We start from the raw sequence: 144,179 nt of genomic DNA on the forward strand, positions 1-144,179 counted from the left end.
TGCTGGTACAATATCACATTAGCTAAATTTTAATGAAAAAATTATTATCCTAGCTGTAACTTAATTTTGTAAAATGCTTTCCACTTATAATAAAAATATATGCTGTGGCAAATCCTAAGGTAGCTGTGTACTCTATTCAAGTACATGCTAACAGTGTGGCCTTAATTTTCATCCTCAGTTCATACTGACCTTATATACTGAACAATTCAATTACTCCTGACAGCCCCAACTCAGGTTAGAACTGTCTGTCCCCAAAAAATTCTCTGCTCCTTAGCAATACATTAATTCCATAGTCCCCCTCATGTCTTATCTGACTTCAGTCACAGCTGGTACCAGATGCTTCGGCAAAGATGGAAATCATCTTTAAAGGAACATGTAATGGTGTGGCTGCAGGGGAAATTTCTGTGCAGCCTTAGAAAGTGACCAGTTCTTGTTCTGAGGTACAAAAGGTTACTTTTGTTATGAACTTTTATCCTGGCTAATGTAAAAGCACATACAATTCATATAAATATTTCATTTCTTTTTAAATCCTACAAATTTCTACAGCCAACTAATTCCAAGAGTTACTTATATATTATTTTAAAAAGAATCTTTATTTTAGCTTAAAGTATGAGCAGTAAAACCAATAACTACAGTTCCACTGGATCCTGGAATTAGACTAGAGAAGACTCACTGATATGAATTAAAAAAATTTCAGAAGTAGAGATATCTTTCAGAAGAAGGGATGAGCTTGTGTGAGGTGCTGCCCAAATACACATGCTCTTATGCCAAATGAAAACATTGCCAAAATGAATCACCTGAGGATAAGCAGGATATAAGAGGTGAGAAGATATATACGCAGACACGTATTTGAAACAATTACAAACATTAATATGCAACGTTTTCTTACTATTTCTAAATGTCCCCATCTGCCTCCATTCTTTCCTGATTTTGGACCTAAATATTTCTCGATTTATTTTAGTTGTCATTTTAGCAATGAGTCTAAAGCTGGTGAGAGAGGAGAGAGGATATGCAGGTAAACACCACGCACAGGCTGCAATGTGCACACCATGTTTCAAGACTGAGGACAAAACCAGACGAAATTCTACCAGAGATGTTCAGAACCTTTGATAATTCTGGAAAACCACCCACATCCTGTCCATATTCTCCATTTCTCCTACTTGCCCCCACACAGAGTTTGCCTGTGGGATTTTTCCATTCATCGGCCACTGCTCAATGCAGCAGCTTAGCTATGGGCAGGAGAAACGATTTTCACTCATCAATCACCCAATTACAAACTTCTGCTTTTCAACTGTATGACACTTTCGAGCTTCATCCATACAGGTTATTCTGAGCTAGAAATGAACTTTAATTTCTGTTAAACAGCACCAATGCTGTTTATGAACCATATCTTAACTTTCCCTTTCAACCTCTAACACCTAATTTCCTCCAAAGTTTCTCAGGAGGAACTTTCAGAAGTCCCAAGAAATATTTCCTACTTACTATCTACTGTATTCTACCTACTTTCTACCAGTTCCTAGTAATACATAACATAGGAAACCTCTGGGAAATAACAAGTGAGCTAATGGTTGTCAGGGGCAAATGTGGGAATTTTCTCTGAAAACTTCCAAAAATGTCAGACCTACTGTACTATTACAAAATATTTCATATGGACATTTGGTAACCCAAGGTCTTAAATCCAAGGTACAGAAAAGGGTAAAATTGTTGTGGAAGGAGTATGAGGAAGAAGATGCAAAGCTGCTTGAGATAGCTGCAGCAGCAGCAATCAGGACCTTGGGACTCTGTTAGGGAAGTGAGACACAGAGGAGTAGGTGGGGAAAGCAAGAGGCCTGTAAGTATCTGAGGATCCATTCAAAGTGACTGAGTGGAGGGAGGGTGAGAATAAAAAATAAAAACTTTTTAATGCAGATGAGGAAGAAGGCATAATGGGAGTAGTAGTCTTCAATGAGAAAATATATTAAAAGAGGAAAAAAAAAATTTGAGGAAGAAGAAAATTAAAACACCTGAAGTGTAATACAGTGACTTCATGGGCACCTATGTTGGCTCTCAGCACTAAGTGGAGATTACATACCTTTTTCAAGTACCAGAGGGAAAAGTAGGAGACAGGTAACAAGAACAGAAGGAAATGGGTGGAGGTAAAATAAACACACGGAGTGCCAATGTTCTGTGGACAGTTTGACCTTGCAATAATAACAACAATAACAAAAAAAAGTGTGTGACTTGCTAAACTTCACAGTGGCTGTTGTTCCTCTGTATAAATAAAAGTGCTATTTGTGCATGTCACAAAGTATTCTGTGAAATGTGTGTTTTCAGAGTTCAGTTGACTCTGTCTGTGGATCTATACCTACATCTATCAATATGAAACCTGGTCTTCACCTATCCTCCATGGAGCTAGAAAACAACATAGCTTTAAAGATGCTATGACTGTTTTTGGGTGGGCTGCAGTCCTTTGTGAATATAAAGCTAATTAAAACAATATGCTTTTTTTTCTCTGTTGGTCACTGAAGGCAAACAGGAAAATGGCACACAGATTAGTAACAAAGGGTCAGGTCTTCAGTCCTTCAGGCCAAAGTCTCACTGAAATAAGGCTAATGAAATAACTCATCTAGCCTACTGTTCTTCTGTTTGTTCCTTTCAGAAATCAAGCCATGGTGCTTGTAAGTTCATGAAGTAATATCTGGAAAGTATTAATGACAGCACACAGAAGAATCCCAGGTAAATTTTATACTCCAAAGACAGACCACAGGGGACCTCACCTCTCTGAAGTCAGAAGGACTCTCAAAACAATGTATTTGTCAAAAGAAAACACTGTCTAAAATATCAGTTCAGTCACATAAAAATGCATAGTGGAAATACCAAAAAATCTTAGTGAAACAATATTCTTTAAAACTCTTCATGTGACAACATCTGAAATGTTCTTCTTTCAGAATACATCTGTTCAGCTAAATATACTACTGGGGTTTTTAGTAATTACTTCCAGAAACAGATTTTTAGACCATTTCAATAAACAACTTCAGCTTTGACCACTTGTTACAATACATATTTTTATGGTCTTAAGTATTCTAGAGGGACTACATAGATAATTTCTTATGCTTTCTTGTGTCTAGAAAAATCACCCTATTCTTTCTTAAACAGAGGACAGGGACACCTTTATGAGCCTCCCCACTGAGCCAATATACAGATCAGCAGCCTGCACTACAGATCTCTTTGGAAATTAATGTGTAGAACTTAAAGCATTGAGTTTAACCTAGTAAATCCTAAACAGAATGATACCTTCTCACCTGTGAAACAACTGCTCTTTCTGTCTCAACTGCTTGCTGACCATTTCTGTCGAGAACCCATCTGCACTGGCTTTTTTTTTTTTGTCTTGAATAGTCTGAAATATCTCAGGTTTATTGTCTTATAACACAGTCTTCTTCACTGGACTTGTCAGAAGCACTGAAGTATACAAAATCATGCTCTGGGATTTCAGGAGGATTACATACTCTATTTTTAATATTAAAAAAATTACAATTCAGTTGGTTATATAAACAAGGAAGAAAAGAGTACCAGTATGGTATTGCAAGTAATGTTCTCAGAAAAGCAGAAAGGAGAAATTTCTGCCACATAAGCCAGAAAAGAAAATAATTTTATAGTTAAAGTTTTCCAAATATATTATGAATAACAACAACATTTAGATGAAGTATGCATAAGTCACCAGGCTGAGTATATGGAAAATAAAAAGTGGAATTCCACCTGTCTCTGCATGACATTGACCAAACTGTTAACACTGAGAGGGTAAATGCAAAAAAGGTATTGGTTCAGATGCTGCCAGATAGTTTCATGCAGGCCTACTGAAGTTGCAAACCTAAGTAAGGTTTGTAAATTCACATAAAATGTCCACCTGAAATCAAAGTAAGCCTTCACAACAAATTAAATAGATTGTTGGACAATGTAGATTACTGTTTTACAGTAAAATTGACCATTTTCTCTTTGTGCCATATACTTCAGGAAGTTCAGTAGCATGGGCTAGTAACTAAGGTAGGTATTAATGAAAAAAATAATGAAAAATACTATTTTGGGGAGTAAAGATTTTTCTAGTTTGGAAACTGACATTGCCAATTCTTACCAGAACTGAGGCTAGAAACTAAAAACAATGTGCACAGTTTTAATATCTTATAAGGAAATGCATCACATTTTTCATCACATTTGCTTTTTCAGAATTAGAAAATAAAAGCACATTTTGTTAAAAAAATTGTGTACTGCATTAGGCAGCTGGAATTAAATGTAGAATTTTTCTGTATATAATAGGCAGCATAAGTGGATTGTTCATAGTCTGCACTTCTGAGGAAAAGGCCTTCTTGGCAACTGGTTTTTTGGGAATAGTCATTGATTTTGAATTATTCCATCATTTTTAATTGATGAAATATAATGGATTTTCACAATATACTGACCTTTTTATATGAAACAGATGCAGTTTTAGATTCAAATATTGTATAAAGAAATGAACACAAGTTATGGTAGCAAATGCAATTGTATCTGACAGACAAGCATATGATTCTTTTTGTTAGTTATACTGCAAAAAAATTCAAATTTGCGTGTCAGTGGGATTGAGCGAAACCAACAAGTCCAAAACAATTACTATACTCTTGCAGGATTTTATACTATTAAAATAGGGAAGTTGGAGGAAAGTAGAATTAATTTAACAATACCAAAATGCTTTTTACGGGGATTTTAATTGTGTCTAAGATTCCATAATAACGTAAGAAATCACAAGATTGAATAAATAATACTTTTCATTTTAAAAAAGCTTTGATACTAGTTGAAAAATACCATCAATCTTCCCTTTGCAGTCCTGGTTTGGACTCCCCCCCAAGAAATGGCACATTAAAGATGGTTGGAAACATTCAACCAAAAAAGGAACATGGTTTTTGTAAGAAAAGTTTTGGGGTTTTTGACCAGCTCTAGTTAACATTCATTGCAGATGCAATATTTTCAAAGCTGTTTCCTGAAAAGAGAGACTATTCACCAACAATGTGATAGACAATTGCATTTTGTTTCAATAAAGCAAATGTAAATACTGGAAAAAAGCCACAGTTATAACACTTCAAGAAATTTGGGATACATGTAATATAATAACACAGTTTCCACCACAAAAATTTGTAGAATGACTTAGTTCGGAAAAAGCCCCCTGAGGCCCAACCATCCCTCTGCTCAAAACAGGTTCAATTAGTTCAGTCTGCTTGGGAACACATTCAGCTACGTTTCAACTCTCTCCAAGGACAGAGATTCCACAAACATTGCTTCAAGATTTCACAGCCCTGTGGATAGGACAATGGATTGAGACTCTAAATCCATTTCCAGTTGCTTTAAATTCCTTGTTACAGGAGTTTAAGAGTTACATACTCTCATATGTGACCTTGGATGACTCCGTTTCTCCACTTGCAAGCCTAGAATTATTATTCAAAACTCCTGCCTAATTATATTATTGCATTATAAACACTGTCGAAATAACAATATATTCAAAGATACTATCACTGCAAGGTAAATATTTTTAAGTCCTTGGATTTCACCATGAGATGAATGAAGCGAAAGAAATAGGGCATTTCACATAAAGCAGTAGACTATGCTTTAAGCTCTTACAGCAGCCTCTAGACATTGAGGCCTAAACTATTTGTATCTTCAGTTCTTAGCTCTTTTATTGGTGATGTTATTCAAAGTGCATAGTTTTCACCCAACATTGGCATCCTTTTCGTTATGTTTTCAGGGTTTAAGTTAATGACCAGAGTAGTTTCATTTTGGTAACCTTATTATCAGTTTTTTATGAAAACTATCCATGTTTATTCTTCCACATTAAACTGCAGGTATTGTCTTTCTGCCCAGAATACCAAATCTTTGCATGATGTTCTCATCAGGAGTAGTGCATGTAATGACTGATTCCTACATGTATGATGAACAGCCTTTGCTTAGAAACTCAGAAGATAATTCATGCTATTCAGGACATAGCCATTTTTTTTTATGCTGCTTATGATAATTTACATTCTGTCTAATAAATAGTTTCATACACAATGTATCTGTATGGGATATCATCTCTATCATTCCTCCCATCAGCACCACTTAGAACTATGCAGGTGAAAAATCCAAAATAGAGAGATCCCAGTTTCAGTCACTTTTGCTTCTGATGGCATTTTTTTAAAGATATTTCCTTGAATTTCTTGATGTATCATCTGAATCCTTTTTTTTCCAGATACATTTGAATCACCATAAACTTGCAACATCATGATCTATAAACTAGACACTACAGTACCCAACAGGAGTAAATTGAGTTTATTTCACCCATCACCAGTGTATCCCATTTCAAATAGCACCCAACTGAGTTCTCAAGGGACATGTAGCTCTCCACCTACAGCGTTTGAGACTGTGACCTCTGAAATCATAGGGCTTTTAGGTTAAGAATGTCACAATCTTTGAAGTCCTGTAGATGCTGCATTTCTTTCTGAATGTCATTGCATATGGCTTTCTCACATCCCATATCCCCATTTGGGCTGTGACCACTCAAGGAATGATAGTCAGATGTCTGAAATGGGGAATTTTTCCAAAATGAAGCAAAAAACATGATACATTATTTAAAAACTCCCAAGAGTGGGACCACGAGATTGCTACATTGCCAGCTCTTCCTCAGCACTCTTGAACAAACCTACCGTGTTCAGTTTCTGACCTCGGACATTCAGATGCTAAACTATTCATAGCTTCACAAGGCTTAGCACAGGATCTGAAAAGGCTTCCGCAGCCCTTCATTCGTAAAGACAGTGAAACAGCACATTATTTACACTGGTTGCATTTGCAGGATTTATTAACGTTGTACCCCGCAAAGGCAGACTTGGATGCAGCGCAGAGATCCTTTTAGGATCCTGCGTGCACTGTCATCTGCTGCCGGCATCAGAAATTAAGGATGCCCCAGGGCTGGCCCTCAGAGACCCGAGGTCGGCACACATACCCCGTAACGCCGCCGGGCGGGGGCCCGGCCACCGGCGTGTGACAGGGCGAGGTGCCCAGGTGGGTTTTACCTGCCGGCAAAACGCCTCCACCACCCAGAGCCTCCGCGGGGAGCGGAGCCCTGCAGAGGAGCACAGGGGCCGGAGATGCAGGGAGCTCCTCCGGGGAGCGGAGCGGGGCCGGGCGGGACGGCGGCCGAGGTCGCACCTTGGCCCGGTGGGGCTTTCCTGGCCCGCACGGCGCGGTACTTTCCGCACACGGTTAACCTTTGCGTTACTCCCACTGCGCCCGGAGGGGTGGAAACTCCGGGCAGAAATCATTCGGGGAGGGCGGTAAAGCAGGGGAGGCGGTTTTAGGTAGTGAAGTTTTGCCGGCCGCACCAGGGGCCGGCGTGCTGGTGCCAGCGGGAGGGCCCGGGGGAAACGGCGGCGCTCCTGGGGCCGGTGGGCAGCGCCGCGGGTTACGGAGGTGCTGACGGCGAGGGTCGCACAAGCAAGCGGCGGTGGGGTCACATGGAGCGAAGGCCGGCCCAGCCGGCGGAGCGGAGCGGCTGCTACAGGGCCACGGCGGCGGGCGAAGTGCGGCGGGGGCCGGCGGCGCAGCGCTCTGCCCGCGGCCTTCGCCCGCCTCCCCGCCCGGGGGCAGCGGCCGTGCCGAGCTCGGGGAGCCGCGACCGAAGCCGCCGCCAAACAAAGGCGCGGGCGGGCGCAGTGACTTCACCGCCGGGCCCGCCCCCGCATTCCCGCCCGCGGAACCTGCCCCGCTGCCGTCTCCTGGCAACCTGCGGGGAGCTGCGGGCCCGACGCGCACCCTCCGCGCTGGGGCCGGACAGCGCCGCGCAGCGCCGCCGGCCGCGGTCTCCGGCCCTCCCCTCCCCGTCTTCAGCAGACTCCGTCCCCCCGGCGCGGAGAGGCGGCCCCGGCGGCGGCTGGAGACGGCGGCGGGCAGCGCCCACCTGGCCCCGGCGGGGGCGGGCAGGGGGCGGCCGTCTCCGCCCCCCCCGGCAGCCGCCCTCTCCGCCCGAGGGAGGTGCGGAGCCGCCGCCGCCGCTCCCCGCGCGGTGCCAGGAGCCTCCCCGCGCCCCCCAGGCAGCGCGGGCGGCGAGGCGCCCCTGGCCCGCCGGGCTGGAGGCGGATGGAGGGAGCCAAGCTCCGCGCTCGGCCGGGGCCCCTCTGCCGCCGGGGGAGGGCCGGTCCTGGCGGGGCGCGGGGGCGCGGCAGGCGCTGCCTCCGAGATGCGGCGGCCCCCGCCCGCCCCTGCGAGCGCCCTACCTGTGCCGGGCCCGCCGCCGCCCCTCCCCCGGCCCCGCCGCCGCCGCCCCCGCGGGGGCCGGGACTGAGCGCGCCGCGGCGCCGAGACACGGCCCCGAGAAGAGGGAGCGGGAGCAGTGCCGGCCGCGGCGCATAATGTGGGTGCCGCTGCTGGCGTGCCTCACCGCGGGGATCGTCTCCGTGCCCAGGTGCCAGCGCGGCCCCGGAGCCTTCCTTGGGGCGGCCCGGCTGCTGGCGGCCGTGCCGGGACTCTGCCAGCACTGTAAGTGTCCGAGCGCCTGGGGCTGCTCGCCGTGCCCCGGCTGGTTGGGGCTGTGGCTGGGTTCGGTTCTGGCGCGGGGTCGTGCGGGGGCGGGGGGCTTGCCCGGGCCCGGCGGCTGCCTTGGGGCGCAGCGCTGACAGCTGGGGTCGCCCGGCGCCACCGGCACTCGCCGGCCGGGCGGGCCGAGCTGGCGGGCGGACGGTACCTGCAGGGAGAGCCGGGCTGGAGCGGCTCCTGACCAAGCCTCACACGGCCGGGGCCAGCCCAGGATTGAACTGCCCACGCCGGGGGCGTCCCGCCTTTAGGGAGCCGTGGTAGCTCCCGGGAAGCCGGCGGGACTGTCGCACTCCGGGTGCTGCGGGTCCTGAAGTGCACCCTCCGCAACACTCCGTGAAGCGGCACCCGCACCCGCCCGGGGAACCGAGCTAGGCATGGACAGTTCTTGGGGATGGCAACACTTGGTTTTTACGTCGTTTCTATGGCATGCAATGGCAGGGTTAAATAGGGATAGAGCTACGAGAAGATTGTCTTCTGTTTACCTTGGGATAACGTGCATGTTGACAGTTTCCCGGGAGCTATGGTTCTCGGGTGAAAAAGGCTCTGGTAAATGTGGGTAACCCCTCGCGTTGTGGAATTGCTTCTCAAAGCCCCCAGCATAAGTTTTAATGTGTGCAGGCTGAGGGGGGTTTGTGCAAATGCACCTTAGATAGTGCAGCAGTTGACAGAGCAAGCAGGTTAGTCTAGTATTTCATAAAGGATATTATTTAGCTAGCAGTGATCATAAAAGTAGATCTGATTGTCAATCATCTTTCTGTATGTTTTTCTGCTTGTGGAATAATTGGCATTTCCCAGTTTAAGCCTGGAGCTGATTTAAAATGTTAACATGTAACCTCCGAAACTAAGATTTACAATGGGAACAATGTATTAGTCTTAAGTTCTTCATTGCATATGTGACAAATTCATGCCTAATTCAGTAGGATTTGCCCAGTGCTATTAAAAACAATGGAATAATTTGTTAACTTTCATAGGATAATTTACTTTACTTTTTTGGCTTCGTACTTTGAATTCAGAACCAAACTAAATGTCAATAGGAAAAATAAAATATATTATTAAATTTCTTATGAAACATGACATCTCGTGTGTAGTATCCCAGATTTTTTTTTTTATACAGTGCAATTGAGTTGAAAGGCTAATTGAAACTTTATGAAGAGGATGGTTCTGTGCCTGAATGCAGTGTTGTGCTTGCTCATGAGTGTAGTTCCTGGGTACACACTAGTGCAAATAATGCATCAGAACAGAATGCCACAGGGGGGAGGTTGTGCATGGGGCTTTTGTGCCAAAAGATGCTTGCTGTCTTTGTTGTGCTTCATAGTGAAAATATATATGGGCAATGCATCATGGGTTATGTGTTTATTGTGACAACAGCTCTCAGATTGGGCAGGCTGTAACTCACATAGACCTTGTTTTTTCCTTTTCATTTGAAACCTCTGCTAATTCATGAAAGCTGAAAGCACACTGAATTCTTTCCTTCATACATAATCACTTTACAGGCTACAGCCGCAGTTGAAGCAAGAAGAGTGTTTTGTTTTGTTTTTCTGTGAATGAACACGTGAAATTTTTTGTTATTATTAATGTTATTTGTAATTTTTTACATTTGGCTGTGGTAGCCAGTGCAGCACCACCTGGATTCTTTGAATGTCTGCAGGCTGCTTTGAGAGAGACTGGGCAGCAGCTCCATGTACAGATATTTGGCAGCATGGCTTTGTTCAAGCAGCCACTCCTCTCTGCTTCTGCATCGACAGTGCTGGGCATGGAGAAAAGCATCATGCTGTTCCTGTGCCATCAGCAAGTCCAGTTTATTTATGCGCAGAGTTGGCAGAACCTGCATATCTGTTGCACTGAATCTCCAGTTCTAAAAGAGACTGGAATTAATATGAAGTGTACATGGAACTCAAATTTATTTAATTCTTTTTGGAGCATTGGTGGCTCTTGAATTGAAAAATTGAGAGCTTTATACTACCTGAGGTATTTGTTCTGCAAACTGCAGTTTGAGATGAGTCATTGCTTGGGGATAAGTAAAGGTGGAATTTGGTGCAGGGTTTGAAGGTATAATGAGTGCAAAAGGAAATCTCACAATGCTGTAAATTTGCAATTCCCAAATTACAGGTCCTGTAAGCTCAGATAAAAAGAGTAGTGTTGCTGCCTTCTACAAAGAGCCCCTTGTTCAATAAGTCTCACCAAAAGGAAATTTGCAGTTCAGTAAGCCAATTATAACAAATACCTGACCTAAGAATCAAGCTAGTTCTGTAGGGATTTCTACAGATCTGTGCATTTATGTTGGACCATTAAACCTGACAAACTCCTAAAGGTGTAAACCAGTGAACTGAATAAAAGCTGGATTCTGCAGCAAAAGCATGTGTATGCATTGTGCTAACCAGTTGAGTAAGTGTTTACTTCAGTGAAGACAGTTCCCTTGCCTTGTTCAGAAACCAACTGCTGAAACTCTTATTTTCTACCTGCTGTATAAGCACAGGGGTTATGTGGGGTTCAAGTACTGAAGAATGACTGTTTGGTCAGGGTTAATAGATGACATTAGTTCAAATCTCCACAGTGTCCCAAAACCAGTTATAATTAATATTAAAATATGAAAATGAAGGTATTTGGTGCTTTCCAAAATACCCAGGGAGTTATTCCTCTATGAAGCTCAAATAAACAGAGTGTACTTGTGATGTGCAAAGAGGAATGGGATGGAATGAAAATCTTTATGTCTGAACTAAAAGTTGGGGAACAGTCACGCAGCAATTCTCTTAGATAATTGTGATTGACAGGTCTCTTTAATATACCAACTTGAAATGTTTGTATTTTCAGTCTTCTTGAGAGTGTGATTTGGAAAGACCACTGGGGAAAGTGGGGGATCTGTGATCATGAAGGGGTCAGTTGTTAATTGATTTATGCCAATTGCATGACTTCTGATTCATTAATTTTCTCCCATCAAGGTCTTTGGTGCTTCGCCAGTCTGGTCACATCAGATTTCCATGTGACCCCTCTAGTAAGAAAGTTTTATAAACCATTACTCGTGTTACTTCTCAAAGGAATAAGAAAAGCCATTCAAGCCACCCATGGAAGTTTTTGAAGAGAGGTGATCGAGAAATGTCTCATGACACACACACAAGCACACAATAAAGTCTGAAATAAAAGATATATCATGATAGCTTTAATTGGCGTTTGTCTGTTAATTCTCTTGTGTACCCATGTGGCCCATTTTCTATTGAGTCTCAGTGGAAGAAGGTGTGTTATATGGAATACCCAACACTGAGCCAGTTTGGCATTTCCTGAGGCTTAAAACAATGCAAGAAGAAGAGAAGACCCATTTTCCATTTCCTGGGTCTGCCTGGGTGATCTGCTCCTGAGGGCTAATGGACCATCTTTGGGAACACCAACCTTTTGGAAACCAGCATTTGGGGAAAAACAACCTGGCAGTTTGAGCAGGCTGTAAGTTGCAGTTCTGAGTAATAGTGAGGGAGAGGTTTGTTTATGTGCACATTGCTCAAGGAGCATATTTTGCCAATGACATGAATACATTTGCTTTGCAAATTGTACACTTCTCATAATCGGTTGCAATTTCGTGTCTCTGGAGGGCTTCTGTGGTAAGGTGTTTTTTTTTTATTTTATGGTTTTTACAAGTTGAATGAAACTCATTGCATGTGTAGTGTTTACAGTGTTTTCATGCTACAGGTGTTTGAGATGAGGCTGGGGAAAGAGAGGAGAGGGGCAGTTTATGAACTAGAAGAGCAATAACGATTCTCTTGGTGCTCTGGAAAGGTTGCCTCTGTTAGTTTGGATATGCTGTTCATGAGGAAAATTGTCAAGGCAGTCTGAAGAGTGCGTGCATCAGAAATACTCTCTACAGTTTGAAGAGGCAGTTGCTTCTTTTTGGGCCTTTAAACTTTCAAGGACTGGAACTGCAACAACTGAGAAAAGAAAAATTAGACCCCATTAGTCAAGAGGCTTAAATGAATAAATTTGATTTTCCATACAATCTAAGTTTAATTTACTTCACTTCCCCAGACCATCGGAAAGATGTCAGAATGTGAACTTCATGGAAGCTAAAGAAAATATTCATTAAATGACGCCCATTCCAGAAGAAGACATTAAAATGTCATATTATAACCACCCTTATACTTTATAGAGCACTTAAATACTGGTAATAGTTTTCAAATCCCTGTGAAGAATTTGTGATGACTTATCCATGTTGTGTCTTGAGTTTGGGACAATTAGAACTAATTACCATAGGAGAAGAAAAATGGAAGATATTTTATTTAGAAATTGTGTAAGTTGACATGGGCTGCTGATATTTATCAAGACTTTTTAATAACAGTTAACAGTTGGACCAGAGGATTTAAAGGATCTTTTCCAGCCTAAATGATGCTATGATTCAAGGAGGTACTCCTGTGCCTACATGTGCCTTTCTTATCCTCATCTCTGAAAAGTTCCCCCACTTATATGAAGGTGGAATCATTCAGGACAAAAACTCAAAGAGAAGCCTCAGACAGGTGCATATAAACTCAAGTTTTTCATGAGATATATATCAATGTAGAGGATTACTGGTGGACTTGGCAGTATTTGGTTGATCTTAGTGGTCCTTTCCAACCTAAATTAGTCTGATTCTATGCTATGATTCTGTGAATAGGTCTGATGTAAGGAACATTAACCTTAATTTATAAATCAAATCTGCATTACCTACATGATTATTTTTTTTCAACAATGTATATTTTAAAAACTGATTATAGAAAAAGTGTACTTTCTTAGTTCAGGATAGGTGTATCTAAGGCAGTGATTGGGATTTAATGAATTCTGTCAGGGTAAGAAGAACGAGTGGAATAGCTTGGTGTTCTGACCTTTAAAGTTTGTTTAGTGTTCTTAAAATATATAAATGGCACTAAAGTCATATGTTATATTTTCAAAACTTATATCTGTGAACTATTCAGAGCTTTTGCTGTAACTGGTTATCTAGACATCTTGGTATAAATTTGACTTCTCAAGATGAATTTACTGAAAACAGAAGAGTGGAGAAGGATATAGTTTCCGTTTTGTTAATAAACTTTCTTTGTTTTGGGTTTTTTTTCAAATAAAATTCTTAAGACCTCAGTGCTTATCATTCTACTTGCAACCTCCTTTTCAGCAAAATCTTGTTCTCAAAGTTCCTGTATCTCCTCTACTAATTGCTGACTTCTGTTTAACCAGTGGAAAGATGTAATAATTCTTTCTCATCTGCTTAAGCAAACATAATTTTTGATGAACAAAGTAGGATATGGTCTGTTATTCTTTTCTAAGTACTTGAACTTCATTAATTTTTTTCCTTTTGGCAGTTTACATAAATGGACTTGGGCTATTTAGTTTAACTTTTGGGAAGGAAGTGGGGCTCTAATGAATTAGTTCACTGTACACTGTAATGGAACCTTTCTCCAAAAAGAAAAGTAAGCTTCTTGCCAGCCATTCAGGATTCCCCCTTGTTCTGGTGGCAGAACAAGAATAACCCCTTGAGCAAAATGTAAGTGTTTCAGGATGATCAGAATTTACAGCATTAGAAAGCTGCCAAAAAAGCAACTTCTAGCTGAGGCTAAATTGGCCTAAATTGAAAACTTTGCAAAGCTCATAATTGATTTTTTCTTTATATGTTTCTCTGCTTCCCATGACTTCATTGTCATATGCCTGTGGTAACTTCTTGGTATTTACCCATGGTGACAATAATAATGAGTCTGAAGTATTTATGGTCATCAAAAGATGCTAAGACAAATATTTTAATTATGGTTATTGGAGAAAGAAATTTCTGTACCTTTAGGCAGGTCAAATGATGTTCCTGCATGTTTGATTTTCATTTTACTTCAGGCCTCTTCTCTGCCCACTGATTTGGGAGTTAGGTTGTTAGCAGCAGTAGTTCATTGGGTTCAAATATTGAAGACTGGTATTTTTGGTGTTTTGCTGTTGTAGCAGTGTTATGAATACAGCTGCATGGTGTATGGTGACATCACAAAAGTAGTCCAAGTCTGATTAAACCAGTAGCTGCCCTTTCTAAAATAAATTCTGTTCCTTCTCTATGTTCAAGGGAATTACGCTAAGTGAATTCTGTTTGTTCTATACTTGAGAGTACAATTTATTTCCACCTTATCTCTGCAGGGTGGAAAGGGTTAGTACTGTGCTGAGGACAACTTGCTTCTCTCAGATGGGAGCTTCGTCCCAAAATCAACCAAGTTCCCATCTTTTTGCTCAAACAAGACTACCAGGAAATAAGAAAACTTGTAACAACTTACACAATGGCACGAATGACACAAAGTAACTAAATAAAACTAATGACATCAGCAAGCAGCCTCTTCCAAGCTAAGCAAAGTTGTTGGAGTGCATGTTGCTGTTAGAAATGTTGTGGCATTACTTCAGAACATTAAATAAACCACTACCTGTTTAAAGCCTAGAATTTGCACGTTTGAAGTCTGTCCCTTAAGAGAGCATTTAAGCTGCACCTGCAGACCGTACACAAATGTGAATACTTCCTTGAAAGAGCAGAAGGAGAAGCTTGCATTCAAACAGTCTGTGAGCACCTGTAGTTGTTAGTATGTGAGTCCGTATATTTTATAGCCCACTGCCATATTTTGTGTAATCTTTGCCCCCAAATTATAAAATTTAACAGGCTAAACCTAAAATAGATGCTATGCAGTGTCTGTTCCTAGACAGGTGGGTTGGGTTTTGAGGTTTTTAATTATGAAAAAAATCCCAGAAAGTTTTTTACCAATTTGTCTCAGGGACAATAACCATCTTTGGAGATTGAAAATCCTATTGAAAAGCACATTACTGAAATAACAAATACCGTAGACTTAGTATTCTAGAAAACAGTAACATTTTTTAAATAGCCCTCTTGAATAAATGCTCCTCCCAATCTTGTGGACTACATACAAATCCTTAGGGAATGGTGGTTATCCTCTCTGACACCAGTCTTAGCTTTTATTTCATATTCTTGAGGTTTTCTCATTGCGAGTGTAAACTATGTATGTTCAATGATCTGTCTCCCTAATCCACACGTGCACAGCTTTTGGTTTGTTTCAGGAAAATCTTGTGTAAAAGCACAATTCAGTTTATCATTTTGTGTTCAGAGCTGAGGGACTTGTTCCCCTAGGTTGTCAGCTTTGGGAATTTCGAACTAGAATAGATTTGTTCCAAACCACCATGTTTGCAGATAAAAGAGAATGAAGTAAGCTATTTGCATTGCTATGGACTAAGAATCTATCAGGTTGTCTTTGGTGACACTGTGTGGGAAGAAATAGCCCTGAGCTATTAGGATCCTCTGCACTGCTGCTGGGTATGTGAATGGAGAGAGTGCCAGGATGAGGTCACGCTCCTATAGGGCAGAAAGCAGCAATTTGGTGATGATTAGACATGCAATAAAAGGGTACTTTAGAGAAACAATTAGGGGTTGAAGGCCTGGTTTAAGGAGGTACAGCTATAGAAGATGGTGGGAGATAAAGCTTGGGCTGGTCTTTTATTCAAGGTTGATCTTCTTAAGAAGGCAGAAAATAGTCATTTTTATCTACCTTTATAACCATCCTGACCTCCTGATTAGGTAAGACTTTATAGAATACACAGGAAAATACCAACCATTCTGGGCTGTTGATAGGCTACCTGCTAGCAGTGCTTACTAATACAAAAGAAATTAAATTAGCAGTGGTATAAGGCAGTAGCCATTCCAGGCTTTGCTGAAGCAGCATGACTGTATTCAAGCTGGTCTACTCTGAGGGAGCTTCTAGCAGCTGTGGATGACTGGAGTACAATTTTTCCTATGCCCATGTTCCATCCTAGGAAACTGAATGAACACAACTCCACACATCTTGAAGTTTCCTTGAAATCAAGGGACTAGAAAAAAACCAAACCTTTTAAGCTCTCTGGTTCCATATGCTTTGCATTTTTATTGGTGTAAAGCTGTACAAACAGGACCATCAAACCTGTGCCACAGAAGCATTAGCTTTTATGACTGTGGGAAATTAGTCTGTTCTAATGATATAATCCTAGTAAATTTTCCTGTATGTTTTATTTGCAAGAGACAGGATAGATTAGTTTCTGAAGCCAAGTAGGCTTTGACTCATTGTTTGCAGGCATGAATTGCATCAACAAAATGTAACCATCTCCCAGAAAAGCAGGAAGTTTCATGGAAAGGAGAGGCTACAAGTAAAGTTGGCCAAGAGACAAAAAAAATTTCAAGGTTGCATTGCTTGTTTTCATTCTGTATTGTCGCTTGGGAACAAAGTCAGACTGGAGTAGTCAATAGTTCTGTCTCTCATAGTCAAGGCCATGTCTGAGGCTGTGGTTTGAATGTTGTGTTTTTGAGTCCTAACTGCAGTACCAGTAGCTACTATGGGTAGTACCTTTTCAAAAAGGCTGTTATATGAATCTTTCGGGAAAAAAAAAAAAACCTTCAAAATTGCTATATGTAGGTGAAAAACTTGGGTTGCTATGCATCTGTCTGAGGCTTATGTTCCCCAAGTCTTCATCTTAATGTGCAACTTTCATGTACGTGCTGGAACTTTTCAGAGAGATGAGGATAAGAAAGACACCAGTAGGCTCAGAGAATTTCAGAAGTATCTCCTTGAATCATAGCATCATTTAGTCTGGAAAAGACCCTCAAGATTCTCAACCTAACCCAGCACAAGCCCACCACTAAATCATGTTCCTAAGCATCACATCCACATGTCCAGTGGATGATGGCTCTACCACTTCCCTGGGCAGCCTGTTCCAAGGCTTGACAGCCCTTTCAGTGAAGATATTTTTCCTGATATACAATCTAAACCTTCCCCAGCACAACTTGAGGCCATTTTGTGTTATTGTTTGTTAGCTGGGAGAAGAGGCCAACTCCCACCTTGCTGCAATATTCTTTTCAGGTAATTGTAGAAGATGATAAGCCCCCCTCCCCACCCCTGAGCCTCCATTTCTCTAGATTAAACCACTCTAGCTCCCTCAGCTGCTCCTATTAAGACTTGTGCCAGACCCTTCCTCAGCTCCCTTGCCTTTCTCTGGGCATGCTCCAGAACCTCAATGTCTTTTTCACCAGCAGCTTTCCAGCCCCTTTTCCCCCCAGCCTGTAGTGCCACATGAGGTTGCTCTGACTGAAATGCTGAACCTGGCACTTCCCCTTATTGATCTTTATATAACTGCCTCAAAGCTTAATGTGAATATCCTCTCTAATTACAAAAGTGTCCATTCACTTTTATGGGAACTCCCCATCAATGTGCCTTTACAGAGCAGACTTTCAAAGCATTTTCCATCCTCCAGCATCAGCTATGACTCTTGTTCTCTGCCAGGGCTTTCCCAATGCTGTGTTGACAGAGGTGTCCTCCCATTTTGTCTGCGCTGTTCAGCTGAAATCCAGTGTCAGCTCTCTCCAGTGATGTCACTCAGACCTTGCACAATGTGCAAAAAAGGAAGATCTTGGTGGTTTTTCTTGCGTGCTTTGCAAAGGCACAAACTCATGCAGGGCAGACTTCTGCATGACTTTGCATTTTAATGGCTTTGTAAATCACCTGTGTAGCTGTAACTAATGACCCTCATGTTTAAAAGGTACTTTCTTCATAAGGTAGTGCAAATTAATTTGGGAATCTCAAAACTCTCAGTGTGGGGGGGTATATTGGCAGAGTTAGGAATGGGAAGTCCCTATCAGTTATCAGGACTTGTTCACTAGTGGTTATTTTCATTGCATTTATTTTGATGTGCAAAGACTATTTCGATTCTCACCTCTGCCTCTTAATATTTCTGTAACCATATTATGGTTTATCTCTTCCAGTTCCATTTTTCCTATTAGGAACACTGTAAAAGTTGATTAGTTTGGTTTGGAGGGGTTTTTATCTTGTTTGTTTGTTTGTTTGGAAAGGTGTTTTACTCATGTGCCAGATTTACAGAAGTATTTTTTGAGAGCTCAGAATTTAATAGTGTTTTTAACGTTTATTTTATACATCTTTATTTTCATAGCAAAAACATGTCCTCTGCCATGCAGAGTTTTAGTTTACTGCTTCTTTTAGTTACTGGCAAAAAACATTTTAAAATCAGCGTGCAGCTTAGATTCTTTCTGTCTCAATAGTGAAACTAAAGTGCCCAAAAGTTAATGACGAAATGAAACAAATTAACAAATGCCATATGTAATAGAAAAAATGGGAGAGGAAAGAAAAGTTGTTTGGTATTCTTTTGAAGTAATCTTAGAATTTTATTATAAAGCATAAAAAGTGTACAGTATTCAAGCTGAGATCTCCTTTCCTGGGCAAGGTTGAGTACCTCTTAAAGCTGATTTTGAGGTATACCTTGTAATCTTATTGGAAAATCTGGTGATGTCATAGTGTGTTTTTAAGGTATGGCACAAAAGGCAGAGAGAATTATTTCTTATTTGGAAAAAAAAAGGGGGGGGGAAATCCCTAATTCCAGGACTAGGTTTTAGGATTGGCAGTTAAAGCACAGACACTCTTTTTTTTCTCCTGTAATCTGAGCATGTAACTGTCCAACATAATAATCATGGAAAAATAATCCCTCCTCTGTAGCATTTTTATGGTGCTTTTCATTGTACCTGCCTGCTCAGCCAGAGCGAGTGGGGAAGCCATGTGTTAGGTGGGACGGCCACTCTGCACAGGGTCATGCTGCTTGCTCTGAAGACAGAAAAGTGAAAGTAACTGCAGTATACTGCATAAAAGCTGCAGTTTTCCTCATAAATTAGGCTATGCATGAGTTAGTGAAGGCCTCATTCATTATCTGTGCAGGGGGATAGCCTGGCTGATGGCTGCCCTAGAACAAGATTAGATGCACAATTGAAGGAAAACCAGCTCTGTGGAAGCAGGATATTTTCCTATCTGCTTGCCTCAATGAGTGTTCACCAGTGTGAGGGCCATGATCAGGGAGCATAAGCTGCAAGCTATATTTTGGCTTTCTCTTTTAAGAAAGCAAGTGGTACACCCTCCAAAGCCAGCACAAGCGTGTACCAACTGTGAAGCTGATACAAATCCAAATTCTTGGCTCTACTTGAACAAAGTGCTGTCTGTTTGAAAACCTGTTTAACATCCCCTCTGAGACGCCAGAGTGCTTTATTGCTATTTCATCTCTGAGATAAATACCCTGATTGTGATAAGGCTACTTTCATAATAAGGAGGCAGGATATAATTATAACATATAGGATGTTTGTCTTGCCTTGATCCCTCTTGTTGCAGAGAGTCTAGGCTTGCCACACCTGTGATCACTGTAAATAGCTGCAGTTGTTGGAGCATGGTTGTAATTTTGTGGAGTAGGCTGGAAAAGTGTGGTTTAACCTGATGCACTTTTTATTATATGCATATGCCTTTGCAGTTCCCAGCACAGAATTTGGCCCTTGTCGAAAATACCTTTTGGCATACATCAGTTCAAACTAAGCCAGTAGAAACTAGCCCTTAGCTTTGGCTGAACAGTAACTCAGTCTTGTCTGGACTCTGTTTTTGGTGAAGTGGCAGGAAAAATCTCCGTTCTTTTTTAAGTCAACTCATAAAAAAATATTTCTTGCTTTACCATAGTTTTTTTAAGCAACCGAAAAGTTTATACTTCAACAGTTATGGTTTTAGTGTAGGTTTACAACTAAATACTAAATATTTGATGAATGAAAGCATGTCCATAAATGTTACTGTTATTATGGACTATGTACTTGGGAACCAGAGTAGTGATGTAGACAGAATAATAAATAAAGAAATTAATTCAACTTTTTCAAGTTTCTTGTTATTAAAAACATAAAATTTCAACCTTTTGTTCCAATGGTACCAGGCTTCTCTATTACCAATCTGCAACTTAATGTTATGAAAATTGAGCTCTTGAGACTGGAGAGTTACCAGCAAAGAGTTTTGCATCCAGGAGTACAGTATATCTCATTTGTTAATGTGATCACACTGAAACTAGATTTTAAGATATTGTTTCTGACTTAGCAGTCTGCAAAGTCAGAAAGACACAGACCCCCCCTATGTTTTACTGGACAGGCTATATTAATAAACTAAATCAAGTTTCAATAGATTCAATAAACTAATCATATAAAAAAAATTGGGACAGTTATTTTTCAGTCAGCTTTCCAATGCATCTGGAAAATGGCACATAGACACATATTGTTGGGTTTTTTAGGAAGTGCATATTAAAAAAGGTGTTAATATTGTGCTGTGTGGTCAGTGGCATTTAAATTAAAGTATGTGTTTTGCAGATAGGATTATATGTCTTAAGAAAGGAGTCTCAGATATTATTGCAGGAAATTAATTAGGCCATACTTATTATTTGGCTTACTTGGTTTACTGATTGCAATGACTAGGAATTAATCTTCCTCATTCCGTATCTGAATAGCTAGAAACACAGGTTTCTCATTTTTTCATGTCAGCTATTTATTCTTATCAGACCAGCTCTGTCTCCTGTAATGAATATTAACTTGAATGGGTAACCTCAAAATTCATGTAATTTTCTCTCTATTTTGCTCCATGGGGGTCTTAAAACCACTATTAGGCTGCAGATCAGCAACTTATATTTTTCCTTGTCCTTTGACACTTTACTGAATTTATCACTCTCTTTTTCTTGTAACGCCTTTCATCTCTGCTATCTTTGATATCCAGTTGAAGATGGGAGGGGTGTTTGTGTGCCAAGAACAATTACATTCCTTTTATTTTTAATCTTTCAACAACTTTTCATTCTGACTCTTTGCACTTTATGAATACTGTCTAGAAAAGGATCTGTGGCAAGGTCTACAACCCTGTGCATGTCAGTACCTACCCAAAATCTTCATACTTTTTCCCGTCTCCTGCAGTATGTGGTAACATTTTCTATGGCCTCTAGGACTGCTCTTTCGGAGTGCAGAACTAGAACTGCATAAAGTACAGTTGCTGTCTTCTTATAATTGCAAAAAAAGTTTTATTGTGTTAGTGCTGAATGAGCTTGCTCTCATTTCACATCCAAGTAAAACTTGCTATGCTTTTTTTATAACAAAAGGAAACAAAAAAAATCCCTTCAGATTTTGTCTTGTTCTTTTCTTTCTCCTTAGCAACTCCTTCTTTATTTATCCCTACCAACCTCTCCCACCCTTTAATCAGTTTTCCCTGCATTCCAGCACCTTCCTGGGCTGCTTTTCAACTTACTGTTTATATCATACCTGTAGCTCTCCTTTTCATTTATGCTTTTTTTCCTCACATTGCCTTCATGGCAAAAATTGTCAGCAGCAGTTGATATGAAATAGAAATGTTGGTTTGACCTTTGAAATTAATTAAATTGCCACTAATCTACACATTATCAGTATAATGCTGCAGCTTTGCTGCACTAGGCTTGTTAATACTGGTATATGTGTTGTTGATAATAATAACAATGTGCAAACTGTGATTAGTGCCTTGCATCAGCCATCGTTCTAAGTGACCTCTTGAATACTAGCTGTTTATATGATACAGGATCTCATCTTAGAATCCACAGATGAAATCAGCAAAATAAATTTTAAAAAAGGTATCTTAGTACATATTCTCCTAATGCAACTGTTCACTATGAGAAGTTTGTCACGTTACCTAAAAAGAAAGATGGTTTGCTTTATTATTTCAGGTTAGAAGGAAATCATCTCAGACAATCATGTCACCAAAACTTTGGATGAAAACCAAACTCTTCATAAAACTGTTTTGATATGATGATGCACACTATCACAATGGACCAACTAACATATGTAGCCTTTTTATGCAGAAATTAAATTTATTTTGCTCCCTGTATATTTTCTAATATGGCATGCTGAACGTGCCAGAAAGCAATGTTGTTTAACACAGTACTACCGAGCTGTGCATTTTGGGCCCTCCATATAACTCCTAGCAGGTGACCTCTGTCTTGTTTAGGGGTGCACTGGTCTGCAAGAGGCTTGTGCTCAACATGGTGAAAGGATACACTAATGCTGACATTCTAGCTGAGCTGACCCAGTCCCTTGAAAAGACTCTTCTTCTCCATACCAACTGCCAAAGTTTCATAGGAAAGAGTAGTAACTTAAGCAATGATCTATAAAACAAAGACGTGAAAAGGATATAAAGGACTTTGCTGGTAGACATGTAAGTAGGCACAATTTTTGCAATTGTTGGTACAGAATGATGTGTCTTCAATCTGTGACACATGTAGTGTTGGATTCATTTCTATTTGCTTCTGGAAAAGAAAATCTTCCTCTTCTGGGAAACTATTCATTGCAAAAATGAATATGCAGAAGGGGAATATTTATAGAAGGTGAGAAAATACTTTGGGTTTCATGAGGAGTGAATAATGAATGATTCAGTCAAGTGTAAATGACTTAAAGGGAAAATGTCTGTGAAATGATAAGCTACCTAGTAAATTCTTTTCTCTTAGGCAGTAAATCAGCAAGATACATGCCAAAGATAAACTTGCACTTCAAAATTATTCTAAATCAGGATCTTAAAAATTTGGCCTTGTTAATTGTGAATGGAGTTTATTCAATTTGTGCAAATATTTCTAGACTGTAGAGAAAAGAAAATTCCGTTCCATTGCCACAGTGCCTTTGTTATGTTTTACTTCTGTTTCAATATATTGTCATCACTCTTAATCTGGAGAAGTCATTTTTGAAATGTTGGTTTAAAATTAGATATTTCACAATTTCACATATCATCATAAATCATGAATGTTTGGGTTTGTATTTCATTGCAGCGGAAAGCAGATGTGCCACTTCAAATGCAGTAACATGCACAAAGTGTCTTGCTTTGGGTCCAGAGTGTGGATGGTGTGCTCAAGAGGTATGGCATTTTGCTTAATTACATTTGACTTTATACTTTAGCTGCTTCTGATCTTTATAAAGATAAAGACCTTTAAACTGAGAAAATTATAGTGAGAAATAGCAAGAAAATCTTTAAATGACCCCTAGAGACAGAACCTGAGAAATCATGTGAAATACATTTTGTTTCCAAAGGGGAAAATGCAATCTTTTATTTGGAAAATTGCAGTAATTTTAAATAAAGTGAGACCTTCCTAATGCATTCCATCTGCTTTGTAGACAGCTTTGGCAGACTTACAGTTGCTTTGAGATTTTAACAGTTTTTGGCTTCCAAAGCAAAATTACTTATCAGTACTTTGTATTAAGTCCTTATCATATATGAAAACAAGTCTATACATATATGTCTACTGCGTTTAGCTAAAGGTTCTACTAACAGTGGAGTTGACTTCAACTTCACCCTATATTATGACCATATCACAAATGGAAAAAGTGATGCTTTTCTCATTTTGACACTGCAAACTATCAGTTCTGAGACTTGGCACGGAAGATAGATCTTCGGTAGCAAGAATTATTCTGAAATTATTGTTACTGTTCAAGCCGTAAGAATATGAGAATTTTTGCTTTTGTTTGACAGAAAACACATAACCCTGTTGATAGCATGATTTTGAATAATCACTTCAGAGGAGCAAGCTTTTGAAGAATATCACTGGCAATCGCAAGCTCATATGCTCTTTAAGTTCACGTGGAAATTACCAGTGGTAGCTTTCCGGTTAGCAGCAGAGAAGGTAGATAAGTTCCTACCTATAATATAAGGGGTGTATCTGGCAGAGATAAGAAGAGTAATGCACTGGTAATATCTGTGTCTTGGAATTATTAACTTAGTCTGCCAAAGGTACAAGGCTGAGTAATGCAAGGATGGGTAGAGGCACGTAGGGCTTGCTTTCCCAGAGGAAGCTTCGGACGTGGTGTAGATGGCACAATGGATTACAGTGTTCATTATTCTGGCCCCATGTCCTGTCTTACAAAGGGCAAAGCTTTATCCTCCTCCATCTGCATTTATTACAGAACAGCATTTGCTAACTCTCCAGTGCTTTGGAAGCTGCAGTACATCCCCTTCTAAGTAGGCACACGGACTTGGCCAGTTTCACTTCTGCTCTGCTCGTCCTGCATCACTTCTCAAGTCAATCCTGAGAGCTGTTCATGGACACCAGGGCTTTCTCAAACCCTCTTAAATAGCTGGCTTACCTACACACCATCCATGGTTATGGAACAGCATAAGTAGTCTTATTGCAGATGGAAATATTGCAGTGCAGCTTAGCCTGCCTGCTTCATGAGAAAAATCTTTTTAATAAGATAATCAGGCCTGAGGAACTCTTGACATGCTTTGAATTTATACCTGCACACAGTGGACCTCAGAAAACACTACAAATATATTAGTCATTACTGATAACAAGAGTAGCTAAATTCTTATGCATTTAAAAATCTAGCTTTTTGAAAAGTATCCACTAAAGAATATGTAAATAGCAGTAACTTAAAAAGCAGTCTGTTGGTTTTAATAATAGGTTTGGTTATAGAAAAAATACATCTGGGATAGACTACAAAAAGAAGCTTTGAAGATAGGAAAACAAGATATAGGACTGTCATATTTCATTGTTCAGGGGCTTTCTCTAGTCTTTACAGGGTCTGGATGACTATTTATTGTCTAATACACAGTTCGCTGTAGTTTAGATTGCTTGTTTTTGCCATTTGCATCTGAAAGATCAGAGCTTGTCCTTTGTTTGGTGGGTCTCCTGCTTTGACTCAGATGGACCAATACTTTCAAAGACTACAAGAGATCTTGTCTTTCCCCCCCACACACACATGTTCAGAATCGTATTAATCATCAGATTAGTGGTCAGGAAGGAATTTTGGATTGGATCATTTTGGCACAATTTTGGACAACTTTTCTCTTTCAGTGCAGAAAAGAATGGGCTGCTTCTGACATCATCCTTTTACTAATCACTTTTCATTAAAAATCATAAAAAAGCTACCAGGGCTTTTTTATGTTGGTGACATCCTAAACTGTCCGCTCCTGTAATTATACATGGATTCTTCTTTCCGGGAATTGAAATGATGTAGTTCAGCAGGTCTATGGATTTTGTGTAGTGAGATAGATAAATTCAAGCTGGCTAAATCTAGAGCTGACCTCTGGTGCTCCTACTAAATATCAGCCTGAGTAACATTACCAATGGATTCTTCTGAAAACTAACCTCTTTTGATGTTGTGGAAATGATGCTTTCTTGCTAAAATGAGCTCATAGCATGGCACAGAACTTTTTTAAGTGACATAATAACAGTGTGTAATTTCCTTTTTCTTCAAAGTCAGATTGTTCTGATTGTGCATGATCCTATTTCTCATTTAAATTTTTTTTTGTGTAGAAAAGGGTCAATGTGAAATTAGATTTAACTTCTAATTTAAATATTGCATCATTGCCATTATTAAAAACATATGGCTTCATGAACTTGTCCTATAATTTATGCAATTATAATAGCATATTTTATTGTTTCAAAGACCGATATTTTTGTTTTCTTCATCCTTTGAAGTTTATACAGTTTTTTTTCAGCTCAGATTATTTTGTACTTTTTCTTTCTTATTAAACAGGATTTCATGGCTGGCACAACACAGAAAGGACGCTGTGACACTGTTTTCAACTTAATGAAAAGAGGCTGCCAATCAGATTTGGTTGAAAACCCCATGGTTCATGTCACAATACCTAGTGACCATGAAACAAATACACAAGTGACACCAGGAAAAGTTTCAGTCCAACTGCGTCCAGGTTGGGTCATCTCTAACACATGGATATTATAATAAATTTAAAATAAAAATAATAATTCTAAGTACAGATATTTTATGAAGAGGCATCTGGAATAATTATTTGGAAGAATGATGCTATAGCATTGTATTGTAGAACTGTGATGGTGTTGCTCCCATATTCAAGTATCATCTTCACCAAGAATTGTTTCTGTCAAACACAGCTCAGAATAATTCAAGTAATAAGTGGACAGGGAATTTTAGATGTTTTTTCCTGTTTTCTTATGTGGTTTCTTGATTCTTTAGCCACTTACAGTAACAGTTTTGCCTTATATGTGTATATATATTCCTTCTGAAAGAAAATAGAGTTATAATCCCTAAATTCATAATTTGATAAGCTTCTTAATTATTTCTCTACTTTCAAGTACATTGACTAGACAAGTAGAAAAATACCAAAACCATAATATAAGACTACATTCCTAAAGAATGTTCACTGCCTGAATTTTTTTATAACTAGTATATCTCCATTTACCCTTAGCACAAGTCTAGTTAAATCAGTGTTCATTCTCTGTCTCTAAAAAAGCTGTAACCAACAGCAGAAGTGAAGGTGATATAAAGGGATGCAAGGTTATCTTTCACTCAATAAAATTTAATTTATTTCTTTTTCAAAGAGAAAGAAATATGTGAGAGGGATCAATCTTTGTCTTAAAAACATTAAATGCTTAGGAGAAGTATTTTGCTGATCTTCACTGTAGAAATGGTAATTTTCTGTCAATTACAAGGGAAAAAGGAAGATCTGCGTGAGTGTAAAGCTCAAAGGATCTCTGTTTTTCACACTTTATAATAATAAAACAGTCAAGGTAACATCAGCACTTCTCCTTTCTTCACTCTCCTTTCAAAGTGACTGATTGCTGCTTCAAGAAATGGTTCGAGGAATTGAGCTACCTCTAAGCCCTGTCTGTGATCACATTGATTTCCAAAGGCATACTGGATTCATAGGAAAAAAAGTTAGCTTTCTCAAATTTGGTTTCCTTAACCATTTTTTCAGTAAATAATGAAATTAGGCTTGGAGTTCCTTATGATTTGTAGAAGTTTTTGCATCAGGGAGGCAAAAGAATGAAATTTCAAGGACTCCAGAAGAAAAACTTTTTATATATAGATATCTTGCCCATATTTTCCACCTCAGGGAAACACACAGATATCCCACTATAGTTTTTTCTCAAAACAGACATTTGCTACAGTATAATCATGCAGACAAAGATGCTTTTGTTTTAATACTGGGGGGGTTTGTCACTGTTTTCCTATACTCATCAGTTAGGATTTATGTGGGAAAAAAAATAAAAGCTGCACTCAGTATCTCACTCTATGCAAACTGGAGACCTGCAAGGGTCGTTTACAAAAAGTAATTCAATTTACATTGGCAAAGAGGAAACATAAATTACAGCACACTGAAATTGGTTTCCTCATGCAAGACCTAATACAGACAAATCCTGACATTTTCAGATGGATTCTGTTCAAAGACCATTGGAAGAAAGTACTTTGCATATTTAAATTTTATGAGTCAGATCTCTATACTGGATGTACCTTTTGATAGTTTTAATTGAAAACCTGCATTATTCTTCTGTAACATCTTCCTTCCTCCTGTCCTTTGCTGTATCTTCATTGCACAATACTGGATTAGATTCTCCACTCATCACATGAAGATCCTGAACTCATTTCTGCTCTAAACTCACACTTTGGATGACATAAAATGATGGCTAATTTGAAACTGTGAATTATTGTACCCACTCTGCCCATACAAATCAATTCAGTCATTTTCCTGACATTACAGAATACTAGACCAGCAAAAATGTGAGGACTGGTTTAAGCAGCTTCCAAAGCATTAATATATATAATCTTGAAATAAGAGTTCTATTTTGTATATACCAAAAGATGGATTTTTTTTATATTAAAACATTTTAATAAAATATATATATTTTTATCCCACAGAGTTTTCTCATCAAATCTTTGGGATTTGATGAGCAGTTTGGGATAAACTTGTATCATTATTTATGTGAAGTTTTGAGGCTGTGCTGTCCTTGTGGTGTGTATGTAGTTTTAGATTCTGTCATATGACACACTATTTGCAGGATACATTTACATACTTTGAAGTGACAACCTTGAAGTGACTGACCCCAATTTGTATGCAGATCTGTGTCCTTTGTGAGCCACAACTGCTTTTTGTTATAATGCCAAAGGGATTGCATAACCATGAATTTAAAACAAAATGGAGAGAAGTCAGATTTTTACAATAAATTGCACAGTGCTCCTGCAAGAAAAAAACCCAAGATGTTCTCCAAAACAGCCCTTTATGGCTTATTTTTGAATGCTTCTTCAAGGTTTAATTTACTCTTGGGAGATTTTCTTGTTTGTTTGTTTTTGTCTTTGCTGACACAAACAAATTTGTGCTGAGGTTGCTACAAAAATAAATGTATTTTTAAGCATGTCCATTCAAAAATAGTAAACAAACATATTTGTTTCTTTTGTTAATCAGGAAGTGAAGCAAGCTTTATGTTAAAAGTTCGTCCTTTAGAGAAATACCCTGTGGATCTTTACTATTTAGTTGACGTCTCAGCCTCTATGCACAACAATATAGAAAAGTTAAATTCCGTTGGATTTGCTTTATCTAAAAAGATGGAAAATATTTCTCTTGATTTTCGACTTGGATTTGGATCCTATGTGGATAAAACTGTGTCACCCTATATTAGCATTCATCCAGGTAGAATCCATAACCAGTGCAGGTATGTAGTCTTTTAACATTTACTGTAGCACAGAGACGTGTATTTAATGTCAGAATATGCATTATATGTATTTATTTTTAAAATTCTTCAGAATTTATCTTGGTTTCCTTGTATTCTTTGACAAAGTTTCTAAGAAAATGCTGAAAATACTTTTACAGTGATTCCTTCTGAAATACCTGCAAAATGATTTCAGAAAAACTGTTTCTGTATCAGAAAAATGTGCTGTATTTTCTTTAGCAAAACAAGCCAAAACCCATGCTGCTTTGGTGATGTTTTGTATTTAATTTTAAATTCAACTGTTGTGGTTTTCATTATTTTGGGTATAATACCTAGATTCATCACAAAGCTTTTACTTTCTGATCTAGGTACTTTCTAGTGTATGGTCATGCGTTCATTAACTCTTTTGTGATAATTCTACTTTTGTCAACATGATGTGGTTTCTTTCAGCACATTTAATGAACATAAGTGATTCTCTGATCTACAGTTATAATGTGGAGTAGCTCCTCTTTTAAATACAAAAGATGTTCTGGCCTGCATTTCTTTGTTCATGCCATGCCTTATATACCTTGGGTTCAACACTTACATAAAGTGAGGAATCGCTTCCAAAACCCCCGGAGAACAAGATTATGCACAACAAACTCAGAGCTGTATAAATGATAGTAGTTGGAAAAGTGAATATTAATTCTTCATACTTTCTTGCTTGCCTCTCCTGGGAAGACATGATCCAAAGTTCTGTCAAGTCCCTAAGTACCCTTTATGATTTCAGTGGGTTTTGAATTGGTTCCTAGCAGTGGAGTTCCTTCTAGAGATGTGACTACCTTTGGATAAAGCAGTCATCTAGACCATCTATATATAGTGAGTGGATATTGATTAGCATTTCTAGGTCACAATGTATTTTGCTTAAGAGGAGACATCTGCAAAGGTATTAATCCTTTCAATGCCAGTTTCTCTTCTTTGACTGTACCTTGATTTGGAGGAGAGCAGGTTACAGTCTGGATGCAGCAGAAATTAAGAGTTGAAAGCTGCTCAGCACCTCTGGAATGGATGAGCACTTCAACTTGTGCCATTAATCACATCTGGGAATGGGTCCCAGGTCAATGACCTGTACAAGTGCCGCTTCACTAGCTTACCTATGATAAAAATCAAACTTTCTCCCTTATGCATAATTTGAAAAAGTATCATTTGCTATGATGTTACTGAAAATGAATTTTCTCATCTATTTGATGAGGTAATTATTATTAATATCAGTATTAATTTTGTGTACAGTTAGGTAACACTAGTGGATATAGGAAGTTTATTACAGTTCAGTAGACTGTGTAGCAACCTATGAAAAGATCTTACTCTTACAGTATGATAGTCTTTTCTCAGGATAATGAAAAGCGAAGTTGTACCGCACTGTAGATATTCCAGAAGGTTTCATATACTCCCTGAGATCATCCCATCCCTCTTGTTGCATTTTTTGTTCTGTATGAAACACTACATATATACTGTTAACATACTAGCTAAGTTATTATATACACAATTCCATAAAATACAAGATAATATACATTCTTTGTAGTTAATTATAACTACTTCCCACTGAACTTAATTTCACGTGGACTTGCTCTTTTTTTCTGTAAATGTTTCTTATTCTGTGTTACCTACATCTTCATTAATATCAGGATTTTATGGGTTAATAGGGATTCAATATTTTCATTTCCTTCAAAGGAAAAATAAGTCTTTTTTTGTTGTTGTTTTTGTACAGTGATTACAATTTAGATTGTATGCCTCCTCATGGTTATATTCACGTGCTATCCCTGACTGACAATATAGCAGAATTCAGAAATGCAGTGAATAAACAAAAAATATCTGGGAATATTGATACACCTGAAGGAGGTTTCGATGCGATGCTCCAAGCAGCTGTGTGCCAGGTAAGGAAGCAGCTTATTTACAAAAGAGTAAAGAAATAGTAATTCAGACACTATATATATATATGAAAAGAGAGAGAGAGAGATAAACTGGTGGTCAGTGTTCCTGAATTCAAAATGCCAGTGCTATGCCTGATAATACTAAGATTTTTTTCTTCATTTTCCATTATTTCCCCCTTAAGTAAAAATTTCCAATTGAAACTGAAAAAGGAGAGCATGAGGGAACATGTTTCAGTATTGGTTAGGGATGTTCAATTTCTGGCTTTAACCAGCCTAACCAACATGGGATGGATGATGAAAGCAACTGCTTCTTGTTTTAACAGACACATGTATGAATTTCAGTCAATTACATAATTAGTTTCATAAATCATTAAAGCACTGCTTGTGTTCCTCAATGAAGACATACCATTTGACATTTCTGCTCCTTAAGAACTTGAAAATTGAAGATGTTTTACTTAACTGCTTGTGTAGATAAGGATAACAGAAGAACTTCTATGTTCTCAGCTTTTAAAATTTTCAAATTTTAAAACAGTACAAATCAATTAAAAATTAACTTTTGTACATTGATGAAATGTCATCACAGTCTGTCCCATGCAGAAAAGGATAGAAAAGATCTGCATGGATAAGTCTCAACCTTAAGCATATTAGATAACAAGAGTTTGTTTTGCTCTAGAGAGCTATTTTTTGTTATTGTTTTTCTTCTTATGCATATTAATGCAATACAAATTTTGAAATTTTGCTGATTCATGGGTTTGGTAATGCTCTATAAAATATTCAACTTATATTCAAATCACAGGCTTGGCTTGTTTCTCATCTGTTAGAATGATGTCTGGGCAATTGTTTTATCTTGTCCATCTTCACACTATTTTTCTGTACAGTACAATATCTCAAGAACAAAAAGTAATTCAAACTATGCTAAAAATTGATAGTTTGGTCCAATTTTATTTTCAAATTTTGATGAGCAGGTAAGTAAAAACCACACTTTATAAACACTGTGATTGAAGCTGTTACAAAGAATTATTCTGGAACTTTGGAAAAATTCCTAAAAATTCAGTGTTTCTCACTGGACACATTCCACGCTTATGACATGTGAGTTCTAGAATAATATATGCTTCCAAGAACAATAGAATGGAAACATTCATGAGAATGTGGAGGCTTTCCTGGTAAGTGAATTGTGAACTGAAATGGATGGGAAGAATGTGCAATTCATAATGACCATCATGAGCTATAAATTATATTAATGTGCACTCATTTTGCCTACAATAGACCATTATAACTTGCTCCATCTTGCTTTAACCAATACATCATAGTTGCAAGTGGCAGGTTAGGACATGGAGGTGCTTTAAAATTTAGATTGCTGTGCCATATGTAGGTAGGAATCATAGAGTCACAGAACATCTCAATTCAGAAGGGACCCATAAGGATCATTGAGTCCAACTCCCTGCTCCTCACAGCATTACCTAAAGCTAAACAAGTCTCAAGGTGACAAAGTCAAATGATGGAGTCTTAGGAGAAGAGGTTTTTACAGTGCTGGAGGAGAATTTGGAATGATTTAAGACAAATCCTGTTTACAAATACAACTTAAAATACTCCTTCTTTAGAGGGATGCTGTCTAGGAGTGTCCGAGAGAGACTGATGCCTAAAGTACAAGTTGGAAAGGCATGACACCCCTCTGTACTTGTTATTCTTGCTGGCTTGAGATATTTAACCTCCTTTCAGAGATAGGAGAGAGTGAACCTGAGAAAGGAGCTAAATTCCTCTCCATGAAGAAAGGAAGGCAGAGAGTAAATCACAAAACCTGGCTGAGTACATGGACTGTATGCAGGTTCATGTTGCACATGATAATCATAGAGATTGTGTGTCATAAGAAGGAGATAAAATGGAAGCAGTGAAAAAGTAGATGGAATAAGCAAGACAGGGAATAATGAAAAATCATATGATGTGTTTCCTGTGTGCCTCAGAAATTTGATTATAATCAGGGAGATAAATGTTTTGAAAATACAATTTGGCATCTCTAAATTGATTTAGGTATAAGTTTACCCTGCTGCATCCTTCACATCACCAAATTCCTGAAAGGCATTCAATTCACCCTTGAGGCTGCCACTTTGCTACCAATCCCCTAACATGGTGAATAAATGTAGCATTTTGCTGCTTAATAAGGAATTTCTCAATTTATAATTGCATTAAGTCCTTCAAACTTTAGTTTATTGATTTGTGATTGCATACTAATGCACTTTCCAGGAAATTATGTAGGAAAAGAAAATTATAGAGTGATGAGAATATAAATCAAAGTAAAAATAGAACAGTGCCAAGTATCAATATGGATGAATGCATGTTTACTGATTGTAATGCTTCCTAGGACCCCAGAGGATTTTACAAACTGTGGGCTTTGCATTTGTTACTTAACAGTGATGTACACAATGTGGCAGCTGTTATCAAGCCCTCGATATAAAGCATAACTGACCTGTATAGTGAGACATGGCTGTTTAAAAAGCAAAGAAAATGGTAAATGGAAAAAAGCAAAGAAACTGGTAGATTTCAGATGTAATACATTATGTGTATTTCCACACAAAATGCTTTAAATAGCCTGGTCTAAATGCAATGCTGCCAGGCAGTGTAACATCTGGAAGGTGGTCTTTCATGTTAATTTTTCATTTTGTTGTTGATTACTTTAGAAAATAGGTAGCTGCTGCTTTCTTACACCTAATTTTGTTTTCTTTGTAGAGCCATATTGGATGGCGTAAAGAAGCAAAGCGACTGCTACTTGTGATGACAGATCAAACTTCCCATCTGGCCCTTGACAGTAAATTAGCAGGAATTGTAATTCCCCATGATGGAAACTGTCATTTGAAAGATAATGTGTACATCAAAGCTACGAGTATGGTAAGGTATATGTCATGGATTTTGCCGTCAGAGAGGCAGTGCAAAACTGTTTTAATGAAGTTTTTAGTCTCCTCTCAAAACATTGTTTTTATTTCAGTTATTATAATAAAATTATTCCAGGTAGGGAAGTTGTGAAATGAAGAATTGGTCACCTGGCACATTGACATTTTTTTTTGTGTGAACTAACGTATTTTGGAGTTCTGAAAAAAACGGTACAGAGCAAAGAAGGATATGTTGTGGTTTTGGTGTGAGTTTTTATTAGCATCTCATAAAAATCACACACATATTGTATAAAATATAAGTAAGAAGTGTGTGGTGTGATATCTTGCACAAGTAGAAGCTGGTAAGATGTAGGAGTTGTACAATCGTGCTCACAAGACAAAGGTAGTGGCTATGGTTTATGGTCAGACGATACACAGGAGTGTTGGTTGAAAGGCTTGGTAAGAATAAACCAGGGGGCATACAACAGCAAAGAGCTATCTCAAATGGATGGACTAGCATTAAATGCATTCAGATTTCACAGTGGAAAGCCAATGTGTGGTAATACAAACGTCTGCAAAAAGTTGCAGCAAATCTGATGTAGCAAAATAAGATGCCTTCAACAGACTTTTTTAACTTTCAAAATATTTTCTTCAGTAATAGATAAAGTAGTCATAAGTGACTGAAGAAAGGATTTTTTCCTAAGAATTATAGGCTTCAACTGCTTTGGCTATTTTCTTAAATAAATATGAATTGTTTATTTAAGAAACATGAATCACTGCTTAATTGCAGTGTAATCCCCAGAAAGCAGAAGTATGAGCTATGGTACAGTTAGAACACATTGAAGTTTTGTTCTCAGTGCTGGCTGCCCTTAGTTAAAGTGTACAGCCTGTGTTCAGCCAGAGCCAGCAATGTGAAAGTGAAGTCAGTGAGGGCTTGTGTAAGTGGGGTTAGACCTGAATGTAATCCTGGCAACTGTTATTTACAAGGATGGTGGAGCAGCAGGAAGAGGCTGCTGGCTGTTGTGCTATCATGAAATACAGGAGGTTTCTGGGAAGCAGTGAGTGTTTGGGACCTTGCTGAACGGAGGAGGGAGATCAGTGTGTGCCAACAGGAAGGTTATTTAGATTTCCGTTTATCTGACGTTCATGCATTCATATACTCCCTCTGTCACCTCTTGGATATTTCCTCACAGATGTCAGATTTTTTTTTTTTTCCATTCTAATCAGCCTATTCAGTTTATTCTACTTAGAGCAAATAATCCTGAAACTTTTCTTTCCCAATGCAGAACATTCTCTGTTTTTCTTTCTTTTTAGTTTTCTTAGTTGCAGTGCTATAAATCAGAGAATATTTGCTCTGCTTATTCAATAGTTGCTAAAGGTACAAATCTTTTTGGTGTTCAGGATTCCTTTGATAATAAAGATATTTTCTGTTTCAGGAAAAAAACCCAACAAACTGTATTTATTTTCTGTCCAACTTTGGGAATTAATTTCTGTTGCAACTGAAAAACTCACCAATGGAAAATATGGGCAAAATGAATATATGTCTATGCAGCTATGATAGATTGATGCTCACTGAAAAAATGGTGTTTTTACTGATATTCTGCATTCTGGTTTGATAGCTCATAATAGAACTTTCCCATATGGAAAATGAAATCTCCATGATGACTGCTACTGATGTATTGTTTTTTTTAGCCACCCCAATGAAATGACCTTGAAAGATGCTTAGATCTGTGTGGAACATTTAGAGCTACATGTTTTCTGGCTGCTAACTCCTTTTTTTTAACATATGTGCTAATTTTTGCATGCCCACATGTTAACAGTAGGCATCAACTTAGTACTAGGAATTGCATTTTCTGGAGCAGATTTGATGACAACACAATAGTGTCTGTAAGGGAAGATGTGCTGGTTTCTTGCTTTTTTCCTCTCATCCATGGGAGATGCGATTATTTTATTTATATCCAACTTCAAATGAGTGAGTGAAATCAGAGGGCTGAAATAACTATTTGATACTTAAATGAAATATGATGAAAGTCTGTCAGTCTTTTAGAAAACATAATATGAAACATATTTTTGGATTTTTTGGTATCAATACAATTTTGTTTGGCTGTGCTAAATTAAAGACTTCTGCAATTACATTGTTTTCCTGCTTTGATTCTTAGCTTTGGGTAGTCATGAGAAGATTGTATTTTGGCATATTTTTATTTCTTACTTGAGCCAGTTTAGAGGACTTTGCTTTATTTATTTGAACAAGCTTAGACATCAGAAATGTTTCCACTTAGACAATTTTTCTGCATGTTTCTTTCTAACTTCTGCTAAGCAGTCACAGAAGGGTCAGCAAAAAAAATACATGATAGGAAAGAAATCTAGTCTCTTTTAATTGGACCTGTGCTTGGTTAACTCCCTTTCTGAAATACTTAACATTTGTATTAGTTATCTTCTCAGCTTAACCAAGTTAAAATAATAAAATGAATTATGCAATTGAAACAAGAGAGATGATCTAAAATTAAAGTACATTTACCTGAGCAGTAGTGGGAAGAGATTCTTTACATAAACAATAAAAAAAAATCATCAGGTACCTTATGTCATCTCTGGTACCTTATGTCATCTCTTTACATAAACAATAAAAAAAACTAAAAATGCTAGTGTGGGTCTGTTGATGCTTTGGGCTTTGTTTGGTTTTGGTTTTTGGGTTTTTTTTATTCTATTCAATTCTAATAAAAATAAACCAGAAGCTGGACACTCTAGAGACCTATTGATGACAAGTACATAGAAGTTCAGCCTTCCTTGTGAGCAGAGGTAGTCTGGGGATCCTGTCCCTGCAGCCCTTGCATGTCTGTGGGTGTCATAAGCTCCATCTGAGTAAGTTTTTATTTTATGAAGGCTTGGAAAGCTATTTCTGATACTCCTGATGCCAGAGTTCAGCCAGTAGCTGCAGAGTTGCTGAGGAGCCATTCTGCTGTAATTCAGACAGATCTAGTATCATGTGCTAAGCCAAAGGACTGACCTATTTTGTCAGCATCTCATGATCTCTTGGTACTGCCCCTGTCGTTCTCACATTTATGGTGCAGGAGGAGTTTGCAGATCTTCTGGCTTCACTCGTGTCCTAGGACCACTTGGTGTGTCTGTGGTCAGCCAGCCAATTGCACATGGCCTGCAGGGTTGTGCAGCACAGTGGAGGCCCCACCACTGTGCTCTGTGCCATGGAGAAGGAAGGAGGGCTTAGCACTGTGTGGTAGGCTACTCTCTCCAGCTGGAGCTGTAAGAAGGCCTGTTTGATACTGTGTCATCTACCTTTCATCAGTTATCTTAAGGAACATAATCTTTTACCGAAGCATTGAAACATTGAGAGAGGAATGGACCCTGGCCAATATCAAACTGCACCAAGAAACTCTTTTGTTCTCTCTGTATGTTATACAGGCTCTTTATAATCGTGCAATATGATGGAAAATGGATTTTGCTCTCTTGCATAAGATTCTCTTTGTCTCAATTGTCTTGCTATTCAGATTATTGCTAGTAGGGCTGTTGACTTGCAGGGTCTCTTAAGTAAAAAGGGACAATCTGAGGAGAAAGAAATTGTTCAGGGTAACAGACTGTGTTTGTGCCAGAGAGAGACAATAGGGGGGGAAGATGATGAAAAATACAAGGAAAAGAAAGAGCAAAATATGTAGGGGATAAAGGTTGAAGTAGCTGACGTAAGTGGAGGTGTCCAGATGAAATCTTTTCAAGTGGAATCACAGGCCAAGACCCCAGTCACTTCTTTCTTTTTAGTCATGAATTTTAACTGTTGAATTTACTGGAGAACTGTTGAATACTTCTTGAGAAGTATTCATTTAAGGCTGGTTAATAAGTGGTGATTTTCAGATACAGTTTGGTTTGGAGTACTGGAGCTGAAGGGATCTCCCATAACTCAGGTGTACAAAGCCCATTGGGACCACACAGACACCCTTGAACTTGCCCAGATCTTGGATGAAGAGGTAGCAACACAGTTCTTGTTCTTAAATCCATGTCAGATCTCTTAATGAGAAGTGTAGAAGAGCATTGGCACAGGACAGGCTGTCATAGGTACTCCAGCAAATAAAACAATGCATTACTGAGGAGAGCTGTGAAACTCATGCCATCCTCTTCAAGCACAGGTGTGGTTAAGAAAATGTAGCAGGTCATCATGGTGAGGACTAGAGTCATCAGCCCTTAGGTAGGTCTTGAACACACCAAGGAGAAAGCTGTCAGTTGTAATTACCCTCCTTGCTGTGCCCAAAAGCACACCTCATCTCAGTGTTTCATGTTTTACTTTCTCTCTGGCTTTTGCACAAGAACCCCCCTATTATTCCCTGTTCTTCTAGATGGGCCATATCCTATCCATATTTCTTTAAGCATAAGACTCAGACCAACAAAATAATACTGTAGAGTCATCCCACTGTGCAGCAGATCAACATAGATGGCTACAGATAACCCTAGGTAATGCCCTGATGATTTTTTTAAATTGTTTTTTAGGATGGCCCATCCTGGTTTTGATATCAGTCTACCATTCTCTGTACGTTTGGGAGTTACAGTTGGATTGGAATCAATCCAATTTGATTGATTTGAAAATCTGTAATGTGTCATATATGAAATATAAGATTTTTCCCTACTAATCTGCAATCTTCTCTTTCCTGTTGTATTTTGCAGGAGCATCCATCTCTTGGTCAGCTTTCTGAAAAATTGATTGACAATAACATCAATGTTATTTTTGCTGTTCAAGGAAGCCAGTTTCATTGGTATAAAGTAGGTTAGAAACCTGTTTTCTTTTTTTAATTCTGAAGGCACAATATTTATACTTAAAATTAAAACTGTGCATAAATTATTTCTTTTTCATAGGATCTGTTACCTCTCTTGCCTGGTACTGTTGCAAGACAAATAGAATCCCAAGCAGCAAACCTCAATGATTTGGTGGTAGAAGCCTATCAGGTATGAGGAGAGTGACATGTTCTATGTAATATTTGTATATTTTTCATCTTTTATAGCCTGAAGTTGGAATTTCCAGGATCTCGTCTTCCAACTGAAGTCTGCAAGGATACATTCCGTACTTTTCCTAATGTCCAGGTGGATAGGTGATACTATCTTTTGATAGCTCTCCAAGTCCCAGGCAGTCAGGGTCTCAAAGCCAAGAGCTTCTCATTTTTAATTTCTAAGGATGCTTCTAAATATTGTATTTGGTTTTCTGTATCTGTTGCTATGTCATTTCAAAAGATGTTTTTTTTATTTGAATTTTGGCACCTCAGATCTTTAGTTACAGACCAGACACCACTGTCTGGGCACCATATAAATTCAGAGCAAAAGCCTAATGCAATATCTGAAGAGTTCTGCAGCATAATTTTTAGAAAACAAACAAGAAATGGGAATTTACAAGGAGGTAGTTTTAGAACAGTGGATATCGTGAAAAGCAGTATCTATACTGTAAAAAGCGGAGTAATGACTTGGGGGTTTTAGGCATGGAAGTGAAGAGTTTTGATAGAATTTGGGAGAGAAAAATGGAAATGGCTTTGTGAACTCTTGCTTGGAATCATCAATTGAACGTAATAGTTTGAGAAAGAGAAAGTAACAGTGTGGGAAATACCATAAAGTCATTTTCCACACATGATTGACACAGAATGGCAGTTTGAAAGTGAAACAGACATGTTGTTAGTGAAGGAAAGACAGTGTAAACAGCTTTGGTAATGAAGCCAAGAAATAGACATTTGAGGTACCAGAGCATGGGGAGCCCACAGAGCAGCATCTGAATGAATGTGATGAGTTGCATGCTTGAATGCTGTTAAGATGTGCAGTTACGCACAAACATTCTGTTTCAGAAAGTTGAAATCTCAGCTTCAAAAGTATATGCAAGGTATCCACATGTATCACTTTTTTTTTAATTTGTTAGATTTGGGAGGCTGAAATTATCCATTTTACTTGCTTAACCACAGAATCAAGCAATTTGTTTTCAGCAAATTGGCTATAATGAAGAGCAAGCCTCCACGTCTGTTCCTAATTCATAGAGTGCTTTTGCATACACTTTTCTCACTGTCACGTCGGAGACATTGGGAGAAAGGCAAACACATTCAAAAGCAGAGTTTAGGGGTAGTCAAATTGCAGAGAAGTTCTCACTGGTATTTTATTTCCTCTTATAAAGTCAAGAGATCTCATTTTAAATATGGAGGTTTGCAGGAAGTTGCTGGCATAGAATTTTGAAAATTGCAGTCCTTTTGTATGACAATTTTACACTGTCCTTCCTAAATTGAAACACAGTTCTTACTCAGTGCAGGCAAACATTCAAGGGGAGGAAATGAAATTTTATGAAGCAATTACTTTGTTCAATACAAGATTCAGTGGGACTTTCCTGGTCCAGCCACCCCCAGTTTGCTTTAGGTTTATTTTCATTTTTTAGACACTGACTTTCTTCCCATTCTAACCTTCATTGGATTTCACAATTTGAGCTTTTTATCATAGTTTTAGGGGCTTTTTACTATATAAACACATGGTGAACAGGTCTTGAATGTGTTGCATTCTAGGAAAAAAAGGACTTAGGTAAGAAAATAAATTTAGTGTTGATATTCAGTGACAGTGGGCCTCTTTCACTCTTGTTCCAGGCAGGGAAACCTTAGCCTTAGCTATGGAAAACCCTGGCTGAAAATCCCTGGCTACAAAGCCAAGGATGAGTCACTAATTTTCAAAAAGTTACTACTAAGATAAACATGTGTTAAGATTCATATAATTGTGTTTCCATTTGTAGCAGTAAAAATATCCCACTAAACTTATTTTTAATAGTAATATGACAGGAATTTTAAAAATCCCTCTGTGCAATTTTCAGTTCATAAATTTATACAGAGCTTTAATAAATTTTTAAATGGTCAAGAAGTGTTTCTTCTTTGAAGGAAGCAGGATTTTAGGTCATGTAGTAAATACAAGTTACAAAGTAGTTGCTTTTTCATTATTTTTATCACAAAATCGGCCAATTGCTGGCTTTTATAGCCTTAGTTTACCCAGAAAAATCAGTAAGAATAATCCCAATAGCCTTTAGGTCACCCTAAGATTTGTTCAGAGAATTTTTTTTTAAGATAAATGCAAAATACCAGAAGTTTTTAAAGTGTCAAGTCAATTAGAAAACTTTTCTGCTGGATAACAGTGGTTCTATGTATGTTTACTGTTGTATTTTAGGTGTGTTGCTAAAAGCCAGGGTAGACTCAAACAATGAGCAGTTTTTGTTGCACATGGTTGTTGGAATAGATTTTCAAATTGTGAAAAATGCAGTCTCAAAACCATGTTAGCAAAGCTGAAAACATTTTTATCTGGAAAACCTAATCCTCTTTAGCGGAATTACCAGTTCACTGGTTGTGTATATTTGGAATGTAATTGGGTCTCTACATAGGAAACAAAGCTTTAATTCATTCCTTTATTCACACAGACAAGCTTTCTTCATTTTTAGTCAGACATAGGAGCCATACTTGGTGTTAGTCACTAATGTACATTGTATTTTGAGATGCAGTGCAATTAAAACTTGTTTTCTGGTTACAGAAACTAATCTCTGAAGTGAAAATTCAAGTGGATAACCAGATCCAAGGTCTTCATTTCAATATCACTGCGATCTGTCCTGATGGAAGTATAAAACCTGGCATGGAAGGATGTAAAAATGTGGGATATAATGAAGAAGTATGTTGATAGTTCTCATTCTTCAAGGAACTGGAATACTTATTTTTCTGTTTGGTTGGGTTTCAATGGTGTGAAATCTTCTAGGGATTTACTTAAACTGAAAATGGATTTATGTGATTAATGATCACAGGCTCTCTATTATTCTCTGGGTTTATTTTTCCTGAATCTTATTTTAATTCTCACTAATCCTGTGGAACTAAGGCTCAAAGCTTTTCCTGAAAGCTAACGTCCATTAAAACTTTCCTTCTTTGTCCTCCACTGGGCACAACCACCACATCCATTGTGATGAAATCTGTACGTAAAGAGGTTGAAAGATAATCACCCAGTGGAAAAAAATCACTGGAATTTGTGTTCCTTGGGACTAGATGTCACCTTTCTCTCTTCTTGCTTTAGTAGTCTTCCTGCACAATCAGGGTTGTGGATAATTAGTTTATTTTTTAAACCAAATTAATAAAATAATTTATTCCCATTTGAATTGGTGGCACCTACTGAATGAAACAGAGCATCATGCACCATGAAAATGCAGGGGAAGATGTCTGGCTGAGGTGAAGAACATGGTTTTCTTCCCAGAAAAACTTCTCTGTGCATTGATATATTTATTTAATTGCTGGACTACTGGAGTCTTTTTGCTTGCCAGGAAGAAGTCTGTGTTTCTAGAGAGCAGGGTCAAGTTCTTTCCTGCTTGACATGTACATATGTCTCAGCTAGTGTGAAAAATAGCTTGTGTGTAAAAATAGCAAAACAAATTAAATGTGTGAATTGTAATGTAAATTTGAATGTATTTTATGTTCTTCTGAATTTTCTCTGCATGCTGCTGATTGTAGCTTTTACAGTTTACAGGAGATCTGCTGTTTTTATTCTTAAGGCATCTTTTCCCCTCTGTTGGTCCCTGGGCACGTCATAAGAAACAGGACTGGAATTTGTTCTGTTTAATGAAAAGAAAAATATTTATATCTGTTTCTTTTTAATAAAAGCCAAGCCAGTTGATTGTAAAAGATTGCATGTGGTCCTAAACCTCTATGGCTGTTGAAAATGAGCCATCCTTAAGAGATTAATTTATTTTAACCGTAAATCCTTCTTTCAGTATTTGTTTACAGACAAAATGCTTTTCCTTAATTCTCACATTCCTTTCATTGTCTAATCCTTCTTCCTTCCTTTTCTTACCAAAACACAAAGTGGATTAAATTCTGGAAGAATCCTGTGGCCTCTTCAGGGTGCAAAACCAACTTTGGCTATTAGCAAGTGTCATGGTGTTGTAATTATTTAGTCACCACAGGCTCAATCTATCTGCTGCTGTGTTCAGAATCAAATTTCACGACTCATATGCACGACATGATTTTCCCTTCTCTCCCATTTCCCTGCAATTCTTCCAGTACTGTTTTGTACATGAAGATGATGTTTTCTGGCAGGGCTCTGTGTTGAATAAATCACATTCCTTAGCTGCAGCCTGTCCTCCCCACATGATATGCACCTGCTGTATGAATCAATTCCTCTGTAGCCACACTTTTGCCCTGCAACCCAAGGGAAGAAATCTCAATGCATGGAGAGTGTGGGCTGCTGAGGGGTTATGTGTGTAGTGGCACATTTGAGAAATGAGAAGAAGAAAAGCAAAGGGTGAGACAAAGCCTGTGTGCCCCCTCAATATGACATTAAGTGCATGTTTCTGCACAGCATTCTTCTCCTGTTGTCCGTGTGGGCAGCCGCAGCCCCACTTGCCACAAAGCCACCATTGTCCCCAAGGGCTGGGTTGTTCTCGTGTGGGGGCGCAGTGGGAGGGAGAGACAGTGATGAGAGATGAATGGCCTCAGTATTTGCGGGTAGTTTCAGCCTCATATGTAATCAGTTTCTCGGGGTTTCTCCTTTTTTATTTGGAAATCTTTATTTTTTTGGTAGTAAAGATTAAAGGTATTTGCTTCTCTTGTGTTCCTCTCTCACTTTTTCCTCCTGGTTACCTTTTCTTTATGAGGAGATGAGAAAGAGTTGCTTTGCATCAGGAAGCTGAAAAAATTCAAAACTTTCGAGAGAATACCCTGTCAGAAGTGTACTGCACAAAAAAACCCGAAAAATAATTGTAAAATACAAGATTGATATCTAGTGTGTCAGACATGTCAGAGCTGTCAAAAACTTTTAGGGGTGATTGATGGAAACTGTGGCACTCACCTAACTACAAAAATGATCCTTAGTCCTGTGCTAGAACTGCAAAAAGCCATGGGAGCTGCTGCTGTAGTGGGCACTGCTGGGATGAGAACTTGGAGGACGGTGGTGATGGCCATGACATGGCCTGGAGCTAGGCACTGGGTCCATGGAATTGAGAAAAGTAACTGCTAACGTGTGAACTGTTTCTGTGTTTCAGTAGGGGTAGTCAGGGCCATCCAAAAATCTATGTGGTTTATGTGTTCATGACCAATTCTGCAGCAGGACATTCATTATAGATTCTTTTTATGAAGAGTATCTCTGTTTCTGTTTGTGTATTGTCTTGTTCAATCTAGTCCCAATTCTTACCTAAATATTCCTGTTATATAACAGAATATACATGTTAAATAATAGCAGGAGCATGGTGATGATATCTCTATTTCCATTTAGTTTGTATTAAACTTGTCTTTTGCAACTACGCTTTCTTAACTTCAAAAGTGGACTTCCTCTATTATTAGGATTTTACCTATATTTGTGATGCCTATCATTACTAATATATAATGTTTGAAAAGTGACCACTTGTATTTTGCTATTATCAGCTAGTGCACATTCATACACGATATAAGATTCTGCTTTATTTATGTGTTAAAATTTTTAAACAAGTGCAAGCAAGAAAATAATAATATTGTTAAATCCATCTTTATTTCTTCTTAGGTACTTTTCAATGTATCAGTTACAATGAAAGGATGTCATACAAGTGGAGGAAGAAAATATGTCATACTTAAGCCTATTGGTTTCAATGAAACTGCCATTGTCAATGTGCAGCAAAGCTGTGCCTGCCAGTATGGGGACAGCACAGGGCACAAAGGAGTGTGGGCTGATGAAACTTCTGACAGCCAACAGTCCCCGTGCAGTGACAGTGACTGCAGCTCTAACAGAGACATGCTTCCCTCAGAGAAGTGCAGGCAACACCAGGACCAACCCATCTGCAGTGGTCAAGGAAATTGCATAGATGGGAAATGTTTCTGCTACAAAAACAAGCTAGGCAAGGTGTATGGCAAGTACTGTGAAATGGATGATTTTTCCTGCCCCTATCACCAAGGAAACTTATGTTCTGGTAAGTTGCAGTGTTTATGTCTATGTTTTCTTGGTTTGTTTTGTTTTCTGAGGCTACTTTACATGATGCAGCTGAAAACAATGATATAAGGCTGTCAAGAACTAGAATTGTTTGTGCAGAATTAGTGTGGGAAATGTCCTGAACATCCTGTTAGGAATTCACACTCCTGGACTTTTTTTACCACAGGCATACTGTCTTGTAAATTTCACCACCATTTTCTAGGGGATAGATTGATTTTTTTTTCCAAAGTTTAGCTATTTTAATATTTAAATCTCAAAATTCTTAATAAGTAATTATACTGACTTCTCAAACAAAAAATAACATTATTCCAGGAAGCTAGTTGATACATTTCAGTATAATGGAAATATGAGATACTAAGAGATTAGGAAGTGATCATAGCTTCCAGGTGAGATTCTGATTTTCTACTACCATAAATCAGTCCTGTGAGACATACAGTGGCACTTGATTTCAAATACTGGTATAAACATGAACACTGTAGGGAATGCCTGCTTCAGAAAGGAGACTCTTAGTGAAACAGAGTTGTTAGAAATTTTCATTCTTTTTGTAGTCCACTTTATTGTAGGGAAGAGGGAAAAAAAAAAGGAAATGGAAATTGAAATTGAAATGGAAATGGGAGTGGAAAATGAAAAGGAAGGAAAGAACCTAGCCTGTGCACATGAACTTTATACTATTTCTTCCACTGAATCTTGCTGTTTATTTGAATGGAATGTTTTCTTGCTAACAAGAAGTTTGTTTAGTTTGCCTGAAGACTATTTTCCTGGTCATTGTGTAATTCCTAATCTCCATTGTTTTGATCCAAAGCAAAAGAGCAGAATTTTAGTAAAAGGTTTTAGAGTAACATCATAGTAGCAACTTATGCTCAACTTAACAATGAACAGCAGCCATCAATATTGATCATGCCAGTAACTTCAGTCCAAGTTGTTAACTTAAAAACTAATTAGAAAGTCCAGGTCTAAATTTCCTCCGTTCAAGATAAAGCACAAGCAATACAAATGTATCCATCTAATTTTTTTTCTGTGTTTTCATGGAAACGTATGACTCCAGACTCTCTGTATTGTAGGTAATGGTGAATGTGAAGGTGGTAAATGCAAATGCTTTGCTGGCTGGGAAGGTGATCGTTGTGAGTGCTCATCACAATCAGCAAAGCACTGCCTGAATTCAAAGGGTCAAATTTGCAGTGGAAGAGGAAAATGTGTATGTGGAAAGTGTGAGTGCACAGACCCAAGAAGCTTTGGTCGTTTCTGTGAATATTGCCCTACTTGTAACAAAGCCTGTGAAGAAAACTGGTAGGTTTCTTGTGCTAGACTTGACTTTTTCACTCCCTAGTATTGAAACATGAAAATATATTTCTGCTTCTATTTCTTAGTTATTTAGATTGTAGGAAATTGGTACAATTCATACTTGATACTTCTCTGTGTAGTTGGATTCACACTGGCAATTTAGAGAATTGCATGTCAGCATCTATTTTAACCATTCTTCATATGAGATCTCCTGGAAATAAAGCCATAAGTTTGTATTTTAAAAATGGAAAGTAGTTCCTACTTTTGAATGCCACCCAGTCAAATAATAGTCTCCACATTTGTTTTTGCACACTCCTTGTGCTTCTCAGCTGAAAGAAAGCGGTGTGGAGCTAGAGCAGTACTTGTGGATTGTCACTGCCATTGATCAGCAGAGCAGAGCTGGTCTTACCCAGAGAACAACATTCTTCACTGCTCAATTTCAAAGCACTTAGTCTTTGCCATGCTGGTCTTGAAGCACGTCATTTTTCCTTACTCATGTAAAGGAAGGGACAGTGTGGAGGTCAAAACTGAGCAAGCCCAGGAGGGGACAAGCTAGACCAGGCTCTCAGTGGTGCCCTCTGTGGTCCTGGCACAGAGAGCAAACGAAGCCCTTTCCTTGGGCACATCTCTTCTGTGCCCTCTCGTCACACATGTGATATTGTGCATCTCACTGTGGTGCAGAGGGTGAAAGATCAGCCTTTCATTGGAAAGGTCATTGTGCTCAAAACAGAAACATTGTTTGTTTGTATTTATTTCAATTATATCTCATCTGGTGAAAATGCTGGAGAACCAAGCTTGGCCACATCTGGAAATGTTGCTGCTAAGATTTCACTAAATAAAATGCAGTTAACCTTTCTGGCTTGCACTTGTTCGAAGTCACTGTGAAATGTGTGCCTTTAATAAATTCAGAAGATGGCATATCTTCATTAAAAATTCAGTTAGGGCTTTTTTGAGGATCCCTTGTGACATCTGTCTCCTTCAGGGCTATACAGTGAAGACAGTAAGACTGAGAGCATTGCCTCCCACTTGTGCTCTCTCTCTAAACTGCCCAGCAGTGCAGACTTACTTGGCTTTGTCTTAACATAGCACCCAAAAATTATTGGCAAAACTGTGTTTCCTCTACTTACCTCTACCTTTCAATTCCAGCGTGCATCTGAATGAGATTGATAGGTAAGGAAAGACTAGAAAGTGGAGGCTGAAAGCTGAAGAAAGCTGGACCTTAGCTACACCCTTGCATCACAAAAGGCAGAGCAAGGATTGGGTGAAGGTGGCTCAAAGCCAAAGACATGTTTTAGTTTGCAGCTTCTGACTAGTTGGTTCTGAGAAGCATCAGGGGGATAAAATGTTGAGAGAGGCATCACATTTCAGAAAAAAATAAATAAATGTCGCAATGTTTTTGCTAACAACAGGAAAGCATTATGTGCAAGCAATACGTCAGCCTGTTGATACAATCTCTTAAAGGGGAAGGCAGAGAAAGACATAGGTTTTCAATTATAATTTACAGGAATTATTACTAAATTTAAAAATATTAAATATGAAATTATTAAAATTTAAATTATTATTTTACAGGAACTGTGTTCAGTGCTATCATTCTAATAATGCATCTCAAGTCATACTTGACCAGTGCACAACCTCATGCACTTACCTACTGCATTATATTGATAATACTTCAGGTAAGTGGCATTTTCTAGGTAATTTTAATAAGAGATTAAAATCTTCTGTGATTAGTAATTTAATTTGTCAGTGTTAGAATGTCTTGCAGAAGTATATCACATTATTGCAATAGCAAAGAAAGAAAACAGGAAAAAGAAAAATCATTCATAGCTTTAGGGAAAGTGAAAGATAAATAATAACAGGAAATAAGATTGTCAAGCATTGCTAAGTTCAGTTTTCCCAGATCCTTAAGAAGTCATGTCTAATAATGATGAATCTTGCCTGAGCAATGCTTAAAGAAATATTTATAAAAATTTGTTATGGCATCTGTATGTTTTATTACATTGACCATGCTTATAGTATTTGACATTACCAGAAACAGGAAAGAAAGAAGTAAAATGCTTACCTCAAGTTCAGTAATGTTTAAAAGTTCCTTTCAAGTATAAAACACTGCAGTTATGAGGTCTGTGGAAGAACAAAATCTTTTAAAATATAATCTCTCCAAGTTTAATCACTTCATGCAGCAATTAAAATGCAGGTAAATGGTTACCTTTTGTTATACCTTAATATATATATAAATCTTTTTATATTACAGTTCATCAATGTGAAAACTTATTGTGAATACTTTTTTCATAACTTTAGTATTAAGGAAAGCTTACTGTATTAGTCTATCAGTGAGGAGAGCACTGAACAGGGATTCAATAAAACACATTTTCTTTCAAATTTTACCAGTGATCTTCACTGTTGTCTTGTGAAGATTAAATTCTCTCAGCCCCAAAAATCTCTAATATTTCATCCTCTCTACTTCAGCTATAAACTCACTAGTCTACAGAGAATTTATGGTGGGCAATACAATGAAACCTAAATTCTTTTTCTACCATGGATCTTGATCTGAATTGCCTTTCTTGATATGCCCAACTTTAAAAGCTTGCATATGACAACTTTTCCTCTTAATTTCCCTTAATTTATTTTCCCTTAATTTCTATCAGGCTTGTATTACATTTGTGCAGCATTACTAAGCAGTGGTGGAGATGCCTGTGTTAGAGGGATGTGCCTGTTCCATACATTAGGCTTTACCCCTGTGTTTTCCTTTCATTGCAGATTGTTTCTCTGGACGGAACTACTTTAGAGTCTTTTCCATAATCTTTATAGTTACCTTTCTGATCGGGTTGCTTGTTGTCCTTATCATCAGGCAGATAATTCTGCAGGGGAGTAGCAATAAAGTTAAATCTTCATCTGATTACAGAGTATCTACGACAAAGAAGGTAATTGATTTCAGAGCCATCATCTTCAGTAATCTTTTTCTTGCTTATAAAAGTTAGCTAATTGCTGATAAAAATTGTATCTTCTCCTTCAAGGATAAGATGTTTTTGCCTACAGTTTGTACAAGAACAGTAACATACAGACGTGACAAACCAGAGGAAATAAATATCGACAGCAGCAAGTTGCGATTAAACGAAACTTTCAAGTGTGAATTCTGAAGACTGCAAATGTCTATTTCCATCATGCTCGACTTTTAAGAAATTACCTTTTGTACTCTGTGGGAGTCTTGACTGTTGCCATATGGTTTTGTGTTGTGCATTTTGTTGAATACTGTAACAAATTGACATGTAAACATATTCACATTATGTGATTATGTTTGGAACTATAGCTGCTGTATTTTTTTAAATTTTTTTTGAAAGAGAAATGTGCGTTACTACTGTTCAGAAACATTAGTGTTGATGTAGCACTTTAGCATATTCTAATTTATTTAGTTATGGCGTAGAATGTAGATACAAACTGGTCTGACAAAGCACTGATCTCACTCTACATGTAGCTGGTACTGATGTGCTCTGTGGGAATGGACAAAAGCTGTGACTGGAGTATTAACATTGCTGTATATTATAGCAATAGATGAAACTATAAAAATGCTCTTTAATAGAGTAAATGGTACTTTTATAGTTCTCTCAGTTGACAGATTCCACTAATTTGTCTGCTTATTCCTCTCATCTTTTTCCTCAAAAAAATGATGGGATTGAGTGTTTAGTTCCTGGTATAGGTGTATGTTGTGTGTGTATACATACATATATGCATGCATACACAGATAAATATATATTTATAGGGGTTTTTGAATGGATGATGTCATTTAAGGATAATTTATATCTGATAAAGAGTAATTTTAAGCTGTTTTACTTGTTTAAATATAATGCCCCAATTTTATACAAAACATAAGGTGTTTGGAAACCGAGTGGCTACAGAAAATGAGAGTTCCTTTACCCAACAGCATGGTCTACATGATGATCACTGCCAGCAGACTACGACTTTAGAGTCAACAACATCAAATCCATTGCAAATAGATAAATTACACCAGAGCTGTGTTTGGTTTGCCAGCTACATGTCAGTGTTTTGCCAAATAAGGACTTGGATCTTTTTATATGATGTCAGGCATAAGTCTGATTTTACATGTGCTCTTTTTCTCTATGTAAATTAGTTGATGAGATTAGGTTTTCTAAGATTTTTGTAACTACTTCACTTTTTTGTGACTGTGCATTGAGAAGTGTGTCCAGTGTCTGATGGAGAAAAGAACCTGCAAACTAGAAGAAAGTGAGGAAAATAAGAGTATTTTTCTCAAAACACAATAATTGACTTTATAAATATGGATTGGATTCTGCATTCCAGAAATGTGCAAAACTCTTCCAAACATGGCGGAACCAATATAATCTTATCTAAGAGCAGAATGGGAGCTAAAAAGTCAAGCAGAAGCATCTTTTTTTTATCCCTGAAACCAGCTAGAGTGGTAGAACACGTTATTGTTATATGCTTGCTGGAAGTGTCAGTCTGACTTACTAACTGTATGCTGCTGAAACCCTATGAAAATCTGATCAACCTCTAATGCACTAAAACCTTGCTGGTTTTAAAAAGAAAAATCATCTCAGAAGACAGTGTATAATTTCACTAACATTTATTACTAATACTAAATACTGTCACTATTTGTCATAGATAAGAGTTACAGAAACAAAGCAGGACTTCCTTATGTGCAGTCTTTAGAAATCACTTGTATTTCCTATTCTGTATTTCTTCTGTAAATTCCCACTGAAACTTGAGCACTGTGAGGATTGAAAGGAAGGCAGGGTGTAGAAAAATGATGAGTGTTTTATGAGTGTTAAGTTTCTTAGGTAACAGAACAAGCGGGATTGAGAAAAATAATACACAGACAATGGACCTTTCATTAGTCATAAAAGCTTAGGAATTTTTTTTTAATGTCTAAAATGGACTATTAAATGTTTTTAAAGCAGTCTCTGAAGTAGGTCCTGAGCTTTCTACCACACAGGTAAAATTATCTCATTTAACAAAAAGAGTATTTCTTTACACTGACCCTGACTTTAGTGTTAGCTTAATTGTAGAACCTTAGTCATAGATTAATTCTGTAGTCTAATACTACACCTTAAACTCTCATTTTCTTTTAAAGTGTATAGGACCGTTCTCCTCCTGTGTAAATTAAAAGATTTCAAACAACTGGTTTTGGTGGGATAAAGATAAAAGATTTATAAAGGTTGACCTGCTGTTATCCTTGTCACAATTCATGGCAATTTGTGAGTGGGAAACAATCTCTGGTTGCTATTTAACTTAAATTTTAAAAATGCTTAGTGAAGTATATGTAAGTATATAAAAAAGAGGTTAATTATGTTCTTTAAACAGTGTGATAAACCCTTTAAAAAAAAGATTCCTCAGAATCTATTTTCACCCCAAAATGGCCTTTAAAGCATGTACTAAAGCATTTATTGAACTGATAAATATATTTTTTTCATTAGAAATTGCTTTTCACTGTTAGAGGTAGTTCAGTTTTTTGGGTAAGGGATAATGGAACTGGGTTCTTGGTGGAAGAAAGACTTGAGCTGTAATACCCATCTTCCAGACACATCACATCGTGCTGCTACTGCTTTTCTTCTGTAGCACTTGGCATTGGACTGCTGCCTGTGAAGGGGCATGGCCAGTATTTCCTTATCAGACACCTGCCTGAATGTTTAAAATACTCTGGTCAAAAACAGCAGGCTCACAGGACAATTTGCACTGTAAGCTGCTTGCTGTCCTGAGATTAAAAAAAATGTATATATATTAACAAAAAAAAAAAAAAAAGAGAAAAAGCTTTCTTGCATCTCCCTCATGCTTTTGCTGTATTGTGGAAGAGGCTGGTGAAAGAGAATAAGCTGCTGCTAATGTGACAGGTCAAGGCTTTTAGAAGGCCCGTGGGGAGCTTATACAGAGCAGGATTCTTGGGAGGAGGCTTTGTTTCTAGGGATGGAATCTATCCATGAGAAACTCTGGCTTTGCTTGGTACTTGTTTCCCTCTGCCTTTGACCATGTTTTTCAGAAGAGCTGCTGCAGGAGATGAATAGCTCAACAAAAGCCTCACTATTTAGGGAGCTGTGTTCCCTCAGCACATGACCTTAAATGAGAAAGCAGCCTTTAATTCACAAGGAATTTCTTCAGTGATTGCAGGAGGACTGTGCTTCCTATAGTGCTTAATATGGGAGATATTAAAGACAAATTAGTTCATATTAGTTTTCAATGTATTGTGCATCAAAGATGTTCATAAAAATAGGGGAAAAATTAACTAACCTCAGAATAGAGTGTTCCAAAGTTCCCAAATAACACTTTTTATACTGGGCTTCTTCAAAAAATTTTAGAAAAAAGTCAAATAATCCTACTGCGTGCTTATATCCAAAAATATACCAGCAGATACTGCTGCTTCTCATCATTAGTTTGGGGAATTGTTTTTAGATTTGGTCCCACAAATGAAGAATGTACATGACTTTTCACAGCATATTTGTTATTGTTAAAATCCATATGTATACTTTTCAAATTCTAGTTCCCTTTTTTAACCTTTGACCTGTTATTTGCCTGACACTTCAGAAATTGCATGTTTATGTAATTAAAAAGTATGTATTTTACATCAGATTTTTTTGAGTACTATAAAATGAAAAATGCTATGAAATAGTTCTTTCCAAGAATCATTACTACACTAATAAGATTGCTGCAGAAGTGTGTGGGAAAATAGCTGTTTCATCCAGAAAACGTGCACAGGGTATGCAAGGAATTTTCATTGTGCCCAGCTGAAATCCCCTTACATTTGCAAGGTTAAAAATGAACCTTAAAAAGGAAGGATGTTCGTATGGGCATAGTTTACATTTTAGCTATTATTTACAACTGGATTTATTTTTTCCTCTCTATGATGTCATGAAAACCTGCTATGTAAAGCATTCTTCTGACTGCAATGGAAAAATATTTTTTTCCCAGTATGATCATATATAATATTTATTTCCTGCTTAGTGTGCGTGTTTTGCAAACCATGGGAGTGAATGTGTGAAACAGCTTCAAGCAACCCTCTGTCCTAAAGTAGGCATAGAGTCTGGTGATGCCCAGGGCAGAGACATGCAAGGGCATGGCTGCCTGTGTGGAGACTTCAAGAGGGACAGTTCTGGGGCAGAAGTGGTGCTCTGAGATCTCACTTTGCCTTTTGTCAGGGCAGGAAGCCTCTTTGGAGTGGGCTGGCTTGGCAGTGCTGGTGCCCTAGGTTTGCATCGCGGGCGCTGCACACAGTGTAGACTGGGACTGCATTGTATGCAGTCTGAACCCTAAGGTTCAGGCTTTTTGCATCTTTACTCATCAAAAATGCCTGCACACAGCCCAGCAAGGGACAGCCTGTACACGTGGATGCTGCAGACCTCCATTAAAGCTCCTGGGGAGCATTTGGGCACCTGCCCGCTGACTTCCCACCAGCCCCTGGATCTCCACCAGCCAGCCTCAAGGAATGTGAGCAGGGGCTGTAAAGGGCCCTTCTCACAGAGGCATTTGTGCTGAGTCAGTGCTGGGTGACTCCTACTCTGTCCCAACTGAGTGACGCCTGGTGACAATGTCCTGGCTACCATTTTGCAACAGAGGGGAAAGCAGAAATTAAGCAATCGATAAGAAAAACACTAATTTTTAGTTCTGATCTCAAGGCTGCTCTGATGCACAGGTATCTGTTGGCTCTTACACAGGACTGAAATTCTTGGAGAGGGGGGAAAAATGTTAAAGTTAACCAACAGGAATGAATCTTTATAGCATGCCAGATCAGTGGGGTTTCACCGAGAGCAGGGCAGCTCAGAATGGTTGGCATGTCTGGGGGGAGGGGCTGAGGGGGGAAGAAAAAACCTTAAATTTCTAGATTCTTAAGCTTTCTGCTGGTCTGAATTTCATATTCTCTTTGTTTCCTTTTCTGAACATGCTTTAAAAAAAGGTACCTATTAAAAAACCTTAAAGTGTGTGGCATTTGTTAAAATAATTACTTCTGTTGAAATTCTAACATTTCATCCTGATACCTATATTGTATTTGGGCCGTTTCAGTTATATTTTGAAGGGCGATGTTGATGCATTAGTGTTGGATGAATTCACTGTGCTGGCATCTTCACTCTGAGCTACTACTGCTTCAAAAATAATGCTACTTTAAAGTGTCTTACTTAGCAATTGTGTGACAGCGATTAATAATACTACGGTCTTAAACTTTCTATTTAACATATACTACCTTTTGTAAAAAATAAATATAGAGAAATAAATAATGTGTGTCTAGATTTTATGCATAGAGAATTTTAGTAAGGGAAGAGGTTTTAAATTTGATAACTTCTTACTGCTCCTTTTACATTTTGAATGATACTTTTAAATCACTACTTTTGTTCATCTGGAAATATATTGAATATTTTATTATTTAAAATAGTATACTTTTATAGCTGTTTTATTAATTTCAGTTGACTACTAACTTTTATTGTGATATTTATTAATGAGTTACACTGTAGCATATTGAGATGTTTATTTTTCTATCAGAGCTGTAACAACTATGACATAGCATTATTTTAATGCAACATCATTGTACTTGCTCTCTAAAAAATAAAATCAATATTTAATCCATATGGATTTTTTATATTTTTGATATTAAATATATCTTTGACAAGAAAGAGACGTTCACCTGCTTTTAAAAGTATAAAGCACATTTACTGAGGTGTATTGATATCTGCAATGGGAAGATATGACTGTGGTTATTTTAAAATTGAACAATACCATGTCCAAGGAGATAAAATACAAAGAGAACTTTTTTTTATCAGATGTAGGCAAATGAGTAGATGCACATTCAGGTTGAATTTTGAGAAGATGGGAAGGAGCAAAAAACTATTTATCAGTTGGAGGTGCAGCTGCCCACCACCAAGGGTTTACCTTGCCCAACCCATCTAAACCTGAAAGCACTAGGAGGTGCTAGTATTTTGTAGAAGACAAGAAGATACTTCCTGTGTAAATACAATCTCTAGATTGATACACGGTTGTGATAGCCTCTCTTTTCCCTTGCCCTGTTGGGTGGTAGAGCAGCTAGATTTCTGGAAATGGGTAAATCTCTGCAGATGCCTCATCTATGCCACTCACTGCGCACTTGGGTCGCTTCATGAGTACTGGTGAAAACATGTCACTGGTGGGGAAGGTTCTCTCATCCTCTCCTTGTGCAGAATCAGTCACAGCATTTGCCTTGCACAGCGGCACGAAATTTTTCTTGAAAAGGATTTAGATATGCCTTGGATAAGGACATTTAAAATTTGCCATGATGCCTCAGTAAGAGATATCTGTAGCACTAAAACGCTTGCCAGACATCACTAATAAAACTGCCCATCCATGCTGCTAACATGATCCAGTTTTTGCTTTAGGAGTGAGAGAGAATCAAGTGACAACTGATGTGTTCTCAATCATCATGTAGCTTAGTGTCCAATAAAAGAGAAACACTAAGAAAAAGTCAAAACTGTAAGGAAAAAAAAAGTAATTATCACAGGAAATATCTGTAAATATTTTTTGCTTCTTTTATCAAAGCAAGGAACATCATCTTAATATATGCATGATGAGACTATGTCTGAGAAATTTCCTTTCACAGATGCCACAATCAACTTTCACTGACACCCAGAGCAAGGAGGAGCGAGTCCCATAAACAGAAATACATATTTTCCTTGAAAGCTTTCTACTGGGAAAACATTCATGTTATCATTACTCAGAGAGAGCATAAACCTAGATCTGAATTTCAGATGAATTCAAGCATATAACTTGAGCCAGAGCTATAGGCCTCCATTTTGAGGTTTTGTTAACAATTAAGTCTCCCATAGCCAGTGATCCTGGCACCAAGCAGTGTTGGCATATCCTGTATGTTATTGAAATGATGGTAAGTGCTCTGTATAAAATCTTTCTTCCTCTCTTCTTTCCTATGTTGTGTAATCCAGTAACTAATTCATAGCTATATACCTTTAAATATCCAGGCCAGGACAGGGTTTGTGACACTGGCATTGTATTTAGCCAATTTTTACCCACATATACACAGTTGTCAGCAACAGTACAACAGGAGCTAAATGTGTCTCTAACCTAATGCAAGTGCTATTTTCTTGCAGATGCCATTGCCAAGGAAAAGGCTTGCTGCCCAGACTCTCCAAAGAGAAAAGAAACCTAAATTACAGCCTCTAAAGCTGGAGGAGGAAAGAGATCCTGATTTCAGCCACTTTTTTGACACCAGTCATGTATGTGTATTCTGTTACAGAATTTCTCTGCCTGCATGATTCCTTTCATGGTAGATGCAGAATTTGATAGAATATTCAGAGAAAATGGCATTAGAGTTGGTTTGAGTGAGTATCTGAATACACCTGATAATAACCAAAATATGATGATTAGAATTAAGAATAAAAACTTTATTAACAGACTGATTTTGACTAGTAAGGAGTTAATCTGACAAATGGGTGGTTTCTTTTGGTTTCAGGTTCTGCAACAAAGACAAGAACCTTGGAAATGCATTCCTGCTACCCTGGGTTTAAAAGCAAGCAGTTTAATGTATCGTATAAAGTAAATAAAAATATAGTTTTACAGAATCTCAAGTGGTCTGAAGCTGTGATTAGAGCACAGGTGCTGTCAGTTCTTCTGGCTGCTCATCTTCTTCTTGGGAGTCTTGGAATGGTCCAAGTTGGGTTGGACTGTACAGAATTCATATAAAGCAGGCTTCCTGTCTGATTTATTAGTACTCCAGAAGCCCCAGCATTATCATGTGGTTCCTCATTCCAGGGGCTGTGGTGGGTGACAGAAAGTAGAATTTTCCTTATATTTTGTAAACCATTCTATCTCCTCAGCACAGAGCCTAGCCTGGTCTCTGATTATTTTCTTGGCCTTGAACTTCATGATTCATGAAGTACAGTTACTGCTTAATAAAGATGATGTGTATGCAAGCAGATAAAGCTAAATTATTAACCACAAAAGCATAATAATGCCAAGTTATGTCACATATGCTTATTGAAATCAGTACTTGTGATGTATTTCTTTCAGCTCTGCTGCTTGCCAAGTCCCCCTTTTGGGACTCTAAGCCTCATCCTAAGCCTCTTCTTTATGCCTGAGCAATCTGGACAGCCCAGAACCTGTCTCTGAGTGGTGTTTCCCTGCTCTCAAAACTGCTCACAGGAGAAGCCTTCTCACAGACCCCCTTCTGATATTTTGGGCTTTGACCATAGCCTTGCCACAGGCATTCTGAAAGCATTGCTGAGGCTGTAAGATGTGTGGCCTGCTGAGGAGATGGAGGCATGACTGGATGGGTTTTTCATACAATTTTTGGACATACTTTTGCTTTACTCTGCTCTAGACAAAGCAGGAATTTCAAAGACTTACACAACTTAATCATGATGTTCTCTAGATTGTCCTTGTCTTCAGGAGTGTTTATGGTTGGCTTCTTTCCTTGAATCATTTTGCAGCAGCACTCAGGTTCCTGTGGGAGAAAAAACCACAATACTTCCTGTCTTTCTCAGCTGCTTTTCTCCTCTTCTTGTGTATCTCTCTAGATCTAAACGGAGCTCTACCTGTGTCTTCTTTGAAAATTGCAGACACAGGATCAGAGTGAGTCATCAGGAAACAGCTGATAAGGAAAGCTTTTTTTACATTTGGGCAGAAAAGAACAAGTTAAAGTCTGTGGTGCAAAGCTAAAGAGAGAGCATCTCTCAACTTGGTCAGGTGCAGTACCATTCCCCTGCTCCTTTCCAGAGTTAAGAAGCTGGGGCTATTTCTTGGTGTACTAGCCAGCCCATAGATACTCGCAGGAATTCTCCTGCTGTAAGCCTTGAATGACTGCAGGGTGTTTGCACCATACAAAGCCCAGAGACATAGAGAACCTCTAATATCCCCATTCTGATAACAGATTTTTTTCATTTCTTTCTGTATAACTCTGTGTGTGTGTGTGTGTGTGTCTGTGTGTGTGTGCGTGTGTGTGTGTATTTATGCATGTTTATGTGTGTGTCTGTCTGCATATTCCATCCAAATTAACTTTTCCTCAGCATCAAGTCCATCTCTGATTGCTAAGCAGCCTGTCAGTCTATATCCAGGCATAGTTTCACACACCTTTTTTGTATATGCTTCAAATGGGATTCCTCCCCTAATTTCATATGCATAGCAGGATCTTCCTTTTAAAATTCCTGTTTCTGTTAATGGCTAACTGCTATTGTGTGGAAACTGTGACTTGAAGTTCCCTGGTGTCTTTATTTATTTTTTTCTTTTATCCTTTTTGGATGCTGCCTAGCACATTAAACCTAAAACATAGAAGACAGACACAGCACCTTACCCAGGGATTTTTGGTTCACAAATAGGTCCTAATCACAATGTCAAAAATAATAAATTAATGATTCCTTTGCCAGTTTTTATCTCATGCCTTTGAAAGCAGAAGTTTTTTTCCTCACTCCTTTGATTTTTTTAAAAAGAATAATTTGGCCCAAAGAAAGAAAAGATAATGTGTCAGATCATTTTGCAAATCCAAAAAGTGTTATTCTCAGAAGGAAGATTTATTATTGTGTGACAGACTAAAAGTGTTTCATGCTGTCTAAAATGAAAACCAAGTAGATTAATTTTCAGACCCAAAACCAAACAAACTCTGTTTTCAACAGTTCTGTCCAAGGTTCATTTTTGTGAAGTCGCTGGGCCCTTGTGGTTCAGTTGAAGACTCTGTTAGAAGTGAACACGCTGAGCAGCTTTAAATATCAAATCCATAAGATCGCCTTTGATATCAGATATATAGCAGTGTAGGAATGTTAATGTAGTATGTTATATCCCTTCTTTTAAAAAAACACAACCTTTTACAGAACTTGTTTGGTGATCCAAAACATGAAAGGCTTTATTTATTGTCTTAGCTGATGTTCTCTCTTGGATCACCAAGAATTTCTGCTAGCAAATATTGTGGAGTATTCTTATGTTTTCTATTTTTCCCCTTTTTATCCACCAAAAAAAAAAAAAAAAAGTAGTTTGGACTTAATCTATCTGAAAATAATGTAATGCATAATTTACTGTTATTTCCTGTACTAACCAAGAACTTTGCTTGTCTAATTAGCTGACTTTTTATCAAGTGTGTTATTGTACTGTTTTTTTTTCTTTTTTTTTTTTTAATTTATGTGAGGAAGGAAAATTAACAAATGTCTGTCAGCATCACTTGAAATATCTCAAAGTAAAGTGTATTACCCAGTCTAAATGCTTTTATTTAAGTGATATGATACATTTGGTGCCTGTATTCCTATAGAATTCAAGTGTTTTTACCTTGCCAAATTTTATTCCCTTACTTGGTCAGTGCTTGGTTCCTCCTTCTTCCATAGGTGAATGCAAGTGCTTGCCAGCAAAGTCTGCAATTGTCCTTTGAACTAATGAAATAAGGGAATTGCTATCCTTCAGCAAGCTTTGGCAAAGAGGACAGTATTGTAAGTTTTATATGACTACAGCACCTGGGCTATTGAAGTTTTATTGGATATAAAATGTGTAGTCAATTTATACACAGCTGCCCTGAAGTCAGCAGTATAACATACCTGAAATTTTACTAATTCTAAGAGTTATCATGTGAGGGACTTTTCTGAAGAACTCTCTTTTTCTTGAGTATTTTTGATATCCCCCTTGGAATGATATTTTTAGATACTTTATTTCCCCTGGTGCCTCCCTAGAGGTCATCCAAATAGATTAATTTACAGTGTTCACAAGGAAGAAGAATGATGCTGTGCCCTCCTTACCTTAGTGATATGGAAGTGACAAGTGCTCCCACAGCACCAGAACCGTGTTCCAACAAGAGTCCTTACTTTTTATATCAGTACTCCATGAGAATAGCCAGGGTTTTTCTCAAACCTGGAGTCCCTCTAGCATGGTGTATCTGTCTCCAGCAGTGGAGCCAAGCTGCTGTGGGAAGCATAAGCACACTCTAATTGTGTATTACTTCCATGAGGTCCCCTAGCCTAAATTTTTCAGCATTTCCCACATCTAATTCCTTTGGTAAATCAGTAGCCCTCACTTTCAGGGATGTGCCATTGAGTTTACTTTAAAGAAAAAATTTAAAAGAAAAAAGAGTCAGCCACCAAGTCTGGAACCGCTGTATGAAGGAGAGCTTCCTCTGGTTTTGAACGCAGCATTTGGAATGCAGGAACTATGCTCCCAAGCAAATAGAGGGGACATTGAACCCCAGCCACTCTTCTCTGGAAGACTTGTCATGTGTCACCAGGTCACCTTTCCCAGACTGTGAAGTCCAAACATACAGAGTCATTTATACCAAAGCCTGTCCTTATCCTTGATCATCTTTGCAGCACTTTCCAGCTCCTCTCCTATCACTGACATTCTCATTTCCATTATGGATGATGGAGTAGAACTGTTTTCAAAATTCAGAATGTACACAATCCACCTGTTTACTAGGGACATACGGATGTTTCTTCCTTTTCATTTTATAATGCTTCCTAGCATTTTTATGACTTCAATTGATACAGAATTTTCATGTCTTTCCGCTTAACAGAGGTCTTATACTGAATTATAGCGTACTTTCCTGTTTACCTCTGAAACCATTGAATGAAAGAAAGATGATTCCTGACATCCCTTTGGCATAAAAGTGCTAGAAGTTCAGTTCTCTTTTGGCTCAAGAAGGATCTCTGTCTCTCTCCCCCTCTCTCTCTTTTTCTCTCTCATTCATAATTCTGTTTTTTCAGCACATAGCATCATTCCTGGTGAAGCAGAAATGTCCACCACATACACCCTCCAGTATTACAGCTCTGCCTTTCTACTTCTGTTTCCTGTTCTGCACAGGCTGTAGTAAAGGCTTCACAGAAGCCTGGTCTCCAGCTTTTTTTTCCAGCATGAAAATATTTTCCTCCAGAATTTCCTACCTTCTCTCTTCTATACGTGATTGATGGTTACCTAAATTCTACTCACTGCAACCCACTACCTCTAAGGTTAACCAGCCTTGCACTTTGTAGGCAAAATGTATGTTTGCCTATATGTCTGAACCATGTGCTGTATCAGAGCATTTTGGTCCTCTTCCCTTCCTGCTGGACATCCTAATTCCAGAAGGGCTTTTGCATTAAGAGAGAGCATGCACAATCCAGTTAAGAGAAACCTATTACTGGAGTCATACTTCCTTTCACTTGTCAATATGACATTCCTGATCTCACCTGCCAGCCTACTTCTGCCAACAGAAGTAAACAGCTTTTCTTAAGACAAAATATTCAGCAACTGCAATGCATCCTCAATGAATGTCTCCATTAGCCCACTTCTCTCTGGGCCAGCTATCTGACTCTGAAATCCATACACAGATATATACGCTGACTTTTCCACAGAGGCAATAATTACATGACTCTCCCTTTCTCCCTTTAGGAAAGGTGCTTCTAGTGTTCTTCCTTCTTTTTGCCTTTTTGGACAGCTACAGCATCTGTTCCTGAAGAAGTATCTGTTGCCAACTGCTCCTTTTTCATTAGCCTCCCATAGTGCCCTGGCAGCCAGGAGGGCCATACATGTCCTGGGATGCATCAGGCAGAGCATCACCAGCCTGGCAAGGGAGGGGATTGTCCCACTCTGCTCTGAGCTGGGGATACCTCACCTCGAGTCCTATGCGCAGTTTTGGGCACCACAATATAATAAGGGCATGAAGCTGTTAGAGTGCCCAAAGGAGGGCCACAAGGATGATGAAAGTTCTGGAGGAGATGCCATATGAGGAGCAGTTGAGGTCATTTGGTCTTTCAGCCTGGAGGACATTGAGAGGAAGCCTCTTTGCAGCTACAGCTTCAAGAAGGGAGGAGGGTCAGGCACTGATCTCTTCTCTGTGGTGATCAGTGACAGGACTCAAGGAAATGTCCTGAAGTTGTGGCAGGGGAGGTTTAGGTTGGATATCAGGAAAAGGTTCTTCACCCAGAGGGTGATTGGGCACTGGAACGGGCTCCCGAGGGAAGTGGCCACAACACCAAGGCTGCCTGAGTTCAAGAGTTTGGAAAATGCTCTCAGGCACATAGTGTGATTCTTAGTGTCCTGTGCAAGACACATAGAAGATGAAAATGTTATATTTGGGCCCTAAACAGTCCTGCTACAAATGATTTAGCATCTGAAAGTCAGATCATTTGGTAAGCAAGCCTCCCTGAATTATAGGCTAAATTTTTAATTAAATAAAACTATGAATTGTAAGCTGAATGTTTCATTAGATACAACTATGGCAATGGAAAGTATTGTTTCTTAGCCAACAGCGAAAATGAGAGAGAAACAAGAAGGTATCTGAAAAAAGTTAAAACAAGGATTATCATGTCCTCTACTATGGTGACTATCATCTTAAAAATAGTCTCGTGGGGGCTGGTAAATCAATATTTCACTCCTAGGTTTTGTTCAAAGACGAAAGTTTTGAACTTCAGGATTTTGGCAGAGATTCCTCCAATTTTTGGCACAGCACAGTCCCAAATGCACTCCTTCATTTGTCGAATCACAAGAAGTGGAAAATTAAAAACAAGAAAAGACTACTGGGATAAATCTGAAAGTAAGAATCATCATGACTGAAATCTGTTAAGGTATTTTCCACAGTATGAATTTCTACTGCTTTTCCACATGGGATGTGTATTTAGATAAGGGTAGACATCCTGAAAGGCTGAAAGAAGGGACTTCTTAATTAACCCATTGCAGACTAACCCATTGCATCAGTCTAGCCAAGGGTTTGCCTTTTGAGGGGACAGCTCTGCTGGAAAGGATCTGTGAAGCCTGGTGGTTGCAAGCTGAATGTGTGACAGCAGAGAGTCCTGGCACCAAAGCACAGCAACAGCACCATCTTGGCTTGTATTTATGAAAGAATAGCAAGGGAAATGATGGAAGAAATTGTCCCCATTTTACTCAGCACTCGGTAGTACCACACCTAGATATTGCATCCGCTTTTGGGTCTCAGTACAAGAAAGGAATTGAGGACCTCAATCAAGTTCAGCAAAGGGGTTCTGAGATGGTCAGGGTTGCAGCACTTGCCCAGTGAGAAGAGACCAAGGGATATGGGCTTGTTCACCCTCAGTAAGAGGTGGCTCCAGAGCACCAAGGAGCAGCCTGCCAGTGCCTATGGGCAACTGTTAGGTGATCAAGACAATGGAATCAGTCTCTTCACCAAGAATCTTAGTAAGATAATGGACGTAGGCTGGAACAGGAGTTTGAGACTGGGTTTTCAGAAGAATGCTCATTCTGAGAGTAATTAAGCATTCTAAGAGATTGCTCAGAGAAGCTGTGAGGTCTCTGTTCTTCAGTGTTTTTTAAATCCAGCCAGACAATGTCTTGAGCAAACTTTTCCAACGCAGCATTGCTCTCCTTTGAACAAGAGGTTGGACTAGAGACCTCTCAAGGTCCATTCCAATCTGGATAGGTCTGTGAGTCTGTGAGATATGTGGAGCCTGGTTAGCTCCTAAGCACACATCATTGTTCCCCTCTGTGTTACCTACATTTGCTTCAAGAGGCTTGTTGTATGCAGGTGGCCATTGGTACAGCTCATAACAGTTTGTTAAGGATCTGCTAGGAAGGAAAAGCTGCAATCATCACACTCCTGTATAGAGCAGAGAGATTATCTTAATTGAAGAAATAGCTATATAAATAAACTTAATTAAGTGACATTTATAGCATGCATTGACTTTGAATATGTATTCCTTATCTGGCCATGGAAGGTTTTTGCCATCTGAAGCAAAGAACCATATTCTGCTCCAAGGCATATACAAATCCCTTCAGCTTCAGTGGGAATAGCATGCACATAGCTGAGGGTATGGCTTGGCCCATGGTCAATAGCCTTCTAAAAGCATTTTTTTCCTACTTTTTTTTTCTTGCAATATTCATCTTTTCCTTTCCAAAGCTTCTGATGTCATTCCTGTTGCTGAAGTTATAGGGCTCAATTTAGTGGGAACATCTTTGAAGTTTAATTAGATTTCTTGAGAAAGACCGTGGGTAATCTGAAATACAAATTCACAAGACTGCTTCAGGCTAAAAGTGTCATATTAGACCAAATATTATGCAATTGTTCTGCAATTCATGCTCTCTTCCCACTCATGAGTTGGGTTTGAAAAACTTGTGGAATATATATGACATATCAGAGAAGTGCCAAATGTTCCTTGTGTAGTCCATTCTCGTATTTCCTATGGAAAATGCTCCTTCTCACAATCTTCCCTTTCCCACATTAAGCTGAAGTTTGTCCATTACACCAGGGTAACATCATCCATGTCCACAAAACTTCAAGGAAAGCCTCACATGTCCACAACATCTGTTCCAATGGCAGCATCCAAGGTCAGGTACAGACTGCATCCATAAATCTAGCAAGATGAAATATTATGTAATAGACACAGTTGCCATCTATGCCCTTTTTCTAGAAATGCATAAGTGATTATGCAGAATTATCCACATCTGACTATAAAAACTTGAAAGTTGAACCTTATAGCTGCTCTGAACTAGTCCTGGTCTTGTCCATCTGCTACAGTGTTTGCAGTGGGTGTGAAATCAGCTCTGATTTGCCTTTGAGGGTAGGGGCAGAGACCCAGGAGAGGAAGGCATGAGATTACACGTGTGCTTTACTCAGGTGGTGCCTCACAAGGCACACTGGCAATCTGTGGGGGAATGGGGAGAGATGCTGTATCCCAAAGTCTGGCATCTCAGCCCTTCCCTCATGCCCAACAGGCAACTGCATCTGCTTGGCAGCACAGAAGCTGGGCTACAGTAGAACAGTATCTTGTTCACAACTGCAACATTTTCAGCACAGAAGATCCTGAGACGTGTTTACAAGCCCTAAGTTAAAATTTACTCTCAGTAACTTACTGTCCAACCATTTGTCTTCAGTGAAATAGTGACAACAAAGCTGGTGTCACCCTGTCCAGACGTGACTGCCTCCAAGAGCTGACACGAAACAACACAGTCACCGAGCTCAACCTAAAAGTGTGGCTCCGTTTGGCCTCTTTGCAAGTACTCTAGGTAATGGGTCAATATATGATTTCTTGGGCACAGTCTGCAAGGGTAAGACTAAGAGGTGACCAATGGCACGCATCTTTGTCAGCAGGTCATGGTGATGATAGACCTCATGGTTGCAGTCCATGATACTTCCTTCTTTTAATGAATATGGAGAAGTTTAAGATCCCAGAAGATAAGATCCCACATGGACGTGGGATGATACTGCCTTAAGCCCACTTTGAACAGACTTAATACATGGAGTTATTTGGACATACTGGATCCTTAGGCAAAATCAGCATTTTTTTGGTATCACTAAAACAAGTGTTTTATGGATAAAAATCTTCCATTCTGTACATTCAGTGCTTATTTCTTATAAAAGAAATTAAAGTAATCATCAAGGGAACAGAGCACATAGAACTTTACTGATGTTGCAACCCGCAAACAGCAAGAGATCCCTTTGTGTGAAATAAAACTTATATTTGGTTACAACCATCATATTACAGCACATATCTTTGAGATCTGATTCATTATGGCACAACTCCAGTTTCATAAATGGTATTTAGAGTAACATTAGATGGACTCTGAGATGACTCTGTTTTTAATATTTGAGTAGTTTGTTGTTCTTTAACTGTCAGAGTTATGTGTTGGAAAAGTAATTTATGTGTTGAAAAAGCAACAGTTGAATGTAATTTTCAGAGCCATGAGTCCACTAAAAGGAGTGCCCACAGGTCTCATACTGCTGCCTAAGAAGTGTGACTATGGACCGAGAACTGAATATGTTATAAAACAGAAGATCTGGGCAATATATTTGGGATAATCAATATTTGTATAATGGTGTGTAAATATGTCATGTGAAGGCTTGAACACATGATAGCTTTGTGGGATATAAATATGGCATCCATAGAAGGTTCATGAGTACCGGTATGTTTGTGTCTCTAAATGTCAGATTTTGCTCTGAAGCTGTGTTCTCCAGGTCGCCCAAATGTAACATGGCCACCTGAAAGAAGCCCCTCAGGCCCACCCAGCCTGAAGCACCACAACTGGACCTCCCTGACCTGTCATGCTTTCCTCAACACTTTTTCTAGCAGCTGATTTTTAAGACAGGAGAAGGATGAGAGCAGTACAACAGAGCTGTGGGGCTGTAGCCAACAGGGGCCAGCTCAGGAGGAGCCCCATGGGGAAATCCCACCTCAGTTGATGATTTGGGCCCTGCAAACAGGGCCCTTATTCTCACAGGCCCTCTACCCAGTGCAGCTGCCTCTGTTAATGTAAGCCCCTTCTTTTCCTCATTTTAAACAGTCTGAAGAAAAAAAATTAGGATCCCTAAGTCATATGCCTTCTGTAGGAGAGCTGACTTGTATGCTACAGACTGGTGGTGTTCCAGGACTTCTCCTTACAGAAAAATGAGTTCTTCCTCTATGATCATGCTTAAGAGTGTTTGGTAATATTAAGTACATGCTTTTTTCAGTTTCATCCAGTGGTTTTAGGTCTCAGGAGTACTACTCCTTTCCCCTTCAAGGGGATCCCTCCTCCATAGATGAACTGGTCAGCTATTCATACAAATACTATTTATTCTTCTGGTTTTGAATTATGCCTATTAAAGAATTTGCTTTGCTGCGAGAGAGGCGTCCCTGGGATTTGGGACTGGCCATGTGCCATGGTTTCCACATGCAAACCCTTGGAGCTAGTCTCAGCCTTTCCATTGTGGCTTTGTGCTTTGACAGCCTTCAAGGGTAACATTACTTATTTATTTTCTCTTTTTTTGATGTGTGTCTGAAACTAGGTAACTGACTGTGCTTTTCAGACTTTAAAACAAGTTTAAAAAGCATGAGTTGTGCATATGATGAAAATTGGTTGCTCTCCATCTACCAGAAATCTTGCATCTGTCCCTGATAACCCCAGCACACTCCTTCATGTCCCCATTTATTTGGTTGGCAAAGGGTGGAAATAAAGCATATGCTCATTGGCAGGTTGGTGTGCCAACAGGCCAACAACAGCCAAGCTTGGAAAGGGTAGAGGAACACAGTTGTTCCCCTATCTTGTGTCCCCAGATATCATTTTATCCAGACACCAACATGGGAAAAATTTCTAGATTTAAGAATTATAGGCTGATTTCCTCTTTCAGAAGTTATGAATGGCAAGTGGCCAATTGAAAATTAAATGATGGTGCAAACCTCTCTTTTATTTTTTATTATTGTTTTTTAGGAAACCACAAGAGTTAAATCAGCAGTTCTTAAGTTTTTTTCCTGTGGTTGATTTGGGCAAACAATGGTGCCCACCCACTTTGCAGTTCTTTCTTGCTGTGTTTATATTTCCTCATGAGAAACCAGCCAAAATCGCTGCTGAAGATGGAGTTGGGAAGGAGAGGTCCCATAAGAGCAATAGGCTGCCAGTAAAGTCTATCAAAAGGATGCTGCTGCTGCTGCTGTTGCTGTGTATTATTACTGTACTTCTCAGGTTGAATATCAGTCTTAGACTATTGGTTTTTTCTTGAAATACTGTTTGTGTAAATAGGAACTTATCCCACAGGAGGTAAAATTCATATGTCATAGATTTCCTTGTTATGAATTATTGACATCTTCTCACTTTTCCTCCAGGGAGGAAAAAAGGTGTGGATCTAAAGAATGTCAGCAAGAAAAAGCATCAAGCAATTTCAGTACACTTGACACCATGAAACAGACTTTGAAATAGAATAACCTCTTTTTGAGGGTCCAAAAAGATCAATTAGGGACACTTCCAAAACTTCAGTATTTATGACTATTAATTATAGTTTATTTTTTAAACAGTAAATTTTTTGTTCAGAAGCCAAATTTTATTTGATAGACCTTTATACTTCACATTTTCAGCCAATTTACTTTTTTTTTCTTTTATCCACAAATTTGATGACACTGGAGCTGCATAAACAGCACACAAAGCAAAGCCCAGGATTGGGAAAATTGCTCATGTAGTTGTTTTGGTTGATCTATTAAAGTAGTGGTGGTAACAGAACATCTTAAATTGCACAGTAATAATTTGTAGTTCCTACTTAGGGTATGATGGTTTTCCAGTTTGGTTTATTACACTGTAAATAACTCCCTTGCATCTGGATTGATTTGTTTATTCAATTAAATCTGAAGGAAAAACAACCCAGTTTTGCAACAGTTAAATAAAGCAATTGTGCCATCCAGTGGCTAGCTAGGTTAACTCATGTCTTCTCCTTCCACATGATCATTTGGTGTTTCTTTTTTCTTACTCAAAATAAGATATAATTCTTGTAATATGCAACGTTCAATTGCTGTATCCCATTTATATATGTAATAAAATTTTAATTCTTTTCAAACTTCTTTTTTCTACACTCTTTAAACTGAAGGCCCAAAAGAGGAATAAGATGCACTGTATATTCTTCTGGATCAGTTAAAGTTACAGGTTATTACACACCCTATTATCAAACATCATGGACTATTGGCAAAAATGAGCAAATAAAAACATAGCATTTATCTCCTGTGACCACGGAGCAGAACCTTTAATTAGGTGTTTTGAACATAACATTTTGTAGTAACAGCTGTGACTGAGTTTATAAATTGGTTCATGAAACATCTCTGTGACTGTTTGAAATAAAAATTCAGAGAGGGCAGACAATATGACAAAATAATCCTATGGTACGATTAAATTCTTCAATGTCACACTCATCTCTTGAGGATAATTTCTAAGGCAGCTCTCTGGAGCCTCATGTGAGACCTGGGGCTTGTTGCTTGACTACTGAGTAGATTAGGAAATGCGGCCACGAGCCACAACTTGAAAATATGTCATCATTTCCAAACCAAAATCCACTGTGATCGCTTCAGAGGAAGAAGAATGTCCCTGATTACAACATTTTGTTGGTGCTCCACAAACCTGTTTTGGGGAAAGTTTCAAATTAATTTACGGCATCCGCATGAAGCCTGCAGTTTGGACAAACACAACACTGCGTGCACGGGTGTGGAGGACCAGGCATAGGCATGGAGGATGTAGGTGTGTTTTGTCTCAAATATTCTGGCTGTTGTGACAGGAAAGTCGTGATCAGAACAGAGGGTCCCACAGAGGTGGGGCAGCATATTGCTAAGCCAACTTCTTTTTCCATCTTGAGATTCACTCTTACCCTCCCCTAACTCCCTTCCTGGAGAACTCAGAAGGGCTGACTGCTCAGATACAAATGATATGGCTGAGTGTGTGTGATGGACTGGGAGGAAAAATCAGAAAAGCTATGAAAAGAAATGCATCAGTGCATCAGTCCCTCTCACTCTTTCTCTTTTTCCTCTCTTTTTCTTAGTCTCACTACCCCAGATCCAGACTATCTACATCGCAGGATCTAAGGACTGATGATCTTCTTGCTTCTCTTTCTCTTTTCCACCTTTATTTCTCTCCCCTCTTGCTTTGTCTTGACAAAGTTCAACTATCATATTCTAGCCTGTACATTGCACTCAAGAGCTTTTTTAATTGTGTTGTAAAAGTTAAGGGCTTGATAGAACAAACTTTTGAGACTAAAGGCTGGGCTGGTTGCCAGACCTAAGACAATTATACAATAAAGCCAAAGAGAGTTCCCTGACAAGTGGACTGGTCTCTTTGTTCAGCCTAATGGGAATTTATAACAAACATAGTTCTCCCTACCAATTTGGTTGTGATGGTGGGAAAGAAAAAAATAAGCAGCTCCTCCATGGAGGCAAAATGCAAGCGAAATACATTTCAAACATGTATGGTGCTACACATAGTGCTATGTGGTGGGAGAGAAACAGATTCTGGTGGACTATTCTGGTTCCTTTTCTTAGTCAAGTTGTTTGCCATCCCCTTAAAACATTAACCTTGTGCACAGGAGTTGCACATCCCGGAAACTGTCACCAGGAGAAAAAGTGCATCATTAAAATAGAGTGGGGGCCTCATGCTGTGGGTACGACTCATGAAGGGACATGTTCCAGTCCCAGCACACAGTGACAGCTTGTCGCAGACATCTTTTCATTAAAAATCCTTCCTTAGGATTTTTTCCTTCTGAGAAGCTGAGAGGCCTTAGAAACAAAATGTAAACAATGATTATCTGCTGCTGTGTAATGCAACAGGTGGAGGGAGCCATTATTGGCCTTGTGTGGGTGTTTAGAATTAACGGCTGATCACAGCAGAGCTGGCGCTCTCTCTGTCCGAGCCAGAGACCTTTGTTATTCATTCTTTTCTATTCTTAGCCAAGCCTTCTGATGAGAACTTTCTCTTCTATTCTTTTACTGTAGTTTTAATGTAATATATATATCATAAAATAATAAATCAAGCCTTCTGTAACATGGAGTCAGATCTATGTCTCTTCCCTCATCCTAAGACCCCTGTGAACACCATCACAGACAGCTTCCTTCTTGTGCAAGTGCCCTGTGTTCTCCTGACTGTGGCAACATACTCTTCTAGCAGATAGACTGGCCTTTTATTTTCACTTGGGTTTAATTGCAGCTTTTTAGCTCTTGGGCTCTTCAAGTATTCCAGCTGTGTAGTCCTTCCAGGAGCAGCACAAACACATGTTGTGATCCCATGCAAAGCTCTCTCTGTCAGGTACAGCTGCCAAACCATCCTCCATTCTGGCATGTCCTCCCCACTTTCCTTCTCCGCATTGCTAGCACAGGAGGGACTCATTAAATATCAAACTTTTCTGTCAAGTATTAAGCCATTCCAAACATATTTCTAGAACGCAAGCAACAATTCCTCTATGCCAGGACTTCCAAGGAAATCTGTCTGCAATGCTGCCCTGACTCTCAGGGATGTGAATTACCACCCACCAGCTCCATATGCACTTCACCATGATGAGATATAATAGTTAACACAGTGACATCCTTTTGCTACAGAGACACAGGAAGATTCTCCCACAAGGAAAACCTTAGATCTAAGCACAACTGTATCTTGTCTTGTAATTTAGAAAGCATTTACAAATTTAGGCTGTCTTTTGAGAGGGCCAGTCCAAGAGGAACTTAACTGGCAAGAATCCAGCATTTTTGACGCTTCTTAGAAATGAGACAGCAAAATCACTGGTCACTTTTGAAAATGTTGCTTTGTTCCTTATGCATACAAGTTCATACTTACAAAACAGTGTTTACTCATACTGTGCCACACCTGGAAATGAGATTCATACTATTTATTTTCTTTTAGATATCACTAGCTCTTAATAATGAGAGAGATAATAATATAATTCTTATTATAATATAATCAACTATATCAAATATATTGTAAGATGTAATAAATATATAGAGACCATAATACATGTAATATAAACTGTAATAAATATAATATATATATGACTTAAGCTATGTTATATAGTATACAGCCCATTGTATTATATCATAAAATTTCTAATATATACAGACGTATTCTCAGAAAACAGATGAATAACAGCTAAATGCAGATGTTCTGTGCTGGTTGTTTGTTGGTTTTGTCTTTTCTAAATTGTTACAAAAAGCTAATGTTTAAGTCATGAAACAAAGATTCAAAAACCACAAAGCCCAGCATCAAAATGTCAGGACGGGTGAAGAACCAAGACTTTCTCAAGCCAATTTTTTATCAGCTGCAAAAGTCTAAAGGGACTAAGTGACAATTTTGAATGTTTGTCTTGGAGAAAAAAAATCTTCAAGAACAAGACCCAGCCTTCCCATTCAGATAAAAACTCACTGCTCTGCAGCCCCTTGAAGAAGGAAAGTGTTGTCACTATTTCACTCCGACTGAGTGTGTGTCTGCTGGACAGACCCCTGCCACCCTTCCTCTATGAATCCCACTTACCAAATCCAGCTGCAGTTGGGACCAGGTGCAGATACAGAATTGTGGATGAGATCAGCATTGCTGTGATAACCATCATCGAAGGAGAAAAATAAAAGGGCTGTCTTGAAGAAACATTAATGAATTTCTAGTGAATAATTTTTACTGGACAGAGGACCTAAGGTAGTGTTTAAACAACAATCCTCATATTTAACACATTAAGAGAAAATATTAGTGTTTTAGCCTGGCCATGTAGTTAATAATAAGCCAAATGAAAGGAAGTTATGGTAGGGATATTTTTCTACTTTCACCCTCTTGCTGAAAGTGTTGGCACGGTTCTTTGAGTCAAATCTCAGTAGGGAGGAGATAAGGATGTGATTATTAGCCCTCTGACTCCTAACCCTGCCCTGTTTAAGTAAAGTTAGACCTAGGCTGGGCCTGCAAGCAAGGAAGCAATCACTGAGCTGAGCTTTCATTCCTCTGGAGTATGTGTAGCCTGAGATATCTCATTGCATTCAAATTCCTCTGTGCTTGATTTTCATGGTTATGTATTAAGTCACTCCACTCCTTTCCCATTTATTTTTGGCTCCTTAATCTTGGCTGCCTATGTCACTTGTCCTTGGGGAGCTCTTGACCCAACAGGCATGAACTCCTGTCACAATTAAAGCTAATCTCTGAGAGTTTTGATATGCCTGGGCCACCCTCCAGAGTCTGTTATGTTAATGCACAAAAGCAGGGATGAGGCAGGCAGGCTTATCTTTTTGAGGATGTTATATTTGTCCTATCTATGGCTAATCTATTACAAGATATAACAGCCTGACCTTTTCTGAGACTTTATTGATAGAGTGCAATGGTCATTTCCACTTATCATGAGGAGCAATTGCCATGTTGTTAAGTTCATAAGGAAACTTTATCAAAGGCACTCATCAGAGATGATTCTCTGTCTTCTTTCAGCTATGAAATCTTCTGCATCAGTAGTATTTGTGAGCTAGTCTGACATAAATAATTCTCAATAATTAATTTCTCTCACAGCAGTTACCACCCAGGGGAAGATGCCAAATCTCTTTTTGTTCTGTCTCATTAGTCACAAGTAATGAGCATGTGTGCAAATTGCAACTCCAATTCCTAAAACTTAAGGCAGGGAGGCAGCATCAGAAATGAGCTACCAGAATTCAGCAAGAAGTGTACTTTTGGCCACACTGATTCATGCTCATATCCAGATATACAGCTAGCTACTTGGTAATCTGTGCTCACTCATCTTTTCTCACCATCTACAGTAAGGTAAACAGACTTTTTCCCCATTTGTAGTACTGTCATCCCATGTATCATTTTCCTCCTGTGTTTTCCAGTTGATTTTTCTAAGATTCATTTTCACTTTTAGAGAAATTAATGTTTTACTTTAAAATTTTTCAGAAATATGTTGGCTTAAAGATCGGGACTCAAACAGCAGTTACTACCTGCTTTCAGTACTGATGCAGTGTCTTGGAGATGCAACAGCTCCCCAACTTCTTTCTAGTATTCCTGTTCTTCCAGAAATATTTCTGTTGCTGTGATTGCTGATTAATGTAATAATATAATATATTAAATTTAATATAATATATTAAATATAATATATTAAACATAATATAATACAATAAATATGATACATTAAATATAATGCATTCAATATAATACATTTAATATAATATAATATAATATAATATAATATAATATAATATAATATAATATAATTGATATACTCTGAAGAGACTACCTTCAGGATAGTCCTAGCTTGTAACAGGTTCTCTACCCTTAATCACGGGAAATTATGACCGTGCTTAAATATATATATATCTATGCATGGGAGATGTAGGATCTGGGCAAGATGTAAATGCTATAGAATAGGGGATGGTAATGGGAGTGAGCAGAACATGGTTTGGAGAGGCTTGTCAGGAAGACTAAATTTGGGAATACCATTCCTAAACCAGAACACTATTCCATACAGCTTTTATGGGAGTGGTTTATGGAAATACCTCTGTTCTGTTTGGGCATGACTCACCACAAGGTCCCCACAGTCAAATGAGTAATGTGGGGTCAGGGCTGCTATGGTCATCCAAGAAGAGGATCTGCCCCAGGTGTGGGGCAGATGTGTGCCAGCACAGGCAGCTGTACTTGTGAGAGAGAGCCAGTGGAGAGGAGAGACCCTGCACCCTAGGAACTGTGTCACACCACATACAGAATGCCAAGGCTGTGTCAAGGCAGGGGGCAGAGCAGTTTGAAAACTAGGCCTTTTTGTGTAGGTATGCTTACAGACACCAGAGCGCTTTACTTTGGATTGGCACCAAGCACAGAGTGTCATACAATTATGCAATGAGAAGATGAAGTTTTTCTGATGAGATCTATGGAATAGAAATGGAAATGGCACAAAGGATCAAAGTTAACACAAATTTTATCACATCTGTTTTAGCACACCTCGCTGCACTGTAGGAATTCCTGAGTGAATTCCTTAATTTTCACCAAGAATCAAATTAATTTTAAAAAATGTTTTGAATAAAGGTATGCATACATTTTTGGACAAATGTTTTGAAAAAGATGAAGTATTGAATGAAAGACAGATACTGCTATCACACAGCTATGCAGTCCCCTCTCTTGCAATTTGCTTACAAATCATTGGGAGCTCCTCTGCCCAGACAGATATTTCACCCTCATGCTGTAAATTCTAACTGGCCTCAGTAAATTTGCTAGACCTGACCATCATAACATCAGTGCAGAGCAAAGCTTGATGTTAGGGTAGCATTATGGGCTCAGTTTGTCTGTGGTCCCTTGGACCTGCTGCCATGTCACTAGCAAATAATGCACGAGCAGAAGAAACAGGTTGGACAAAACTTTGCTCCCTGTAAATTTTGACTGTGCAAGTTCTGAGGCAATTTTTAATTCAAAATTCCTTTTGTAAAATAAAATAGGCATAGAACCCTTCCTGGGGTTTTCTGAGGTAAAACCAAAGACTTGGGAACTTCTGGTGACTTAATTGGTTATTCATTTACTTTTATATTATCTTTTAATGTGTGGTGTTAAATTCTTTCTAAAAACTAGAGCAAAGGTTTTTGCTGAGTGTTTGTTGACAGGATTTGGGAGCCAGCAGCATCAGACTGAATGCTGCTCCTTCCAGTTTTCTTTTGCTGGGAACAGTAGAGTTGTGTTACTAAATTTTCTTTACTTCTATTAAAGAGGCACAAAGATGCTCTGACCAAAATGTAGACTTTTCTTGTTAGATTCAATTTGTGAAGTTGCATAAAATAAATCTGTTAACAAGGGTAGGAAAAGAAAGTGATTAATTTTAGGGAGAGAAAATAAGGAAATTAGGGCAAGACAGCAATGGCGTTGTGAGAGGCAAGGCCCAGGAACAAGCACTTGGCTGAGGGCAGATGTGGGGACGTGGCTTTGCTGGCAGTGAGCCGATATGTGCCTGCCTCAGGATGGATTAAGTGCTGAGGGCAAGCAGATGTGCAACATTCCCACATACCATTTATGCTTCTTGCAGATATTTCCACAGTTGAAGGTAGGTTGCTCTGTAGCAGGACTGGAAGACCTGCTCTGCAAGCTCTCTTTCCCTGCTCTCACTCAGTTTATGAGCACTAAAGGAAAATCCAGGCATTCATACCAGTCAGTACAGTCTGCTGTGCCTTAAAATGCACTTGAAGGTACCAAAGGCAGTGTTTAAAATGTGTCTGCTCCCAAGTACAAGGTGACTTTTTAAAATGTTCACCACCCAGATGTCATTAGTCAATGGGCACTTGGGAAAAAAACCCAAACCACAACAATCTATTTTCATTAATAGTTTTTCTTACACACCAGGTGCCTTATTCAACAATTAAGTGACTCCCAGCCTTGCTCTCCAGAATGAGGGAACAGATTTTTGATAAGCTGTTATAGACTGAATGCCAGTGATGGAACTCCTTTCCATTTGAACATCTCTAACCAGAAGCAGGTGTAAGATTTGCTTAAAGCCTACAAATTAGTTTGGTCAGCAGGAAGCTGCATTTTTCCATGCAAGAGAAGGATTGTTTTCAGTTTGGAAACCCTCTCCCAGTTGTGGGAGCTGCTCTAGCCACCTCTGCAAATAAGGGGAGTGTGTGAACTACACCTCACTGCTCCTGCCCAGCACCAGCATCTGCAGCTCTGCCCTGCCGTAGAGGAAGGCACAGTCTACAGACTATCCTCTGCTTCCAAGGTCTGCATTTGTATTTTAAGTTCAATCAGCAGAGTCCAGAGCAATAATCAGGCTCCAAGACCTCAGTGATCCACAGCAAGGGCCCAAACCTCAGAGAGACAGCACAAGGCTGGCTCCTCTGGCTGTTCAGCTGCACAATTGGCTTTCTAACCAGCTTCATCAAAGAGAACAAGTCCTGTCATGGTTTGGAGGAGCTGGAATGCTTTGGGAAAATTCCAGGCTTCAAATACAGGCCACAGATATTTATTCAAGACAGAAGTCATCAGGATGAGTGATAAATTTAATTTGGTTTTGTAATCCTGTTCATATTTTCAATTCGCAGTTTCTATTTATTACAATGGGCTGAATGGATATACAGCACTAGAAATTCTGATTGAGAAGGTGTTTGTTTTCTGTACTTTCCCAATATTTGGACAATTTTCCCCTCTTAGAGCTTCCACCTTTTTTCCATTTAACATATCCATTACTTAACAAAAGCTACACTTTTTCTGCATACACTCTGTACTATTTTTCAGTTAATTACTTTATCAGTTTTTACAGGCCAGAATTCAATCAATATGAAAATCTACTTACTTCTGGGCTTTACTTAATACTTCATCTGCCCATCTGGAGTCCTTTACTCAACATGGAAAGATAGGGCTTCTACTATGGCCAGGCTTCTTTCTCCCCTTGTACTTCTGGGGACCTCCTGCAGACCTGTGAGTTGGTATTAGACAAACTACTTTGAGCAAATGATAGCTTCTTTATTTACATACTTTCATACTGTAATGCCTAATTAAATGCAGGCTGTGGTTTTTTCCCCTCATTTAGTGCTGATCAGATCAGATAGCATGGAGTAATTATCTCAAGCTAAGCAAGGTATGACAGCCATCAGATATGGATTTTGGTGGTTTGTTTATTTTCTGTCATATTAATGGACCTTCAGAAGTGCAATAAAAAAAATCTATGAAGTGTGTATTTGGAACTATTCAAGTTACACAAAGATGAAGTGAATCATCCCAAGTATTCTTTGCCTGCAATGGGAAATGCAAAACCTGACAAAACCCCTCATTTGAAAAGGCAGCCCCAAGGGAGCTGCCACACCAACCACCAGCCATCGCCCCAACGCTCCGCAGCTCTTCTCTCTGCACACCAGCAGTGCTCCACTCCTCTTTCCTTCAGCTGTAAAGCCCTCCTCTTCCTGGTACAGGCTTTCTAGAGGGTTTCTGGTTTATGTAGTCTGCCTTTTTAAAAACTGCCCCCCAAAAAATCATCTACAGGAGTGTCAGTCCAAATATGACAAAGTACTTATGAAATTTTCATGTATGCTCATTACCTAATAGAATGTTTTCCACTGTATTAATAACCTCAGCCTAATTAATTTATCACATAGAGCAGGGGATCCCCTAATACCTCAGTTTCTGTCAGCTGGACCACACTGCAGGTGCAAGTTAGTTCAAGTAGTTTCAACAGTTTTTTCTCTGTTATTGTAGGAGACATTGGGATTTGGCTGAAATGTAGTATTCAATGGACTTTAGAATCTTGTATCATTTAAATTGGGAAAGAAGACCTTCTTCTTTTTCTTAGGAATATTCCATATTTTTCTGTTCCACTTCAATTATTTTGTCACAAGGAAAAATCTCTCTGAAATACTATTACCAAAATTTACACTGAGCTGTAGTGAAATTGGGACATCACTGAGCTGTAGTGAAAGCTTGTTAGTGGACATCATCAGGTTGAAAACAGAGTCTACACTTCTCCAAAACAGTCTTTCTTCAGAGAGTTAACTCTGCTAAGTGATTTCGAAATACTAAAAGCAAAGTTTTTCCAACAGTATTTTGGCTTTTCTACTTGCAGTTCCAGCTGTGTCCTTCACATTTGAGATAAGCAGATACAAAAAATAAACTTTTCTAAAAACAGAGCCAACTTGAGCAAACCTCCAAAAATACTGGATACTAAGTTTGGGGTAAGCCCAAACACATTCTTGTGTCATCCAGTTCCATTATCTAAAATTTGATTGGTGCATCAGAAGGAAATCATTATTTCACTAAAGGTAACAGCAGTAAATAGATTACTTTCAGGAAAAGCATTATCTGCTTTGACATTTCTGGGCCATTGGTTTTGATTTGTTTCGGGTTGGGCTTTTTCCCATTCCTTGGATACGAATATTTTTAATTAGTTTCCTGAAAGTGTGCAGTGTGTCTGCAAGTTCTCTGAATTGGCCATCTTCCCATCACGTGACTTACGCCATGGAGCCTATTTTCCACTTTTTTTTTCTTCTTTCAGGTATTAAACATATAATAAATACAAAGTTAGAGAGCCTTATGATTTTTGCAGTGCCAGTGAGGTCTCATGTGATTAACCTGCTGAGTAGAGCATGAAATACTAAGAAACAAATGTTCCACAAGACAGGAACTCCACACAGTAAATGAAGCAAATCATGGTTTAATGCTTTGTATGAATGTTTGGTTCTACTTTTTTTTCCCTGAGGGCAAATGAATATTTTATTATTTTTGGTTGATATATTGAAACAAATAAATACTCTAATGCTGATTACTAGTAACAGCTTATGGACAAAAATGAAGTAAACTGCATATGTGAGAAAGAAAAAAATCATACAGTCCTGCTCTTCTTGAAGTCAACAACATGAGTTTCAAGCTTACCTAAAAAGCTGGGCCATTCTGTTTCATTTACATATTAAGTTCACCTCATTTAATGCAGTAAACTGGATCAGGAGGGGATTGAAATTCTAAGTAGCACTTATGTTCAGACCTGCCATAGTGCATCCAATAACTACTGGTGCAAGTTACAGCTGAAGTCACTGTTATCTGTAAGAATTTTGCATTGGAGCATAAGATCCACCTGGAAAAGGATCTTGAAGCACAAGAAATTTTCTGATTCACCCAAACTTTGTGTGATGTAAAGTCAGCCTTTTGTTAAGTCAATTTGCAAACCTGCTCTGTTTAAGGCAGGATAACAGTTTTGGGGAACAACCTCCTCCACAAAGCAAAACAGATCCTGGAGAATATTTTCACTTCACATTAGACATTTTTCCTTTGGACAAAGATTCATGCTGCTCCTCTGTTCTTGGCCAGTGTTCTGCAAACTTGCTTCAGTTTTACTTGCATTTCTGCATGCAGTAAGCAAATATATTAAAGAATGACAGGTACACTGGAATTAATACATCTCCTTCTATATAAGATACCAATTGTTTAATCAATAAAAGCTATTAATTTTAGAAAGATCTCACTGCATTTTTTTCTGCCTTCCCTTTGCAAAGTATTAGTTGTATTCAAAGTTCATGTAACCCCACAGTAAAATCTGGTTCTATCAAACATTTGTCTGTGAGACCTTGAGCTGTCTTCCTCTTCTTTATGCCTTTCATCATTCCATGTCTTATAAAAAGCAAATATTAAAGGACTGCTTCTTGCATTCCTCTGAAGAAAGAGCTGGAATACATGTAATAGAATAATTGAAATAATATATTTATATATATATATATATATATATATATATATATATATATGAAATGGAACAAAGGATATATCAGTATTTTATAGATTTTTTTGAAAACATCTAAATTTTATCAGGTGAAAATAATACACTTACCCTAGTTGATATTAATTTTTTTTCCAGGAAGTTGCATACATTTCAGAAATCCTATGTCTCGAAGACCTGTCATTTTAAAGTTGTTTTGAAATTAAAGTAAACCTTACTGCCTTAGAGGTAAGATCTTGCCAGCCCAAACACTGTAAATATAAAGAAAATTAGTCATGGGGATAATTTAAGATAGACATTTTAAAAATGTAAATGTCTTTTGGAAAGTTCCAGATTAAGTGCCACTCTGACAGGAAAAATGTTTAAAGTGTTATAAAGCAGATATCAAATTTTACAAAAATCTTATTCAGAGAAGATAGGTTAGAAGGACAAATGGGAACTGGGTTTTTTTTTTTTTTTTTTTGTTTTAAGCATGGCAGACACAGATTTGTGAATCTCTTCTGGAGAAACATGAAAAAACTTTTGTTTTCCTAGGCATGGTTTTCCCAGATGCTAGAGGGAGTGATAGAAAATTCAACTTTATTTTGTGTTTGGGACGCTGATTTCTTGAAGATAGACATGGCAGAAAATCAGTAAGACTTGATCATAAAGAAGTAAACAATAATTCTGTGTGTGCCGGCAGTTTATATACAGACACAAATGGGACTGGGCTACTGGAATCAGAGTCGTGAGCTATTTATTTTCAGCATCAATCTCATGACATGGTTACTACAATGGAGAGAAGAGATGCGAACTGCTCGCTGGTCCAGCAGTAAGCCAAAGAAACTTAATGTTTCAACATACCATAAATGCATCTCAGCCAATTACAGAGAGCAAAAGCATACTGAACAGTAGTTCTATCTAATCACTTTAAGCACACGTAGCTTTGGTTAAAACAATAGTGGCCTATTCTCAAAAACAATAGCTCGTTTATAAGGGACAACGAATAAAGCTCTATTCATAAGTGTGAAAAATGCATGTATTTTATGATTGGCTTTTCGCAAATATTAAAATGAATATAATATGTGCTGTGTTAAAAAGTAATGCTGCATTAATTTTCTTAAGTACTGCGTTAAATATAGTTTTAGGTTATAAAAATGGTTAAAATAGAAACTATGCTAAGGAAGATGCTTTGTTTAAAAGAAAGGACTTGCAGCGAGATAACAGCCACAGGACACCTAGATCTTTCAGAGAAAAAGAATTTATTGCCTTCTTATCGGAAGAAACTAACTTCTTCCCACCTCAAAGGCGCTATTAGGATTAGAGGGGAGAAGTTGATGAAGACCAGGCAGAATCCTGTGTTTGAATGGAATTTATGCATCATGTATGAGGTGTATGAATATGCAATGGCCTATTGTTCTTAAGGGTTAATCCTTTGTTAACGGGTGTCCTTTTTTGGGCTTGTGATGTCCAGAGAAAGGTACCTGGATGTCTGTAACTCTTTGCTTTTATTGTCTCATATTGTCCTAATTCAATTTGTCCAAATTGTTATTACTCTAATTGTATTACTATTCTTTTTAACTATTTTATTACTATTAAACTTTTAAAAATTTTAAAAACAAGTGATTGGCGTTTTTCACAATAAGCATAACCTTCTAGATATATAATAAATAAACTTGTTGCAACTTAGAAAGCTAAACTACACAGCTCTATTGTTCTTTTTCCCATGTCTTCGCTACAGCTTATATGTCTTTTTCTGCTGCCTTAGCACTTCACAATTCCTGCTGTTTTTGCAGCTAAAAACACCTGTGGCAGGTGTTTTTATCAGAAATTATTTTACAATCTTCATTACACTTCTGCCCAAAAAAAGCCATTCACACACTATCACTAAAGCTGGAAACATTCCATATTATACAGATTAATTTTTTTTTAATGAAATTGGTAGCAACTTTCCAATATCATGCATGACCTTCCTGGAAAAAACATGATTCTGATAAGAAAAAACCCCATCCTTATTAATTGGTAGCTTTAGATGTTTTTGTTTTGTTTTTGACAAGTTAGACCAATTTGAAATGTTGATCTCCCCATCTCCCAAAGCAACCTGTTACCTGGCAAGACTATGTCTGTGACAGCTAAAACTTTGGTCTGTAATGGGCACAAATTTAGAAAAGTGCCTAAAAATCCTTGGAAAGAAAACAACTGAGACAATAGAAAAACATACCCCTGTAAATTTCTCATATCCCTCTGTCTCCTTTTGCACCCTTACATGCCCTGTTGTGATGTTACAGACTCCTGCTCACAAGCAGGTAACTGGACTTTCCCTGGGCTGACTTCCCACACAAAAAATCCAATACAATGTGGGGATTGTTCTTGGAGCTCTCTGCCTGCTGGCATACATTAACCTGGTACAATAAAAGATCTACTGAGCTGTACCCAGCAATAATTGGTTTCTAAATATTGACCTTTTGCACCAGGGCACCTCTTACCTTCTGCACAGCAAAGCAGCTGAGCAGATTGCCTTCTGCTTAATTAATTGTTTAACAGGAGGAAGAGGTGTGTACTCTTCATCAGGGTGATGTGCATGGCGAGAGGCAGCTTCTCCATACTGAAAGGTAAGCTAAAATGAACAACTCTCCCTTTCTGTCACCTTGCATGAACATCAGGGCCAGCTTCCTGGTTCATAACCTTTTATCTTTGAAAATATTAAACATAAACCACCCTCTGATAAGCAGTGATAGTGCATTTTGTAAAGGAGTTGTAAAATAGATAAGGCAATTAAGAAACTTGACTTAAATTTTCCCCTCTGGTTCAAGGGAATCTCCAGATCCCTGCGTACAAAATCAGTCTGTGGGGGAGAGAACAACAGTAACCAACTTAAAGTGTGAGGGATGCTACAGCTCTTGAATAATTACAAACCATAAGTGATATGAAGTATCAGGAGCTGGTGCTTTTATTTCAACGTTTTCTGACCCATCCAACAAATCAGTAGTGCTTCCTTTGTATTTATGGACTCTTTGGTAAGTGAAGGCATTTTATCTCTCTCTGATTGTGGTTATATTCAGTAATCTGCTTCCCATTGCATGAATCTCTGGTCTAATTGCTAGTCATTCATTTCCAAATGTTTTAAGCATAATTTAATTCTGATAACCCGCACATTAAATGAAGACCAAATTTAGTGGCAAAGTTCAAAGTAAAAATTGATTGAACTGATCGCCGATTATATCTCTTTTATAGCATTCACAAGGGCCTTGTGGTGGGAGGGGCATCACGTCTCAACATTTCACTTGCCTCATAGAAATAATGTTTCCATCATAACGTTTCAGATTTTAATGCCTGGTTTTGTAGCTGGAGCTCAGGGTGAACACTCAGCCTGTCTTGGCTAGGCTTGCTTTACTATGATCAACTTAACTGATCATTTACTCAAATAAGTTTCCCTTTTTTTTTTTTAATGAAAAATAAAGGAGATAAAAGGTCTTGCCGTTTCACTAGGAAGCTGAAATCAAGTCAATGCTGTAATACTGTTCCAAAACATCCTTAGTCTCAGATGACTAAGGACTAAGCCACTATCAAACTCAAGGTATTACTAATTTAGTGATCTTAAGTAATAACTGCTCCAAGAATAAAATTGTTCCTGCTGTGAGGTGGTAATGGATGAATCCTAAGCATGACCAGAGATGGGAGGGAAACATCTGGACTTTCCTTGGATGCCCTGGGATTCTTCATTTAGTTCTGCAAGTTCTTACAGAGCCAGGACTGGGATTCAGCTGCCTTTACTCACTGGCAGCACGCAGAGCAGTGGCAGGGCGCTGGTCCTTGGTGACCTTTGGGAGGCATGTGGCAGGGACGAGCACAACTGAGTGCCCAGGAGTGCCCGGGAGGGCTTGTGACGCCAGTGGTGGAGGAAAGGAGGAGTTTTTTAAGGTCAAGGAGAGAGGGGAGAAGAACAGGTATCCTGTTAGCCACAGTGCCTTTCTACAGGGTTGTTTTTTACTGTGTACTGTGCAACAGAGGGCAGGTCTTTTATAGTGGGAGGTAAACAGGAATGGCCTCAGCACAGCATTTCAAGTTTCTAATTACAATGCCCTTCACTTCTTTATCACGTGCTTCAGCAAGAGCCCTGCCTGTGAACGCTGGCTGAGCAGGCTTGTACACGTGCATGACCCTGCATACTGAAAATTCACCAACTCCTTCAGCTCTTTCTCACCATCTTCCCACTTGTGTGTCCCTACTGCTTGCGTGCTCACCCAGCTAAGACACAGCTGCAGCTGCTGAGGTATTTGTCCTCTCTTTTAAAAAGTCATGCAGGAGAGTAAATAAAAGGCAGAAGGTGGCCTTTTCATAAAACGCAGTAGTAGCTTTTCTGCAGTTTACAGCCCACACAAAGTTTTACAAAATATCTGAGCTTTAAACAGAAGGTATGTCCTGCTGTGGCCTTCCAGATTTGCCAAGATTTCCTGACCAGCCTGGTACCATTCTGTTCTTTCTTAAGAAATGTCACTAGTTTCTTTCATACACCATAACAATAAGCAAAGCCTGAACAGGTGTGACTCATATTAATATATTAATTCTTCTGCAAAATTGAAAGCTTGGCTTTAGCACATCTGCTAAGGCCACAGAAATTCTAGCTCCTCTTTTGTGGGCAAATGCCATTCCCAATTAAAAAACTTTTATTTCTGAGCTCTAGCCCACACAGTTCTTCCTCTCAGAAGAAAATAAAGTTTTATTGGATTTTGTTTTTCATCTGCTGACCAATGTTTAGTACTATGTACATAGCTGACTTTTCTGTCTGTAGAATTTGGTACTTTCACCCTTTAATCACTTCCGTGGATCAGGAAAGGTGTATTTCGTAAATTCCATTTCATAAATATATAAATAATTTAAAACTTCAGTGAAAGTTCACCTTTTTTTTTCATAAATAGGAGAAAATTATCTGCCCAAGTCACACAAATTAGAGGTCGAAGAGCTAAAAAAGAAAACAAAATCACCACTTTCTGGACTATCTCATGTCTAAAAATTATTTTCTTAAATATTTAGAACAAAGTTCTTATTCCTATAAGCCCAAAGGAGTTATATCATTACAGGAATAAGAGATATCACATAAGAAAAATTTTCTGTGGAGTTCCAGTTTAACTCCCCATATTAATATTCTTGAATCAAGGCTCAATCAAGCACTTCAATGTCTGATTTGCCTCTCCTGGGAACCTTCTGGCTTCATGGTGAAATAACTTAAATTCAGGTTATGCACATGAAAGCAGATGGTTGGTAATAAAATAATACTTCTTAATTTACATGTTCATGTATCCTCAGTACTCAAAGTTTAAAATACTATCTTTTGGAAGCTACTTTGAACTTTTGTTTTGCAATATTTTTAGGAAAAATTTTGTGATGGGGTAATTTGAAAAGCATAAAAATAATCTAGCCACTTGGAGAATATTAACTTTTTCTTTAAATATTGTCTTTTTTAGCTATATAAAAATTTAATTTGCCCACAAACTAATTTGAAATACATTTTGAAAATTTCCCTGAATTCTGCATTTAGTGCAAGGTGTTCTTCTGACTGAAATCCATAGGAAGAGATTCTGTCTTCAGAAAGTGACAACTATCAGGAAATAACCTGAATGGTATTCAACACCACAGAAATATTGAGTTTGTCATGACAGCATCATTTCAGAAACACTTAATGGATTCTCATTCTTACAATTCACCTGTATCGAATTTTAAAGTTACATCATGCTTTATACTGTTCCTGTGATACTTAGAAATAAAGCCAAGAAAAGCAAGATATACCACTCTCCCTGACTCTATTCAATGAGTAACTCTTCCTTGGCAGTTGCAGTGGAAATATTATGTTATATTGGTGTAGATAAATTTCATAATTTCTTGTATTCAATCTACTTTAATGGGTAGGATAAGTCTTGACTGTAATAGTGCAGTCTTTCAATAAGAATATGTTATTGAAGACACCAAATTTTATCCCAAAACAGTAACATTTCTGGCTTATTATAAAAGAGGTCATCAAAGCAGGCAATTTAATGTGTTTTTTTTTTAACTGTGGACTTAGCTAATCTCTTTTCATGTCTGTGACCATTCTCACAACAAACCACATGCTTTTTCTGCATGTAAATACTCAAATTACTAAATACAAGTCCATAATATTTACCAGCGCCACAAATATTTTTCAATTTTGTTGTTTACTTTAAACTCACATTATTTTCAAAACACATGTTGGCACATAAAATGAAAATCATCAGAAGGAAACCCCCACAAGCACAGCTTTTTATAATGGAAGGTTTAACCAAGTCAGATGTTCTTTTTTTCTGGAAGAGTGAACCTTATACACTGAGTATCAGACAGCAAGAGACACAGTTATCCTAAGCTCAACTTAATTTTTGCTCTCCAAGAGAATGACAACTAAGACTACTATGATTCCTCTAGAGTAACATTTCACGGGCATGGTAGAGCAGAATGGATTATGAGCTTGGTTTATTTAAACAAAAAAACATGCTTACTGAAAGTTTTGACCATCCTGAACCATCATCTTTTCAGGCTTTCCTCTGGGGAAAAATGTATTAACACTTGCAAAAACACAGTGATCTTCACTTCCATTCACCAAGGGACACCTTTCCCACCTTCAGACACATCACTTCAGATGTCTGCTTGTAGACATGTCCTACTCCCAGAGCCACACTTCTGACCCACATCCAGCAGAACAGAAATTTAAAAGCTGTGCATCCCACAGAATGCTGAGCTTCTGGTGGATAAGAGCTTCTTGCCCTCACTCATGATTGTTTTTAACACTTCAGTAATTTTCGGCTTTGTCTTGCTCCATGGTTGAATTTTATGTGCTTTTGGCAAGAGAGTGATTATTCCCTGTTGGATTCTGGTTAAGGCTATCATAGGTTATTCTGGGGTCTTTGGCTGGAAAAGACACAATAATAGTTTTCTTGATTAAAAAATACATAAATCTTAAAGATCTCGAGAGAAATAGCTGGGTTCTGAGCTTATTCATTTTTATCATGTGTATAGCTAGGGCAACATTGCAGAATGTTGTATTCCATTGCATTACAGTACAAATGCCTTGGAGGTGTAAAAGTGATAAATGTTCAGATTGCATCTTCTTATTGGTAATAGGATAGCATCCAATACAAATAGAAAAAAAAAATCCAATGCTTTTACAGTGTTATTAGCTGAAAGTTCCTCCTGATTGCTCTCTTGGACATATGGTAAGAATTTCCTTGCAATTCATTAAGAGCTTTTCTGAATGACTTTAAAAAGGGAAACACAGTGCATATTGACTTCAGGGATATTTGGTAATGCATAGTGCGTACTGCTGAGGTCTTCTAATTATTTCCATAAGTATTAGTTCATCAGAACAGTACAACTGGGTCATAGTGAACGACACAGATTGTTATAAGGAGGAACAAGAGGAATAAGTTTTTGTTTTTTTTTTTTTTTTGTTTACCTAAACAAATTTGTATCCCTAAATAAATCAAAACAATATTTGAGTAGCAACCATATTAAAACTGAATTATGCTGTTGCTAATTTGAAAAGGCTAATAATTTCCTGAACCTTTGGGAGCTATTCAGGCATGTTCTTGTGCATAACTTGGATGCATTGAATTCTACTTTAAAGGAAATATCTTTCATCAGTCCTTTTTGTAAGCCATGTTAATTTTAATTCAACCAGAAGTTCTTTAGAGTTATTGTAGTCTGTTTAGAAAGTGGTACAACAGAAGGAAAGTTTAGTGAGAGCGCAGGCATGACTGTGCAGTGATGCATACAAAAATGTACACTTACATAACTAGTTTAATATTGCAAACACATTTAGAGCTAAAAGTTCAGCCCTGCATGAAAACAGCACAGAGTCCTGATCTAGAGTTTACATCACAACAGGAACTAGGATCTGTATCTCACTAGCTCCCTTAGTTACCTGAGGACTCCTCAGTCCATGTGAAGGGCTTCCTTCACTCTTGGGAGTGTAAATTGTTAAAGATTACACTGGACAAAACATACTCCTAAACCCTGTTCACCTGTCAGCTGAAGGACTGGATCAGGAACATATGGGAAACAGATGTAGTTTTGGATCCCAGTTTGCAGAGTATGCAAATAACCAAGGTCAGTGAATACTGTCACTTCTCAAAGTGGAAGGAGGAAGAAGTAGGAAAGGGAGATTGTAGTGATACCTGAGAGACTACCTACTCAAAAGGAAAGGAAATTCAGAAGATGCCAGCATCATCCTTTCAAGCACTGGAGTTTGACTAAGGCAGCTTTGGGACATGGAGTTCTCACTCTGCTCTCACCACAGTTTATCTACCGATGTGACAGACAGGTGTGATACTTTGTTCCTCCCCTCAGCCCTGTCAGTCTCGTTACCTCTGAACCAGAAATCAGTGCCATCCTAGCCAGCACCAAAACTAGCCACTGCAGTCTGAAACGCAGGAACCATCAGCTGGCAGGAATCCTACTGCTTTTTTCTGAAATGCCAAAACATTTTTCCTCTGAAGAGAATGCAGCCAAGTACATGTGAATGGTCTGTCATGGAAAAAACCTAACTACCCCAAGGCAAAACAATTTTGTGACCACATAACACAACTGTATGAGCAGAAACTATGACTTCTCTAATCTGAAAGATTTAAACCAAGTCTATAATTAGGGTAAACAGCCAAATTAACTCTGGTGATCAATTGTAATTTGCATGCAGGTAGTACAAGGCAGATGTCATCAGAAATTTTCCCCATCCTCTGTTTTGAGACAATTTCTTACTACTTCTAGGATGCTTTTCCCATTCATGTCCTCTGGAACCATATACTTTGGAGGTCACTATGAGATGTAAAACTAGGGGATAGCTGAGATTTTCAACACCTGAGGCTTGCCAAAAGAAATGGAAACTTTTAAAAAAAGGAAAAATGCGCGTTTGAAATGAGGGAAGTGGTGATACCAGCTGCACAGGCAAGTGCTGTGTCTCTCAGAAGAGGGGGCAGCTGGGGTGGAGAGCTGGGTGGGGGAGCAAATAGGAAAAAACATGATTTAGGAAAAACTATACTCCTGAACTTCAGCACCATCTCAGTCCAGAGACAGGCATTCTCTCAGTTAAGACTTGTCCATATATATTATTTAAATATGAAGCCCACAGTTATTCATCTAAAGAGTTTTACTTTAGGTAGGGTTAAATGTTTTCTGTGTGTCTTCATCACTTTTTTTCTGCCTTTGCATTTTAATTTTCTTTTTCCTGGATTAAATGGAAGGTCACTCTCTACTAACATCTTTAATTTTTTTTAAAAATCTTCATTTTTATCATGGCCAATCCTGACAAGGGAAAGATTCAGTGACATGTTTGTGAGTCATGAAGAGCATGCTCAGAGAGAAGAGATGTTTACACTGATTCCTTTAGATGTAAATTACCACATTTTCTGACCCTTGGGAGCATATAAACATTTAATCAGAACATCTTCAAGTAGTAAACACGTGGTACATATATGAATAACACCCATTTGATTCAGTTATGTTATTTAGATTATATATATGTACAAAATGGTCTTTTATTGGAGGGTGAGATGGTAAAGTAAAAGAGAGATGTCCTTGCCCTCAAGATTTGGCATTATGTTGAGAAATACAAATATTTAAAAGAAAGCAATTGTCACAAGGTAATTCCCTTTGAGAGTCTGAGAGTAAAAAATGAACTTTGTGCTGATCACATCCTGCTCAGCACTATGCAGTACATTCAAAATGTTGTTCAGTTCAAAGACTGGAGCTTGGCTGATGCCATCCCTGCAGTAAAGACATCTGATATTTTCTCCATATTTTTGTATTTGATAGTGATAATTCACTATCACCTAACTTTTTGATGTAAGATGGTACAGAGTGCTTGAATAAGACCTTTCAGACCCAGAAAGTTTTCATTTCAGGTTCAGCTTTCTTCATCCTGTGTTTATATTCATGAAACACTACAAAATTGTACCAGTGAAAAAATGATATCAGTAATTATGTCTACACTGCTGAAAATACATCCATTTTGCTCAGAAATGTGGCCTCTGAATGGCCACAGTTCTATGGAATACCACTTAGCCCGAGTTTCCTTGGCATCTTGGCTGTGATGTTATATGGAAAGAAAAAACACAGAAAAACATTTTTGTTGGCCAAAGCTAAGGATCTACATGGCATTCCCTAGAAGGAATCATGTCTGTGCAGAAGTGAAGCCGCAAGGACAGTGTTCCAGTATGGCAAAACATGAAAAGAACAAGAAGTGTTCTATAGAAATAAACTCTTGGGATTAAACTCAGAAATAAATATTCCCAAAAGCAAACCCCGCTTTTCCTCTGAAATTGAAATAACTGGTGCCCTCCACAAAACTGAAGCCCTCCAAAGTTTTAATTTCAATGGACCACAGACTGGGCACAGACTGGGTTGTGAAGTCACTGCCATTTGTCCACTTTCCCATCTTTTGCCAGTGAAACCTTCACCAAAAATGTTGCCAGCTGTTCCACAGGCTCAGTTTGTTGCTAAACTCATGTCTTCAATTACAGTGCAAATTGTTTGTGATTAAACCGCTTTCATTTTGTTTTACCCTTCTTTATGTTTATCAGTACCACAGAGAAAATGGAGCTGATGAAGATCTCAGAAGACAATTTCATATTTTCCCAATCTTCAAGGCAAAATAATCTATACTAATTTTTTCCTCATAGACCAAATAGCTTTGCTTTAAAAGAAAAAGAAACACCAAAAATAAATAAATCAAAAATCTAGACACCAAGAGGTTCATCAGTTGTCTGGCCCAGCACATTTTAATTTTTTCTTTCTTATTGTACTTCAGTAACACAGTAGATACTGAAGACACTGGATTATACTGGTTTTGCAACAGCCTTTCAGATTTTTCTAGAATTGATAGCATATTTTCCACTATACTAAACCAAATCCCATCTGTCTTTCCTCAAGGGTCATATCTTTCATATGCCTTCAGTTTCACTTTCTTCCTTAATTCCTATCACCCACATCTGTCTTGAAACCACCAAAATTAGACACAGCATTCCAGCTCAGGACTTGACAGTGCTACACAGAGAAAAGGATACGCCATATGTTTCGCATGTGACTCTTCTGCGCTTTTGAGAATTTCAGTTTTTTTCATCCCAGTTTGACAGCATTGGCTTCTATGCAGTTTTCCTTCCAGTACATCTCCCAGATGCTGTTTTGTAGAAAAGCTTACTGCAAAGTCCTTCCCAGCTTCTGCTTATTGATAGATTATTCTTACACAAAAATCTCATGCTTCTGCATGAAATGTTCTCTTATTTGTGTTTCAAGTTCATAACAAGTTCCTATTAATTATCAATTCTTTTTATCCTTTTTTTGCATTTAGGCAGCCTTTCCATGAGTAACAATAATCCTATTGGGTAAAAATAATCTTTCATTCAAGCTTTCATTTATTCTGTTATTACTCTTTTTCAGAAAAAATGAACTAATACTACTAACTACTACTTCTAATGAACTACAGAATATCACCATCTCTTTTATGGAAATCTCCTTCCCTGATCTCACTCAATTTCTCAGGATTAAATGAAGAAATGCCCATCTCCAGTTACTTCTTTTGAAAGAAAATTCCGTTCCTGGCACTTTCCAAGAATTTAAGGGGCATTTTTTTACCTCTGGTCTCTGTTGCCCCTTTTATTACTCCTGAACTGATAGCTCATTGTCCTGTCTTTGTCCTCATACAGGATGGAAGGCCCTGGAATTAATCACCTGCCTACACAAGGCAGCTCCTCCTCCCTTTCCCTTTCTTTCCTCCCTGTCTTTCTGAAAGATGTGTTTAACAACATCCAGTTCCCTCAACTATCTCCATAGATCTTTACTGACTCAAGTCACCATTTCCATAATGTATGAAATTGTCTTGCTCAGAGCATACAAAGTTTGCCTACAAAGTTTTCAGCAGAATGACCGCCTTCTTTGCTTGATATGATCTTACCACTTATCTCACTCTATTACTTAGAAGGAAAAAAGAATTAAAAAATCTCTATTTTATGAAAAGCAATAAATCACACTGGCTTGACTTTCTTTTTAAGGCTAGAGGAATTATAGCAATCCTGCCAAATTCTGCACATTTATCACTTAAGTGTCACCTAAAATAGACCTACAAACTTCACAGGCGAGAATAAAATATGTTTCCTTGCTTTTATTCTTTGAGAAAATGTGTACTAGAGAGCTTGTAAGACTATTTCAGCATTAATGAATTCTTACAAGTTGTTCTGTTTAGAAACTTGTATAAATAAATAGCTATCTTTGATGTTAATGTTTAGTTAAAAGAATCAGACGTGTTCCTGCTCCCCAGTTTCTGGGAAACCACAAATAATAGTTTTGCTTGGTTACAGCATTAGGACTTTTGGATAACATAGCTCAGTTTTTCTCAGAAAAGTTCAAGTGTTGGGACATATTTCTTTATCTGATTTTTTGTTCTTCCAACGTTCACCTCTACCCAGACCTTCTCCCTTCGCTGCACAAATCTCCAATAGCTCTGCAGTTGCCAGTGCGACAGCAGAATAACTGCAACATTGTTTCAGTTTGGAGAATTACAACATTTCACAGGCTGCTCCCTTAATTAAAACACTCCATTTATGCCCACCAAAATCCAGTCTCCTAATTCCAAGCGCTGTGCCATGACTACAGCTACTCCCAGTGATTACTAATAGTTTTACTGTTGAGCTTCAGTACAATCCAAATGTCACTGTACTGCTGTGGATATGTGGGAGGGGATTATAACTAATTATCCCCAAATCCTACAATAACAATTTTCCATTTTTAGTCTGATTGCCAACAAATAAATTAAAAACCAGGACTTTCTTATCTTAAAGTGATTCTGTCAAGTCCTTTCTGGCTGGATCTCAGGTAGCACAAGCAAAAGTCACAAAGCAACAAAAACCAAAGTGCAACACGGTCTTTTATAGGTCCTGCCTGTGAATTACAAGCCAGCATGAAATATGACGGTGATCAGCTGCAATTAAGGTAGTGGCTTCTGAGTGCAGAGAGATGTCTTGCTGGTGTTCTTCTGGTCTGTTGGAGAAATCACAAGGTGGATTGGAGCTATGATACCTGTATAATACAGTACACCTTCTTTCTATTTGACTGTCATTTTGAGGAAATGTTTCAGTAAAGTTGGGTGTCCCCTGGTTTTGCATGCCATGTGTTGCATTCTTTTCAGGGTTAATGGGTTTCTTGGGGAAACAAGTCCTCATTTTCAGCTTGTGTAACAGGGTGTTTCTGGTAGGGTGTTTTGTTTGCTTGTTTTAAGGTGTGCTTATGGATAATAGTTATTTTAAGTAGATACATTTTCTAGTCTGTTATGGGTTGTGTTAATTGATTATATTTAATTGTGTTTAATGTTGCTTTTCCTGTCAGTGACAATGTTTGGACAGATGAAACAAACCCATGGAGACATAGGTGTATATTGGCTATTTGGGATAGAATGTTTTTCAGATGCATATATTACTTTCCAAAGATAGAAGATATTTTTGGATAAAGGAAGATTAGTATTTCTCCTCCAAATTGCATTATGATATTTTTATCATAATATGTTCATCTCAAAATTACAAAGGCAAAATTGTAAACTACATCTTTTTGTGTGGCTCCTCTCCCTTCTGTTGATGGGAGTCTTCTCTGTTTTACATGTGATTTTAGTCCAGAATGTTTGCTTCTGCAAGGATATCAGAATACGCTGATTTATTTTTAAGTTAAGCATAGAGTGGCTAGCCGTAACTAGATTACAAGCTCATGTTTCTCAGTAGGTTTGATGGGGAATATTTTTCCAGGAGACCATTTCTTATTCCTTCTTTTTTAAATTTTCTATTTAATCTCTTTGTTTATAGCTTGGGTGGGATTCTTCCCCCTTTGAAGATGCTCATTAACTTGCATAGAGCATATCATCCCTTCCAAGGGAAGAAATAGGGAGAGGAGGAAGAGAGAAGGAAACAAATTCCTGCTCAAGACCCTGTGATTCTTTTTTATGCATGATCAGTTCTTTGCTCTTCTCCCACACCCTTTTTGGACCAACTTTTCTATGCAGGGGAACCCAGGGTCTTTCTTGCCAGGCCTGTGGAGTACAGAGCAATGGATCTGAATTGTGATTGTAACAACTTCGTTGTTACTGCGTGTGAATAACTAATAATGAAGCTTTGAAAAGTGAAAGTGTCTGTGTTTTGGAGGTATTGAACACTCCCTAGCTGCCAGTGATGCTGAATGCCATCTCTGAGTATTGCATAGCTCTGAAATAAAGTCCTAGTGATTTTTTTGGGTTCATGCTACCTCCATTCATCTACTTGGCTATCTATGTGCTCTCAATCACACACCAGGAGTTTGCTTTCCAGGTGAGATGTCCCTCTGTCTAAAATTTCGTGTGCAAAGATAGTTTCTTCTGAAAATAGTAGTTTATGACTGGTTTAAATAAAAAACTGAGGTGTGGTAAGGAGAAGTTTAAATAAAAAACTGAGTTTAAATAAAAAACTGAGATGTAGTTCTCACTCTTGTTGAGGTGAGTAAGACGAAAACTGGTTACCTTTGGTGAAGGAAATACTCCACAAAATTGCGAAGCCTGAGGCTGGGACAGCAAAATAATTTCACCTTGGTGTTTCTGTCTCTTCCAAAAATCTGTAAACTCATTTTCTTTATGGCAGCAGAAGCCAAAGGCCTTCTTAATTTTTTGAAGCAGAGAACAGCTGTGTATGTGCATTATGTAGGCTTAACACTGAGCCATGGAATCACTGAACCGTTTAGGTTTGAAAAGACCTAAAGACCTCTAAGATCATTGAGTCAGACTATTAACCCAGCAATGTCAAGTCCACCACTAAACCATATTCCTAAGTGCCACAGCTGCACATGTCTTAAATGCCTTCAGGGATGGGGACAAAATAACTTCCCTAGGGCAGCCTATCCCAATGCTTGACAACATTGGTGAAGATCTTTATTCATAATATCCAAACTAAGCCTCCTCTGGCACAACTGAAGGCCACTTCCTCATCCTGTCACTTATCTGGGAAAAGAGGCAGATGCACACCTTGCCACAACCTCCTTTCAGGTAGTTGTAGAGAAAGACAAGGCTCCCCTGCACTTCCTTTTCTCCTAATATAAATTACATAGGCTAATATAAATTACATAGATATACAAGTAATGCAAGTGATATGAAATGAAAGTAATATAAATCCTGGGTAATGCTAATGAGATAAAAAAGCACAGAAACAGTCATAGGTCTGACATGCAAGAGTTTGACTCTACCTGAACATACAGGGTTCCAGTGGGCAGGAGACAACAATGCCCAATAACATTTTCTTCTGAGGTTCTTTCAGAGCATGATGACCAATGAGGGTAACACAAACATAATCTGAATACTTAGTGGGAGGTGGCCAAGAGAAACTTAAATTAGGCCAAGTCTTGCACTTGTTACTTGAGAAAAATTTCAACTGAATAACTAGTTTAAATATCTGGGAGTCTTCTCTGCGATACCAGCATTTGGTGGATGGAAGAACAACTAGGAGTTTATATATCACAAACCCTAGAGGCACTACTGAAAGCGAATTATATAGATCATAATATGTACCAGTGGGGAAGCTGAAAACTGTTATTTTTTAAGCTTGTGCAGAAAATCTGATTTGTTTACCTGATTTCTTCAGAAGGGAGAAAAAAAGACATCAACAAAGCCAACTACCACCCTCTCAACTAGCCCAAACCAAGTCTTATTTCTGAAAAAAAACCAAAAACACACAAACTGTGGGGAAGAGGTGAGAACCAAATGAGCAAAACACGTTGCTTAGTTTCTCTAAAAACAATTTTGAATTTAGCTGGTTTCAGTTGTCATGTCGTTTAGAAGTGGAACAGAAAAGCCTTTATTTAATAACAATCCTTAGTTGAAATTCACTAGCATATCTTAGGTCTTATTTGAAATTCTCCAAGTGCAGTGACGCAATTTCACAAATGTGACAGGACCTTGCAGAAAACTTTCCCAAATCTGAATGTTTCCCTGGACAAGCAGCTCTCCAAATAACCCTTCATCTCTCCTTAGCAGCTGAGTTTTCTAGATTTAAATTCATCTAGTTTTAGTAATGGTGAGATTCTGTGTCCAGTTCTGGGTTTCTCAGCATAAGAGAGACATGGAGCTTCTGGAGCAGGTCCAGTGTAAGGCTATGAGGATGATGAGGGTGCTGGGGCACCTCACTTGCAAGGAAAGGCTGAGAGAGCTGGTCCTGTTTAGCCTGAGAAATATCTCATCACTGCCTGTGAGTACCTGGTCCCAAGAGGACAGAGCATCTCTGCTCGGTGACGCCAGGCAATAGGGTAGAGGGCAACAAGCAGAAAGTGGAAGACATAAAAGTTCCACCTGAACATGTGGAAGAACTTCTGCATTGTGCAGGTGATCAAGCACTCCAACAGGTTCCCAGAGAGGCTGTGGAGTCCTCCTTCACTGGGAATATTCAAAATATATCTGTACCAATCAATCCTAGGTTATGCCCTCTAGATGACCACTAGAGCAGGAAGGTTGGGCCAGATGACATCCAGTGGTCCCCTTCTAACATTAGCTATTCTGTGAGAGTGACACAGAAGGATGGAAGCGGTGCTGCGGCAAGGGGCTGATGGGCTCTCCGTGCGCGCTTCGCAGGCTCGGACACCCTCGGGCGGCTCCTGAAAGGCGACAGAGGGCAGGAGCCGGCCGGCATCCCTCGGCAGGCCCCTTATCCTGGGCGGCTCTGCCCGGCCGCGGCGATGACCTTCATCCGCAACCCGAGCCGCGGGCGGGCGGGCGGTGCCGCTGCCGGTGCCTTTGCCGCTACAAAGCCCGGACGGGCGGGCGGTGCCGCTGCCGGTGCCTTTGCCGCTACAAAGCCCGGACGGGCGGCGCCGCTGCCGCTGCCGGTGCCGCTGCCGCTATAAAGGCGGGCCGGGCCGGGCGCTGCGGGCTCGCCCTGCGCGCACCGCGCCGTCGGGGCTGCAGCACCACCGCGGGCGGGCTGTGAAGGTGAGCTGAAATAACCAGAGGGGGAAAGCACAGTCAGAAAGCGGACAGGTGTTTGTTGTCGGATTTGGGGTTTTGGGTTTTTTTCTCTATTTTTCCACTTTATCTGAGATTGATTAAGCATTTTCTTATCAATGTTGTTTTAGGCTTCATCAGATTCATGTGCAGCTTCTTGCTAGGGGTTTCGTTGTTGTTGTTCTTTCTTTTTCTTTTTAACCGGTATATTTGATAGATTAGGAAGAGGAGCCTGGGGGAAACTAAGAGCATCGGTTCTTTACGGCCTCTAAATGCATCCTAGTATAACATGGCTTAAAAACTGCGTGTCTTATCGTTGTACTCATGACCATGTTATGGCTGTTCGTTTATTTCTAAATAAACATAAGGTAATGAGGGAAATCATCTATTCTGAAAGAGATTGCTTACAGTAACTTTTATGTTGGTAATTTCAGGATTTATCATAACAGACTACTAAAACAGGCTACTGACCTAAGTTGCTTAGTAATACTGTGCACTGTTCTTAATATCTCACTAAGAGTACTTATTTTTTCACACTGTTACCTTTTTTTTCTTTTTCTAGTCTTTCTATTTAAGTAGAATCATGTTTAGACCAAAATGTGATGAGTAATGGAAAAACCCACAGATTTGAAGTCTTTAAATATTTACTAAATCGAAGTGTTTTGTTGGGGGGGGGCTTATTTCAGGTTCTAATGTGACTCTCTCATAAGCACGCAACAAAAAGAACAATGCAGGACTACTCTTCAAATTCCAAAGAACAGAACCTCTCTGATCCTGGTAAGAAGGAACACCACGTGTGTTTGAAGAATATGTTCCACAGAGTTGAACTAAACAATGTTGTGAAGCTCTCCTGATTGCCATAGTGATTTTGTAGGCGATAACATGAGTTTCCTATGAATGAGTGAATTGAAGCCACACCTATAAAATATTTTTTGTGTGAATCATTCCTTCAAGTTCAACAAAATTGATTTGTATTTGTAAAATTGTTCAGGAGGGTCCTAGCCTGGGCATGAAAATTCACCTGAGGTAAGCTGGAAGAATGTTACTGCTTTCAAATTGTTGTCTCAAACACACATTGTAGGCCAACTAACCTTAAAACAGTAGGTAAAAAATTATTTTCATTGTGATTCAGCAGCAAAAGTTAAGATAAATATAAATTGGGCGTGGCTGGTATGGGGAGCACCCTGTCTCTTTTTGTTTTACAGGTGGCTCCCCACTGTGGTTACTCATCTGTTTCTTTAAATATATTTTTATGTCTTATTTGATGTATTTAGAACTATAAGCTTCCTGGGGAGGATTATGCTTTCATCTAACTTTCTGGAGCTCCCAGCCAGCACAAAGGAAATGGGACATGTAACAACTGCTGCAATTGAATAGTGAAGATGTTTATTAGAGTCAAGGACATGATTCTTTAGTTAACTCCCACCTATCCGGTGTTAACTACAGCAATTATAACCTTCACTATAAGCAATTTTGTGAGGACTTCTCCTAATTTGCATTGAGTTGTGCAGGCATTGGAAGGAAGAATTAACTTTCTTTTTCTTTTAGTCTTTGATAATCTTTCTGGATAAATACATTGTAATTATAAAATGTTGTTTCCATCCCAGAAATGGACATGGAAACTTTTTCTAGAAATAAAGATGAACTGAAGAGACAGAGCCTGGTGAATTTTTCTTGAAACTTCCTCCCAAGAACATGAGAAAAAACTAGTCTTTAAATGCAAAAGAATCAGCAGTGAAAGACACAAGAAAGTAGTACAATAGATGGATTAGTATGCTAAGAAAGTATTTTTATTTCACAGAATCTGGATACAAGGAGTGTGATGATCCTTCTTTGCACCATGAAGAACATGTAGAACAAATTGACCAGTCAAAGCCCAAGAAGGAAATGTAGGTATTTTTTTTAACTTTAACTTACCTGGGTGTATGGGGATATCAGAAGGGCAGGGGAAGGAGGAGAAGAGTTTAATACAGGTTTGCTAAAAAAAACCCCTCATCTTAATTAGTCTTTTGTACTTTACTCTAGGAAGGAAGATGAGAAGCCAGAGAAACGAATGGTTGGCATTCTTGAGCTGGTTAGTGCCCTGTCTAATGATCTGCTTGATACTTTCTTTTCTTTATTAGACGTAGTGAGTTTGTTATGAATGACAATTCATAGGCAAACAAACATTGGAGAGGAAGCTTGAGGACTACTGATTCTACACCTGCTCTCTGAGAACCAGTGATAATGGTTTTGTGGCAGTTTTCTGTAGCACAGCTACTCCCAAACAAAATAGCTCTTGCATGTGGACTTGATTATTCTGAAACAAGAAAAGTTTTATTCTTCTGCGGTTTATTCCATGTATGTTTATACTTTGAGTAAGTCAGACCAGTCAGGAATAAAATGCTCCGATTTCAGATTAACCACATCCTGGGATATCTATAGCAGTTTAAATTCACACCCTTCCCCAAACAAAACAAAGCTTCAGGGGTCGACAAGTCTTAAGGTACGATCTACCTCTGCTGAAAACATTTTCTACTGGTAGGTATAAGCCAGGTGCTGGTCAATAACTCACTTTTGTTTACATAGTAGAGGCATTATCTTAGTAAATATGTAACTCAACGGAACACAAAGCACAATATATTCTACAAAGGTCATCATCACTTGCAAGCATGTAGCTTTTTTCCCAGACTAAGAATCTGTGTCCTGCCAGCATTCTCTTAGCAGCCTGGGTACTAATTTAAAGATGCATTGCACTACTACAAAATCCTTATGTACTGAGTTTACCTTCAACTGGAGTGCTGCTACTTAGAATATGTGGATGAAGCATGTTCTGCAAGTCTGCTGTACTGTAGCAAATACATGAACTGTCAGGTGTAATGTCACTTTTCTCTCTTGTTTTTTTTCTTTCTAATGCTTACATAGTTTCGCTATGCTGACGGGGTGGATGTCCTGTTGATGATAATTGGTTTGGTTGCAGCAGCTGCAAATGGCACTGGAATGCCACTTATGATCATTATCTTTGGAGAGATGACAAACAGCTTTGTGCTAAGTGGCGTGCAATCCAATGGTAAAAAGTTTAAATTCAATTTCTCTACATATTGGCTGTGTTTTGCTACTGAAGCTAAGATTTTTTTTTTCCCCCCCAGACTATTCAATGGTACATATCTAAGGGAGCGTATTATGAGCAACACTCATCCTGCTGGAAATAACCCAGGCATTTCAATCCACCTTTAATGACTAGACCAGGGCAAAACCAAAGCATTCGATATGCACTTTATGAATGTACTTTGACTTTGTTAAGATAGTAGGGAGTACAATCAACCTCCGTTATCACTAATTGCTTAAAAATAAATGTATATTTTCCAAATAATTTTGTATTTAAGTTTGTATTGCAAGACTCCACTTGCAAAATACAAATCATTCCCAAACCTGATGACCCCATATTACTATGTATCAGTTCCTCTATATAGCACTTCCACAAATATTCCTACTTTTTATTTCCTCTTCACAGATACTTCAGTAAACAATTCCAGCTGCCCATCAGATCCAAGTGTGGATATAGAAGGTGAAATGACAAAGTAAGGGTCTGTAGTTATCCTGATAATAATGTATTAGTGGGTTTTCTTTTACTGTGTTATCTGTTTGAGCAGAAGCCATATTTGCCTTCCCAATAATGCACCACAAGCTTCAGTATTTACTGAAGCTGATTGCTTTGGTGTGATTAATGAAGACTAGTTGCTGTTCTGTGTGTCTAACTTCTCTCATGAGCTACAGTGGGATCACATGGGCTTTTGTTCCTTTATCCCAGGTATGCTTACTACTACGTGGCAATTGGCTTCGCTGTGTTGATCCTGAGCATGATCCAAGTGTGGACATTTTTGGTTACTGCTACAAGGCAAACTGCAAGGATCCGGCAGAAGTTCTTCTTTGCAGTGCTCCATCAAGAGATGGCTTGGTTTGATACTACCCAAATAGGAACATTGAACACCAGACTGACAGAGTGAGGGCTCTGTTTTGGTTTTCACACACATATACACACACCCAAGTATGGCACTTAAAAGTAAACTGACATTTATCTCGGCAGAATAGCCTATAGAGAGTTTAAAAAAACCAAAAACATAAAAAAAACACCTACCAAACCTAAAGTGTGATATATTACAACTCAAAGTGGGAAATTCATTATCCTTTTCAGCTTCATTTGTGCTGTTTGTAGTATGTGCATTGGAAGAGTTTGGTTTTTTTTCACGAAATGCCTGACACCGGCTTTCTGAAGTCCATGAAGTACATGTTCAGCCACTGCTAAACAAACAGTTCTGCTGTCTCCACCTATTTTATACACACCAAAAGCTGACACTTCATTGAATGGAAATGAGCCTGGACTTCAGTATTAGTACTTGTACAAGTGTGGCTTGTACTTGTATCTCATAGTATTCTATCTAGCCAGTTAAAGTCTTTGGAGTAGTTCCATAAACTTAAATAGATTTAGGGGTGAGGACTGTAATGCCCTTTAGCTATGGGATTATATGTGTGAACAGTACTTTTTTTTTAATACTTTTTTTCTGGATTTTATAGTAGCTTTGGACACATCTGTCCTGAAAAGTGTATGAGAAGCTTAAATGAAACCACTCTCAACTCTAACATCTGTGTGTTCTGGGAAGAGAAAATAAGGAAGGAAATTCGTAAGAAAAATTGAGGTTATTCCAAATAATGGTATGATGGAATGGAGGTGGCTCTTTATCTGAGTCAATAGCCAAAATTACAAACATAAAAAGCATCAGAGAGCTGAGCAGAAGAAATCTTTTAGAGATGGTCAAGTTGGATGAAGAGGCTGCTTGATTGTTTACTCACATTGCTCCATTTGGATGCCAGATGAGGAAACTAGGTCATTGGTGACCTAGTGACATGGCACAGAAACAGCAGAGAATGTTGAGAATACAGAAAGTTATTCTTTAAAAACAGGAGGCTTCTGCTGTGTTTTGGCTACAGAAGAGCCTAAATGGTACTGTTCAGTAGCTGTGGTCAGAAATTTTCTTTTGCCAGTTAAGAAATGGCAAAGCTCCTGACATGAGGCCACACAGCAAGAAAAGGGGGAGGGAGTCAAAATGAGAGTAATTCTATACTAACAAATCTCTTTTTATTATTGTTATTTAAAGTGACATCAACACCATCCGTGAAGGCATCGGAGACAAGATCAGTATATTTCTGCAGTTTTTTTCCACGTTTCTGTCAGGGCTTATTATAGGATTCATCTATGGGTGGAAGCTGACTCTGGTGGTTATGTCAGTCAGCCCACTTCTTGCTGCATCAGCAGCAGTTTGGTCAACTGTAAGTGTGTGGGGATTTTTGAACAAAGAAACCAGAAAAACCTTACAATTGCTATGCACAGAAAAGGGGCAGAGAATGGGAGAAACCTAATGTGGTTTCTAATTTGGGAGGTTGGTCCCACTCTTACTTTGATTTCTACTCCTCCTGCAGCCTTTCTCTGGGTTCCCAAGCACAATCTTGTAAGTTCTGTTCCTTCTGTCTGCACATCCTGTCCTTATGCCGTGTTGCATAAGCACAATCTCCATCAGAGCATCTTTCTGGCACAGCAATTTCCTCATGGCAAGCACTGGGGAAGCCCTCGCTTCTCCCTCCTAGCACAAATACCTTTCAACCTCTTTCCATCTGTACATGCATGTACCACATCTCTTGCAAATAATTTACCAAATTTCATGCTGTGTACAGAATAAATCTATACAGCTATGCAGGTACATACAGCTGCTGAAAACTGAAGTGATATAAATCAGTGAAATGGCTGGAGAGGTGTTCCTTTCAGACAGGAAAACTTTCCCCTTATGCACTATTTGCCACATTAATGTGTATGGCTTATACTCCTGAATGGCTATTTATATGATTTTATGGGGTTTTTCCTACCTGAAGCATTACAAATAAGCTAAGAAAAAGAATGCTAGAGGCTGTAATGTTATTTTCTTGCTTACTTCAATATCGGCTGGTGTTCTAGTGTCTGAACACCTCAGAAAGTCAGAGCAGCTACAGCACCTCCTGCTTCACTCTTCCCAGTGTAGTTTGTAGGCTTGGGAGGAGAGCAGATCGGTCAGGAAGCTCATGATGTTTGTGTAGCCTTTGATTGTAATGAGGAGACAATGATAAATTGAACTCTATTTGAGGGAAATTCAGGACACGGGGAGAAGCTGATTCCCACGTTGCTGAGTCTGGTCTTGTGCACCTTGTGGGATTGTTGTTATTCACCAAGACAGTGTGTGTATTCTTTCAGCAGGCTGCAATAACAGCTGTTTTCCACCTTCACAGCTCCTGGCATCCCTTACTGCTAAAGAGCTGTCTGCTTATGCCAAAGCAGGAGCTGTGGCAGAAGAAATTTTGACAGCAATCAGGACTGTTGTGGCTTTCAATGGACAGCAAAAGTCTTTAGAGAAGTAAGTTTTAAAATTAATAAATAACCATATTTAAAATATGGCAAGGACATTTAGTTGTGGATTTGTTTTGTCGGGATTTTTTTGGGGAGGAGGGGGAGAGGGATGAGATTCTCCTTTGTGTCATTTTGTCTTTCTATAAGTGGACAAATAATCTGAAAATGAAGGTGTGCAAATAGACCTAGTCAGTGAATACAGACTACTTGGTGTTGTCACTGCAGCAGAGATGAAAATTTCTCCTTTGATTGAGATCTGGAGTTGAACTGAATGTGGAAGTGGTGGGAAGGTTACCTTTCCCACGAGCCAGATGCAGCAAAGCATGCAGTCAGTTGCTTATCTTCTAGAGCATTTGTGCTACTGCTCTGGACTTTGATTGCCGAGCTTATTTTTAAACTACACTGGATAACAGCCTTGGGCAAAAACACATTTCTGGCTTTTACAATGACTTGCAGCTTTAATGATTTGCAAACAACAAGTGTAGCTGCCCAGCGTTGGCCGTAGTCATACATACAAGGTGAAATTATTGTGGCTGGCCACAAACTTTTTGACCTGCATATCAGATAACTCAACAAGCATAAGCAATAAATTTTTATACAAATATCAGGCATCACTGGTTCCATGCAGCTGGGAAAGGCAAAGCAGATGACCTGATCCATATGCCCCACGAAATTCTTCTATCTTTTCCAACTCATGTTTGCCTTAGTCTTGTGCAGAATTTTTAAGGTGGTGTCCACCCCAGCTTAGGATCCTACAGTCTGCTCCTGTATTTGCTTCCAGAAACTGAGCTCTGACTATCTTATAGCCCTGTCTTCTGCTCACTGGAATTTGTTTTTAAGATGCAACAGTATTTGGACATTTGTTCCTGTTTGCACATTAAAGGCAAAACAAAGCCCCTAAGATGACCCAGATAAGTTGCCCCCTGCCCTTCTCCCCATATTCTGCAATTACCAGTGTCTGAAAATTAAATACAGGACCTGTCAATATTAATTCAAAATACTTTGCCTAAAGTCAAAATAATTGATACCTGAGTCAAGTAAGACCTTTCCTTTTTATGATTGACCAGTCAGCCTCCTCTACAGTTCTACTTCCGTTTAATCTAAAAGCCCCAAACAAACATAGTGGCTCCCCTAGGAATATCTTCTACTAAGGACAAGCTCCTACCAGGGAGTGCATTTTTCAGATAGTGGATTGTGACTCCTACACAGCTCTTGAATGCTGACCTCAGAGTTAGGAAAAGCATCCTTTCACTGCACAGTGCTTCCACTGCAGCAAAAGTTTACTCTTGCAAGGGATCTTCAATCACCTTTAGTTGCAGGCAGTGGCTTGGCTTTTCCTCAGTGTTGGAGTGATCACCTGTATTTATTACTCTACTTAAATGCCGTACCCATTTCCCTGGAAGACCTATGATGCCGCTGACTCAAACTTAGGGCCTGGTTTTAACAGCACAATCAAGTCAAAATATTTTAATGTGTTTGACTAACAAATACAGCACTGGTGGCATCTTAGAAATTTACATGAACAAAATGAATGCAGGGGTTTTTTTATGATTGCTTCCCAGCTGAATTAATTGCATGTCTTCCTATAATGGGGTTGTACTTTATTGAAAATATGTACTGGGAAAAGAGTGCAAGCTATTGACCATGTTGATTATGGGTAGAAAGTTACACTATTCCTAGGCTACAGTTTGCATAAAGAGCTTGAGTAAATGAAAGCTATTTGCTGAAAACTATGCATGAGTGAATGAATTTGAACCATCCTTGGAAAAAATAATTCTCTAGTTGAACTTGTTAGTCTCTATACTGATTTTCTGTGTCCACTGGTTATATATTTCAATCAATAAACTGACCCAAGGAAAAATACTTGACATCCCAAAATGGCCAGTAAGAAAACAGCTTTGCATTTGGAGGCAGCTCTCATTTATCTCCTTTCCTGTTGCCTGGGGTTTTTGGAGAATTTTGTTTTTATTTTGCTTGTTTTAAATGTGGACAACTGACCTTTACCTTTGTGATGAACGATGCTGCTAAAACTTTTTCAAGGTTTCCTTTCAGGTTTAATGGAAACAAGGAGTTCAAGAGTGCTGTTGTGTCTTCCATTGTGATAACGAAGTTGTGATACTTCATTATTTTCTGAATGTCTTTGACAACAATATGCCAATATTGTCGGCATATGTCAGAGTAGATTTATTCAAATTAATTACCTCCCTAATAGTCCTCTCTTAAAAAGAAACAAAAAAAAAAAAACCCCAAACAAACAAAACCCTGTATTCCCTTTGAGATTTTAATTGTTTTTCCTACATAAATACTGTTAATTAAGAAAAGGGCACTGGGAAGTGTTAACCAGAATGGCATGTGGTACCTGTCAAATTAATGGTTTCCTTACTCACTTTCAGATACGATGCTAACTTAGAGGCGGCTAAACGTGTTGGAATGAAAAAATCCATTACCACTAACACATGCCTGGGTCTTTCACAATTTTTTATCTTTGGATCCTATGCCCTTGCATTTTGGTATGGGACCAAACTCACTGCTGAGGATCCACATTATGACATCGGCCGTGTGTTAATTGTAAGTACAGCAATGCAGCTTTGAAAAATGCTCTGTATCTTCAGGGAAAGTTTTGCAAGTGGTGTCTCTGTTTCCTGACATGTGCTTACTAATTAGTTGTTAGAGACTCACTCAGTATAAAACAACTGAATGGTATTCATCTTGCTTTTAATCAAAGAAGTTGGATTGTCTTGGACTCTATTTGTAAGGTGGGATGAATAAGCTAGAGCTGGTGCTTAAATCTTTCTAGTGCCCACGTAGGCACTGGTGGCACTGTAATAATTAATTGCAATGCTCCTCTCTGTCTCCCACAGGTGTTCTTCTCTGTGATTGTCGGAGCTTTCTGCCTGGGACAGGCAGCTCCTAACCTGGAGACTGTGGCCAATGCACGTGGGGCTGCCTATGAAATATATAAGATTATCAATAAGGTAAAGACCTAACTACATAGAATAGAAGCCTTTCAACCAACTTAGCTCCCACTCCTTCTCCTTTTTATTTTTTTTCCCTTGAGAAATGTAACAAAAGCGCTCTAAGGCCCCAAATCCACTCTATAGATGTTTATTACAGAAACCCATATTTTCATTGATCTAAAAAACCAGCCTCTTTGTTAGAGTGAAAGCTGGAAAACCCTATATGTGTGTCTGAGATATATAGTTGAGGTTTTTCTCTAATATTAGACTTTCAGCACCAGAGGGAAAGTAGTATGGCACTATACTAATTTTTAAAAATGCATGTATGCACAAATTCAGCTGAGATGGGGTTTATTGAGGAGGGGGAATTGGTGAAGAGGGGATTAATATCACTATTGAAAGTTATAACAATAATAATCTGTAATGCTGATGTTGCTATAAAAAAGGTTTTCCATATAATTATCTTGATTTTGCTGTGCTATGCCGCAATTGCATATCTGTGTATATAAAATATTTTGAAGTAGGAATCAAAAGTTCATGGAGAAATGGCTACATCATTCTTTTTCATGTGAGTATAAAACCCTCATATGCAGATTACTGAGGCCCATGTTTTGGTTGCAAGAGAATGCATCTAAGTTCTGCAATTATAGATTTTCTGCTATGGATTTTGTTGCTTTTGAAAATGCACTATATTTGTCAAGTAAAATTTACAATTTGATGTTCCCCCATATTTAGCATTCTGCAGGTAAAATGCAGCAGTTCTGCTACAATGTAAAATGCAGAGTAAACCAGCATCTGAGAAAGTAAAGACCAATGCATGTAGCAGAAATAACAGTTCCAAAAGAGAAATAACCACCAATTTATTTTACAAACCTCTTTCCAGAAACGGCTCATAGATAGCAGTTCTAAGGAAGGTTACAAGCCAGACAAACTCGTAGGAGAAATTGAATTCAGAAACATCCACTTCAGTTACCCTTCCAGACCTGATATTAAAGTAAGTGATCTGTTTAGACTATTGAACTTATTCAACTTGTGTCCATGTTGTTTGTCTAATTTTCTTCTTGAATGTGAAATGCATTCCTGTTTTGGGGAATGGGACATAATTTTCCTCCCAATGATGCACAAAGACAATGCTCTAGATCTACTGTCACTGTGTAACTCATTCTCTTCTGGAGGACAAATCTAATATGTGTTGCCCCTAGTCTGAATTTCTATGAAAAAGAGTTTTGATAAATCAAATAAGATTTTTCAAAATCTTTCATTAAGGCTTCCAGACTTTAAGCAGTTAAACCAGAAAATTACTTTTTTCCAGTTTCTTGGCTCTTTGGAGTTACGACATCCTGTGTGGAAAATTATCAGAGATGGACTTTCAATACATTGATAGTGTATTTTTGTGAACATATCATCCTAAATGTACATTTGGAAGTCAAACATTGTTTTGGAAATACGCTAAAATTGCTGTTCAAGAAACTGTCGTGCCTGCTCTTTGCTAGTTCAGTTTCCATTAGTGACCTGTGTACGTCATGTCATGGTGATTACTTTTGTGGTGGCACAGTTGGTTTGACCTCTCTGCTTACAGTATTTTCTTACAATCTTTTAAACACCTTGATGAAAGTGAAAGAGAAAGACCAGTAGCAAATTACTTTCTTCCTTGGTGAAGAACAAGGTGGAAATAGAGATGTCAAATGTCAACAATGAAAAACTTGACATGCTGATTTAGCGGTGAGCATGGGAATGTTTGTACCTCTCTGGCTGTTTTTTAAGGTGGCTGTTCCCAACTCAGTCATCTGAGGTCTGTCCCATTGTGCATAAATCTGTTTCCAGGACACTGGGATATTTGCAGGTCAGATTCAGAGCTGGGCTTTCTCCTTAACTGAATTTTTTACAATGCATCTTCTATCCCTCTTGGCTCAGAAATCAGAAGGCACATAACAGAGTTTTCATCCTTCTTCCTAAAAATCCTATTCAGGCTGCTGAGCTATGTTGTGGGTCAACACACCAAATGGGAGGGAAATAAGAAATATTTCTCATCCTTCCCAAATCAGTCAGCAGCTCTCCCTACTAAGAGCATCAATGTTATTTAGTAGAACCAAAGGAATCAGCAAAGCTGTGTAGAAGTTACCCACAATCTCTCAAGCAGTTGATGCAACATATTATACCCTTCCCTGTTGAGGTAAAACCAAACCAAAGAACTCTAAGGAGTACAGTTTCTATTGGTTTGATCTTGGCAATACATTGCCTGATGAAAGAGAATTAGAACTAGCCTAGTGTGTGGTAGTAATTAGTTGCATGTGGAAATATTATGGTATCTAGAATAAAGTTCATTCTTGCTAATACAGGCACCAGGATATCAGCTTCCTGGGGATGTAAAACTGGGTGGATGTAATAATGCGAGAGGAGAGGAATATTGCAACTATTTTAATCTCTCATTGCAAAAACATGTGTAGGCAAACTTATAAATCAGCCGGGTATAAACAAGAAGAGTTCCCATAGCAGCCAAATATTTTGGCAACTACACAGCATTACTTGTAATGACATGGACATCTTTTGAGGTAAAATGCTCTCTAAATGTGAAAATAGCAAAAAATTATATCATTAACTGCAGCTACTCTTCAGATTGCTGAGACTGTTAAAAATAAGGAATGGGACTTATTAAGGGCTTCCCAGCAATTACTTCATCAAAACAGCCATTTATATTTTAAAAATAGAAGAAAGCAGGCTTGGTTTTCAGTGATACCTTTTTGCACCTGAAAATAATTTTCTGTGAGATTCATAATTATTATGCCCTGGAAAATGGAAGACAGCAGGATAATTTAAAACCCCAAGCCTGCTACTAGATCACACAAATTGAAGAAAATTAGCTATGAAGTTCAGAGTAGTGTGGCTGTGTCTAGATTAGTTTGAGTGTGCTGGGGAATTTTCCCAGGCAATGGAATGCAATGGTCTATGCAAGGGAACTCTTAAAATGTTTCTTGGCATGAACTTGGCCCGTTCCAGTTATCAATCTTCTCAACAATTTCCCAGGCTTGTTTTGGTAGCCAGAAGGATCTAGGGGCCATTCCCAAAAGGCAGGTTGCATGCAGCCATCCTGTTTCAAAGGCTAATACATTTCACAAGCATAGGTGAAGACTTTTTCCTGTCAGTGCTCCAGAATATTCCCAGGTACATTATATTATTGTTGTCAATAATACAATTATACAATTATATTATTAATGTTGCCATACCTTTAAACTATGGCCCTCACTACTGCCTTGATAGCAACAGCTACACTTACCTTGACAGACTGTTCGCTGATCAAACTTGTTAAACTAAGACAGATATTTAATTTTTTTTTTATTTATTTGCAGATCCTCAAAGGTCTAAACTTGAAAGTTCAAACTGGGAAGACCATTGCTTTAGTTGGTGCCAGTGGCTGTGGAAAAAGCACTACTGTTCAGTTGCTGCAGAGATTCTATGATCCTGACCAGGGAGAAGTGAGTGTCTGCAAAGGAATTGTAAAAACTCAGAGCAATTAGGACATGCATGAATTTCCCATATTGACTGAATCTTGTTTTCTATTTTGGCTGAATTTCACCATATATCTGTATAGTTCATATTTCCACAATTTAAATTTCAAATGAACTATCTTCTCTTGTTGGCTTGACTTCATTATTCTGCTCCTTCTTACAGTACTACATCAAAAACAGCAAATTACACAAGGCTTTCAAGATCTGAATTTAAAATAATTATCAACTGTTGATTTTTAAAATTCCCTAAACATTTTTAGGCAAAGCATAATCCAACAGAGTCCTGCTGTATTTTGCTTCATTTTCATTGAATGTAAGCTAAAACCTGCAGAGAGTTTTCCTATTAAATGGTTGATTTCTTGGCTTGTTTTTCACTATCTGCTAACCCACAGAAGTTTCCATCATTACACATTGTATATGTTTTACCACTAAACACTAAATCCAGTTGGTAAATGGTAAATATGACCCACATTAAATTTCCAAAGGAAAAAAATGAGGTAAATGAAACAAAATATTAAGAAAATTTGATATTTGAAGGATGCTACTAATAGTTACTACTGCTAGTTGAAAGTAGGTAAACATTTCAAATATGAAAAATTGAACTATCAGTATTTATGGTATCAAGGCAGCTGTTTTCAACACAGTTCTTTCTTAAACTTAGTTTTCCTGTGGCTGTTCATTCCTGCCCCCATGCCTCATTTTGCTGTGTCAATGCCAATGTTCATAGGACCACACTGCAAATTACCTAGGTTAAAAATAACTTTCCCTTTCCTTTTAGTCAGTTTGAACTCTTTGATCTGGTGTTATGCACAGCCACAGAGATGATTGTGTAGCTGCAACTGTGAGGACAACAAACTGGCATAGGGGCACAAGAATCACATAAAAAGTGTGCAAGGAAGCTGTGAAATTCTTAAGCCAACTCAGACATGACAGTTATTGGGGGGATAACAAACAGGAGGGAAAAAAAGCCCCTGATGTCTTCTCTGTTTATGCCACTCATCATAATTTTCCATCTTGTGCAACAAATGGAAAAACTGCAATTGTAGCTTCTCCCCCAACATAGCTCTCTATTAAAGACAATTTTGTTTTTCTTGACCTTGTGGCTGATACTTCATTCAAGTAAGAGTAATTAATTGCTTTATTATTAATAGAGTGCATTTCCTTGACTTCTTTGACACTTTTTTCCTCTCAGATTACCTTAGATGGTCGGGATATTCGGACCCTTAATACAAAGTGGCTACGAGAAAATATTGGCATTGTGAGCCAAGAGCCTGTTTTGTTTGCAACCACAATAGCAGAGAACATTCGCTATGGGAGAGAAGACATTTCTGATGCTGAAATTGAGCAAGCAGCCAAGGAAGCCAATGCTTTTGACTTTATATCTAGATTGCCTGATGTAAGTTGATGAATTTACTTTGAGTGTAAGAACAAAAGATCCATTTAGGCTGGTGTCCTGAGAGCAGAGCTTGGGAATCAAAGTTATACTACAACTTCTCAAAATATACTTATTGCCTAAAGCAGCTTTCAGTTCAGAGAGTGTTTCAACTAGATATTGTGCCTTTGGTTGCTCTCAAAGGACTTGTACTGGAGTCTGGGAAAAAATGTCAATGCCTTAACTCAGGAGAAAGGAAGCTTCCCAGCTGTATTGCCATCCCTACCCATCCCATGAGGCATAGAAGAGTTGGTTTTTAAAAAGAAGAACCAGAAATCCAGAGCCCTTTGTCAGGAGCTGTCTGAACATTCACAGGAAATAGCAGGGAGTGGGAAGAGGTAAATAAGTATGCCCTGAAGTAAATAAGTATGCCCTTTAGCAGCTACAAAGCTCTTCCTCGGAGATTCACAGCTTTGAGCCCTCTCTTAGCAGTAGGTGCCTTACTCCTTTCAGGATGGAGCTGAGAAGCAAGGTCAAGCATTCTAAACACATCCTCATAAATGGGTAATACGTCCTTGTCTTTGCTACTGAAGTTAAAAAATGTGGGAGAAGTGCCCACCTGGGATTTGATTTCAAATCCTTTTACTACTTTAGAGAGCTTGGCCCTATCTCTCAAGTATGAGCCATTTCAAACACATCAATCTGTTCCAAGGTTCCTTGTTCTCAGGAAGAGTGATTTGTTCATATTTGCTCTTAAATAGCTATGTAATAAAAAACTACAGTGGACTTTGAGACTTGTGACTTTGCAGTAAGTGATATGGTCAGTAGGAACTAAACCATAGCTCCAAGGGGGAGGCACACTATTGGTGTGTCCCTATAATTCCAACCCTTTTGGAAAGGTAGGCAATATTCAGAAAATACAGAGATCCTTTTTACAGGCTTGCCTTGAGAAACCCCAGGGTTTGGAGCACTGAGTGATCAATAAAGATCTTTAAAGAACCATAAGTTCAAAGTTAAGCAGGCACAATATGTGGGGGTAGGAGGGTTTGGCTAAGGGCCAGTTGGATGGACGCCCTTCTTTGTTTGCTCTGCCTGTGCTTGAGTCAGCTGGAAGAAGCTACATCTTCTAGAAGATGAGTACTTAGGGTTGCACTGAGAAGTGAGGATTTGAGATGTCTCACAACTTCTGTTCTGTTGTCTCCTTTATCAGAAATTTAACACCATGGTGGGTGAAAGAGGGGCTCAGCTGAGTGGAGGACAGAAGCAACGAATAGCCATTGCCCGTGCCCTAGCAAGAAATCCCAAGATTCTTCTTCTGGATGAAGCTACATCTGCATTAGACACTCAGAGTGAATCCATAGTGCAAGCAGCTCTTGATAAGGTAGGACTCACTGGAGCTAGCAGCTGCCATGAAAAAGTGCAACAAACACTTAAGGAAACTTAATGTAAAGTTTTCGGTGCAGGTTTCCATCCAAATCAAGAACATTGGAAAATAAAATTTGGATGGATGCTCAATTTCAGTGTTTTAACAAGGATTTTGAACCATCAAAAATTTATTTGAAAATTGGTTTTGATTTTTAGGGGTTTTGGTTTTGCATTATTAATAATTATGGAACTGTAACTTAGGTCTCCCGCACTCCCTTTTTCAAATCATAATTGTTCATTTGCTGGTAAAACATCGTTGATATCTTATCAAGGCATGTATGAGGACAGAATGGCCTTTTTCAGGTGGATTACTAGAAAAGTATATGTTATTGATATCCCTACTAATTGTTCTTTATTGAATAGTTGCTTCAAAATTTTAAGAAATTTAGCCATTTTCATTCTTTTTCTGCTTTCAGCAGCCCCATGGCTCTAGGGTGGGTGCTGCTGCAGAGCAGAGCTGTCAGATCTTGTACCCATGTCTGATCAGCACACAATGCTTTTCTCACATCCCACCTTCATCAGCAGTTTCCATCAACATACAGTAGAACCCATAGGCTTTGATTGAAAAAGAACTTCATGGCTTGGCTTCAATGTTTTTCTTTTGTCGAATATTTATTTTAATATTTTTTTTAATTAGGTGAAAAATCCTGCCTTTCATTTCAGTAGTTATGCAGAGAAAGACAAATTACCATTACAGCTCAAGGGAAACACAGAATTTGTCATCTTCACTTGTTAGTGAGTTTAAATCTGAGGTAGACTGCAGCTCTTTGCAATAGTCATGTAATTCGAGTGATTAGTATTGAGGTAACACGTAGATGCAAAAATAATATTCATATAATCTTTCTTCTGCATGTTTTGGATTTTGTTGTTTTTTCTTAATTTTTTAATCAAGTACTTTTCTTTTCCAGAAGTTTATTATTTCATTGAGTGCATAACAGAGGGAGGTCATTTAATTAAGTGAACTCTTTCTCATCCTTCTTCATGTTCTCAGAATACACCAAAATGAGCCCTGAATCATAACTTAGTGGTGTTTTCACAGCATTTTGATGTCCATCAGTGTAGTCCCCTAATGAGATTTCCAAATTTTGTTTCAACATCCCTGAGTGGAAAAAGTGGTGCTACTATTGTTCATTATTTTTACAGCTGAGGAGCAGAGATGCTAACCACATGAACACTCACTGTTTCAAGGCATTCATGTGAAACTTCTTGTAGCCAGCTGGTTTTAGATAACTATGCACCCTATAAAGCATTTTGCTAGTTCTGATCACAGCTCCCATCTGCAGTGGTGAGGCTTTGTGTGTTAGGCCAGAGGCATAAAAACCACACTGTGGCAAACTTCCTGGGAGCGACTTGCATCAGGTCCATGAGAATGGCAGGTGTAGGGGGAAGAATTCAAACCTCCATGGTAGTAGTCCTCTACTGCAAATGGCCTCATTATCTTCATGCCCCTGTTCCTGCGCCCACATGATGTACAACTTCTGTAGCAAGAAACTTCCAGCAGGTTCCAGGTTCACAGAACATACTTGTTGCATGAGGTTCCTTTGGATCTCTCCTCCTGCCAAGCTGCCGTCTGCTCCAGGCATTAGGGTGGAGGGAAGCCAGCCTCTCCAGCAGTCACAAGGTGTCCTGTGCTCATTTGCTGCGTGGGGGCTGTGTGTGCCTCTGCTCTGTGTGAGGGTGCTGGAGAGAGGTTGAACATGTCACCTGCCAACTGAGAATTCAGCAGCTCCTCCTGCCAAATCCCAGTAGGATTATTGTCAAATAAATTTGTTTCAGAAGGGAGTGGCTCAAACCCATTTTTGATGCAAGTTGGCTCCTCTATGCTTTCCTGCTAAGTCTGGTCAGCAATTATGCTGATGTTGTACTTCCAAAAGTTTGCAGGGACAAAGAAAATATCTGCTCTTTATATATTTGTTATCCAAGCTTTATTTTCAGAAAGATCTAACTGTTCTTATGGCATTTCCCCATCATGCTTACATGGACATGGAAACACTTTGTGAGCAACTTAAGCTCAAACAGTTCAAATATTATAAAAGCCAAATAATAAATAAACTTTAATTATGGTCTTTAATACTTGTTGCCTGTCTAAAAGACTAATGTGGCTTTCTCTGTCTAAATTAGTCAAATGAAACTGTCCTTGAACTGCTAAGCAAGGACACAAAGCCAGGAAAAAATAACAATCTTTGCTTTTAAAAGAAAGAAAAGTATTTTTAAAGTTTGAATTTACTATATATTACAGGTGACTAAAATAACTTTATTTCTGTGCTATTTTCTTGAACAGCTTAACTGTAACAGGGTTTTGTGTGTTTGTGTAGGCTCGGGCTGGACGTACCACCATTGTGATTGCTCACAGACTGTCTACCATCAGGACTGCTGACACTATTGCTGGATTTGAGAAAGGTGTTGTGGTTGAACAGGGGACACACAGTGAACTGATGCTGCAGAAAGGAGTCTACTATTCCCTTGTAATGCAGCAGGTAAAGGCAAATTTACTTTCTTTCTCCATTTCGCAAAGTTGTCAAATGGTTGGTGGAGTTATTTTCTCTCTAGTTCCTGCATGTTATCCAGCTGGCAGCTGCTCAGTTATTCTAGTCTGGGCACCGACACAGGTTTGGAATTCTTGGGGGTTTTACCCAAAACTGTTTCATATATATGTCATCCAATGTGACAAAAACATAAGTGAGTTTAAGGCACAGACTGCATCGTTATGCATAACCATAGAGGTGTTAGATTCCAGGTGGATTCCATAGATGGCTTTAAAGGAAAAGAGGGGGACAAAATCAGAATCAAATAGTCTACTGCCCTGCAATTGCAGACTGAAATATATGTGGCCTATAGACAAATACACAGTTACACAGTTGAAACAGCAATATTCAGGAGGAAAAAAAAAGTCTTTCTTTCTAGTCACAATGCTTGTAAATGTATATCCTGAATTCTCACTAGGGTTGTACCAGCGATGTCCAAGATGGTGGCACATCAGAAGATAGTGAAGGCTCAGGAGCTGAGAAATATGAGGAAAACATAAATCCTGTGGAAGAGTTGACTTTTCAAAATAATATTGAAACCTCTGTGATACCAGAGAAAGGCAGCATACGAAGAAGATCCAGCAAATATAAGAGCAAGAAGAGTTCATCTAAAAATCCCTTTGGAAAAAAGAAGAAACAAAAGGAGGTAGAGGTTGGTATCAGAACTTCAGTGTAGAATTTTAAGATGTAAGCATAAACAAAAACCACGCAACTTGGATTACTTTTAGACAGCTGTCTTTTATGCAACCTTTACTTGGGTGCTATTGCAGTCAGTACTCACCAGACTGAGGATAATTTGTCTTAACAGAGATTTTCATTTTAATGCTACTGAGTTAATGTGGAACTTGAAAAAAATTGCTATTGATTTGTACATTTCTTTGTACAATTTAAGAGAATTATTTCAGTGGTACAGATTTTTTTTTAATTCTTTATTTTAATTCTATCTAATTGAAGCTAGTTATGAGATTTCATTAGCAAGGTTCTTTACTCCCTGGTACTTGCTGTTGCAAATATTGCTGGATGCAATATTACTGTTGCAAATAATCCCTGGAGTGTGTGTACCCAAATTGAAGGCACTTTAGAGTATCATACTACATTTATGTCAAGCAAAAAACCAAAAAAGAATTGAATACTTGACATTTTGAAGGGCATTTCCATTAAAAGAGATGTTACTCTTTCTGGTTTAGTATATTCTTCAGTTTTGCAGGGTTTTTACAGATAAAACAACTTGATTGACATAATCAATAAAAGTCATGTAGGAAGTTTGGGGTTAAAAAATTATTTTATTTCAAAGTTGAGTAAAACTTGCTCATAGCATCAAAAAGAGCAGATTTCTAGTGCATTCTGGAACAGACTTGAGATGAGCAGCTCAACAGAAACTTGATTTTGTTTTCTATTTTGTAGTACTTTTTTCATTAAACATATTGGAAGAGTGATTTAATATATTAAAGTCACTTGCATTTTTTGTTTAGTTTTTGGGGTTTTTTGCCTGCTTTCAAGACCTTTGAAGTGAAGAACCAAAAAATAAATTCCGAAGTAAAACCATTAAGTCTTCTAAGTCTGTGGAAATTAGGATCTCATCTGTAATAAATATTTAAAATAATTATGAAATCCTTAGTATGATTTTATCTGTAGATTTTCCTCCTCTCTAAAATTCATCTTCCAGCTAATGAATATTTCAAATAGCAAGAACTAGCTGGACCCATTCCCATTCTCATATAAAATGTTGTATAACTTCAAAATATACTTTTTGGCTGTATATTAATACTGCTTAAGACCTTAGAGGAAGTCGTGGGTGTTCATGCTCAAGAAAACAATATTCATCACATTCAGAAAAAATGAAGTCAAACATCTAGCAGTTGTAATTATTTCAGAAAAAAATCAGCCCACTTTTATAGTTGAGATTTAGCCACCTTCATTCAGCATCTAAAAAGCAGGATAAAATAACCAGGGAGCAAGAGTAAATTGCTTATAATCCTGACTAATATTTTGCCTCATTTCTGATGCTTTACATCTAATTTACTTTTTCCAGAAATATCCCTTTGGAGGCATAAGCATTTAAATAAAGTGATAAAGCAAGAGAGAACATTTTTTGTGCCTTGAAAGCACAAACAGGCTAACTGACTCTAACAAATTCCTCTTTCCTGGCTTTGGTAATGATTTATTGGATATAGTTTGCCAAAGGGAAAAATGACCTCTCTACCCAATTGTTCTACTGCTAGCCCACTGGCATTTAGCTGGACTGGAGGGGTCTCTTCTGTCCTCTGAACTGTGAGCTGTTCAGTTCTTTATAATGATTGAAATATTAGTTGCCATTCATGGTGACCAGTCCATCTGAGTTTCAGTGAACTGTCCTGGCCCCTCTCCCCTCATGACTTAGCCTTTTGTTAAGTTTTTTGCCAACGCATTTTTACAGTGCAGTTCATGTTCTAGGACATGAAACAGCAAAGCAGCAAATCTCCAGCATGTTTGCTTGATTCGAGTGCACAGAGAATGCTTTCTGCATTTTACCAAGACAGTTCACTGCTCAAGGCCTAATGGACACCCACTGTCTGGAGAATTTTATGTTCCCTAACTTTCCAAGGAAAGCTTACAATGTTTTTCCTGTAGGAAGAAAATCTCCCTGCTGTGTCTTACTTAAAAATCTTGGCTCTGAACAAACCTGAGTGGTTCTATGTACTGCTGGGAGTGATTGCTGCTGCTGTCATAGGTGCAGTCCATCCTGCATTTGCTGTTATATTTGCAAAAATCATTGGGGTAAGTTTTTCAGTTGGTGGGTTTTTATTTTTTGTTTTTTTCTTTGAGGGTTTTGAGGTGGGGGGTGGTTTTTGTTTTTTTGTTTGGGTGGAATTTTTTTACAACTGGAAGTTGCAGTCCTGAGCTTTCTTCATGCTCAACCACTCACTTCTTTCCATGTAAGTCTTTGAGTGGGATTAACTCATATAAATACATCCACTGAAGAATGTTGAAGGGACTCTAGAAGCAGAGGATGGTGGAACTGCGTCTGACTAGCTGAGGAAAGGAGGAACGTTGCTGGATCTGGGAGAACAAATTAGTGCAATGTAGGTTAAATGGAAAGTTAGGCTATCTTTTGGGTCCTCAACAGAAAGTTGACTGCAGACTGGTTTTAGAATCCAGGATACTTGCTAAAAGAGATTAAAGTAGGCAGACAAGCTTCTTGAGGTGAAGGCTGGCTTATGTAATGGATGTTTGTCCCTGTACTCATTTTTGTGGGTTTTTTTCTTTTCATAGGCTTTTCAAGAGACAGATCCAGAAAAAAGAAGTAAAAACACAGTATTGCTTTCTTTACTATTTCTTTTACTTGGAGTGATTATCTTAGCAGCATACATAATCCAAGTAAGTGTCACTACACTGAACTCTTAAATGCTCTTACTTCTCCAGCAGGCTGCAGGTATAATTCCTATCAACACAATCTGAGAAGTAAAAAAACCAATCAGAGTTTACAAAAATATGCACAAGTGCCAGGGTCTTCCTGAGATACATAGATTTAATGTTTACCAAAAGATATGGGTCTATATTTGCTCTTGGTTTAAATAATCCACTGAAGGAAATGTTAGTCAAAGTTAATACTGATATTTCTCACTGACTAGTCTATAGGCTCTTGCCAAAGTAAGTATGAAACAGAGTCACTCTTTCCATTGCAAACAGTGCTTTTCATACCATCATGTAAATTCCAAAATTTCCTGCGCTCTTAAAGGTTGCAGAAAGCACTGCATGCTCTCGGATCATAAAAATCCATCAGAATGACTGCTGTGAGTGAATGTTTCTGGTCACAGTCAGGGTAGGGAGCCCAATCACTAGACAGGTTGATTTATATTGGAGTGTTGCTGTCTGTGTGTGCAAGATTGACCAGAAAAGTTTAATCTCCCTTTGCTTGGGTGGTTGTGATATAAGTGTGTAATATATAGATGCCTTCTTTGCTATGTTACTTCCTTTCTGTGAGAAAATCAAGTTTCAGGTTCAGGAATATGAATGATGCTTTTCCCAGGCCATACATATTCACAGGGGGTTGCAGGTGTGATGGTTTTTGTTGAGCTTCTTGGTGTGATTGCTTTTGTTGTGCAGATTTATAAACAGTTACAGCATCAGATGAGAAAATGTGACTGTTTTTCCTCCCCCAGGGATTCATGTTTGGGAAGTCCGGGGAAACCCTAACAATGAGACTGCGCTCTTTGTCCTTCAGAGCGTTACTTCAGCAGGTATGAATTAGGCAGTTAAGATATTGAGAGAGAAATGCGTGTGGACAAGAACCTGTTTGTTTGTAGAAACATCTAAAAGGATCGGTAAATTGGTGATTGGAAGAAAAGAGAACCCGACCATAGCCTTTGCAAATAAAAGATCTTCCTTTCCTTTCTGTATGTACAAATCCTTGTAGGCCCCTTGCAACTCAGGGTATTCTATGATTCTGTAGCTGATGGTATAGGTAATTTGTAAGAGAATAGTTAACCTCTTCAGGACCAAGGAATGTCTAAATAAATGGGGGCTATAATAAAAGTTTCTAAATAGGCATGTTCAGGAAAACATCACAGCCAAGAACACTTTGATTATGAGCAATTAGATGTCCACAAAAGAATCATATTTTTAAGCTTTTTCTTTTCGTTTAATTGGAGAGAATATTCAGAGAGAATATTCAGTTAGACATCCTGTTTTGTACTTTCATGTAATTTTTTGAAACAAAAATCAATATCTTTTCTTGCAGGAGATTGGATGGTATGATGACCAGAAAAATGCTGTTGGTGTTCTGCTAACTCGTCTTGCAACAGATGCTTCCCAAGTTAAAGGCGTATGTTGATTCTTTTATGTGTATTTTTTAAACGTCTTTTTCCTTACAAATATTAAATTCAATTGGCAAGGAACTCCAAGATTATTTCAGAAAGCAAAGTAGGAAATCTACCCCACAGACTGGTAGATGCCTTTACGCAGCATACTACAGACACATGGGAAATGGTTTCTCAGCTGGTAACTTACAACTATCAAAAATCCAGCTGATGTTCATGTACCTTTAATGTACCTCCCTGCAAGACTTTGGGCTAAATATATAACAACTGTCGAGCATTTCGCTGTGCAAAGTGAAATCTGCATATATGCTTGGACCACAGTCACTGGACCCTAGGTTTTTACATCATTTTATGGGTGTCCCCTGAATGCCACAAAGGGGTTGTATTTGCAGAGGATACAAACCCTTACTTGCCTGAAGGTGAGTGAAGAGAATTCTTCTTCCTATTGCCACAAAATGTGCTTCACAAACAGTAAGAAATAGACTAGAACAATTTAAAAGTGCCATGGAGGGCAATGGCCAAAGAAGGGAACTACTCAAGAAGCTGGTATAAGAGAGGTGGCCACTGGACACTGGTGAGAGAATATGGCAAATTCTGCACAGTTCCTCCAACTTCTCGCCTCACCCACAGAACCTGACAATCTGCCAAGCATTTCTGTCTCTTTGTGGGGAAAAGCAAATCCCTGCAGGACTTGTGGGGAAAGGTTTACTAGTGTATTTTTTTCCCCTTCATATTTGTACATCTCTAATCCTTTAATCCCTACATTTTTCAGTCTCCATAGGTTTTTGTTTCTCTCCAGCCCACCTTCATTGTGGATTTGCAGGGATGAAATAGTCTTTGACAAAATTTAGTCATCTTTTAAAGTTTGTTTGCTTCAGTGGTGATGAAGTCTATCGCCCTGTCAGAGCAGTAAAAAGGAGGGGTGCACACAGCTCCCTAACTACAAAAAACAATCCAATCAAGGCATGAATGGATCTCCAGAGCTACTGTGATGTCTGGAATACCAGTAAGACAGTACCATGCCTCATACTGCACTGGTTGAAGTTTCCAAATCCATCTTGATGTGCAACCCCTAGAACATATGGCAACAATTCACCTTGGCATTGGTTTAACTGTTAATATTTTAAATTTATGGAACAAGAAAAGTCTTTTCAGGGCAGGAAACCCTTTGGCAAAAGAAAGAAGAATATTTGCTTCCCACCCAAAGAGGTTTTGTTTTTACCACCATGTCAAGGTCTGGAAAATGAACTATTTCCACAGGACTATTTGCAGAAGTTCTTTCTGCAGATCAGAGCCCACCCGGATGCTGGATGCTAATAAACTCTCATTTTAAAAAGTTTTTAGTGAAAAAGGTTATACAGGCTGGGAGGAGGTGAAAATTCTTCAGTCAGAGTTAGTCTTTCCTACTCATTATCCCACTGAGATAAAACATTTCTGCAGGGTGGCCTAATTCAGAGTTCTTTTCTCTAAGAACATAACCTCAAGTGCAGCAATGTAAGAAGCTGAGGATGAATCTTTTTCATCACTGTTAGTGTGGAGGGTCTCAGTGGTTGGCTGCTGTCAGAACCAAGCCACTCTCACCTACTGCTGGACATCGAACTGCCAACTCGCCCTATTCTCACAGTGGTCACAATTTTCTCTAACTTGGGTAGAGTGCGAAGTCCCAGATACATTTCATTTAACAACTATCATGTCCAACTCTCTAGACTACTAATACCTCTTGAAGGCCTGAATGCTGGCAGGTGTGAGGAATCTCTAGGAATGGTTACAGAAGTTGGTGCATAATGCCCACACATGTGATCGCACCTGATTTCATTTTCCAGCCAAACCTGTGGCCTTGATTACAGCAATTTGAAGTTGTAATTTAAGCAACAAAAATTAAAAATCTAATTGCATATATTTGGGGGGTTTCTGGGGTTTTCTTAGGCAACTGGAAGCCGACTTGCACTGATGACTATGACTGCCTTTACCCTTGTGACTGCCATCATTATTGCATTTGTATACAGCTGGCAGCTGACTTTGCTTATCCTGGCCTGCATTCCTTATATTGTTGTTGCAAATGCTGTGAATGCCAGCTCTATGTCTGGTCATGCTGCAGAAGACCAAAAAGCTTTGGAAGAGGCTGGAAGAGTAAGTTCTTCAGTTTTAGCTACAGCGTTCTGTGTGAGATCACTTTTAAGGACAACACTGTACTTATACTGTAGCTGACTCAATTGTTCAAGATAAATTAAGGGTATTGAGAAAAATATTTACATATCTTCAAGAAAAGCAAAATGCAGATAACGCAAACCATCTGCAAATTAGAATATAAAAATGCATTTGAAAGCCTCCATAGTGGATTTCTGGACAGGGGCAGCTTCTGCAGAAGCAGCCCCAGCACTGGTGCCTAGGGTGAGCAATGTGGCTCTGCACTGCTCTGCTGCAGCCAGAAGTGTTGCAGCATTGATACCTTTCTATTCTGTCATAAAGGCAAGCCATTAATGTGCTCAAGAGTTTCAGAGTACTGCCTTCACTCACCTGATAGTGCTCTTCTAGGAGACAGAAGTAGTCCATGCAAAAGAGCAAGCTATGTCCAGATTCTTAGTGCTTGTCCCCATTTTATTAAATTTGGTTTAATTCATGAGGGCCACAACCCATGGTTAGGGAAGACACTGCTGATGAATACTTGCATTGCTTAGGACTTTCCTTCATCTTCATCACTACTCTTAAACAAGCACATTCTGATCTAAAATAATAAATGCTAGAGAAGAAATCAAGTGTTCAGAAGATATCATGCAGATTGCAGTTGTAAGAGATTACCTCTTATTTGTTTAGATTTCAACAGAATCCGTTGAAAACATAAGAACTGTAGCTTCACTGACCAAGGAAGAAGCATTTTATGAAAGATATGTTGCTTGTTTGAATCATACATATAGGTGGGTTTTTTTTCTTTACAGTGCACTTTAATCTTTCAGATTTACTGTAAATACCTTTCTTGGAACCTAGCCAATACTCAAAAGACTGGGAAGAATATCAATAGTTGTTCATATAACTTTGGAATTGTATAATCTCTGTATTTTAATATACATTATTAAGTGTAGAGTGAAATAACATTTGCAGGATTTGTCTTTTATAATGCAAACAAGAAGCTGCATTCTCTGCATATGTGTTATAGAATATTGTGTTTGCCTACAATATGCGATATATGTTCACTCTATGTCAGTGCAGGAACTGACAGTTCCACCACACCCTTTATAGCATACACAAGTTTTATTCCCCCCACATGACTTCGGAACCTTGAAAAGAACTTCATACATTTCCCTTGTTTGATCCACTACATCCCACTGTCTTTTCTCTACTGAAATGCATTTGAATCAATTCAGTTGCCAGATGTTTCTAGCTCCATTTTATTTAAATAAAATAGCCCAAAATCGAAATTACTTCTAATGTAAAAGAAGGAATTGAAAGTGATGTATTCCACAATCTGTCCTTAACCAAAATAGTATCAAAATTCAATGTCTGGTGAACTGCTAAGAGCCTGGATTTGGGCAGGATGCTTGCTTGGACTGTCACAGGTCTGATTTACAGCTCAAACTAGAAAGGAGATTTCCTCTTCCTCTGAGAGCATCCTAAACAATGAGGACAGAGAGTTCACCAGATTCTTATTTGGTGTGTGTTCAATTAGCTACACAAAATGAAACGCTTCCAGAGGGATAGATTGAGAAATCATGGCATAGTCTGAATTCTAGTGGGGATACCCAGCAATGTGTCCATGCTCTGCTCAGATGGGATGAGCTGGTGGAAGCCTGCAGGCAGCTCTCAGGCCAGGCTTAAGCCTAATTGTTTTCTTAATAAAATGGGTCATATGGGGTAGTTACTAATTATTTCATTTGAACTAACTGCTCTAGTGACCTGTCGTGCTATAAAAGCAAAGGAAGGGGATTCAATTTAACATGACTGAGGATCAAGGTTTTCATTGCCTTCTGTCCTCACGGAGGTTTTATGTCCTGAAGCCAGGGGCTCTTAGGGTCTGGCAAGGATTGTTTGTGAGTGAGTGTGTTGTGGGCTGATTTGTTGTGGTTTTGAGGGTGAGCGGGATTGCTTGAAGATTTTATTCCAGAAGTCGAACCAGTGTCTGTTGTTTCTCTTTTACAAGTCATTTATGGAAAGTTTCTTCTTTTATCAGAAAATCTCTGAGAAAAGCTCCTTTTTATGGATTTACCTATGGAATATCTCAAAGTTCAGAGTACTTTATTAATGCAGCAGTCTTCAGATTTGGAGCATGGCTCATTGTTAATTGTCTGACCAACTTTGAAAGTGTCTTTATGTGAGTATACTTTATAAAACAAACAAAGAAAAAATATCAAAATTAGTACGCAGTGTAGTGATTTCAATGCACGCAAATTATTTTATCAAATTACAGAGGTAATGGAGCATGGGAATCCAGGAATTCAGTCTGGTTGGAAGTTTTCTTAGGGCATAAGGGCTGTTTTGGGGAAAGGTGCTCCTTTGGGCAGTGAAACAGCAAAAGTGAGCAGCACATTTACTTTGGAGAAGCCTTTGCCCTTTGATGTCCCTTCCAGGCAGAGGGTGTTGAAAAGAAAAGTGATATGATACTGCTGTCCAGCTATAAAGTAGCTATGGGAGCAAGCTGACCTTCCTAGTACTGGATGACATCTTGGAGTGTGAAGAACTCCAGAAATATCATAACCTACAGATGCTAAAAAGCTTTATTCTGAAGGTATGTTCTATGCAGCGGGAAGCGAATGCATTGTTCAACCTGGAATGAATCATGCTTTGTCCTTTGCTTTTTAGAGTCTACTCTGCTGTCATATTTGCAGCTATAAATGTTGGGCAGTCTTCTTCCATGGCACCAGACTATGGCAAAGCTCGAATGTCAGCTCAAAGAATCTTTCAGCTTTTGAACAGAAAACCTCTAATTGACAGTTACAGTGAACAAGGTGAAAAATTGGTAAGGATCAGTGTTATTTTGCATGGGAGCTTGGCAGGATATTAGAGATCTGTTTCTTTGGGGTTTTGGGTACATTTTTTTGGAAGGAGTGTTCTTTTTTCACAGGAAAAAAACGTTGTAACAAACTAAATTAATAATTATTTTCAGCAATTGTATTCACAGGTGCCTATTTCTTATGGTATCCCAAAAGGATGCTGAATTAGACTGACATAATTTTGACTTGAAGGGAACCTACAAGAAAGATGGAAAGGGACTTTTTACAAGAGCATGTAGTGATGGTTCAAGGAGGAATGGCTTCAGACTGAAAGAGAGGAGACTCAGATAAGATACTCGATAAAAAGTAGAAAAGATTCCTGTGAGGATGGGATGAGTTGCCCAGAGGAGTTGCGCATATCTCATCCCTGGAGGTGTTCAAGGCCAGGTTGGATGGATCTCTGAGCAATCTGGTCCAGTGAAAGGTGTCCCTGCCCATGGCAGGGGGGTTGGAACTAGATGTTCTTTAAGGCCCCATCCAATCCAAACCATTCTATGGTTCTGTCAAAAGACAGACACTATATAGTGGCACTCACTTATTTAGGGACCATATTATTTCTGGGTTTCGGACAAAAGTGTATGGCCTTTAAGATAGTTTTTTCTCTAAATGATTAAAAAAATACTTTTCATTCTACTGACTCACAGTGTAAATGGCTTCAGCAAAACACTGATAATGTCACTTCCAATAAAAGTTTTGTTGTCTTTGTAAGAGTTTATAGGAGAAATAAAATACTAATGCATTTTTCTAATTATTATGTAAATAAGAGAGATTAGTTCCTTTACAGACAGGCACTTTGCCAAAAGCCATCCTATTCCATCTGTGGAAACTTTTACAATTAAAAATGTGCTCTTGTGAAGTCAAAACAAGCTTAATGAATAATTTAGTTTGCTCTAAAGTTGGGGGAGGAAAGACAACAAGCAAAAACCAATAAAAAGTGAAAATCAGAAAATACTCAAAAATCCCCAATGAGCCTTGTCATTAAGCAGCCTGACCTCAGCATTTGTCAAATTTCTGCATGTAATGCTTTCAATTTACATGTTCTGGAAGGATTACAATGGCACATCCAGGTTCATTTAAATTTAAAATTAACTTCCCATGTAGGTTTAGACAGTAGCTCCTACTCAGGAAGACATAATCCAGTTTTCTATAACTTCAAGCTTATATATAGGATTTTCAGCCTTTAAGGTTCTTAGCATGCTTGCATATTTTCTTGAACTAGGCTTCTCTGACATTGAAAGACTTGGCAGAAGGTCTTCAGTAAAATAAAACTTAAGTGAAAACATTTTTATTGTAGACTGAAGTTAACTGCCAGTGATGACTATGACTTAGCAAAGAAAATGTTTGAGTCCATCAAATTAGGTTATTACCTGCTGTGAGAGCATCGTGTTAGTGGTGCTGCTGGCATGTACAGGGGGCTGGCTCATACCCCAAAGAACAGGACAGTCTTGGCATGTCCCCCTTTCTTCCACTTGTACTTAAATATCAGCCTGCCTAGGATGTCCAATTAACCATCACTGCTTTTTTAAACACAGCTTGTCCTCTGTGCTCGTGAATAACTGACTGAAGAATTTGGCTCTGCTATCTTAATCTCTGATTTTGATCTTGTGTTATATTTGCTCAAATTGTGCTACCTGCAGGATAAGATCAGGAAAGCAAATGACACACATTTATATCACAAGGAGAAGTATCTCAATTAAATGTATTAGAAATGAAAAATCTGGATATTTTCTACTTTTCTTCAGAGGGTGGTTGAGCACTGGAACAGGCTTCCCAGGGAAGCTGTCACAGCACCAAACCTGACAGAGTTCAAGAAGTGTTTAGACAATGCTCTCAGGCGCATGGTGTGATTCTTGGGAATGGTGCTGTGCAGGGCCAGGAGATGGACTCTGATCCTGGAGAGTCCTTTCCACCTCAGCTTATTCTGTGCTTCTGTGATACTCTTTTCAAAGATTAAGTGAAAAATAAACACAAGAAATGCAGAAAACTTCTCCAGAAGGATGTAGTGACTTACAGATCATCCTATAACTAGTGATACTATATGCTCAGTCCAATATGTCATTTAAAAGAATTTCAAAAGCACTTTTGAAAACACCTTCCCAAATTTTCTTGTGTCTCTCACTATAATAACCAAGTCTTAACAAGTGTTGTTTTAGTTAAGGCTAATAAATGTTAATATGAGCATGTGAACTCTCTACTCCTTTTCAGAGCCATTTTGAAGGCAACATTGAATTCAGAAACATCCATTTTGTATATCCAACACGGCCAGAAGTTCGGGTTTTGCAAGGACTTAATGTGAAAGTTAAGAAAGGACAGACTCTGGCATTAGTAGGAAGCAGCGGCTGTGGCAAAAGCACATCCATTCAGCTCTTGGAGAGATTTTATGACCCTGTGGAAGGACAAGTGGTAAGAATAGATTTGTGTGGCTATTAATAGTAATTAGAGCTACAGAACTCTTTATCTGCCAAGGTTTCAGAGGCTTTTGACAAGCCTGGCAGTCCCTCTGTTGGGATGTCTTTTTTCAGAGGTGTGAGTTAGAGGCTGTGCCTCCAGTGGATTGATCCCCAAACCCCTGCCATGGCCTGCCCTGAGCATTTGCCCACATGTACAAGCAGTAGCATCCATGCTGGCACAGTGTGCATCCTCAGGTCACAGGTCTTGCCTGGGAAAGGAACAACCAGGTCTGGCTGCATTTCCTCCCCAAGGCTCCTCACACCCTGGTCAGACGGGGCGTAACACTAATGTATCTTGCTTGACAGTGTGTAAGTTTTCTTGCTGATATGAACTAACACATTAGAGACAGACACATGCTTCAGATAACACAAATGTACTAGATGTCATTGTTTCACCAACAGGAAGTCCCAATGGGCTTTTTGATACAACCCTTAATGGGTATAAAAGGTGGAAAGAAACCTCCTTTGAAGGTTGCAAGATCAAAAGGCCTACAGCTGAGAATATTTATTTTTGTGCTCAGCTTCTTAAGGGGCAAGGGGCAGCATTTCCCATGAGCTTCCTGGTGCTTCTTGTGGTCAGTGGGGCTGGAAGGACCACAAGAACCATCTCTTATCTGCAGGTTGTTTCTGCTTGCTAGCAAATGGAAGCAAAACACAAAATTAAAAACTAATGCAAGAAAATATTTTGTCCATTCTGCTGGTTCATTTTCATTTAGCATGCAAAATTTTACCTGATTACATCTGCTAAAATAACACATAATGGGCTTTATCTTAGAATTCACATTGTCTTAGAATTTCCTGTTTACAGCAGATATGTGTGGATGAGCTCAGTAGCCAGCTTGGCCTCATGTTTCTCTTGCTTTTTCTAGCTAGCAGACGGATTTGATACCAAATCTCTGCATTTACAATGGCTGAGGTCCCGGCTGGGCCTGGTGTCACAGGAGCCCATTTTGTTTGACTGCAGCATTGCTGAAAATATCCAATATGGAGACAACAGTAGGGTGGTTAGTCAGGAGGAAATTGAAGAAGCAGCTAAAGCAGCAAATATTCATGCCTTCATTGAAAAACTGCCAGAGGTAAGAGACAGTGATCTTCTCTTCACAGTGAGATCATATACTTGGGATGATATAGAGATATCAAGGCAACGCTCACTTTTGTTTTCCCTAATATAATAGTCTTTGTTTTTAAATGTCAGTGTGTTTCAAGCTTAAAATCCTTGTAGTTTGTTAAAAAAAAGCCAATGTTTTCATAATTACAGTGGTATATAACCCACAATATTGGGGGGGTGAGGAGAGGGAAATGAGAGAATGTTCTATGCATAAGTGTTCATAATAATTTTTTATATATTTTTCCTTTGACAGCAGAAACTCCCCAAGTTACTCTGATAAAAACATTTTATTTTTCTTTTAAAAATTCAGTAAAATAAAGTACTCCATTTCTAACTGAATGGATATGCACAGAAAGTCTTTCTTAATAAACAAAAAGGGGCAGCAAATCAGAAGTAAATAGCATGGCATTTGACATTCATGCCTGACAAGAATTTGGTTTTAACAAGGAAAAATGCTTTGATATCTTGCTTTCACTGTAGTTCAGGGTACCTGAAACTGAGGCAATAATGCTGAAAAATATTTCATTTTCATTACTACTAATAATTTTTGAGATTCTTTATTCACAGGCACTGCAACTTCAAATTCTTTGTGAATATGTCAGTAAGAATTAAATTGTTAGTTAACCTTATGAACGTACGCTCTTTGGATGCCTCACTTCTGGTACCATTCAAGACCTATTCCAGCCTTTGAGGGAGTAAATTTTCAGACTGGCTATAAGTATGTGTGGCTGTATATATAATTGCTTGTACTGGAGATGTTTATAAAGCCTTAGCTTTCTTAAAACCACTTGCACTATTCTTTCTTTCAAGATGAAAATGCTTAATTTTATAGCTGTGAATAAATTTTATTTTTCTAATCTTCCTTCTCTAAAAGTATTCACTGGTGATCTTTTTTGTTTGTTTAACACCCAGAAATATAATACACGGGTGGGTGAGAAAGGGACACAACTTTCTGGAGGTCAAAAACAAAGAATAGCAATTGCCCGTGCTTTGGTTCGTAATCCTGCTGTTCTGCTTCTGGATGAAGCTACCTCTGCTCTTGACACTGAAAGTGAAAAGGTGAATAATGATTACTTTGTGAAATACTTATGCCTATGTACATGGCTAGTTGCTTTCTGTAGAATAAAATTAAAGAAAACATGCTACAAATGCTCAATTGTGAAACAAGCCAGGGGTATCACAGTAGCTTTTCCACCTGAAAGGTTTGAATTGAACTATACTAGAAAGATGTTTATATTTACTGAATAAAAGTAGAAAAAACCTGACACTTTAAGTATAAAACTCCACATTGATCTGATATGCGTCAGTTGTCTTCCTATCAGATGTATTTGATGGTAAATACTGAATTTGTCTTCTGACCCAAGCTGGGAGCCCAAGAACCCACTTCTCCATGGTCTCACATTTGTTTGATCTGGCTCACTGACCTCAGTGAGCAATCCTGTTGAGTAAAGGTCTCCTGTTTGCCCTGACCTGTATATCTGTGGGGCATGTATTCAGGCGATAAGAGAGTGAGAAATCAAAGGTAGTTCCTCGGACAAGGGAAGGCTTTTCAGGTGCTAACAGTTTTGCTGTGTTCTCTGTGGACAGATTGTCCAGAAAGCGCTGGATAACGCCCGGCAAGGTCGGACCTGCATCGTCATTGCTCATCGCCTGTCCACCGTGCAGACAGCCGACATCATCGTGGTGATCCAGAATGGCAGGGTGGTCGAGCAGGGCACCCACAGCCAGCTGCTGGCCAAGGAAGGACACTACTATGCCCTTGTAAATGCACAAGTCTCTAATTAGTATGACTTACTGAGTTGTTGGGTTTTTTTACTTTGTTTTGGATTTTCTAATGGGAAGACATTAAAATCTCTACAGAGGATTACTGTGGCTGTGTTTATGCTGACTGAGCAGGAGCTGTGCTGCAGCCTGGTTGCTGTATCCAGTGTAGCCCTTGGTCCATACATCCATGGGGATGAGCAGTGCATGCCCAGCGCTGGGTCACAGAAGGGGCACAGAGGAGTCCTAGGGACTGAATGTGTTGAGCAGTTTGGTGTGTGACATGCTCTGCAGGGTGTCACACCTGGTGTAGTCTCACCCACCGCTCAGGTGGGTGCCGTGCTCTCCCTGTCCCCCCAAACCCTGGCCCACAGCAGTTGCCACAGGCCAAGGTGACAACAGAGTATGACAGCAGTTAAGCATCATGGATAAACAAAAAGCTGGTGCTTGTGGTTGCTCTTTAGGTTTCTTCATCAGCCAGATGAAGTCATAAAGGCTTCTTTAGTTAAAGAAACTGAGATTCCAAAAAAAAAATGCATTAAAGAGAAAGATGTTGATGCATGGGTTTGGTTTTTTCCCCTGCTTTCTGCCACATTTCTCATATTACTGTCCTTCACACATTTCTTGGATATTCAGTACTCTAATTCAGACAATAATTATAATAGTTACAACCTTTCCATGTCAAAATAAATTGCATAAAAGATAGCATTGTTTTCTTTAGTATTGTTCAAATGCTGACCTAACAGAATTTAGTCATTCTTTGTTTCCATCAAGATAATTTCAAAAGTTTTGTGGGGAGCTAGGATGGCATCTATTGGAGTGGAATCTTGTCAGCCATGTAAACAGCTGTTCTTTAAAATAAAGATGAAAGGAAAAGTTGCTTTCAATATAAGTTCCTTTCTTTTTAATAGGCATAATACTTAGGGTGATGGTTTAGTAGTGGACCTGATAGTGTCAGGTTAACATTCGGACTTGATAATTTAAAGGGTCTTTGCCATTCTAAATGAGTTTATTATTCTATGAATAACTTCAAAAAAATTAAGTATTGGCAAAGCTTGTTTATACATGTGTTTTAATAATTTTTTAGTCCTCTGATATATTCCTCAGGGTGCTGCAAGACATCCTCCTTTAACTGTTGAGGAATATGTACTATGTAGTCAGAGTGACTCAGCAGCTGGGGTTTTTTGGCTGGTTAAACCCAATTGCAGCATTTCAATTTTCCAAGGCTTTGCGCGTGGCTTTGGGTTAGGATTTATAGCCTGGAGCAACCTGCAGTACTTTATAATTTCCAGATTGCAGCAGACAAACTTACAGTAATTACCAGCTCCTTTGCTCATTTCAATTATTTTCCGTTATCAGGATCTGCAAGGGGAATAAAACACACACAAAAAAATCTGATCTCAGATTTGCCAAAATAAATACAGTTGTTCTCCCTCACAGTTTTTCTCAGAGACTGTTTCAAGAGGAATTTTTACTCATTCAGGCATCCCTCTTGTGTGATCTCTCAATTTTCTTGTGATAGGCACATGCTATGGAACTGCTGCCCTTATTACATTTCCAATTATCTAATGTGGGCTCCAATTAATTCCCTTTTCCCTGTTTTGTTTCTGCACTGCAGTTAAAATTACAAGCACTAGATTTTGATTCACAGTTTTGAAAATAAAAATGGGAAATAACCATTACTTTTCTTAGCAGTGGGTAATTTTTGCTCAATTCCCTTTCCCATTACCAGTCTCAATTTTTTTGGAGCTTTCCAGTAGTGGAGGTTGGAAACAGCTCCCCATTCTGAGGATCTTACCAGACCTCAACCTCTGTAACAGCCAGCCTGATCCTCGGGGATCTGAGGATGCTGCATCAATGGCCAAAGGGCTGAGGAGGTGTAAGCTGCTTTGATAGATCTTTTGTTCTGCCTCGGGGGCTCCATGAGCAGAGAGCACCCTTGGTGCCATGGAAGGAACCCTCTCCTTGGAGCAGGACCAGCGCAAACACCTAGGCCTTGGACACTGCTGTGCCTGCCCACTGGCACACAGATTGAGCTGGGTCACTTTACTGACTCCATGAGATATAAAGAGATAAATATGTTCAGCTTCTAGACACTAATAGTAAACTCTGTGCTCTGATAGTTTGTTTCAGACCATCCAAGTCACCTTCCTGGTTGGGTATGCCCATAGAGCTTGCAAACTCATTAAAAGCAGACCTAAATTAAGGGAGAAATATATGTCAAAGCACCTATTTCAGGACCAGGGCCTATATATGATACAGAGATCAAAAGAATCAACGTTGACAGAGGATTTGTTGGCTCTACTAAGTAGACACACAATTTTTCCTTCAAAAAGCCTTCTAAATGCTTTCTCTGAAGTCTTCACTCTCTTTTCTGGGAAGCTGTATCTTAATAATTCCCTAGAAGACTTAGATCAGTGCTGCCATTAAGCAAGTTTCTGAGCTAAGTACTTCTCTTCTAGTCATGAATGAAGCCTTTGGTGTTCCTTGACAAGCACAGGCCAATATGTTCCCTTCACCCCTATTTTTGTGGTAGTTATTTCAGGGCTGAAGTCCCCAGTGACACCAGCAGTGACTCACCATATTGTGGGCATGTTTGGAGAACACCTTGTGCAAGGTTAGGGGAGACTTTTAATTCTGACACCTGGAACATAAAGCAGCACAGAGCAAACGTTTCAGAAAAAAAAAAAAAAAATGTCATTATGAACATGTGGCCAGCATAGGGTTAGTTTTTGCAGCAGCAAGGAGGGGGCCTGGCCAGGACCCAAAGATTATTCTTTACCACCTCATCATCATTGCTGGGTGTGGGGCAAACACAGTTTCTTCTGGGAAGAAGTTCTTTCTGGTCAAGTAAGTGTGGTTTTGTTGTAGCAATACTCCAGCTCGGCCCCCATTTAGGGCTCATCTGCTACCTGCAACCATGGGCACTCTGCCAGGGAGAAACACGCAGCTTACCTAAAGGAGACCAACAAGAAAACTGCAGAGGGACTTTTTACAAGGACATGCAGTGGTAGGCCAAGGTTTTAAACTGAGGAAGTAGATTAAGAGCAGATATTAGGAAGAAATTCGTTACAGTGGGGGTGGTAAAGCACTGACATGGGCTGCCCAGAGAAGAGCAGATGCCCCACCCCTGGAAGTGTTCAAGGCCAAGGTGGATGGGGCTGTGAACAAAGTGGTTTGTGGAAGGTGTTCCTGCCCATGGTGGGGAGGCTGGGACTGGATGGTCTTCCATGTCCCTTCCAATCCAAACCAACCTCTGATTCCATGGAGAGCTGAAAAATTACCACAGTTCATCTGGAGCTGTGATTGTGTCTTGCTGAAGCAGGAAATACAGTGCCAGCTTTTCCAAGGTATTTCCAAACTCTTCTGTTCCTCAATGGATTTGGATAATATTAGAGGAATGTGGTCTGGCAATCACTAGAACTATACCCAAATTGCAAATAAACTGGACAAAACAATGGATAAAAGCCTGTGCTTTTGCTCTTTCTGTGTGTCCTTGCTGCTGCATGTAAACAAACCAGACTTCTGTAAAACGCATCTTCTCCGTGTCTGAGACATTAAAGTGTTTCTAAGATCATCAATGTAGTAAAGAGGAGAAACAGCTGGGCAACAAGGCCACAAACAGCATCTGTGTAGTTTCTTCTTACAAAATGTACTTGAAGCGTTTATTTTTTTTTAGTCCTGATCCTTAGGTACCTGTAAATGACTGGTAGTTTTAGATGCAGTGGTGGAAGAATCCAGTTGCCTTGTTATCATTTATCACCTTCCAGCTGCCCTATATATAAGCTTCACTACACATTGACCATCGCCCTGACATTTTCCAGGGTTATGGCTCTCCTTGACTGTTCTCTTCCAGTTACCTGGGCTGCTTTTCCTCCTCAAGCACCCTGCCTAGCACACACAACAGATGCAGCACCATGTGCAAAACACACACAGAGACTTATAGGGGAAGTGACAAAAACAATAGCAAAGCTAAAGGATTACTTTCTAAAAGTAACAAAAATTTCTCATCTGGTCACTGCATTCAGTAAATTAATCACTTACACTGGATTGCTCTCATCTGCGTCTGTGCTGTGCTCTGTTATCCAGAGTGCAGGCAGCTCCCATCTACCTGAAACCCAAGTAATTAGCTCATTTTAGCATTTTACTGCCTACCTGGTTCATCAGCAGTTAAGTCCAGAAACTATTTTCTGAAGTATATCTTTCCATTTGGACATAATTATTTTTTTTTTGCCCTTAGGGAAGCTCACACTTCCGCTGGAGTTATCCCCAGCCTGCTCAGTGACATCAGTATCACAAGCTCCAAAGCAAACTTGCTGAGCCTTCCTGTATTTCTCCTGAAGATGCCAGTCTTTACTGAATGCTTTCACAGAAAGATGTTTTAAAGTCATGTTTGCTCAACAAATAGATTTTGTTGACTTGCATAAATTGACCAACATACTTTTCATTGCACTGCTCTTTCCATAGGAGTAACATTCTCATTTCTTTCTAATCCTTATGAACAGAATGTGTTTTTACTGCCCTCTCTCCCCCATGTTATCCAAAGCAAAACCACCTTGCAGTCAATCACCACTGCATTAGTCCCTTTTGTTATGGTCCTTGAAGTCTGAAAGAACAACTATATGAATAATGTTATTTTTGTGGAAATAATTGTTCAAGTTCACCCCAAGGAGAAAAGAATATCCTCAGTATTTGATCCAATGTGAGCAGCGTTCATGGAGAATGCACATGTTATTCTACCAAGAGGGTAGCAAGGGGGAAGACACGTGGTTGTGGGGCATTTAGCACTTAACTGCAGACATCTGGGTCTGAAGCAATCTGTCAGATTGCCTTTAAAGTCCTCTAGGACATGACTCTTCTGTTCCCAAATGTCTGCCTGAACAGACAGTGAACTACGTCAGGGAAGTGCCTATTTCTTACCATAAATTGAAAAGAAGGGTATCAGTTTTTAGTCAGAGTATGCATCTACATTTCCGTCAGGTGAAGGGAGTCCAACTCCGAATGTTTTATCTTTCTTAAAGAGATGGCTAGGTTAGTTTATCATTCCCACAAATAATTCTTGGAGATCTTTACCTGGGATCTCCAGGCCTCTCCAGATAAGACACTGGGGAGGCCAGTCTTGCAGCCAAGTGCTTCAAGCAAAAGTGCAGTAAACAAGGCCAAGTTTTCTTCATCTAGATATTAGCTGTGCAAGAAGCTTTGGAGTGAAGGAAGAACATTCAGGAACCAGGAAATATTTGTCCAGAAAGTGTAAAAATGGAAAGGAAACATAGAGGTTGCAGAAGAACCCAAACCAACTTTTAACCATGACTGAATTAGGAGAATCTGCATTGTTTCCCTTTTGGATGGCATGTGGAAAATTTTAAACAAGGAGTTAACATTTTCAGGAATCAAAATTGCTGATGTCTCCAACATTTACATATAATGCCTTTTATGAAATCACACTAAAAATTATAAGTAGAGTTCCTATTTTCACATCTGTTACTCATATGAACCTATCCCTGACAATGCAGCATGTATGCTTCTTCAAACTCAAGCAAAAAATTATCACTTTATACAGCACTAATAGGTTTGGTTACATACTCACTATATGTATTTACTTCAAATGAAGTGTATACCAGCAACACTGAATATGGAAACAAAATTATAATGGGTGACTTTTATTATACCAGAGCAATATGAAGAGATACCTGTAATTTGGTTTGCTTTTCAGTATTCAGTAATGTAGTTTTAGTTTGAATAAATAGGATTCCCAATAAAAGCTTACATTATTTCTTCAATTTCCGTTATCACATATACTTTGAGACCTGGGAAAACTTTTTCCATGAGTTGATGACAATTCTTTTGGGACTCAATCAGTGTCATGTTTTAATACTTACTTTATTTTTCTCTTTTTCTTTCTCACTCCATCTATCTTTCTTTCTTTCATTTTTTTTAGGGTATATCTTAGGGCCTCAATTATTTACACTCATAAATTTAGATGCACACAGTGATAGTGTGTTTTGATTTTGATAAATTTCTCTGCACTCACCACCACCATTTAATCTTTGGATCTATCACTTCATAATTGTGTTTAACAAATAAACACAATTATGAATATGCTTTTTCTAACAGAAAAATGTCTAATCTGCCCCATTTATAAAAAAAAGGAAAGCTGAAATTTTTCAAATATATACGAGAGTATACTTAAAAGGTTATATAGTTCTATACATAAAAAATATATATTACTGTATACTTCTTTACATTGTAGATTCCTTTATAATCAGAAGTTTGAAAATTATCCAGGAAAAAAATCAAATTAATAATGGGAAATTTCCATTTGCTGTCAGCATTTTAGTTCAATTTTGCAGAGTCAAAACTATCTTTTTCTCCTGCAAACCTCTCTCATCAAGCTTGGATGATGCAATTTCTCTTTTCAGCTTAGTCAGACTCTTAAGTTCTCCCTTGACTCACATACTGCACTTGCCCGCATGATGCCAGTGACTCACACGTATTTATTCAATTTTTCAGTAGATGAACCATTGTTAGTTTTATGTCTAGGCCTTTTAGCTGTGCCTCCTGAGAAAGCAATTAAACCCCTTGCACTTGAAAAGCCCAGACAGCTCAGACTATGAAAGCAGCAGAGGGTCTGTCCAGCTGCCCCCGGCTTTCATGAGAGACGGTATTATGAAAAGACTACACAACTCAAAGCAACTTATCTGAAAATATTTACAGCAAAATTAAACCTTTCCTCATCTCTCTGCTTTGCCAGAGGCTTCTTTTCTTCCAGAAAGCATAGCTTTCCTGTGAAGGCTTCATATTTCATTATTTCCCATCCATCCTACAGTTACACATCATTCTTGAACAACTGGGGAACAGAAATGCCCTGCAGCTGCTCAGGACCCCACTCAATGTTAGAAAATGCTCAGCACAGAAGGAACCTAGAAGTGCCACCCACCACAGCAAACACCTTCACACTGAGTGTCCTTAAAGACTGTGTCAAGCCAATGGCAGCACAGCTTATCTCACCGTCGTCATCATCACACAGCGCTGCCAAGCACCAGTGAAGAAATGTGTTGTGTAGTGATATTTAAAATACATTTCATTGAAGTTCAGCTTTTGCTGTGACTTCTTTTGCTTGTTTTCATCTTGAGGGGGAGCATAGTTTGCATAAAACTGCATTTTATCCTCTTTCATGTTAAGTACACTCAATCGTAATGCTACTAGGAGTGGCATATTTGCATAAACATCCACAGGTCTTTATAATAGGCTTGTGCTAACACTAGTCACATCTTGTCTGAAACTCAGATTTTTTACAAAAAAACCACAAAGTACAGGAACAGACATTGATTTTTTAATGTTGGATATAAAAGGTTGTGTTCTTTGATTAAAAGTAAATAGCAGAACATTGCTAAAAACAACCTACTGCATTACATATATAGGCATTTGGGGTGTTTTTAATACCAGCAGCTCTATTTGTTTTCCCCAAAATCTGATGGAATTTCCTTCATCTCCACTATTTATTCTCAGAGTGCCCCAGGTTTTAGTCAGTGCTTCAGTGGCAAAAGGTGCCACATAGGAAGAAACTAAGGTATCCTGGTAGCTCCATCCTTCACTAAGACTAGCATGGCCCCATTTAGTTAGACATTACTTGAAATAATGTTTCTCTGGAAAGAGAGGCTCACAAAAAGTGACCTGCTCTGTTTTATCTACTGTGCAGGGAGATAAAGATGTCCTGATCAACAGTTAGAACTGGAAATGTCTGGGAACTTCCAGTACTGAGATGCAGCTACTGCATGTAAACCTAGTCTGATGGCAAGTCAGGGTCAGATGGGACTTTACTATAATTGTTACCATATTTATTATTTGGACAATTGCCTATAAAATGTACCAGCCTTGTTCTGATGAGGCAAGGAAAATCCTCTCCCAAACGAGATCAATCTAACAAAAAATAAAACAGGAAAAAACCCCAAACCTTAAATACTTGAAGGGCATGGATAGGTAAATACACACTAACAGAAGTGTCTTCAATTCTTTCTCAGGACTCTGCACTATTTTAACCTTTAAAAAAAACTTGGCAACCATTCAAGGTTGAATTGAATGATAGTCAGATGTGGGTGTTTTCTGGAAATATTTCATGAGGCTTGAGGCGTAAATTATGTTCTGCAAGGACATTAGCCATCCATCTCTCCCATGGCCTTCCTTCTTTCAGCTCATCATATTCTCTTGTCCTATCTTGCTTCAGAATAAATGTCAAGCATGTCAAGAGAGGGGGAGGAATTTCCCCAGGTTGTTTGTGAAACAACTGGCACCGTCCAGCTTCAGTCCTGCCAGAACACTTTCAAGCACAAGAAACACAATAATAACCCTCAGTGTGCCTCTCCCAGTGCTCACCACACCAAAACTGGTTTTGTCATGATGAGGGTCTCTGCGCCCCTCTGAGCCTGCCCAGCACAGCCACCACCTGTTCTGTCCCAGGGACAGTGCTGTTCCTTCCCCGCCCTTCTCCCATGGGAGGCTGCTGGCAGTGCCCATGTGGACCTTCTGAGCAAGCCTTGCCCCTGGTCTGGGGCAGGAAAGCTGTCACCTATGCTTTCATCCTGATTTCATTTGATTTTCGGATTTTAACACTTTTACTATTAAAAAACCAACACCCAATTTCCTCCTGTTGGTGAAGTGCCACCTTTCCTCCTTCCTTAACATAGGTCCAAGAACTCTCAGGGCCTTTTAATGCTTCAGCAGGCAGTCAAATATTTTTAAGTTGCCATAAATCAATGTTTTTACCCAAAATAGGTCTTGAGCTACATTTTAATGTGAAATTGTCTGGATCCTCAATGCAGGATATATCTGAGATTCCTGAAGAATAGCAGCATTAACAGGGCAAGGTGATGATACTCAGTCTGCACGTCCGGGTCTTGTTATTGAGATGAGAAAGGTTTCAAGGCAGCTTAAGCTTAAGGAATTCTGGCTTCTGACATAAGTTTAGTAGCTCACATGCTCCAATAATTAAATTAAATTCCAATAATTTATCAGAAAGGATTTTTTAACTTGGACAGAGAAAAGGATAATTGGATATAATAGCCCTGACTTAAATTTTCATCTGTTTTTTTCCTTTTTTTATCTTTGAGTATATCAGTTGTGAGTTGCATGACATACAATATGACTGGGGAGAGGAAAGAAAAGGAAAACAAACAAAAAATTCAGGAGAACAAAACCTCTCACCCATAGGGCATTTTTGTGTAATTTACAAGGCAACTTCCTCAGGTCAGAGTCTCATCTTCGGGGATTTTCAACTTCCCCACTCTTGAGGAGAGCAGAGGCTATTGCACATGAGCACACACTGACCCCCCACAGAGAAGTGAACTGGCAGATAAGAGATTGCTTTCCCCCCCTCCAAGCTCCCAGGAAGGTATGCAGTGCACAGAGCAGTGTTTGTATTACTGCTGAAGGGAAGGATTTCAGCCAAAAGAAATTGCCAGCCCTGGCTTTTTAATGAACCATGTGCTGACAGGCCTGGTTGTGAACTGTTACAGATGTGCACTGGACAGTCTAATGAGACGCAGGAAATTCAGGAGGCCCAAAAATCTCAGAATTTTCTGCTGTGATGGTAGTATCAAATCTGCTTGTGTTCTACCTGGCATTGCCGAGCAAGGGGTGCACCAGCTGTCCTTCATCAAAACATTTCCATTTGGGGTAAAGGCACTGATGTGTGTTGATTGCCATAAGGGGGAATAAAAGAAGGGCTGAGTCACTAGTCAAGAATGAGAGCACAGGCAGGACAGGATCCTGCAGTGGCACATTAATTATAGTAACATTTTCTGTGATTCCCCTGCTACATAACCACTGATGCAGGAGCATGACTGGGGGCTGCAGTGGAAAGGAATTGGCCAGGATGAATGATGTGGCAAGTAAGGGAAAACAAGCCCCTGGTGAGAGAACAAAAACCCCTGAAAATTTCTCCTTCCTGCATAGTGGAGTCTCCCGCTGATGTGTCCAGTGAGGAAGAGGCACCTTTTCCCAGTGCTTTAGCAGAGGAGTGCTCTGGTATTTTTCTTAGAGCATGACTCAGACCCAGGGGTTGCCAAAAATACATGCCAAGTCCTGCTCTCAGTTACATGTGCCCACAACAACTCAGCCCATGAGCAGCACCAACTGAGCCATCAGAGCAGCTGTGGGCTGCTCTGTGCAGCTCTGCAGCTCCTCCATTTCACCTCTGTTCTCTCTCTGAAGTCTGATTAGCAACAGGATTGCAGATGGTATTGCTAATTGTCTGGCCTGCAAATTTAATCAGATCAATGAAAGAAGTCTGCTTTTACTGTTATTTGACAGATAAAACTTATTTATAGCTACCTAACTGATGAAGAACCAGCCAGCAGATGCCCCAGCTTACTTGCTCTTTGTCATATGGACAGGCTTAAATGCAAAAAAAGAAAGCCTAGACAAGAGCCCATGAAACAAAACAGGACACATGCACAGATCTTTCCCAGCAGAGCTAGCATTTGCCAAAACTGTAAAGCAACATAAGATATGTAACACTGACATCTGTTGGCAAACAAACTGTGTACTGATCTCTGCTCATTTATTCTGTGGCAATATTTTTAGCTGCATTAGCAGTGCTGTGAGTGCATGGCCCACACTTGCAGTAGCACTCTGCCACTCCAGGGCACAGCCCCACAAACTGGCAGAGCTGCCCTGCAAACAGCCCCTGGGATAACCTGCCAGTAAGACACTGAAAAATTCAGTCTAGACTGTGAATGGCCTATTCCCTTTATTCCCTTTGCACAGTATGAACTGCAGAGTCCATGTTTCTGCAACCCCCACTCACAGTGGGCCCCCTCTTTTCAGCTTTTTTTTTTTTTTTTAAGACATTTCTATTTGTGTAAACATCCATTTGTAGCAACAACATTGTCTTGTAACATGCTGTGTTCTGGGGAATTCTGGGGAATGCTGTATTCTGGGGAAAGACTTCAAGAATCTCTTCTCTCTTGGAAACCCAGTGCTTCTCCAAGGGCCAGGAAGTTAGAAATGAGACTGCTAGTAAAACTAGTCCCTCTAGATGTAAAATCTTTGAGGTTACATGTAAGTCCAGCCATTGCAGGGTACTGCAATGTTTTTCAACCTTCTGATTTCCCACCCCAAGAGGTAATTATTAGCTTTTGAATTTTGAAAGTTCTGGGTTGGGGTTTTTAGATCACTTGACTTGCCATGCCCATATATTCAAAAAGCAAAATTTGCACCACAGTAATAACTTTCCTGAGGAAGAATCCCAGGGAATTTTGCAGTCAGATGTACATCTGTTTGTCAATAAGCCTGTTCACTGAGAGGAGAAAGGAGTTTTAGTCAAGGCAATAGTTAGCACACGGGCATTGGAGACTTTTTCTGCTGCTCCTTGCCTGGCTGTGGACAACAAGCAGGTGGTTTTATTTCTTGCTTATCATTGTAGTCTCAACTCTTCTCATTTAGGGTGGCATGCTTTGAGTGTTTGGAGGTTTGCTCTAACTGAAACTGCCTTCTTACTGAGACACCAAAATAATGGTTTTAGCTGAGTATGTGGTTTAATAGATATTAGCTTCTGGTTATCTTTCCTCTTTTTTCCCCATAATTACATAATCACTGTGTAATTCAATGCAAGAAGATAAACTTAGTTCCTGGAATAAAGTGTGCTTTAGTATTTTAGGAGTATTGAGTCAGTTCAAATCTTCTATTCTGCTAGGTTTTTAGGGTTTTTTGAGACTTCTTTCACTGACATTATTTTCTGATTATCTGATTTGCAAGGAATTCACCTACTACCACGTGGATCAGAAGAGATGGGAAAATTTAAGGGATTATTTGCTTAAATCAAGAAACATTGGTTTGCTTTGCTTCTGTCAGCAGAGAAATCTGGGAAAAAAGAGAAGAGATCCTATAAAACTGATTTTCCATTTTACCTGTCTCTGGTAATAAAGTGTTGACAAGTTTTGTTATATAAATGAGTTTTAGGTTTCTCACCTCCAAGCCAGCTGTCTGTAAAGAAACCTAAGCTGAGTAAGACTGCACATCATGAACTTCATGAAATCTCTACCAAAAGAAGCGAAGGCGAGCACAGTAAGAGGACTGGATTTCCATTGCTGTTTTCTCAGGAGAAGCAATAACTGATGCATTTACTGCTAATGACTAAAAAAATGGAGCCCAAGCAGAGACAAATGCTGCCTTTGGAAGAAGAGAGTAGCTTTCCTGCATAGCAATGCAAAAAACCCCCACCAAGCAGTCAGGGCTGTCAGTGGCATCAGAGCTGTCCTGAGTGAAAAGTTGTATGCATGCAGGACATGATAATACCCCCTGGTATTATCAAGTTTTTCCCTCTTTCCATGAGTGATCATCCTGCTAGGTAACAACTTGCTGAGGATTCCCTGGAGCCAGAACCAAAGAAAGGCAAGGGAGAGCAAATTCAGCTTTTCACAAAGCTTCATTCACTTCTTTTTTTTCTTATTAATATTAAAATATTGCTTATATCTGAGTGCTTTCTACAGATCTCATAAGTGGTTATATTTGTGAATTCAGACGTGGCTCTTGATCCTGACTGTAAACTGAGTCACTGTTTTAGGAGCTACAATGACACACACAGATTAGATGATCCACCATCCACCATTACAAAGCAAAGGGAAGAAGCCAGAGTGAGCAAGGTATTTTATTAATGACCTCTATTTCTTTATAAGATGTTCATTAAATTGCAATACTTTCTTCATCAATTATGCAGATAAACTTGGCTTTTAAAAGTCTCTGCAGCAAAACCAGCAATATCTGGCAGAAAAGACAGTTTGCTGGACTTCAGAAAAACCCTTCTTGTTCCCTCTTTGGCCTCTTTCTGGCACACATGTCCTTCCTTGACAAAGCTTTCCAGCACAGCATTGCCTGGGGAGCCATCAAGCAAAGCATTCCATCAGCAACATGAGGATTAGGGGGACCAGCCAGTGAAATTAATATTAAAGAAATAGTAACATGGAGACAAGTGTGCAGAGAAAAGACCCCATAGAATAAAAGGGTGGTCCAACAGGTTCTCTACTTTGCTCCAAATTTAACTTGGTGGCTTTTCCTGAGGTGTCAAAACTACTACTCACAGAATCACAGAATTTTTTCTGTTGGAAGGGACCCACAAGGATCATTGAGTTTTAAGTGAATGGCTCATACAGCATCAAACCCATGACTTCACCATTACTAGTCAGAGCCTAGGCATGGAAAGAAGTCCTAATCTTTGGTTTTGTCCCTAAAATGAAATCCTGACAGGTATTGACATGTGTGATGAATTTGGAGAGCTGGAATAGACTCTGGGTGCTTGTATTTTGTTAATTCCTTTGCTTTTTCCAATATGTTCTGCAAAGAATGTTGTTTTATAGGGTTGAAACACAGGGTCCCTCTCTAGCCATGCTTACACACGTGTCTGGCTGAGATGAAAAAAATTGTAGGAGAAATGTCCTAAATAACAAATCTTCTCCAAAATGTATCATATCTATCCTTTATCCAAGTATAGCAGCTTTCCCAATTCTGGAAAAAAAGGGCTTGTCATTTAAAAATAATTGTATTGTTTCAGAAAACATCTTCCTGCTCCAGGCTCCAAGCTGTCTTCAGGCGTGTTCCTTCCATCGTTTCAAATTAAATATGTTAAAATATGAAGCTTGTTTTTATGGTGTATGGTCATGAACTTTTTATTCATTTTTGTCAGCATGGGAATGTTTACTTCCATCAGAATTTTCTTGTAAATTCACTAACCCAGGAAAAAAAAAAAAAAAAAAAAAAAAAAAAGAAAGAAAGAAGAAAACTAGAGGGGAAAAAAGGGGGGAAAAAACCCAAAGAAAACAAAGAAAAAGAAAAGAAAAGTAAAAAGTTTTAATTCAAAAAAGTTTCTGGATAAAACTGAGAAGATATCCCACTGAACTTATGTTTTAGCTGACTATTGATTATATGCTCAGGTTCAAATGCCTCACCAAGAAACACAGGTAAGAAAACCCTTTCAATACATTAATTGAAGAGTTGGCAGAATTGCTCTAGGAGTCAAGACTATTAATCCTGGGGATAGGGACAGGAAAGGTCTGTGTGGAATCTGTTCAGAAAAGAAATATAATTTGCTGGTATTTCAAAGGAAAAGTGCAAAAACAACAATGTTCATTAGTCAAAAGCAAGCCTATAAGCACAACATGAAAAAAGAGATCATAGCTCTTATTTTAAGTTATACTCTAAAATCAAGAATTTTATTAATTCATGAAGAAAATACCATATACTGACCCAAATCTTTGTACTCCTGGAGAAACAAATCTTCAGACAGAAGAAAATATTAATTTTATAGCACATACAAGGTGTATAAATACATATGCCATATGCAATGACTCATTTAGTTCGTTTAATATTTACATGTCCTAAAAGTGTATCATAAATATGTGGTAGTATTTATTTCATTGCAAATACATAGCAGTGTGTAAGTAGGTTAAAGTAATTCGCAAAATTTTTATAGAATCATTAAGGTTAGAAAAGACTTTTAAGATCATCAGGTCTAACTCTCAATCTAGTGCCACTGCCATGCTCACCATTAAACTGTGTCCTCAAGTGCCATATCCATACATTTTTTGAACACTTCAGGATGGTGACTCCACTACTTCAAATAGAAACATTTTTCAGAAGAGTGTATTTATAACCATAGCTCTTTGTAAATCAGGTTGTGTTCTCTACACCTCATGTGAATTGCAGCATTTATGTTGTTATATTTATATGTGTGCATTTATGCATTAGCAGTCCTAGAGGTGCTCTAATACCAGATAAAAGCACCA

The 144,179-nt window shown here is 38.7% G+C and overlaps 2 protein-coding genes and 1 long non-coding RNA gene across 5 annotated transcripts; 2 read left to right on the forward strand and 1 right to left on the reverse strand.

Moving 5' to 3' along the window:
• The first annotated feature begins 8,370 nt into the window (after positions 1–8,370).
• ITGB8 (integrin subunit beta 8) lies at positions 8,371–56,379 on the forward strand. Its single transcript, XM_058811038.1, has 15 exons — positions 8,371–8,508; positions 23,200–23,285; positions 25,904–26,078; positions 28,587–28,833; positions 30,578–30,743; positions 33,465–33,623; positions 38,270–38,365; positions 38,459–38,548; positions 41,132–41,266; positions 44,114–44,516; positions 45,598–45,823; positions 47,387–47,490; positions 48,572–48,735; positions 55,903–56,028; positions 56,265–56,379. Exons 1-15 carry the CDS (start codon positions 8,382–8,384, stop codon positions 56,349–56,351), a joined length of 2,391 nt encoding a protein of 796 aa, XP_058667021.1. The 5' UTR covers positions 8,371–8,381; the 3' UTR covers positions 56,352–56,379.
• LOC131561671 (uncharacterized) lies at positions 41,687–48,716 on the reverse strand. Its single transcript, XR_009275100.1, has 3 exons — positions 48,627–48,716; positions 47,877–47,935; positions 41,687–42,191 (listed from the first exon to the last, which is right to left on the reverse strand). It is a non-coding gene; the product is annotated as an uncharacterized LOC131561671 (long non-coding RNA).
• Positions 56,380–96,022: 39,643 nt separating the features above from the next.
• Positions 96,023–130,245, forward strand: ABCB5 (ATP binding cassette subfamily B member 5). Of its 3 annotated transcripts, XM_058807872.1 has the most exons (29): positions 96,023–96,090; positions 96,789–96,879; positions 97,904–97,991; positions 98,128–98,176; positions 99,007–99,151; positions 99,596–99,662; positions 99,893–100,084; positions 101,238–101,409; positions 102,397–102,521; positions 104,908–105,082; positions 105,376–105,489; positions 106,355–106,465; positions 108,819–108,944; positions 110,170–110,373; positions 111,560–111,730; positions 114,090–114,251; positions 114,718–114,951; positions 116,910–117,056; positions 117,552–117,656; positions 118,442–118,519; positions 119,020–119,103; positions 121,025–121,228; positions 121,913–122,013; positions 123,264–123,404; positions 123,893–124,049; positions 126,289–126,486; positions 127,403–127,609; positions 128,554–128,700; positions 129,229–130,245. In XM_058807872.1, exons 2-29 carry the CDS (start codon positions 96,831–96,833, stop codon positions 129,424–129,426), a joined length of 3,951 nt encoding a protein of 1,316 aa, XP_058663855.1. In that variant the 5' UTR covers positions 96,023–96,090; positions 96,789–96,830; the 3' UTR covers positions 129,427–130,245. The 3 variants fall into 3 exon arrangements, with proteins under 3 accessions (XP_058663855.1, XP_058663863.1, XP_058663874.1); XM_058807880.1 differs by lacking the exons at positions 96,023–96,090; positions 96,789–96,879 and having other exon boundaries at positions 99,062–99,151; XM_058807891.1 differs by lacking the exons at positions 96,023–96,090; positions 96,789–96,879; positions 97,904–97,991; ... (3 more) ...; positions 99,893–100,084; positions 101,238–101,409 and adding an exon at positions 101,451–101,588.
• The last annotated feature ends 13,934 nt before the right edge of the window (positions 130,246–144,179 follow it).

Source organism: Ammospiza caudacuta, chromosome 1, assembly GCF_027887145.1.
Source record: "Ammospiza caudacuta isolate bAmmCau1 chromosome 1, bAmmCau1.pri, whole genome shotgun sequence".
In the NCBI taxonomy this organism is placed as follows: domain Eukaryota; kingdom Metazoa; phylum Chordata; class Aves; order Passeriformes; family Passerellidae; genus Ammospiza; species Ammospiza caudacuta.

Coding starts and splice junctions, on each gene's coding strand:
- ITGB8 (XM_058811038.1), top strand. CDS start 8,382: ATGTGGGTGCCGCTGCTGGCGTGCCTCACCGCGGGGATCGTCTCCGTG. Junction 8,509..23,199: donor GCCGGGACTCTGCCAGCACT/GTAAGTGTCCGA, acceptor ATTTCATTGCAG/CGGAAAGCAGATGTGCCACT. Junction 28,834..30,577: donor AGAATCCATAACCAGTGCAG/GTATGTAGTCTT, acceptor GTTTTTGTACAG/TGATTACAATTTAGATTGTA.
- ABCB5 (XM_058807872.1), top strand. CDS start 96,831: ATGCAGGACTACTCTTCAAATTCCAAAGAACAGAACCTCTCTGATCCT. Junction 121,229..121,912: donor CTTTGGAAGAGGCTGGAAGA/GTAAGTTCTTCA, acceptor TTATTTGTTTAG/ATTTCAACAGAATCCGTTGA. Junction 128,701..129,228: donor TTGACACTGAAAGTGAAAAG/GTGAATAATGAT, acceptor CTCTGTGGACAG/ATTGTCCAGAAAGCGCTGGA.